The sequence below is a fragment of the Chenopodium quinoa genome, unplaced genomic scaffold (assembly GCF_001683475.1).
Source record: "Chenopodium quinoa cultivar QQ74 unplaced genomic scaffold, ASM168347v1, whole genome shotgun sequence".
Taxonomy (NCBI): domain Eukaryota; kingdom Viridiplantae; phylum Streptophyta; class Magnoliopsida; order Caryophyllales; family Amaranthaceae; genus Chenopodium; species Chenopodium quinoa.
The window spans coordinates 1,356,123-1,485,566 of NW_018742720.1; the positions used below are offsets into that span (position 1 = coordinate 1,356,123).

The window sequence follows — 129,444 nt, forward strand, 5'->3', positions numbered from 1 at the left end:
GTAATAAATAGTTAAGTGTTAATTACTAACAAATAATCATGTTTTTTAAAATTAAATTAAATCTTATTATTGACCAATCACGTGGTGACACATGTAAATTAAACCTAAAATTAGAAATTTACCTACCCAACAAGTTTTCAGTCAACTGGGACCATTAAAAGCAAATTCTTATTAAAGTTCGGACTATATATAAAAAAAATCAAAAATTGGGATTATTTTAAGCGAATCGAGCAAAGATGGGATTATTTCTGTCAATTTTTCCTATAAAATATTAGCATAGATAAGATAAGAGTATAGTGTTCCAGTTGTGTTACTACTGCAAATGCCAAAGAGTATACAGATATACACTATATGAATCTACGCTGACATAGCTGTGAGAGGCTGGTGCTAGAACCACATAAGCCTTATGAGAAAAATAATAATATGATTGGAAAAAACAATGTACATCCATTTTGATCAGAAACATATGTTTCACAGTTGTGCACTTCATTATCTTCTTTTCCCAGATTGGGAAAAAACAGTTAGGGAATTGAAAGAAACATTATGTGAAAGCACAAAGAGATAGAATACTACGTTACCAAGTTTTGAGACAGCAAACAGTAGCATAGAATTAATTCAAATTTATTTTCTACGACAATTTAAAAACCCCAATCACCTGTCCATAGCAGAATGATAAACTTTAGAGCACGGTCAGATCCTAGAATTAGACTGCGCCAATTGAGCCACACCACAAACAGCAACAGCAACAGCAGCTGCATTTATTCATAATGCAGAGACAATGAGGCAAATACCCTGAAATTACAAAAGCCAGATATACTTGAGACAGCTCCATGAGAAACAGCATACTTCAGAAAGCAATTACAGATGCATAACCTTTGAAAGCCACAAAGTATTCAAAAACAGACCTACTAAGTATTGGTTCTAAACATGAAGCAGGCTATCCTGGTAATATCAGGATCAGTACACATAGTTGGTCAAGCAACCGTTGAAGGGAATTGCATCATTACTTTCAACTGTCTCCTTCAGCTACTCAGCCTCTTTGCCATCAATGGTAAAGTTATACTCCTGATCACATCCCAAGTATGAATCACACATGTAATACAAAGTGTAAGTCTTCTTCCTGACTTCAGCAGGTGCAACGAAATTAAGCTTGACTTTTGATTTCCGTTGTAAAGCAACCCTCTTAATAGCTAGCAGCTGGTTACTCTTTGTGTCGCCCACCACCAACCACCAACCTTCTTCTTTAGCTTTGGGATATCTAAGAGCATCAACAGGTCCCACTTCTGACCTCCCTTCAAGATCTCGTTCAAGGGTAACCACCATTGTGACAGCTTCCCCAGCAATGATGCTCTCACTATCGACCACCTCATAAGTCATATCAACGTTGGGGAAACGATTACAGAAATGGGCAATATCCAGCAACTGTGATTCAGACATCTGCAGAAGCTCCCGCCTCTCATCATCCTCCATTTCCACCAGGTCAAACACAGTCTCAATAGACTTCCCTGGGTTCTCTTGACATCTCTTAGCCAAATCCTTGGTGAAATGTGGAAGCTGCAATAGCATGGAATCTCGCTCCCACATACCCTGAGTCACCATCTGGCTTACTTCCATAGCAAGAAGAGCAAGATCTAGCCAACCATTGCAGGAAATAACATCAACCATAGCCTGAAGCAATCTACTAGCTGAAAGGAGCACTTCACGCTGGTCAGCAGCCAAGTTACCGCCAACTGGATGCCTAGAAAAGTGGGCTTGCAGCAAAGCATTTGCTTTTACATGTGGATCTGTGTACTTTGGATTCTCAAAAGAGAATCTTTGGTGATGTATCATCTTGCGAGTCAAGTCATCCTCCCCCGGACGTACTGGCAGCTGCGAATACTCTGAAGCCGAAGCCAGAATCTCTAGGAGACCCTTCAGCTTTGTTTTAGATGTCAACGAAGAACTAAAACGCTCAATTGTGGTGTAGCTGATGTAGTTATATGATGCTATCATACCCAGATTCAGAGGAAAGATATCCATATCATCTTCAATAGCAACACATTTACTTGCTTCCAGATCACTCAAATTCTTCTCCACAAGTTCTGAGAGGTAATCTGATAAATGCCTATGGCTCACACCCTGAAGATTGTAGTAATTAGGATTCTGAGCAAGCCTTCTGTACATAAATGTCCAAGTGAGATAATCCACAACATCTTGCTTATTCTCAATTACTCCAACTACAATTTCTGCATTCAGATTGTCATGAAGGTAGTGGTGCAAATGACTTTCTACAGGGAATGCTTCATATAAGAACTTTTTATAATATTCCTTTCGTGGTGCATGACAGAGAATCACACACTTCCCAGACTTATCCAACAAAGGCCGACTAGCATGACCCATCATCTGCAGCAGATCAGTGACTGGATAGTCTGTATGAGCATTCTTTCTCCCATTATAGTACTGAGCTCCCATGACCACCACTAAGTGAGCCAACAAAGGCATTCCCCAGCACATTGAACTGGTCATAACACAAACTTGGATCCATCCAGCTTCAAATAACTGTGATACAATCTCCTTATCAGTGCTAACTAATCCTTCATGCAAAAAGCCCACACCATAGCCAATAGTGGTCTTCAGATTTGGATCCTTAATTTTATCAGTAAAAGGCTGCAGCTCCTCCCATGAATGCAGCAAAAATATTGGCTTCTCTCCACTGTCTGCACTAGCCTATGTTACAAGGTCAACTGCAGTGAGTGAAGCATGCTTCCGAGTTGGAACATATACAATAGCAGGTTTCCCATTCTTAGCATGGACAGATATAGCTGTGTAGGTTGGCTTGGTCATAGCTTGCATTCTTGCCTCAAAATTAGCAATATCTACTCCCTGAATGTGAATCTCAAGAGGTACAGGACGAACCCCTGGTGGAAAGTTGAAAAGACCATGTGAAGAAGCACCTATCCACTCACCAAGGTCCTTAGCATTAGCAAGAGAGGTTGATAAAGCAACAATGCGAATCTTGTTCTCCACTTGACTTGCTATGTATCTCATCCTCGAGACAATCACTTCCAACACAGGACCGCCTTGACCACCAATAAGATGGAGCTCATCAATGATGAACAGGCTGACTTGCTGAACATACTTTCTTTGTTTCCAGCGTCGAGATAAAGCATCCCATTTTTCAGGAGTACTTATAATTATCTGCCCTTTCTCAAGTAACTTCAAGTCAGTTGCTGTCTCTCCCGTGAGTTCAACGACTCGCAAACCAAGTCCTTTTCCAAATTTCCTTTCCCAATCACGGTAACGCTCCTTGGCCAGAGCTTCAATAGGTGCTATATAGACAACACGCATGGTGTTGTCAGGACCTTTTTGGTGGTTTCGCAAGATAGCAAACTCAGCACATATTGTCTTTCCACTACCAGTTGGCGCAGCAACCAAAACATTGTCATCTGCATTGTACAGAACCGTGAAAACCTGAGTCTGGACAGGGTTGAAGTGCCTAAATTCTGGATAAAGGGCTTCATATGATGGGTTTCTCAATGCAGTCACGGGCAGTGGTTGTAAGTCCAACAATTCTGTTGGGGGAGGATATTTCTCAGGCAAAATAAGATGCCTAAAAGAAACAGGCAAAACAGACTGTGATCCCAACCATCTATCAGAAACAACATGAATGAAATATTGTGGGGGCAGAGGCTCTGATATTGGCACAGTGAAATTCAGGGTATGGTCCTCATCAATATATTGCTTCTTCAGCATGAAGTATTCATGATGAAGAATGTATTCACCATCATTATCCTCCACAATAACCCAAAAAGGCTCCACATATCCATGAATCTTGTCATCCCACATGAAATCAGGTGTGATTGTCAGTTCCACTCCTAAAACAGAGCGAGTAATTGGCTGCACATGTGCAGCAAGGTTGAGCTTTGGAAACTGGTGAATGAACTTGTGAAGAGTCCTTCCCATCTTCTGTTGTCTTATGAGCTCTCCCAGTTCTTGAGAGGAAAGGTCATAGTACCTATCCCAAGCCAGTTCCTTCTTCTCCAACTTCATCAAAATTTCGCTAGGTATTCCAGTAAACTGACGGAGTGGTGTCTGGACGCTCCATGTCCTCCTCTGAACCATTTTGCACAAAATCAAAGCCTTCTCTGCCAGTTTAGCCCATCCTCTTTTCAGTACAATCTCAAAAAGTGCTCTTACAAGACGCGCTGCACTCTGTGTTATATACACCATGTCTGATGTTAGAGACGAGCCTTCGAGCTTCAGCTTAGATATATATGCTTGAAGTAAAGCATTTATCTTAGCACCGGGTTCTTCCAAGCTCTCTTTAATAGGAATTGGAACACGTTCCAAAAGCTTGGCCAATTCAACCTTCTCATCTTGCCTAACTGAGAGATACTTAAATTCTTCGCTGAGGGAGAATAACCGACAGAGCTCAATATCACCCATTGTTGGCTTTAAATTCTCATTATAAGTGGATATTGTCCCATGTGTAATGTAATGGAAACTGGCAATCTTTCCCAAGTCAGTGACCTGGAAATAACCACTCTTTCGATCATAATGTATCAAGTTATTTTTGTCCAAAATAGTTGCTGCTGAATGAATCTGAAATTAACAAAAATAAAATAGTTAAGCAGCTGAAATTAAGTAACTTCCAAAAGATATTTCAAAGAAAAAATATATATATTAAATGCAACATTTAATTAATTTTCTCACCAGTGCATACAATTTAAAACATCATCCAGTCAATGTGCAATATTATAGTTTCAAATTTTCTAGAGGAAAAGCAACAGTCTCCTTAATCAAGATAATACTAAAAAAAAAAAATACAGTATGCTCCTTTATCAACTTGTTAATGGTATTCATCAAATAATTAGACTTTGTGTTGCTGCAGCTAATTTAATATCAAATTGGACAGAATTTTTTGCGATGCTCCTTGACTTCGTAAAGGTAAATTTACAAACAGTAGCAAATGTAAAGCTAGCATGAGAAGCAATATATACCGAGGAAAGACTGGGATAATAATTTGAATAAAAATTATCAGGTAAATTTTCAGTTCCATACAGCCAAATTTTAACTCCCCCCTCCCAAGTCCCAACAGAGCACAGGGTATGGTAAAAACTAAAAAGTCAAATCACCATTTTCTAGCACTTCAAAGTCGTGGACACAAAACCTAACCTTCACAGCTTCATCTACACATTTAAGAGCATTTAACTTATATATAAATAAGTCAAATTAGCTTATGACAATGAATCGAAGCTTTATGAGTTACAGCTAATCTCTATCTCGTTCCCAATTTCCACGACAATAACATGTTAAGAAATACACAACCTGACACTCACAAACCAATTATGCACCAGTAGTCCAGTACACATCTAGATCATGTTGTTAAAATTTGTACCATCAAAGGCACATGCACAAACAAAAAAAAAAAAAAAACAATCCTCTCTTTATAGCTATTAACCATTAAGAGGACAATTAAAACAACAGAAAATCAGATTGGCATAGATGAAAATCTGCATTTGAAAGATATTAGTGCTAGAAAGAAAATTTGCTATAGGAAGAAGGAAGCAGTGATGCATTAGAATAAATGCTTACCAGGTCAGCTCTCCTCTCTTCCAGTGTACGGTCCCTGTCGAGCACATCAGGAGCTAAGCCATAAAGTGTAGGATTACGTAACATCCGAATGTACAGGTATGTGTAACCTATCCAATTGAGGGCTTCTCGAGCATTTTGTACAGTACCAAGAACAATTTCAGCATTCAACTGATCAGCCAACCTTGAGATAAACTGACTTTCAATAGGAAGCTGCTGATTCATCAAAGAAAGATAAAATTGCAACTCAGTATGGCCAGTGATGATTATTCCCTCTCCATAAGTATCATACTGGGGTCTACCTGCACGACCAAGCATCTGTATTACATCCAGAGGACTCAATTCTGTCCAAGCTCCCTTTTCAGGATTATAAATCTGGGTTCCCTTTAAAATCACTGTGTGTGCAGGCAAATTGACACCCCAAGCAAGGGTGGCTGTAGAAACTAGGACTTGCACGTGACCATGAGCAAACAAAACTTCCACAAGCTGGCGATCAGCCCTATTCATCCCAGCATTATGAATTGCAAAGCCGTAAGGTAGAAGATCCTTGAGGTCATTACTTCTAACTAAATCAGTATGTGCATGAAGAATCTCTCGACTCACACTATCCTCTTTCAAAAATTTGCCAAGGGTGTCCTTTGCCAATGCTGTATCCCTTATCGCACGGGCAGTCTTTGCCGTCTCTTTTCTTGAGTGAACAAATACAAGAACTTGGTGCTTTCCAGCCACAGCCATCACCTTATCATAGCAAATGTCATTCATCAACTGGAATCTCTGTAGTGGCTTCTTCACATTGATTCCAATATACTGTTGTGCAAGCGGGCAAGGTCTATAGCTGTTGTCAAAGTGGAATAGCCCCTTTTCTACATCAACCCTCAAGAATAATGCCACATCCTCATAGTTAGGAAGGGTGGCTGATAACCCAACTAGTCGAATATTGTCTTTTGTTGTTTCAATATGCCTAACTGTCCTGGCAACTATACTTTCCAGCACAGGGCCTCTGTTGTCATGGAGTAGATGAATCTCATCAATTATGAGAAGTTTTACAAGCTGAGTGTATGTTCGATCACCTGACTTCCTTGTTATGATATCCCATTTCTCTGGAGTTGTAACAATTATCTGAGTTTCATCTATCTGTTGCTTAGTTAATGTCTGATCTCCACTCAATTCCTTCACATTCACACCATAGTGCTTCAACCGGTTTGATAAGTTACCAACCACTTCAGCCACAAGAGCTTTCATTGGAGCCACATATACTATCTTATAACTGTTGTGGTCAAATGATCCATCTGGTGCTCTATTCAAAGCAATCTGCTGCAATATGGTGAGGACAGCAACATTAGTCTTCCCTGAACCAGTTGGAGCACAAAGAAGAATGTTTTGAGCTGAAAAAAGTGCAGTTTGATAAACTTTACTCTGCACCCTATTCAATTGTGTCATCCCTTCGAAAGCTGGTTGTGCCCAATCTGGCATTCCAGATATCTTCACAAGTTCTTCACCTTTTTCAAATGGCTTGGCTTTCAAAGCAGGAATATGAACTTCTACATATCCTTTAGCATGGTGCTTAATAAATCCATCTGGAAGTATAGTCTTCCTACAATCCATGAAATGACTACCCTGGTTAGAAGCAAGGCCATCCAGATCAAGCACTTGGCGCTGCCCCATCAACCAACCATTATCAACATCTCTGTCAGGCACTCCTCTTTGACCACGTTCCCCGTCAATAGCGTGTCTATCCTTTAAACGACAACCCTCCTCTCTTACACAATTCTCCAAATTCTTCCGCCTATCCTTAGCAGTAGCTCTGGTGGCATGCATCTGCTCCAGGATGGCAGCCAAATCTGCACCAGATTTCAACATCAATTCTTCGATATTTCTCCGCTCCTCTTGATTTTCTGCTCGTGCCAGACGAGTACACCACACAATCTTATGCCTATTTCGCACAAGGAGCCTGACAAGGTTGAATCGATTGTAGTCAAGCAGAGTCAAAAGAGTACTTTCAATCTCCCTATTTTCCCCTTCGGCAAGTACTTTCAGAGCATCTTCAGCAAGACTCTTGCACTGTTGTGGATCAATCTGCTGATCATAAGCCTGAGAAATCTTCCTCTGGAGCCAATATGCATCAATTTCCTGAACGTTCACATTCATGTTCACATTCACATCATGCATATCTTCATCAACGATCTCATCACCCATTTGCATAGCCCATGGTGACCCCAATTCGGCAATATCTTCATCCTCCTCACCATCATCCTGCACTGAACTGAAATAACTCTCATTGCAAACGTCATCATTCTCATCAAAATCCACCGCAACACCCACATCATTATCAATCCCATCTTCATTACCACCCTCATAATAGTCCGTAATCATCCTCCCAGAATCAACCAGGCTCTCAAACACAGAAGCAGGAATTAAACCTAGCGTCTTCTCAACCTCAATCTTCTTATCTAAATACTTAAGATCATCATTCTTTAAAACAGCCAAAATCTCATCAGCAGCAGCGGTGACAACACTAAGCGGCTGCCCACCAAACTGCTGCCGTATAACACTCAGCATTGCCTCATACGCAGCCTGAGTTTCTTTTGTTTTCGGCTGGTACACACCTTCTTCAATGACATCCAGAACACTCTCCCTAACAAAACACGGTTTCTTGTTCGGCCAAGTAGGCCCTAGTTCCAAATTAAATTCCCTTTTCTTCGGTTTTTCTTCTACCTTAGGAGGTTTTCCCCCGACAACCAGATCCCCAAATGATTTCGGGTTAATTCTACCATACAGAGACACCGGCTCACCAGTCGGCACGCCGGTATCCCTCGAAATCAAATCATTCATGAGCAATAAACTCGAATTCTCCTTCGACATCATTCCACAACAACAAAAATTAAATTTCTTCTTAGGGTTTATATATAAAAATAAAAATAAAAAACTAGGGTTCAAGCAAATTGATGCAATTCAGAAACAATCTAATGCACTAATTTAGGAATAATTCAGCAGACAGAATTGATAACGAAAAATTACAAACCCTAACAATGAAAAATTCAATCGAAAAGAAATTAAATCATCAATCAAAGTATTAAAAAGAAATTGAACATCGAACCTTGATTATTGCGCAGGAAAGAGAGGAATTAATCTTCGCAATGTGGTTGATGGCGAAGACGAGTAAAGTATTTAAACAATAGCTTTATTGACAATCATTTTCTTGCTAAAAGTAAACAAGCCGCCTTTTTATAACAGAAACAAATTAGCGCGCTAACTTGAGGAGCAAGGACCTGTCAAAAAAAAAAACTTGGGGAGCAAGGATATGATCACAAAAGTCGTTGGATCGGGATAAGTTTCGGGTCAGAATTTTTGTGCCCAAACCCGCCTAAAATGGTCGAGCCGTGCGGAGTGTTCGGGACAGGCTTAAGAAATCAACTGAACATGCATAAAAAACGCATTTTTAAACTCGCCCAAAAAAAAAATATTTGGGTCAGGCTAACTTTGATTTCCTCTAAAATTCTTATATCATGGATTCATGGGATTACTTCATTATTGTTATAGGGTTACTTCGTCAGTGTTAGTGGGGTTATTTGATCAGTGTTAAAGGGCTACTCGGTTAGTGTTAGTTTTACTTCGTTAGTGTTATTGGGGTTGGTGTGACCAGCTGCACACAAGACGGGTTGTTTTCCATATACTCCTTTTTTATTTTCTTTAAAATAAAACTACTATCATTTTCAAAAGAATATAACTACTTAAGGTTGTCAAAAGCTGACACGACACGATAACCCAACATAAAATAAGTGGGTTTGGGTCAAGAATTCTCGACCCGTTTACATAATTGGGTCGACACAAACACGACATGAAATTAAACAGGTTAGGTTTGGGTTGAAATTTTCAACCCAAAACCGACACGCATAACTTGATTATATAAATGGGTTGAACGACAACTCGTCAATCTAAACCCAACACGCTTAATCTATTAATTAAGTAGTATAAAAAAAAACTGAATTTTTTTTATTCAAAACTTATAATTTTGTAAATTACCCTTTACTCCATTAATACATTTTGGTAATTTTTTGGCGGTTAATTTGGCGAAAAGCTTTAAACGCTTGTGATATCTTTTTCTAAACACTAGCTTTAAACTGTTGTAGTATTATTAATGATGTTAGACTTTTTAATTTTTGAATTGAATATTAATTAGTTTATTACAATATGTGGGTAAAAGGTTACACGGGTAACCCATTTAACAAAAGGGTTAGGTTTGGGTCAAGGGTTTTTAACCCGTTTAATGAACTGTTAGGTTTGGGTCAAGGATTTTCCAACCTGTTTAACATCGACACGAACACAAACCGACACGACACGATCCATTTGACAGTCCTATAACTACTACTATTTTTTAAAAAAATAATAATTATAAACAAAACAAAAAACTACCATCCTTTTTACAAGTAATTTGTTTGTTAGGGAACTCATATCCTACTATAGCCTCTGACTTCATCAATTTATTTATTATTTTTTTTATTAGAATAATGTAGATAGTATTTCTTTTTTTTTATTTGAAAATAATGTAGATAATATTTCAATAAAAATAAAAAGAATTGAGGTGGTAGCATGTTTCATGCTTAGATATGTTGTATCAAAATAGATCAAAAAGTATTGTGTTGTGTTGGACTTGTGCTATTTTTTTAATAAGCCCATAAAAATTTTGGCCCACATGTAACACTGTTTATCTTTAATTGCAAAATTTGATTTTTGACAATTTTCTTAAACACTAATATCTGTTGTAATTTATAGTTGCAGTAAAATAAATTCATGTGAGATTTTTTAAATCGTCTCAACATTTTTTTTTGGTGTTTAGAGAGCCACAAGGGCGGGAGTGAGAATTAATCCCAAGATTTTCTTGAATCGGGAGAGAAGCTCTGACCACTTGAGTTATTCCTCACTCTCAATATAGCTATAAGAAATTTTCATACTCCGTATATGTGCGGAGTCGGTTAATACGGGTATATCCAATAGATAAAAAAAATAAAAATTAATTCTTTAATCTAATATTATATAAATAAAGTAGGCATTTTTGGAAAGCATTGGGAGCGTCATATAAAAAAAGATATATTTTCGACCAATTAAAAATTAGATTTCTATTTTATTTTAGAATTAAAAAAATCACTCGCCACCTAAACAAAAGTGACGAATGAAATTTTAAATGTTTGTCACGTAAGTAAAAACGACGAATAGTAATTTATTAGAATTTTAATTATTTAAGAACACTAAATTTTATCATTTTTATTTGTTACAAAACTATAAAATATCTTTAGATATTAGGATTTATATTATTTAAAAAACTAAAAATTGTATTTTGATATTTAAAAAATATAAATTATCATTTGATGGTAATGATTTTATGTAAATATATGATGATATGATACTTTCATACAAAATTTTAAAACTTATAATGCAAGAAAAAAATTAAGAGATCACAAAAAAAATATTTATATACAAAATGTATATAAAAATTCGTGCATCGCACGCCACATAAGCAAAAGTAATATTTCGACCAATGAAAAATTAGATTTATATATTAATTTAGAATTTTAATTTTCAGTCGCCATTTAAGAAAAAATTAACAAATGAAATTTGAGAATTGAAAACAAAAAATAGTAATTTAAGGTTTAAATTATGAAAAAAAAATTATCTTTTATATTATCTTTTACATTAGGATTTATATTATTTTAACAAATAATTAGAAATTAAAAAATATATTTTGATTTAATGATTTTATTTAACTATTCGATGAATGAGATAATATTTATTTCAATTTATAAATTTAAGTTCTATATACTTAAAACTTGAATAAGAATAATTTAAAACTTAACAAAATATTTTACCTTAAATTAATGTTAAAATAATAGAATAGAAAATAAAAACCAAAAATATTAAGAAATTACAAAAAAATATACAAAATGAAATATTTTAAAATCGTGCATCGCACGGGCTTACATCTAGTTTAAGAAAAAATAATACATAGTACAGGAAGATTAGCTATTTGGAATTTTGGATGTGTGCATGCGCAACACGTGAGAAGTAGACCGTTGAGTTTGCTTGTTATTGTCATTTTTTCCATTGAGGCATACGTTGAACTACAACCTGAAATAATATAAAATAGTACGAAACTTAGGTAAAATATGACTTAATAACAATAATGTACAAAATTTAAGTTATAAAATGCAATATGAATTTTCACCCCTTCTAAAAATTAAACAAAGTTATACTTTCTCCGATTTGGTTTTTTATGGTTGCAACAGTTTGAATTCACACTATTCATGTGTTTCACTTTGACTAACTTTGACGATTTATACATAAATAAAGATAGTCACGTGAGATCTTGTTAGATTCGTCTCGATTTGTACAATTTTAATACTACCTCCGATTTTATTTAGTTGCAATTTTGGAATATTTTATATCTCTCAAATAATACCCCAAACTTGCAACTAAAAAAAATTGAAGGTAGTATCTAAAATTTATAATTTTATATATTGGTAATCAAAGATATTTAACGATACAAAACATGCATTAACAAGCGTGAAAAGAGAAGTACATTGTAATATATATATATATATATATATATATATATATATATATATATATATATATATATATATATATATATTATTACAAAGTTTAGTGAGACAATCTCATATAAAACTAGTCCCACGTTTTAAAATTTTATGATAAATGTAATCTGTACATAAAAATATACCCATTACAGTAGGAAAAAAAAAAAGAAATGAAGAAAGAGAGCCGTACCTTTCCAGAATTCTCTTTATTTCCAACAATTGTTTGGCAAGCGAGCCTCCAAGATTCAGGTTTCTAATCCATATAGTGAGTTCAAACATTTACATTATATGCACAATCAAAATGAAAGAAATTTAAAAACGAAGGGATTATTATATACTCGGTATTATTAATAAAAACATTTAAAAACGAAGGAATTATTATATATTATTAACAAAAATATCATCAAGAACAATTGATTGTTATACTAAGTAGATATTATTCGTTGTTATTCATTATTCATGCAAATTATAAAATTGACATTTCGATAAAACAACCAAATAAAAGCGAAAAAGAGCCACAAAAATATACAATTAATTAATGAGGAAATAGCTAGTAGAAATTAGAAAAACTTGCCTTTTTCAAGTATCGGAGTTCAGCATTTGTTCTTTCATTGAGAAGATCACTTCCATCAAGTATCTACAAAATACTTCGTATATTTTTAAGATCAAGTTTATAACAAAATAATTTATTCGAGATTAAAAAATAAAACAGATCAGTAAACAATACCTACTAAATAATTCACAAAATTTGTTTTGCGGTAGGATAAGTAGAGTTGTACAACATAAGGAAACCTATTGTAGGAATAAATAGATGTTTATATATAGTATCTTTTACGTAGGTACCCCCTCTGTTCCACAAATAAAGTTTTTCCTAAATTTCGTAGAATGAAACACATATTAATAGATTTTAAGAGTGAGCAATATGTACGTACCTCAACAATGCAAGTTCCACAACTTCCACCACCTCCACAGTTCATTACTTTCCCCTGATGCATGCATAAATTAAATTTGGAAGGAATATCAATTTTAGAAAGACAACATATTCATATTCCTAAGAAAATTCCAGTAATGAGTAGAAACTCATAAATTCAGCTTTATTTGTAACATGTGTTAGTGGACCATCTCAACCCAAAGCTTAAGCTGATGGTTGAGGCCCAGGAATATGTGTTATACTCTATCACTCCCCCTCACATAAAAGGCCATTTGAGCTTGAAATGTGGATGCAGCACAAGCCCTCTCATACCCGGCGCGAATTAATTCCACTTTAAAGGAGGGGTAGATGAGATTCGAACCCGTGACCTCTATCGTTGGCTCTAATACCATGTTAGAGGACCAACTCAACCTGGTTGAGGCCCAGGAATATGTTTTATACTCTATCAGCTTTTGGTTGGGGTTGGGTTTTCATTATCTTTGGCCATTGAAAATCAAACAAGAAATAAAACTTGCTATTGACCAAAAAATCTTGCGGCTAGGAGGTCAAAGAAACAGTGATGGAGGTAATGGAATTACCACGCAGAGAGGTAGCGGAAGAGAAAGGATCTGATCTTTTTAGGAAATTAAAAAACTTGTGGAACCCTAAAAAAATCTAGGAATATGTTTTATACTCTATCACTCCCCCTCACACGAGAGCCCGTTTGGGCTAGAAGTGTGATTGCAGCATGGGCCCTCCTCATACCCAGTGCTTAATATTCCACTTGAAAGTGGGGGTGGATGAGATTCGAACCCGTGATCTTTGTGTCACGCTGGCTCCGATACCATGTTAGTGGACCAACTCAACCAAAAGCTTAAGCTGATGGTTGGCCCAGGAATATGTTTTATACTCTATGGTTTAAAATCTCCCAAGGTTAAGAGATGTATATTTCATATTTTTGTTCATCATTTTCGTGAAAATTGAGTGAGAAAGATTATTAATGGGGTAGGGACAAGGTAAATAAGTAATCCAAAGCTGAAGGCACATATTCATTGGTCATTTATTTCTTAATTTTTGTTTAGTGAAAATCATTTATTTCCTAATGATTGTCATTAGACATTTAGAATTAATGTATGCTGTTTTGTGTCAAAAAAAAAAAAAAAAAAAAACTTGGTTAGAATTGGTTTTTTTTTTGTTTTTATTTTTTTTAGGAAAACTTGTCCGGTTAAAGTATTTATTTATTTAATTATTATTATTATTATTATTATTATTATTATTATTATTATTATTATTTTGGTTTTTGGATAAACCTATGCGACAAAATTACGTTGTTTAAGGTAAGGTTGGAAAAAATAGTTATCAAAAGCTACTAAACAGTAATAAACACTATATCAACAATTAAATTACCTCAAATTGCAAATTTATTCATCACCAATTTTTTTTTTTTTGACACATTATTCATCACCAATTTAAACACAACATTGTATGTGCTAATCAACTACCGTAGACAATAATCATGCATCTATCCAAAGCTAAAATGAGTCGAGGCATACACTCCGTAATAACAAACTAGATAAATACTCCGTAATGCATACAATACGGGCCTCACATTTATTTTTTAATATTTATAAAGTTTAAAAATGTATTATATAAAGTGAGAGTATAAATAATTTTAGGTAGACATAAAACTTCAACAGAATTAATTTATGCTCGTAATCGAGCCAATTGTAACTTGACAATAACTTACATAGGTGGCATATAGCTCAATCTTGTTATCCGCCATAATGTTCCTAAGCAACTTCTCACCATTCACTTCTCTTGCTCTATCCACTGGATATGATCCATCATTTCCTGCTTTAGGCTTCACACATTTTATCAACCACCCAAAAAAATAAACAACTTAATTTAATCAATTATACTTGTAACATACACTAAGAAAATAACGTATGTACGTAACAAATGAAAATTTAAATAAGTGTATGTATGTACGTATGTACCCCGATAAATTCTAGCTCAATTTCGGGCTTCTTGAGCTCCGACGAGGAAGATGGTTCCGATGAAATCGAGGCGAAGGAGACCGGTAGAGGCTTCTTTTTGTATAGTGTTATGGTGGGTGGACCATAGCGATTACGGTGGTTATGGGTGGTTTCCGGTGGTTTGAATATAGAGGGTCGTGAAATATGCATTGGCGTAGCCATATTACTTCTATTCTTTTTTGTGGTTAGCTGAATTTTGTGTGACGTTTATGTTTTTGGTATATTTTGAGGTGGACAATAATTAATAGATTGAAGTATAACGACCAAGAAATGTCTAGACCTCACTTTAAAAAAAAAAGAAAAAGAAAAAAAGAAAAAAAAAAAAAAAGAGCGTAAGAGTGTAGGACTAGGACCCTAATGCTTATTGTCATATTTGGGCTTTTGGGCCTTATGCCCTTATCTAAGGGAATTCAAATATTCAATCATCATCAATAATAGTATAATTTTAATTTGTAAAAACAAGTTAACATACTACCTAATTTGATTCACACATATTTTAGTTTAGTAATTAACTAATTATTGTTGTGTGCACCCGAGTGCACAATGCTCATTTTGCACTTGATGATGAACGCGTAAAATCATGAAACATAAAAGCTTTAGCAAATGAGTTCAATTGAATGAATATGAACCCCAAAAGCAACAAATGAAAAAAGAATACGCATTGTAGGTGATTTAAACCCAAAACAAATATTCATTTTTTATCTAAAAATTTAAAGAACATGTTTGTCATTTTAAAAAAGAGTATGAATTAAAAGAACGTATAGATTAAAACCAAATGACTTATGTAGTTCAAAATTAAATACCAAATAATTTGTGACTTTGTTTGGGTAAAGACAACTAGTTTAGATATTGAGGTTTCGCCGTTTCAAGATATTTAAATGCTTGACTTGGTTAACATTAAAACTGGCACTTGAAGCACAAATTAACATTTTTAAAAGTTTATAGCTAATTTTATATTGGATATTGCTAACGAGCGTTCCGGTGCGTTAGATAAGGAGTAATTATATTGGTTGAAATGGTATTAAGTTAGGAATGCATGACAAAATCACGCATCGTTCGATGTAATTAATGTTAATTTTACTCTAATATTTCCACTTTAATTCTCTTATCTAACGCCCCGGGGACGCTCATTAGCTTTTGCCTTTTATATTCTAGTTAGAAAATGAGCTGAAATTTCATATGAAGGGGATATTTGATGCATGACATGGTTAATTAAAATTGGCACTTGATGCATGCATTAACTTTTTCAAAATTATTATAACTAGATTTATATTCAATACTCTACTAGTAGTATAATGCTAACTACGAATATAACTAGATTTTTTTACTACGTATAAATATTTATTATAACTAGATCTATATTCTACTAGTAAATTTAAAAAAAAAAAAAAAAAAATTACGAAAATTTTGCTATAGTGTATGACTTAATATATATAGTTCATACTAGGCAATTCCTTCACTGATCACTTACCCTACCAAACAATGCGCACAATTAATTAAGAGTTAGTTAGAATGATGTACAAGTTAACTAAGTAATTGGACATTTTTGGAAAAAACTCCACTTAATTTTCAACAATAAGATGCTCTGTAATTAGACTACCATTTTAGACGCAAATGATAATTGGTAAAATGAGATTTGGCAGGTAAATGTTAGTTGAAGAGAAGAAATTACATAAACCAATGCTTTATTTAATGTACCTTTTGTAGGTTTATACCTAGTGATATTACATATACAAATTATATGTACTTATTAATGTTGATTAAAAGAATTTGCAAGTTAAGGAGACATGTACAAATGAAATTTAAATACTATTGATGAGATACTACGAGTAGTATATATATTACCTTAATAAACGGAGTAGTATACTTCTATCGTTTCTTTAGTATTGATATATGAGAGCGAGATTAATGTTTCCTAAAAACCGCATTCAATAATAACCTACATTTATAAAACTCGAACACTTGAAATTAAAGCTAACTAATTTAGCCAATGCAACTCGGCCTAAGGGTCATAAGACTCATAACTTCATGAAAAAGACATGATTAGAAAGTTACACTATGATGATTTCAGCACTTTGAAGAAGAATAATAACATGCTTTAATTCTGTGGCATATCTTTTTTTTCCTCATGTTTGGTAAGAAATTAAAAGGAGTGTACCATAGAAGTAGTAAAATCATTCACTTTAGTTGATGAAAAACCCATAAAATCATCCCATTTATTAGCCTCTTCTTTACTTTTATTAAGTGATGTTTGAATTCTTGTTTTTGGGATGTAAAATTGACTTACGTTTCATGTTTATTATAGGTGGTCCATTGCTACTATTTTTTGTTCACTAATCGTTACAAACACATCCAAATTTGACTATGTGGGTTATTCAATGTCTATTTACATGCACAAAAAAAGAGCTTTTGCTACAAGTATAGTTAAATTAGATGTTAGATTTCAATTTTTGGGATGTTTCTTGTTGAATTGCTTGGATAGTAAGATTCTTAACCCTACTTATATATGTAGTAATGAATTTATGTATTACTCTTAAGCTGTTTAATATGAGACTTTTATTATTTGATATGCTTATGTATGAACCTCAAGCTTAATTAGTTTGTAAAGTAATCTTGTGAGTTTTTACCTAAAATTTGAGATTGAATCTCGTTTAAATAATTGTGGCTTCTTTTTATATATACACTTGAAATTTGTGTGAAGGAACATTCTTAATATACATGGTTGAAGTTCGAAGAACAATAATGACTTCGTGTCTATGGCCTCTCAACCTCATCCCACTCTATAACCACAAGTCCACTGTCCACAATTACCCACTATGTTACAAGCATGGACTTAGGTATCTATGTATGACACGGGTATGTGCGTGTCTAAGCCTCTAATTCAGCTATTTTGGAAATGTTTTCATGATTTTGAACTAAAATGAAGTGTCTATTTATCACGACATGGGTACTTGAGATGAAATGGAGATTTCATAATGTAACATTACTAACATAGAGTGCCCATCCTCATGATTCGCATCCCATAAGCTAGCTAGGGTAGATTAAATTTATATACGAGATTTAAATGAATACCATGTAAGTACTTGTGTACTAATGAGAGAGTAGAGATAATTTTTCTACCCCTGAAGGAAAATGTCTAGAAATATTGCGACGAATGCAAAAATATGTAACGATTTACAACATAAAAACACACCAATTAACATGATTTAATAACAATGAATTGCAGAAGTTCTTACAATGCAATAAAGTCCAAAAAAGAATTTTTTTTATACAAGTATTGATATAATTAGTAAAAACTAACCCAAAATATGTCATTACAACATCGAAAACATAAGTGGAATAAGTCCCAAAACAAGCCAACTAAAAAAAAACCGTGTCCAAATACCGCATAAATTCGTATGTAGCAAACTGATTCAAGACATATTCCAACATATCGGGTCCATTCTTGACTACCATGATGACTAACTGCACTTCCCGCAGGTTTGAAAGTCCCACCAAATCTTCCCACTTCTCAACGGTCTCTCCTTTTCCTCTGTTTCCAGTACCAAAGAGTACCTCAATTTTTCACATAAATGCAAGAACCTTTAATTCAATCTTCATTCTCAATGAATCAACTCTACTTTTCTTCCAACCCCATTTCTTCTTCATCTTCTTTAACCCCTTTTCCCAATAAAAATGATGCGAAATTACTTAGAATCAGAAAACCCAATTGCAGAATCAAGCTTAGAATCCCAGAATAATCATGCTCAAGAAGATGATGATTCTCACAAATGGGCTGTTTTACAGCAATCACCCACTTATAATCAAGCTAGAATTTCCCTTTTTAAGAGTGTTTCTGGGGATGTTTCTGCAGTTGATATTACTAAACTTGGAAAAGATGAGCGAAATCTTGTGTTAGATCGTCTTTTTAATGATGTTAGTCATGATCCTGAGGTGTTTTTTAACAGATTAAGACAAAGATTTATTGCGTAAGTTTTGAAATTTGTTTGTTTTGATAATGAACTCCAACTGTTTGTGTTTATTCCCCTGAGAAATATATGTTTCTTTTCTGTTTTTGTTTTGAAATTCTGTAATGCTTCATGTTTTACTGCATGGATGTTCATGGTATGTTATTACTGGTACATAAAAGTAGAAACATTGAATATTATTGTCATGAATTCTAAAATTAATACTATCTTTGAAAATTGTTTAATGTTATGCTTAGCCTTAGAGCTACAAAGTAATTCAATGCAAAAAGTTTTGGGTGATATAACATAGGATCGAGTGCCTCTACAGAATTTTCTCTGATATAGCTATAAAACAAAGGTGAAAAAAAGATTCAACTTATGTCTTTCAATAGGTTGTTAATACTAGTACATCACCCGAGACAACAAATTGTCATATAGCTCCAACCCATAATATAATATGACATGAATTTGATATTATTAAAAAGATCATATCAATAGTTGTTCCATTCCTGCTCTTGATCTCATCATGCAGTATAATTAGGGATATGTGAGAAAGTTCAATCATAATCCATTTATTGTTATTTCAGAAAAGCTAGCAAAAGTATTATGAATAACAAACATAGCATATGTGATTGTCATTTCTAGATGGAGGGAGTGTTTTGATGGGGATATTGATTCTTGTGATTCTTTAATAATATCATCATGTATTTACATCTTCTGTATTTGTGTAGCTCTCAAAGGAATTGTTGGGGGAGGGGAGGTAGTTTCCGCATTTTTCTACAATCTTTGCAGGCAACACTTTAGTTAGATCAAGTGTTGAAAAGATGTTATGTTTGTCATAGTGCATCTCTTCCTTTGGTGTTGATTTTTTATGCTAATATAACATTAATAAGGGGCGTACATCAGTAAATATGTAAGTTTTTTCTATTGTATTGAAATTTTATAGATATCGGCTTTCTTATTGTGGTTTGTAGTGTAGGTTTGGAATTTCCTAAGGTTGAGGTGCGATTTCAGAATTTGAAAGTGAATGCTTTTGTCCATGTTGGAAACCGAGCATTGCCTACAATTCCCAATGTTATCTTCAATATGAGTGAGGTAGGCCTTCTGGCTACTACCTTCTAATAGTTGATGGTTATCGTCCTAGATTTAAATGTTTCAGCCATTTGAAGATTAACTTTCATTGCAACAAACTACTTTAGGCTTTCTTGGGAAGGATAGGCATATTCCATGGAAAAAGGGTGAATTTGCCAGTCTTGAACGATGTTAGTGGCATTATAAGGCCTTCAAGGTGCAATTTTCAAACATTCAGCATTGTTATTGAGATGGCCATGTGTTATATTAGGATCCTCCTTTCACTGCTCCAATACAATTTTTTTTTTTCCCTTGCTTTTTAGGTTGACACTGCTTTTGGGACCTCCAAGCTCTGGGAAGACCACTCTTCTTTTGGCTCTTGCAGGACGTCTTGGATGTGGATTAAAGGTATTATTAGCATTGCTTTTCAGTGAGACTGGAACTCAGCATTTTCTATTTTGGAAAATCATTAAAAGGAAAATTTAAATGGAAAAACATAGACTAATCGAGCAAGGAAACGCTTGAAGTAGTTTTTGAACACCATTTTCAGAAATTCAAATCCATATCTCATCATGTATACAAAAAAATATGGAAAAAAGTTAAAAAAAATAAAAAAATCACCATGCAGGTCATAGTGATTTTTGGTCTGGAGAGATGGCTGAAAACTTAAGTTTACCATAATACTGTGGAATCTGTTGTTCTATCTTTTCTAACCAATGCAATGTCAACTTTTTTGAAGACATCGGGGAAAATAAGCTATAATGGCTATGAACTAAACGAGTTCATCCCTCAGAGGACTTCTTCTTACGTCAGTCAAAGAGATTGGCACATGGCAGAGATGACAGTTAGAGAAACTTTAGAGTTTTCTGGACGCTGCCAAGGAGTTGGATTTAACCATGGTAACCTGGATACAATCCCATATCTTAATAATATGTAATTTTAAATTGCATTTTGATTGAAGTATCTATGTTTAATTTCATAGATATGATTTTGGAACTTCTGCGGAGAGAAAAGAGATCTAGGACACAACCTGATGAAGATCTTGATATACTGATTAAGGTTTGTGGCAACAATTTGAAGCTCATGCCCCTTCTATCTTCATGCTTAAATGCTTACATTGACAACAACAATGTGATGCCATTCTGTAGGCCCTTGCTCTAGGAGAACAGAAAACAAGTCTATATGCAGAATATATAATGAAGGTATGGCATTGGTAAATTAATGGTTTCTGTATCTCAGTATGCCTTGTTTTCATAACAACATTTTTCTTTGTCATTACTGTTAAGAGTGAGCAATATAGATCCTGTTTATACAATCTAATTAGACTATAAATAATCAGTTAGTCTTAGTAAATTAGAGACAATTCGAATTGAGAAAGCATGCGTACCTACACCAGTCCACGACATTGCCATTTTATTCTGATCATCTGTCAGACTGGAGTCACTGGACTTTGAAAGTTTCTGGTCACTTTATATCTCTATGCTTTTGTAAAATCACTTTATAATTCCTTACTTGCAATGGAAATCTGCATTAAAAGAGGAAGGTGTGTATTCATATAATTGATGACTTGTGTACAAAGATTTTAGGACTTGACACATGTGCGGATACACTGGTGGGAGATGAAATGCTCAAAGGAATTTCTGGAGGGCAAAAGAAGAGACTGACTACAGGTAGCACTACTTAAAAAGTTTTATTATCTTATCAACCTCGGTATGTGGCTTCAAGTAATAATAATATTGATGCTTAGTCGCTTATGCTAAATTTTCAGGAGAATTGCTTGTGGGTACATCCAGGGTGCTTTTAATGGATGAAATTTCCACAGGCTTGGATAGTTCAACCACTCATCAAATCATTAGATATCTCAGGCATTCTACCCGTGCTCTAGAAGGGACCACTGTCATCTCTTTACTTCAGCCAGATCCTGAAACATATGCGTTATTCGATGATATTATTTTATTGTGTGAAGGCCAGATTGTTTATCAAGGACCACGTGAGGATGCTCTTGAATTTTTCACATATATGGGGTTTAGATGTCCAGAAAGAAAGAATGTTGCCGATTTTCTACAAGAAGTATGCATTATCTACATAACTCTGGAGTGATAAACCATCTTGAATATGTTATCTTCATGCATATGGATCGAAATAGCCTTTTAATACCTATTCTGATACAGGTAACATCTGTTAAAGACCAAAGACAGTACTGGTACCCTGATTGTTACTACCAATATGTGCCTGTGGCAAAGTTTGCAGAAGCTTTTAGATCATTTCGTCTTGGTTGTAGATTGTCCCGGGAGCTTGCTATCCCTTTTGATAAACGTTACAATCACCCAGCTGCTCTATCAACTTCTTCATATGGTGTTGGGAAGATTGAGCTTCTGAAGATTGGTTTTTCCTGGCAATTGTTACTCATGAAACGAAATGTGTCTCTATACATATTTAAATACACACAGGTTTAGTCTCTTCTTATGTGTCATTTCTCATGTGATCACTACATCCATCTGGCTTATCAGTTTCACGACAGTTTTAGCACATAACCTCAATGCTATAGAAGGATAATAGTATGGGTGTAGTGATATTTATATAATTGTTATTGATGTTTTCATTATTCTAATATGGGGTGTGATTTATATGTTGCAGCTTCTTTTGGTTCTTTTCATCATTGTCACTGTATTTTTCCGGAAAACTATGCATCATAACACTCTTGAGGATGGGGGTATCTATCTCGGGGCTATCTACTTTACAATATGTATGAATCTATTCAATGGTTTCATGGAGGTTCCTATGCTGATACAAAAACTTCCAGTTCTGTACAAGCATAGAGATTTGCACTTCTATCCTTCCTTGGTTTACACACTCCCATCTTGGATCTTGAGCATTCCATCCTCATTTCTTGAGAGCGCTGTTTGGGTAGGAATTACTTATTATTTGGTTGGATTTGATCCTGAAATTACAAGGTAAATTTTCCGTTTTAGTATATCTAAAAGATGGTCAAAATGACCAAACATGCTTAGTGTCAGAGCTACTTGAATATGGTTAATAGCTTGGTAAATCCTGTTTATATGACTCCAGATTAATCTCATCTTCTCTTCTTCTGAATTTATGCAGATGCCTGAAGCAGTTCCTTTTAGTTTTTCTTTTGAACCAGATGTCTATGGGCCTCTTTCGAGTAATGGCATCCTTAGGAAGAAATCTAGTAGTTGCTAATACTTTTGGGTCTTTTGCAATGCTGGTTGTTATGGCTCTCGGAGGATTTATCCTATCAAGAGGTGAGATTAGTTGTTGGTACACTACATTTTTACGTCACCTTCTGTACACTTACATTACCTAATGTGACAGACAGCATCCCTAAGTGGTGGATTTGGGGGTATTGGGTTTCACCACTGATGTATGCTCAGAATGCAGCTTCTGTCAATGAATTTCTGGGCCATTCTTGGGATAAGGTAGTTACTTTATGCCTATCTTTCCCTTATTTATTACTTATGTTTACATCACTATAGGATCTTATAATTTGGATGTTGATGAAAACAAAGGTTGGTTCACCCGAATACCAAAATAAAGTTTGTAAAAGAATTGAGTGAAGTGAAAATGAATTTTTTTTTATCAATTAGATCTCAGGCTGGTTTTTACCAGGTCAAGAGATAAATCTTATATGGTTTACTTATTTTGGTTTTGTAAAATAATTTATTTTTCTCCATTTTTGTACTTGCAACACTTTGATTTATGGACTATTCATATACTCTACTTTGACTAGCTTTGATAATTCATAATTAAAGAAAGATACAGTGTAACAGTGATGTGGGATCTTGTTAGATCCACCTCGATTTATACTTTCATATTATATATTTTTCTTAAATTATACATATTGGTAATCAATGATGATTAATGATTGGAATAATGTATTGACAACCGTGAACTGAGAAGTGTTGCAAGAAAAAAATAAAAAATAAAAAAAAGGAAGTTTTATTATAATAATTGGATAATGAAATTGAAAGTAACTGCTTGGCACATTCCTGAATATATGTTTAATAACTGCAGAAGGCTGAAAACAGCACCTTATCTTTGGGCGAGATGCTCTTGAAGGCAAGGAGCTTGTTTCCCGAGAGTTATTGGTATTGGATCGGTGCTGGTGCATTATTAGGATATATGATTCTTTTCAACATCCTGTTGACGCTTTTCTTGACATACTTGAACCGTAAGTTGAACATCTTCTAACCTTAGTGCCATTTATGATGTGTCTAGAGTGAGCTAGACAAAATTTCATCTCTAAGGCATGATTCCGTAGATGTGCTAAAATTCCAAATATGCATGTCTGTGATTTATAATACTAACTGGCAGTAAGAAATAACATTTTTGTAAAATGTTCAATGAAGCCCTTGGGATACATCAAGCTGTCATTTCAAAGGATAAGCATCAACATCAAAACCAGGAAGAGGAGCAAGAAATTTCTGCTATTGAATTAGGAGATTTTTTGCAGCAATCATTCTCATTTACTGGTCAGTCTTGCTCCGTATATATTCTCTGCTTCAATATTCTATATCTTATTCATTGCTTGCATTTTTCCTGTGTTGCAGGAAGAGATATGAAAAAGAGAGGCATGGTTCTTCCATTTCAACCTCTTTCTATGGCTTTTAGAAACATCAGTTACTATGTAGACGTCCCTGTGGTATAACCATTCTTTTCTCCGTAACTAATGATGCCCTTACATTTTCCTCTTTAGGACACAGCCTTTATTGTTTTATTTATTTATTGTTTTATTTATTCTTGCAGGAACTTAAACAGCAAGGTGTAACTAGGGACAAGCTGCAGCTGTTGGATGACATCACCGGAGCATTTAGACCAGGAATCCTCACTGCATTGGTTGGTGTAAGTGGTGCTGGGAAAACAACTCTCATGGATGTTCTATCAGGAAGAAAAACTGGTGGAACTATAAAAGGGAGTATATACATTGATGGTTACCCTAAAAAGCAAGAAACATTTGCAAGGATTTCTGGTTACTGTGAACAGTTCGACAATCATTCCCCGTGCTTAACAGTGCGTGAATCATTGCTTTTTTCTGCTTGGCTCCGGCTTCCTTTGCATGCTGACCAAATAACACAGAGGGTGAGATTCAATTCTAAGAGAATTTTCTATTAAGCATGCCAAACTGCACAAAACAACTCATTACTGTTGACAACCTTTTTGTCTAATATGGTGTTTGAATGACTTACTGGTGTGATGTGCAGAGATTTGTGGATGAAGTTATGGAACTTGTGGAGCTAACCTCATTAAGTGGAGCTTTAGTTGGGATACCTGGTGTTGATGGACTATCCACTGAGCAAAGAAAACGGTTGACAATTGCTGTTGAACTTGTAGCAAATCCTTCTATTGTATTCATGGATGAACCCACTTCAGGGCTTGATGCCAGAGCTGCTGCTATTGTCATGAGAACAGTACGAAATATTGTTGACACAGAGAGGACAATTGTTTGCACTATCCATCAACCCAGCATAGATATTTTTGAATCCTTCGATGAGGTCTCTGGTTTCTCTTCTTATGCTCACTCTTTTCTTTGTCTTCCTTGTCTACTTATGATCTTAGGTCAATTATTCCGAGTCTAATTTATGCAAATCTTAGAACATACAAGGAAAAATAAATGTTTGCTTTGATAGAAATGTTGAAACCAATAATTGATGTTGTCAACAACTGTCTATTGCTCCGATGAAGATTGTAGTTGGGGTTTCATGATATCTTAGGAAATTCTGGCTGTTTATCCACTTGAATTTTTCTTAGATAGCCTTGTTCAAAATTTAGTATAAACTCAAAAGTGTTGCTGTATTTGAATTGATTTTTTATTCTAGACTCGGCCTCACTCTTCTGGATATCTTATAGTCTCTAGATCAATATTACTAATATGTAGTCAAAATTGAAAGTGAGTAAGCTTCTTGTGGCAAGTTTTGTCACCTAATTTTTTGTAGTCACTTGCAGCTCATTTTGATGAAATATGGAGGCAAATTGATTTATGCTGGACCTCTTGGGAACAGATCTCGTGAGCTCATCAAGTATTTTGAGGTAAAGTTAACTTATTTGTCATTTAATGTACCAATTGGGTTTCAAGCATCTGTAAGTATGGCATGCTTATTTCTTGTGTTGCCTTCATTTCAATAGGCCGTTCAAGGAGTTCCCAGAATCCAACCTGGCTACAACCCTGCTGCCTGGATTCTGGATGTATCATCTCCTGCAGAAGAAAGTCGCCTAGGAATTGACTTTGCAGAAGTTTATCAATCTTCACCTCTGTTTTGGTGAGTGAAAATAATCCTGCCTGATTATTCTTAAGATGATTTTCCTCATATTTACCATTTATTATTATCATATTTGAAACATTTTTGTGTTTCAGGCGAAACAAACAAATGGTTGAACGTCTCAGCAAACCTGACTTGGATTCTCTGGAACTGTGCTTCCCTACTGAATACTCTCGGTCGTTCTTCTCTCAGTTTTTAGCTTGTCTCTGGAAACAAAATCTCTCCTACTGGAGAAACCCACAGTACACTGCTGTTCGCTTTTTCTACACCATCATCATCTCATTAATGTTTGGAACAATGTGTTGGAAGTTTGGTTCGAAAAGGTTTATTCCACTTTGATTTTAACATTGTTGTGCACGATATTCATATGTACATTTGGTAAAAATTGGATTGTTTTTTGCAGGGATACTCAACAAGATATATCAAATGCCATGGGATCAATGTATGCAGCAGTTCTTTTTATTGGAATTACAAATGCCACAGCTGTGCAACCAGTTGTCTCGGTTGAACGATTTGTTTCATACAGAGAGAGAGCAGCAAGGATGTATTCTCCTCTAGCATTTGCATTTTCCCAGGTGTGCAGTCTTCCATTATTCTACATTGTTTTGTAAATTTCTTGCATGTATTTGATCAAATAACACAATGGTATCTTTCAAATCACACACACACACACACACACACATTGGTAAAGTAAAAATCACGTTTAATTAGTAAAATTATTTCCAGTTAATACAAAAAGGATGAGGAGTGGAGAGCATAAGTTAAGGAGAAAAAGCTCATATTCATTTTGAAACAGGTAGCAATTGAGTTCCCGTATGTATTCGCACAATCAGTCATCTACAGTGGCATCTTCTACTATATGGCATCATTCGAGTGGAGTTTCATGAAGTTTTTCTGCTACTTGTACTTCATGTATTTCACATTATTGTACTTCACCTTCTTTGGGATGATGAGTATTGCAGTTACACCTAACCACAATGCTGCTGCCATCGTTTCCGCTCCATTTTACATGATGTGGAATCTCTTCAGTGGATTCATGATCCCCCAGATGGTAATACTTATTCACATATTACTGTTAAATCTTACTTTTTGTTAAAGGTGTAGAAGAACCATTTGCATCATCTCTGGTCCAGTACCTATGAATTTGAGAGCATAGCCATGTGATATTAGTTACAAAAAGATAAATAAGCCACTGAAATCCCCGGATTTCTCATATGGGGATCAAACATGAATGTTCCATGTGGCTTCACATAATATCATATGCATCAGAAAACTTTGAAATGTGCAAGTAGTGTCATGATTTAAGTGTTCTTGAGCCTTGACTTTGAACTTTCAATATGTATGCTAGCAAGTTCCTATATGCTTAATTATAGGAGCATGTGATAAAAGAAGAGAATCTATTGTCAGTTTTTGGTCCTTTTGGATGTATATGTTGGTTTCAGTGCTGCATTTCTGTAAGTTGATATGATGATGACCTTGACCTGAGTTTTGTTTTGTATATCTGCAATGTTTGGTTATGAAATCAAAACTAACACTTTCTTCTTGATCCAGAGGATCCCGGTGTGGTGGAGGTGGTATTATTGGGCAAATCCGATAGCATGGAGTTTATATGGCCTTCTAACATCTCAATACGGGACCATAGATGACCCAGTGATGCTCGCAGATGGTATTCGATCAGTGCCTGTGAGGCAGTTGCTAAAAGATCAATATGGGTACAGGCATGATTTTCTGGTTATTGCTGCAATCGTTGTACCCAGTTTCTGTGTGGTCTTTGCCATCACTTTTGGTTTCGCCATTAAATCCTTTAACTTCCAAAGGAGATGAAGGAGATTAACTTTCCCAAGAAAGATCAAGATATTATTGTTCTTGGTTGTAATTACATGTATGTGACTAACAGGTCTGACACATTAATAAACTGTACTTGTTACGACCCCTCCTTGTCAACAAGGAATGGAGGGAAGATTTATTTATAACTTTTAATTGAACCAATATTAACACTACATATAAAAAGTTTCATTCAATTTATACAATTTATATGCTAATATAAGTGGAGCTTTTCTATTTCTAGGCTTAAAGATTGACACCAAGAACATTTCCCCTGTGAGAAGATGCACAAGGTCAAATTAAATCATGTTTTAGATCATATTGAACAAAAAGAATTGTTTTCAAAATGACTCTTAAATATCTAAATACAAATAAGAATGTTGTTTTTTTAACTTGTAACCACACTCCTCCTAACATTTATATATCTCGTACATTAACACGGGTACAATCTAGGTTAAAACTCTTGAATTTTTTAATCTAGATAAAGTAATCAACCACATTTTACAATGTAGTTCTCCATAGTATAAATGTGTGAGATACGAGCAACTCGGGCAACACACCAGCTTTGGTACTTAATTTTATGAGTATAGTATAAAAAATACGTCTAACTATAAATAAGATTTCTAACGAACTTCAACGGTAATCTGGAAGCTGGCGGGAATTCATGAATACAGAATGTCTCCATTTCTCATCTTTCTCTCTCCTAAATTAATCCGTTTCATCTCAAATTCAAACCCAAAAATCCCTAATTTCACCCCTAAATTACCCTTTAATTCATCGTCATTTTGCAATCAAGCTAAATTCGTAATACCCAGGTTCCAATTTCTTCATTCTATCTCCTGTCCGATAAACCCTAACCCTAATTTTTCAGAGAGGGATTTCAATACTCTCTGCACCATCCTCAAAAATCCCGATTTTTTTACCAGTTCAGACTTTGAAAATGCTCTTCAAGAAGCTAAAGTTGAACCCTCTTCGTCTTTATTGCTGGCAATCTTCAAGAAGTTTGATTCGTCGCCGAATCGGGTTTTCTCAGTCTTCAAATGGTTAGATAATCAACCTGGGTATCATATTTCTGCTCCAATCTTTAATTCAATGGTAAATATCCTTGCAAAATTAGGTGAATTTAAGTGGGTATTGATGATTATGATGGATAAGATTAAGAGGGGTGATGGGTCTGAATTAGTTTCTGCTGAAAATTTAGGGGTTTTGATTAGACAATATGCTCGTTTAGGTAAAGTATTAAATGCTATTCATGTGTTTGATTTTGCTAATACTTTGGAAATTGATGTGTTTGAATTGTTGTTAAATGCTTTGTGTAGACATGGTCATGTTAGGGTGGCTTCTGATCTTATAGACAGGAAAATGTGTTTGGATCCCAGTTGGGTTCCGTCGATTACTGTGTATAATATGCTACTCGAAGGGTGGTTTCGAGTGCAGAACATAAAACAGGTGGAGCGGCTTTGGTTGCGAATGAGGGGAGAGGAATTGGTTCCGGAGGTTGTTACTTATGGTATAGTTGTTGATGGTTATTGTAAGATGGGTTTAGTTGATAGGGCACTAGAGCTAGTCGGTGACATGAGGAAAGATGGTGTTTCTCCTAACAAGGCGGTGTATGATCCTTTGGTGGATGCATTAGTAGAAGCAGGAAGGTTGAAGGAGGCCTTAGGGGTGTTGGAGAGGTTTCTAGTTCTAGAGGCAGGTCCAACTTTTTCGACCTATAATTCATTGATTAGAGGGTTTTGTAAGGCAGGGGATCTCATCGGGGCAGGTAAGATTCTTAGGATGATGATTAGTAGAGATGTTGTGCCCACTGCTATGACATATAACTGGTTCTTTAGGTATTTCTTAAAACATGGGAAAGTCGAAGAGGGACTGAATCTGTATAGAAAGATGATAGAGTCTGGTTATGAGCCGGATGGTCTGACATTTCACTTGTTATTTAAGATGATGTGTGAGGAAGAGAGGTTGGAATTGGCTTTGCAAATAAGGAAGGATATGAGGTCTAAGGGTTATGTTTTAGACTCGGATTTAAGCACTGTGTTGATTGACTCGCTGTGTAAAATGAATAAATTGGAGGAAGCAGTGGTGGAATTTGAGGAATTGATCCAAAGAGGCCGTGTTCCCAAGTATCTTACTTACCAGAATCTGCATTGTGAGCTCAAACAGAAGGGATTACATGACATGGCTCTGAAAATTTCGGAATTAGTGGCTACTATTCGGTCCTCAACAACTTTGCCAAATGAATTTGAAGCTGTGGACACCGTCCATGATAGGAGAAAATCCATCATCCAAAAAGCCAAGGATATGTCCAATGTACTGAAGAAATGCTCAGACCGTGGGGGATCAGCCAATCGCGGAAGGTCTTGTAAGATGTCTTCAGTCGGCAAGAGAAGAAAACTAAAGAAATGCTGAATTAAATTTTGAAATGTAAGGCTGGATTTGCTTGTTACTTGTGTGTTATATTTCGAGCATTCACTACTATCTCGTTCCCAAAGAGGCAAACCTGAACTTTGTGTGATATACAGATCTTTTCAAATCGAGCATGTCAAACAGTTCAAAAGCAGTGAATTATTACTTACATAGAACCAAAGTTCAATCCGGGAGAAATACAAAGCATCATCACATTGTTTTTCATAAGCTAAGAGTGCTAAGTCAACAAAGGTGTAGTTTTTGGGAAAGGAAATTAAGAATGTTTATAGGTATTTGTCATGCAAAGTATAAATGTACAAGAAAATATTATTCAAGGGAATAAATGAAATAAGCTAAAAGGTCTACTTTACTTAGATGGCCTAGCCGGGGTGTTTGGTTTGTGGGATAAAAAGGTGCGTGTTTTTTCCTGTTTGATATGGAGTATGAGTTGGGAATAAGATTGAGATAAATGACAAAGTTGATTAAATATCCGTGCAATATCGTGTCATTCGTGTGCATGGTCAAGCGGTTCTAGCCTGTATTTGCATATTTGCATGATACAAATGATTCCAATAATTTCATTTTTCATGGGGAAACAAAACGGTAAAAAGGCTAAAAACTTTTGGAATTTCAAAAACACCCATTCCCTATAAATTCCATTCATGGCTCAACTTCTATAAACCCAATCACTTTCTACATATCTCACCTTGACTCTTCCATATAAGAGCAAGGTTTTGCTGCACTTTACTTGGAACCACGAGTAGACGGCCTCGGTGCCGACTGGGGACGGCCTCAGCAGCACCGCCCACTGGCACTGCCTCTTAACTCTTAAGGACTAAGCTCAGTAAGTCATTTTCTTACATCACATATTCACATAGTTTGTGTTTCATTTTCATAATTAGTGTATATTATAGGTATTATTTTATTAGTAATCGAGTTATATCTCATTATGAAATTGAATTACGATTATTACTATCAGTCAGTTTGTGTAGTATGCTTAACGTGAAAAAAAAAAACAACAGAGATGATTGCTTATGGAAATAATCAGTGTCGTCTTGGACATTTTTGTGGCTCGGATAGAAAATTAAATAATGCTCCTTACAATGAAGTTGTGTTTTATAAGTAATACATCGATGAAATTCTTTAAGAATTTTATATTAAAAATAATATTATCAAAATTACGAATATATTAGTCATCAAAAGCTTAAACTAACACCTAAAAATCTAAAATAAATAATACCTCTGTTTATTTAATTTGTGACAATTTGATATAAAGTGTGAGTGAAAAATGTCTAGTAGTGCAAATAATATGAGGCAACACTACTATAATTTTCAATCTCCGCTCTGTTTACTACTCTGTATGTTTTATAAATATTTTCATTGGTCTAGTGATAACATATTTCTATGTCACTACTTTGATCCCGACTAGAGGCACTTAATAGGCGTATTACCTCCCCCCCCCCCCCCTCCCTCTCCCTCTCCCACTCTTACGGAACCTAGGATGTTTAGCTGGGTTAAGGCTGACTTGTGCGCGGTTTTGGTCTATTGGGGCACCTCTTATTTAATATTTTATGACTTAGCATGTTAAAACTATTTTAATTATGAGTAGGTGCACCCTTCCTGTTTTTAACTGTTGTTCTGTTTTCTTATTTTGTGCAGATTCTGTCTTCATCTGTGAGTATCACTCAGTATTATTACCTTTGGTTCTGGTTTGTGATAATGGCTAATACTCCTTCGGCTCCCTATTTGCCTTACCATGCTACTGATCTTGCTCCTGAGCTGCGCCGAATTTTGGAGCCTCTTCGAGTTCAGACCTTCCAGATTGATGGCTGGACTAAAGAGGAGCTGATCCAGAGCTTCCTTACTGTCAAGGGTTTCATTAAGGCCGTTGAACACTTTACTCTGATTCCTGATGAGTCTGTGCGACGTTGTGCTCACGGCTATCACCAAGAAGAATATGTTCCGGTCTGCTGACTTGTGCACCTGCAGACAGTTTTACCGGTTTTGCATTTGGTTAAAGACTTCAGAAGGTAGGGATGTTCTGAATGCTGCATGGAACACTCGCAAGCTCGAGAAGCAAGCCCGTCCTGGAAAATCTGTAGTCGATGTTGCCCAGCTTAAGCAGGCCGTCAAGGAGGCTAAGGCCAAGTGTAATGCTAAAATTCTAGAGCTTCAGAAGCTGTTCGATTCTATGGAGGATGAACTCCACAACACACCTATTTTTTAGCATCTTTCTTGCATCTATGTTTTGGTTATTACTACAAGTAGATATTTGAATGGTAGTAACGAAAAGACTCGAGAAATTGTAAATTATGTTTTGGTGTTACGACTTTTTCATTGCAATTATTCTTGTGTTTATGGTTCTTTTTTTAAAGTTAAAATTAAGTTCAATTATTGACATAAACTTGATACTGTGATTAAAAACAAACCTCATTTAACTTTTTCACTCAATTGATCAAATATTTCCTCCATTGCCTTTAGCATCATGTGTATCAAGTACCATAACCCGAGACCTATCATAGGTCCACCAAACCCGTGTTCCTAAAACACTTGTTATTGGTTGATGAGTATGATAGCTTTTCCTATTTGTATTGTTGTACTAAATTCTAATATTGTGTATAGACAATAGAGTAATTACATACTTTGTGTTTTGTCATTAATACTATAATGTCAAGTTCGTATCAATAATCAAAACCCGCTTAAAATTAAGAGCGTCGTCACGGTATTGCAACCGTAGATCACAACATAACCCCAGTGACCACAGTAGTAGACATCAAAGAACAGCAACTTTGCCTTTATAACACTTGACTACTTGGACTCATCTCTTTCTATCTCTCTACTTCGTCACTCTCTTCTGGGTTCACTCTCTTTGAGTCTTTGCCCTTTTACATCACATCAAATCAACCCCTTCTCTTTCTCTCTCTAAATTTTCTCTCTCTACAATTTCTGTATTAATTATGGGAGGATGAACATGAAATGCCAACAATGGCGATGATGGTGACAGGTGACCCCACTAAAATCACCGCTTCTGACAGCAACCCAACACCAACACAAACTCCTGCTGCTGTTTTTCATGACTTTCTTGGTGGTAAAGCTCCCACCTTTCCCGCTGTCTCTCTTCCTCTCTCTGTTATTCTTCCATCTTTTGGTTTTAATTTTTTAAATTTTGATTTATTGGCATTTTGCAGATTTTGATGTTTCTAGATTTTTTTAGCTTAATTTCTGCTTCTGTATGCTATTTGTTGAATGCATTTTGGTGGGCATTTTGCAGAATTTGTTATTTCTAGAGTTTTTTTGGCTTAATTTCTGTTTCTATCTGCTACTGTATTTATTGAATGCATTTGGTGGGCAATTTCAGATTTTGATATTTCTTGATTTTTGTAGTTTAATTTCTGTTTCTATCTGCTATTTGTTGAATGTATTCTGTTGGGTATGTTGCAGAATTTTATCTTTTATTGATTTCATCTTTAGTTAGCTTGATTTCATTTTTCCTGCTATTTGTTGAATGCATTTTTGTGGGCATTTTTTTTACATTTTGATTTCTGTTTTCAACTTGGTTTATGGGCGTTTTTCTGTATTTTTAAGAAATTTGAAGTTAATTTATGGCTCTACATTGTTTAAAATTTTGTCCCTTTTAAATTCAAGAAATTATAGTACTTGCTTGTTGTTCCTCTAAATAGTGTATTTATTATAATCCGATTTCAAGCTGAGAGACCTTGTTTTATACCAGTGTCAAGTTTTGGATCACTATGATGTATAATACTCCATTCATCTAAATTTAGTTGTCACATTACTAGTTCGAAGTTCGAATTTTCAATGTGCCTATTAGTTCCAGACAAATAGATTGAGTAATGTGGTTGGTTGTTGGTAGCTACCCCACCCTTAAAAAAGAGGTATGTGATTTGTGCACTTGGTTGATGTCGTCTCTTGGGACTGTTTTCTTTTGGTAAGCTGAGGTATATTGAATATGTGCACAAATTAAAAAGTGGGTGGCCTTTGATTTTTTTCAATAACTTGGGCACTATCATTGTTTTCTAAGATAACTGAATTAGATTCCCACTATCAATGGCAGAGAAACAGGCGGGTAGTCAGTTGGAGAGAATTTCAAGTTATGGTCCAAAAAGTGATCTATCCGTGTCTGAGGTAAGTAATAGGTTTGTGGGAAGCAAGCGGAGTCATTCGGATTCTGGTTTTACCGGATCTTCAAGAGAGGGAATTCCACAAATGATTCCTGAGAGTTCTCATGTGATGAAGGTATATGTCGTCATTTCTTTGTTCGAAATGTATACAAATACCTATCTTATTGCTCCAATTTATGTGAATATATGCCTATGTTTGAATCCAGATGCTTTGTAGTGCAAGTGGTGGGGATAGACTCAAATTTTCACCTTTTGACGGGCCTCTTCATGGTGTACCTCAAAATATTAGGCCACTATCTTCTTTTGTGTCTCAGACAACTAATGCCAATTTTGTGAACTCTGAGAGGCTGAATCCGATGAATGTTGGAGGGAGTAGCATGCAGTATAATGCTTGTGTCATGAAGTCTTCTCCTCTCATGTATCAAGCACCCTTAAGCAGATTGAGGGATATCAGCTCTGGTCCACCAGTCTTGTCTCAGCTGGCTGCGGATGAAGGGTCTAGAACTGGGAATAAAGGCTCTGGTATCTTCAATTCGATCACTGCTGGTAGCAATCCAGTTACTGAGAGAAACCCTTCCGGGTTGCTTCCAAGTGGTTGCAACATAAAGCCTGCTACTCATATTTCTGATCCAGAACCATCTAACCCTCCAATGTAAGGGGAAAAGCCTTTTTACTTTCTCATTCAATCTTTAATCGTGTTTTGTCACCTTCCACTTTTGTATCATGCATATTTATTTGATAATTGCAGTTCACGGGGACTAAGTACGTCTGGCAGCAGACAAATGACTATAATCTATGGTGGTCAAGTCCATGTATTCGATGATGTTAATCCAAACAAGGTTTGTGACCATTTCTTTGCTTAAAATGGGTTACGTTCTTCAGTAAACTATTCTGGTTATGAGAATGTATTCAGTACACTAATAACAGTAACTATCATCAATTAATAGGACATAAAATTGTTGGTGCCCTATAGCTATTTAATGAACTTGCAAAGTGATTCAATTTTTCTTAGCAGTACCTATTTAGACTTCGGAAAGTGTACAAGCTTTGAGGAAGATTAACCGTCTTTGAGGTTAGGGAAAAATGTTCTTTTTTATTCAATGAGTATTGTAAGAGTATTTGCATAGGAAAACCTTGTTGCGGAGACGTGGACTTGATGTGTGCGCTGTAGAGCTGCTGAATTTAATGTGTTTTTGCTGTTGTGATGATGTTAATGTTGACACTCATGCTGCTGCATGTATATGCAGTAAATTTTTATTAATTCTTTGATGTACAGTTGGACAAGTATTGAGTGTAAACTTTGAAATGAAAATGTATTTCTATACCGTTGAGAATCATAGATTAGCTTTTGATTTACATGTGTCAAATACTTTAAAAGAAAGACACTTTTGGGGAGTCTAATTCACCAATTATCCGCTATTCAGAGAAGGAAATCTTTTCATTTCAACCTTCTATTCCATTTATTAGGTAAAATAATCCTGCTTTTCTTCTTTGTAATTTTTATAAAGATAATTATAATTACCAGAAGATGAAATGATGGAGGTTTGGAATTAATATGCTTGCAGTTGAATGAAACGTTAAGCTTAAATCTTCACTACTTCAGGGTTCAAACATTGGGTTTCATCTATCAAAATCAATTGCCTATGCAAAAAACCAATTTGTGAATTGCCTTCTCTGTCTGACGTGGTGGATGCTTTTTCTTGTAAACAAAGTTGTTGCACATAATATTTCTCCAAATTCTTAGCTTGCAGGGTGTTGGGAATTTTGTCTATTCATACCTTATTATGCTACAATTTTTATGTCGTTGGAAGGTTCGGATTTTATACAAAGACGTTAGAAATATGGAATTCCTAGTCTTTTCTTTTTTTTTGTACTTCTGCGTCTTTATTGTTGTTTAGGTCTTATTCTTCTCACCTTGAAACTTTTTTTTTTAATTTCGCTTGCAAGATCATAATAATTCATACAAGTTCAGTTAGTTTAGTATCGGTAAGTTTTACCCAGAGTAAAGAAAACAAGCCTCCGGTGGCATAGCCGCATAGGAACAAGTGTTCTTGTTGTATCTAATATTCTAATCTACTATAGTTTTATTCTTCCTTTCTTTAAATTGGATATCACAGTTCATAAGTAGATAGCACGTGTAATGTTGTATGGATACGAGGAATTAGTAGATGAAAAAGTAATGTACTTTTCTTTGTTTGTATGCTTTCAATTGATGAAAACATTTGACTCCAGAAGATTCCAGAATCTGGGGTGAGGTGCTCTGCTATCCCTATAGAGAAGTATGACAGACGTCTTACAATCGATTCATTATTTTCTTTTTATTCTAGTGTAATGGTTTTAGAAAGTGCTGTTGTCCCTTGTAGATGTTATCGAATTTGGATATAGGAAAAGTCAATGTCATTTGTCTGCAAAAATGCGTAAAAATAGTCTGTGGATCTAATCTGAGTGAAATAAGTCCTTCGTCCCATAAGAACTATACACTGGGGAATTGCGGGGTGGTTGAGGAGAGTGAAAAAGTTGAGACAAAAAGTGGATAGGTGGGTGTGGGGCGCAACTCTAGAGAAACATTAGAGAGAAAGCGTTTAGTATATGAGAGATAATATAGATTGATATGGCCAATCCGAAGTAGTTTAATGGGGCAGAGGTGGTAGAAAGGTAGAAATGTTTCATTTCTTCCCCAGAGCTTTAAAAGTGATAAATTGAGAAATTGAGAAAGGAAAAACAATTTATATGCGAAGGACATTACCACATTGCATTCATATGATAGTATGGTTGATGGTTATGTTGTCAATTTGTGTCAGAGGCCTGTATAATTGCTTCAGCTGATGGTTTGCTTGTGATAATTTGTTACAGGCAGATGTTATCATGGCTATGGCCGGATCAAATGGAGGATCTTGGTCGACTAATTTACCGAAAGCTTCACCCAGGACAACCACAAACGAATATTATTTACCCAGCGGAGAGCATGAAACAAATCCACCTGCTGACCGTTCTTTTGTGCAGAAGTATCGCAACCTATTATCAGTCGGTGCAAATTCCATCCATGGATTGGACCCTATCAACCAAGGTAATTATGTTAAGTTTTCATTAAGCTGAAGATTGTTCAAATGTAGGTTTATTTGCTGTGTACAAGGCCTATCTTTGATGATTTGGTTTGGTATTATTGTGGCAATCGGTTCAAATTGGCTTTGCTTCAATATGTTCACCGTTTCTAATTTCTAGCAATTCTCTTTTGTACCGTCATAAAAATCCAATTTTTATCTCTTATTATTTAACTATATATTTGCCTCTTACATCGACACATCAAAATTCACTAGTGACAACGTAGCATATTGTAGGTTATATATGACTATATTGTGCTGAAATTGATGCTTTATAATGGCCCTTTAAATACTCAATCCTTGTGCCATTATCTCAGTATCTTGAATGGCTGGAGAAGATAATGGATATGAATTATTATTCATAAGAATATAATAATTCTTGAAGATGTACTCCAGATTCAAACTGTTTCCATAGATCCATAATTTTCTTTCATTTTATGGCAGGTGGGATGATTGCCAAACCTGCAGGAACTTCAGGTCAGGCAACAGAACCTAGCCTCGAAACAAAGCAGGAGATATGACGAGGATATATATGGGCGCAACAGCAACAAATCTTGCTAGTAGATGAGCAGATAGTAGGTCTAACCTTGCTAGTTTTACTAACTCTTGTTCAAGGTTTTCGCTGAGTAGATTTTAGCTGACTATAATTCTGGTATTTAGATAAGTGGATTAGTAATAGCAAACTATGTACATGATCTTATGTAATCAGATTAAGTACCTTAAATCGTCTTCTCGGGAACTCAATGCAAATCGAGCATCTGACTAATTCCATCTTGCTCATGTATTAATTTCTGTAAGCTAACTGTTACTGATTACCTCGTATCATGGTGATGAATTTCTCAGTGTAACAACTAATATTTACTCAGTACTCGGTAGTCCCCTTGTGCAGTTGTTTGTAATTAGTTGTCACATTGTGTCATTACCTAGTATCTAAGACATGCTGCCATTTCTTTCTGCAGAGTTAAGCCCAAATTGTCTTGAGGTACCATAATATATTTGATATTGGATGATGATATAAAGTGTTAGTGTTAAAACGACCTCTGTGCAATCGAGGTAATGGCTCCATACTACTAAAAATTCAAATCGATGAACACCACTGATTTACTTGGTACTTGGTATTCCTAAGTCCAAACTTTTAGATGTACTTGCTGAGGCTAGTTCTATTAAAATCTGTCATTGAACAATATGACTGATAACCTCCGTCAAGTCTGAATGTCTGATGCTGTTTATACTGTTATTATTGTGGTTGTTTGTATGTTTGGCAGGTAAGGTTGACAAGGCTATTGCTGATTTAGCAAATCTGGCTAAAATTACCGAGTGAAGAATAGCCATTGGCAAGGCCAGAGGCATCCCTGCAAATGTAAACGCCGTTGGAGCTAGTTTCAAAAAGAGCCAAAGGAACTGCAGCTTCTGCACAACTGCAGCAGCTTTGTACCTTCAGCAACAGATTTGGCACGGCTATGATTCAGGAAAGCCATTGTGCCTCTGTTAGTGTCTCCTTCACTCTCAATATAAGGCCCCCTAGAACAAAAGAGAAGTTAAGACATAGTTTATTGTCCTACATAAGAAGCTCTTAAGTAGATAAGAAGATTTCTCTTTTTCAATGCTGTACCATGTTTTACACTGATTGTTTGTGTCTTCTCAAGTGCTCAGTTAAAGCAGAAGTCAGCAATGTTTTTAGTTGCATCTGAAATCACTGATTCTTATTCATAGCATATGCCTGCTTGATTTCGCTGTGGTAGAAGATTCGAGTTTGTGAATCAAGTGCTTGAGTTGATGTATATGATCTTGATGATGGGCAGAACAATCAAAACTCGTGGTAAATTATTCACAATATGAGCAATATGGTGATAGAATGATGCAGCTGCTAAAGATTGAATTGATTCTTCTCATGAAAAAATGTGTTTATGACCTCTCAACTTATCAAGTCTCAACTAATTGATCAAATACGAGTATGTGATTGACCAAGTGATGTTTGGTTGGGTTTAAAAAATGGCGGAAGGGAAAAATCACGAGAATACAATCTTGGGTTGTTAGGTAACTTTGGTAAGTTATAAAGAGAAAATATTAGAGAAGCCTAGGAAATATGACTTCCACATAACACAAGAATCAAATTACCCAACTTCCCCTTCTCAATACTCCGCAGTTTTCATGCAAATTAAATACTCCGTTTTTATTGATCAAACATGTCATGACCATTTTTCACGAAACATTTACCCTAGGAAAATCCATTTAGCAAATCCAAGTGAAAGTCTATCAAGATTGAAACATACATATGGAGTGTGTATGACAAAATTCCATCATATAGTTCAATTATATTCCAATTTCTCTTTAAAATGTATGATTATGTTTCTAGTTCATGCAATTGATAGGCCAAATAGATATTTCATTTTATGCCAAACTTTTATTTTTTTTCATGGTTGCTAATCTTGTTATGTTGCACTTTTGTAGGCGAAGTGGACAACACAAGTTGTGCTAACATTTTATTGGTCCACCTTAGCTTCATTAATTTTGCCTTTTGTAGAATTAGCATTATCCAATAATAATCTTAGGGTCCACAAAATCATTCTATTCAACTTTATACTAAGAAAAATTCCTTAATAATATCCAAAGTATTGACTAGTCAACCTAATACTTGATGAGCAATGTGACAAAAATGAAATGATAGGCAAATGGGGATAATCCACCTTCGTTTGTATCACAATTTTTGTCATCATAGTCTCTTGCTTGTATTCACTTTCCTTAATCTTTTAACCAAATGTGGTCAATTTTGAGGTTAAATGTCACATTCATATTGTATACCAACAAACACAACACCCCCGGCCTCCCCCCCCCCCCCCCCCCCCCTTTTCAATAATATGGAGTAGAAATTAAAGTTAAAAAGGTATAATTCATTTGAAGTCGAGTTGATGATCAAAGCCGCAAAAATTCTTGCGGCAAATATATATAATATGTAGTATTTGGTGGAGAATATGTATTATTTGATAGAGGACATATGTACAACATGTTGGAGGATATGTGTTATTTGATAGAGGATACATACAGTTTGTTGCTGCACAAAATATTGGGTACCCAATGCTTTGTGTTACATACATGTTCAGACTTGATCAACACAAATTATATTTGTTGCAAAAGAAAAAAAAGGTATTATTAATTTTGCATGGAAATAATTACTTAAGAAAATAAAGAAGTAATAATAGAAATATAATTGAGGATTACATCTAAACGAGATGTTGGTTGATCAATAATGACTTTTTTTTTGTTTTTTTGACAAAGATCAATAATGACTTTAATGAGATATGCAGGGAATAAATGTGGCATTTGAAATTAATTATGTTATGACTTGATCAACATAATGAAAAGATGTTCCTACAACAATATTATTATGTGTTTTTAATATGTTTTATGATTATATGTCAATTGCAGCAAGCATTTTATTATGTGAAGTAATAATTTGAAGCCTTGTTTGGAAAAATAGAGGTAACGGGTAGCTCTAAGCAGTCATATAGTCATGGATAGCTGTAAAATTAAAGTAACAATCGATAATATGAAGGTTTGGAAAAGTAGCGGTTGAAATAATAAAATACATACTTATTGTTTAAAAAAGTAACCAAAATTTAATGCTACTCGCTACATCTTACGCTACTAAGAGCAACTCCAATGACAAGTTAACTTGAATCTTTTTAGCTACTTTTTGCTCCAATGGCTAGCTATTACCTTAGTAATAGTTAATGGATAGAAAATGCATGGAAAGAACTTAATTGGTGCAATGAGCATTTTATTTTGACAAGTTTAATTCAAGCTAATTTGCTTAGTCAAGCTAATTTGCTTAGCCAAGCTAATTGGGTTTCTAGATCCAATGGTCAAGCTAATAACTAAGGAATTATTGATTTTGCAAGCAAGTCCTTAGCTTTTACCGTTGGAGATGCTCTTATCCAAACGTTATATTAATTAACGGTCACCCTAACCATCACCTTACCCAACACTCTTATTTTTTCCAATTCAAGTATTGTTTTGACTTGGTCAAAATGCTAACCATTATGTCAAGCGCTACCACCGAACAACAACAACAACAACAAAGCCTTATCCAAAATTGATTTGGGGTCGGCTAACACGAATCGTCATAAGAAATAATCCTGACAAGAAAAAAGGACATATATAACAAGATAACTTTAAAAAAATGTGTAAAATAAATTGGGAAAAACAAAGAGCATCCAAGTAAATTTAAGAAAGCTTTAAATAGAATATCAAGAACAAAATTTATGAAAGTTTTAAAGGAGTAGTCATCGCATTTTATATACACCCAAGTGCACATTGAAATAGGTGCATCCAAGGGTATTTTTAACTCATTTAATATTTTTGAGCAGAAAATACCTCTGGGTGCACCTTGCACCCGGGTGTATATAATTATTTTTTTAAGGAGTGGTGAAAACGTGCGAGTTAAAAAAAAAACATAATGGTTTGAGAAAACTCTATAGCAAAGGAAATCAATAAACTAAACACAAATTGAGTAAATGAATAAAAGTAAATACGTAGTACTAAGATTAAATGAACAAAAGTGTAAATGAGTTTTTCCCTCCACACCGCCCTATCCAACACCATGTTTTTCTCAATCCTCAAACACTCATATCATCCTCAAGTCTTAATCACCCTCTCCCGAGTTTACTTAGGGATCCTTTGGTTCAACAAAGAAAAAAAGAATGAGCTTAAAAAAGGGTAATAAGAGAATGAAAACAAAAACCTATACATATACTAAGGTTTTTTTTTTTTTTTTTTTTTTTTTTTTTTTAAGAAAGGGAAAAATGGCCACCATACAGCCACCACACAACTACCTCTATCCTTCTCTTTCCTTCCTTTTCTAGCCACCAAGCTAAGAAGACCCCCACCACCCAGCCACCCCATCGCCCCTCCTTATAGCCCCTTCTCTAGGCCTTCCCCTTGGTCCACCGACAAAAATATCTCCCCTCCTTCAAAACCCCTCCTCTTCCCCTCTAAAAATCCTAGAAATCCCCCCTATTCGAAAAACTATTGATCACCGTACCTCTCCCCCTACCCTCGAAACCTTCAAACACTGGGGATTCAAGTATAGGGTAAGGGCGGTTGACAATTTTACGCGTAGGTGACTAGTTTGTAGGGTTTTTCGAAGGAGGGGAGGGTTTGAGGGGATGAAATTTTTTTCATTCTCAGGAGGCGTATGCACGATGCTTCGTGCATGCAAATTTTTTTTTAAAGGTGGAACGAACATATAGTTGTTTTGTAATGAACATATGGCTGTTTTGTAAAGAACATATAATTGTTATAAAGAAAATCCAGCTTTATATTCTTTTTATATATATCTAAAGAGCATCCGTAATATTAATAAAGAACATAATAATATAAGGTAATGAACATTATTTTTATTCAGCCACTGCACCATAATCTAAAGACAAAATTCAAAGAACATTTTAAAATAAACAATGAACATAATGATACTTTGGAATTTATACTTGAGGCTGCTAGTTTAAACCTTGTCTTTCAATCCGAGTTGTTGAGGGGAAGGGCTGAGGGAAGAGATGGTGGGGTGGTTGGGCTTTCTGTGAATAAAATGATTTATATCTAGTAAGAATTATTCCAGTTAAAAAGAAAAAAAAAATGGTGTAAATATGCTCAGTATAAAAAATGTTTAATCGGTAAACATCAAGGAGAAAAAAAAAAGTAAAAAAAACTAATAAGTTTTAATCACTAAAAATAATTCAAGTTTAGTAGGATAAATTAATTTCATCAGCAAATATTATATGAAGAGAACATGGCCTAAGGGCCTGTTCTCTTACGTTGAAATTCAGTTCAGTTCAGTTCAGTTTAGCTCAGCTCCTAATTTCCTTCTCTTATAAAATATTCATGTCAGTTCAGTTCAGTTCAGTTCAGCTCAGCTCAATTCAGTTCAGTTCAGCTGAGTTCAGCTGAGTTCAGTCAATGAGAACAGGCCCTAAGTGGATTCTATTCCAAGATGGCCAAGCACGTGCATAAGTTTTATTTTCAATTTTGATGGGCCAAAAAAATCATCTTGAATGCGTTATTTAATTTTACTTTGATTGGGTGAATTATATAAATTCACCATCCATTCGGTAAGACAATTGATAAGATATTTCCTTTACTACCCTTTTTTTTAACGAAATCCTTTGCTACCAATTTTATACGAAATATATGTTAATTTAAGTGTTGTACTTAAATATTGTTTATAATCCAAGTGTTATGTGGTGCTCTCATCATTCAATGAGTCCTTTTTTTTCATTTATTGAAAGACAAGGTTTGAAACCCGTGGCCTCAAGTACAAAATCCAAAGTATCTTCTTTCATAATAAAGAAGAAAATAAATTAAATAAAATTGAATTTACTCCTGCCATTTGTGCAATAACCCGAGGCATTTCTTAGCGACCAAAAAACTAATTTGCTGCAACAAATTAATTTTACTTTGCGATTTTTGCGCAAATAGATGAATCAATTATAATTTTATCATGTTGTCATGCCTTAAATCCTGTTCTTTTTCTTATTTGCTCATTTATTGTAGCAACAAATAAAAAAATAATAACATCATTGAACATATGTCCGTTTATTATTTATAATTTAATTTTTGAGTAGGAAAAAAATAAAGTTGCTTAATTAGAAATATGAGTATTGTTAAATTGTATGAATGGATTCATATGGTGTGCTATGATGAAAAGGTGTAATATGGAAGATAAAAAGCACCCCCTTGTCTTAAAATGATGTTTTTACTTTAACTTTTTATTTTAAAACTTAAAATATCAAAAAATTAAAAAAATAATAATATTATATGTCACAATGTATTGGGTGAGTCAATTTCACCATAAGTCAAATTCGAAAAAATGACTGATATGTCCAATATGCTATATGAAATTTTCGAAAGTTTAATTTATATGAAATATTTAAATTAAAGACTTTTACTTCCAAGTCGAGATTTAATTAGATTGAATTAAATTTCAAATTTTTTATAAAGTTATTTAAATGGGATGTTCAAAAAATTACGAAGTATAACTTATTATATCTGTCTTATCATGAGTTTGGACTCACATAATACGTTAGTTGTGTAATATATTGTTATATTTATCTCAATGTTAGTTTTATAATATCATATCATCAATTTTTTTTTGTTGACACATAATTAAAGATATTGATGATCAAAATTATGATTTAAAATATGGAAATTTTGACTTTTACCATCAAAAAATTTGGACAAATTGTTTTTTACCACCTACTATTTTAGAAAATTTGGACAAAGTTGTATTTTACCACCAAATAAAACTCAAAAAATTGTTTTTTACCACCTACCGTTTAGAAAACCGTTAAATCTAACGGAAATTTTTTAAATTCTTCGATTTTCGTGCCCAAAATATGTTTTTCATAGGTTTAGGGGGGCATTTTGGTTCTATGGGACCATTTTGAGGTCAAAATTGAAAAAAAATTATCGGAAATACCTCGTTTTGCGTGTTTAAAATTACATCGAATTGCGTGAACACGCAAAACGAGGTATTTCCGATCATTTTTTATCAATTTTGACCTCAAATTGGACCCTTAGGGCCAAAATGCCCCACTAAACCTATAAAAAAACATATTTCGGGCACGAAAATCGAAGAATGTTTTTTATCACCGTTAGATTTAACGGTTTTCTTAACGGTAGGTGGTGAAAAACAATTATTAGAACATTATTTGGTGGTAAAATACAACTTTTAAAATAGTAGGTGGTAAAAAATAATTTGTCCAAATTTTTTGGTGGTAAAAGTCAAAATTTCTTTAAAATATTGCAACAATACAATTAAAAGTAGAAAAATCAAAACAAGATAGGAAAAATAAGATACTTTCTCATAAGCTTTAAAGTGCTTACCTTGTCATTTGTAAGATTTTGTATACGTGGTATAGTTTTGATGGACTAGGAGCCTTAGGAAGATGACAATTATCATTGAGAATAATTTTATAAGCATTAAATGGCTACTCTATCTATCACATATAAAGATTAGGTGGATTCTTAATCCAAAAGATCATCTTGGATAGATGTAGTATTATTTAATTTACATCAAATAATTACATAATGTAATTAAGCTCCAATTCATCTATTCATTGAACAATATCAATACAGATATCTCCTATTTAATGTATACAATCAAAATTGTTGATATCTTACCTTATTTAGTTATTTACAGATTTATTGATACATTTAAAGATTATAAAATGAGATCTTTATCTATCCAGATAACAAAATCTAAATTAATCTATTACAGTTAATTATATTATTATACTTTCCTATTTTTTGCTTGACACATACAATGTTCTATCCAGTCTATTATAAGCTTCTATACGTGGCGATTTTTTTAAAAAAAAAAAAAAAAAACCAGGATGTGTATCGGTACAAATTTTTACATGATTGCCCAAATACCTATAAATACATGTTTTCAGAGATTCACTTTTGTCCAAAAATAGAGACACTATTTGTCTCTCAAAGCCTTCATTGACATTTGTCTCATGTTTTGTCAAAAATTCTCATCATCTCCACTTTCTTCCAAAGCTCACTATACGACATAGACTACCTCCTACCGCCACCCTTTCAACCCACATGTTCCTTATTAATCAACCCCTTCTTCTTTTCAAGAGATACATTTGTTAATCCAACCTTAAATTTTTCTCACAATTTTTCTTTTTTTTTTTTTTAAAAAAAAAGTACTCAAAATTTCTAGTGATCATCTAGGTGTTTTCTTTTTCTTCTTTTATAACCCAAAAAAAAAAATGGTCAAAATGTCTACCCTTTCAGAGGCTTACAAGGATCATCCTGTGAAACAAAATCTTATCGTTCCTCTTGACTTTACCTCAGTCAAAAGTGTTCCCGAATCTCATGCATGGGCACGATGTTATGATGATCCAAAAATCAACCCTAGTGACATTGACAAATCGTGGTCTTCAATCTCTGTCCCAGTGATTGATCTCGACGATCCTAATGTTGTAAACCTTATTTTTAAGGCGTGTGAGACTTGGGGTATGTTCCAAGTCACGAATCATGGGATTTCAAAACAAGTACTCGACCAAGTCGAGTCTCAAGCCAAAAATTTATTCAATCTCCCATTCGAGCAAAAGATGAAGGTTGTACGACCCCCCAACGGAGCTACCGGCTACGGATATCCTCGAATCACTCCTTTCTTTAACAAGCTAATGTGGAATGAAGGGTTCACTATCATGGGTGACTCCTTGAATAACAATGCTAAGATACTTTGGCCTAATGATTTCCAAGATTTTTGGTAAGCTTATTATTATTATTATTATTAAAATCTATTTTTATAACAATTTTAACATGCATGCACCTTTGCTAATATAAGTTACTAACTACGTTGTTAAATTTTCATGCATGCATGCACTTATTTATTATTATATTAATTATAAATTTATAATATCTATTTCTAGCCACCTGTTGCATACTTGGACAGTCCATATATGTACACTTGGAAAAGACAATATATAATTAATTTCAAGTTTCAATTTTAATGTTTTGTTGTGCATATATTATTATAGTGTAGAAATAATATGACATAGATACTTTATTTTTCAAAGTTTAGATTAATTATGTATCTTGGATATGATGTTACGTCTTACGTATACACTACAAGTTAGGCTTTCACCGATTCACAATTTTCACTACATAGGCCGGCTTAGTAATTAAGGCATGTATACTATTGAGTGTGAATTTATTTTTATATGTTTCTCATATTTTATTATTTCTCAAAATAACCTTAACAAATACGAGTATTTATTTATTTTTACTTGTGTTTACACTACTTTATTTTGTATGTTCACATTGAATTTCTCTTTCTTATTCGACCTTAATAAAATTGTTAAGTTACTCCGTAAAATTTATTGATTATCGAGAACAGAATGAGTTATGTTTTTTGTTACACTCACTTTAAATAAAAGGTAAATCGTCAGCAAAATTAGGATATTTATTAAATGTCATGCACTTAATAAGTTTTGATGATGTGAAAAGGTTGAGCGGGATAATCTTGATTATTATTTGACATTATTGTTTATTTTTTCCCCTAATGCTCATATATGGCCTATATAAATAGATACTATGACATAAAAAGTATAATAAGTTTTTTTTTTTCAACGTATCAATACTTTGGATACACTCCAATCCATTTGTCTTTAAAATATTTTTATTTGAATGATATTTATCTTTAAAAAATAAATAAATAAATTAGATACAAAATACATACAATAATTAATGACAATAATTTTGAAATAGATTAGAAACCATTTAAAGGAGTCCTTCCTAAATATTAAAATTGTCATATTATGTGATGTTATGGAGTATGGACTAGAGTGTAGAGTCTAATTAACTAGCTTAGTATTTCTACTTTGAATTAATTAGGACGCATGTTGTTAATGATACTATTTATAAATTTTTAATAACAAATTAAAACTTTATTAATGGACCTATTCTTTAAGAGAGATTGTTTTCACACTTTCAATAATTATTAATGGCATTCTCACTTATTTGGGTTTACATTTATACCTCTAGTGTGAGTACTAATAAAAGAAGTGTGAAACCAGGATATTGGATAGTCAAATGTTCTTTTGCATTACAAATTGTTTATATCATTAATTTTTGCTAACAAAACCTTAATAATTGTTTATGTTGTTTTATGTAGTGAAGTGATATCAGAGTACCAAACAAGGATGAAGGACCTCGGTAACAAACTCATGGATCTACTTCTCAAATCACTCAACATACCCGAACCCATTTTAGAAGGAAAAGATCAAGACCCTTGTACTGCATTGCAACTCAACTCATATCCGACATGCCCTGACCCGACCCAAACAATGGGTCTAGCCCAACACACCGACACCTTTCTCTTTACAATCCTCCACCAAAGTGGCAATACAAGTGGGCTCCAAGTACTAAAAGATGGGCTCGGATGGGTCTCGGTTGACCCGCATCCGGGTGCTTTAGTGGTGAATGTGGGAGATCTTTTGCACATAATTTCAAATGCAAGATTCCCAAGTGCAATTCATAGGGCAGTTGTCAACAATGAAAAACAAAGGCTATCCTTTGCATATTTCATTGGCCCTCCTTTAGACTTTGAAGTCTCTCCCTTTTTGGATTATCCAAATTGTGACGGTCCTTATTTCAGGTCTTTGAAGGTGAAGGAATATGTTAGCATTAAGTCTAAGTACCTTGATTTGGCACTCTCCATTGTTAAGAAAAGTGGCTAATTAGTATAAATTAGAGTAAAAGACATGTTTAAGTTTTCCTTCCTTGGTTTTATTTGGAATTACAATTAAAGGGTTGGAAAACCAAATTTGTACTTTGGTAAAGTAAATGAGTATGCCATTGCGTCTTGTCAAAAAAAAAAATATAAATAAATAAAAATTGAGTATGCCATTGATTATCCTTACATTACTTGTTTAATTATATTATTATATATTCTAATAATTTATGCTTATCCAATGTGTTGAAACCATGCTCAAAAAATGATTTTTGTAGTTTATCCCCCGCAATCATAAAATCTTGAATCATTTACTAATTTCTTCGTCTCTAAATATTGTTCCTAATTTGACTTATTTTTGTAAGCACTAGGAACAATATTTAGTAGGTACATGTTTTAATTACTTTGATAAAAATAAAATAAAAACGTAAAAATTAAACTAAAACAAAAGGGAAAAAAAAAATCAGAAACAACATAACAGAAACACGTCTACGGCAATAATGAAATTACCAACATAAACGTAATATTTGACACAAAATGGGACATAAGTTAGACCTATATTGGCTTGTTATTTAACTTGTGAAAATAAGTACTCAATATTTTGGAAATAAAAGAAAATTTGACTAGTAATGTAGGAATAACTTTAATTCATCAAACAACACAGTCAACATTAATCCAACTAATAAAATATCATATAAAAAAAGAAAGAAAGAAAAGAAAAAAAGGATCTGATACCAAGCAGACAATCAATTACTCCGTAATGATTTTATGGTTTTAAAGCAAACAAACAAGTTATATTAGAAACAAAAGATGAGATTATTATATACTTCGTATATAAAAAGGAGGCCTTGTACTGTACACAAACAAATCAACTAAATAAGGTTAGGTTGTAGTCTTGAAAGAAGACGGACCTAATATTTTTGTATCTCTTAAATAATCAGGCCGGCTATTCAAAAAAAAAAAGTAAAAAAAAAAAAAAAAAAAAAAAAAAAAAACAGACCAGCTAAATTGGGTTGAATATTCCAATCATTCCAAGTAAGCCAAAGATGAAGCCACTATCAAGCTTGCGTCTCATCAATGCATCTTCACCAAATGATATCCTTTCATCTCCAGTAGACTGACTCAGCGTTTCAACCTATTCAATGGCTTTCAAAATTTAAATGATGGGACAAATAACGAATCAGACTCACATAGCTCTTTGATCTTCTGTCAAACTTATTACTACAAACATATGATCTTGCAGTCGTATTTCCAACAGCCATTCATGTTCTATCGAAATCAGGCACACAAGATACTTAGCATAAGGATGTCGCTTGTCTTTTGGTCTGCCAACTACCTGAGCTGAGTACAAAAAAGAAAACATTACATAATGGATGAGCTAACAAGAAAAGATCAAAGTTTTAGTCATGAAAAACTTTCATTACGATGCTTAAATTTGTTTCCAAATGCTCAAAATAACAATGACAGTTACAACAAAGCATCAACCCGCCTTTTCAGGCTTTGGCCAGTCCATGTGCACCTTACACTCAAAGCATTTCTGGCTAATGGAGAGGTTGTTGCCAAAGAATTCACAAGAAAATATCAGATATAAGAATGAATGTTGTACACTTGACACTTCATTTTGAACCAAAAATATAAAATCTACATAACATAGCCAAATCTGAGAAATGGACTCATACTCATATTTGATACAGGTAGCCAAATTCGATTTACAAAGAAAATTCACACGGAAAGAATAATTCAACTGGATTAAAGATTTTATTTTATTTTTTTAAAGTGAAAAGCATATATGAGAATAAGTTCAACATCGATCTTCAGTAACTATAACAAACAAGGCTCTCCCAAATCCCAAGTAGGATTACCAACAGAAACTAAATTCAGAAAATGGCTTGACTATGTGTTATGTTTTAAAAATAAACATAATCAACATGGTAATTTTTTTTTTTTTTTTGAAGACAATTAATTCTAGAGGAAATAATTATAAGCTCGCATCACCCTTGCCAATGAATGGAAGCATCAAGATTCAAGAATTTATGACAATGACACAATGTGCAGGATTGTCAGTGGTGTGGTTCTGTAGTCTAGTGACAGGCAAGGGAAATGCATTTGAACTCTGAACCTTTGTGAACTATCTACAACAAGAAATACATGATCGTGGTGGCTGTACTATTTACAAATTACAACTTCTACTTTTGGAGACATGACACAAGTCCCAATCACAATGAAGCATAAATTCCAACTTTCCAGCATTATTCAAGGATGCAGTAATTTATGACAAAAGCACAATCAGCACTGTGACCCTAGAGAATTCCAACAAAAGGAGAGAATATGACCGGAGAGAATATAGTAAGAACACTGAACAGGGAACTGTTTATTGTTCTGTCTTTGTCCTCATATAAAGACAAACAAAAAATATATAGCAACAAAGTGGAATTTTCAAGGAGTAATCGTGCTTATCCAAAATTAGCTTAACTTTTTCTTCATTCATAATCCACATTACATCAAAACTAACACTAATAGATAGCAACTGCTACATGCACACACAAAATGAAACAATGTAGTAGCTCAAATCAAAGAAACAAATGTATCAAATGTGAAATGGACAATGCAAAAACTGTGGGAGAAGTTGAGAAATACAACAAATTATTGCAGATTGGAAATTTTATTTGTATACTGGCCTTGACACCAACAACAACAAAACCTCAATCCCAATATTAATTGGGGTGATGGGGTCAGCTAACATGAATCGTTATTAAAAAAAAAAAACACCCGCAAATCATAGAACAAAAGAAGGAAACTGATAAAATGAAAATAGGCAAAAGAGAATATAAAGTGAAATTGGCGAAAGTTTGTACACATGTCTTGATAAATTCAAAAATAAAAGTATAAATAAATATATAATGAGACATTTACCTTGCTTCTGGAATGCAAATTATAAAATTTCAACACGAAGAGGAAGTTTGGCCCCCTTGCTTTTCATGTAGAGCAAATTCCATCTTGAGCCTCTCATTCTTTCTACATTCTTCCTGAGGAAAAGGAAACAAATAGCCCAGAGAATTAAAAATAGCCAGACAGAGTACAAGCCTACATGTATTACAGTAACATAGTGATCACCTAGTTTCTTATTCTCTTAGCTAACAACAGCATAAGCATTCATTACAAACCGTTTGTTTTCAGTAATGTGACACAAAACTTTTGAAGCTGTAGAAGTTGTAGGATGCACTGTGTCAGGCTGGGAACATATGCTTTTTCCCCCCAACATACAAAAAGTTATCATCAAAATTATTCCCGGCAATTTTTTACTTAGAAGGTTTTTACTAAAGCTGGGAAGACCAACATGAACACGCCTGAGCGTTGAATGTTCAGTCAAATCAAGAAAAAGAATGCAAGATACTTCACAAAGATTACAATAAAAATCACAATAATAAGAAGACAGATTTCTATCCAGGGAAAAGAAGACAAACTCAGAAAGCCAACAATCTACTAAATTTCCAAATTTGTTGTCATCTCTATAATTGCATAGAAACATGACAATAAGATCACACTGATAAACAGATAGTCATCCATCTAATTATCCAGGAAATAGACAAATTATGAAGCCAACAAAAGAGAAGTCATAATTCTAATTCATTTTGTCTTTTCTTAAGAAGTAAAAGGACTGCTAAATTGGAAGTAGTGAAGAAGGCCTCTGAAGAAGATAGGAAAAAAGAGAAAAAAACAAGGCTTATCAATCTAAAATGTACCAAACTTACATGTTGGATAAGTATTAAGTAGTCCTTCCTGAATGACACCAAAGCTAAGTCTACATTCCCTCAATATATCCAATTTCCTACTTTCCTATTATTTGCAACAAAAGGTTATTATTTGTGAGATATAAAAGGCTTATCAACAAAAGGCTTATCAATCTAAAGTGTACCAAACTTACACGTCCAGCAGAGGGAAGCAATGTTTCATATTATTTGCAACAAAAGGTTATTATTTGTGAGATATAAAAAATTCCTTCATTGCAAATAATAAGAAACGGGGGTAGTAGTTAAGTTATACCAAGCGGGTGTTTATTGTACTTTTTTTATTTGTTCTTTGTTAAGTTCTACTAAATGATGTCTAGAAGGTAAATTATTCAATAAAACCAAAATAAATTAGATAAAGACATTTAAAATGATTAAGTACATAAAACGTATAAATAGAAAGTCAAATTCACCTATCAAATACCTAAAACATTATTATATAATACGGAGTGGGGGCAAACACTAGTAACCAGGTTATTTATGCTATGTCCAGTTCAACTTAATTAAGCAAATATTAATTTCAAAAATGGTAAGGTCAAATCAGACCAGATCAGAGCTAATCAGCTAATTTTTTCGTTCGCATTTACTTATCTTAAGGATCTTTAATTCTATAATCAGGGGGAAAAAAATTACATATTTGAAAAGAACATATTAATACGAAACTGATGACATCTCATTTGAAGATTTTATATCTTAAGCAATTAGGTGAATGAGTGTACAAATAAGGCTGAGCTTGGTCAACACCAAACATAGCCTTAGTTTCCATTTTCAAGATGGAGTTAGAAAAAAGAAAATTTAGGTATAAACATAGGCCTAAGGATGTGTAATGAAGGGGGAGTGTAACAAGAGATTCTTTAGTTAACTAGTATCTTAAGTTGTTTGCTTGTTGCTTAAATCTTCCTCAGCCGGCTACAGATCACCTGATTTGTATATACATTTTTTATTTTAGGCCTAGCTCTAAGTCTCTCACCTTCAATAGCCCATATGACATATGACACATTGATTACTCCAAAATACAACTATGAACTCTTCAAGCAATAGATTCCCCTGTGATTGACCCAAATGAGTAGGAAACAGACGTTCATCAATTCCCATAAACAAAATAGAAAATACACGAGAGAATAAGTATATCTTACCTGAAAATCCTTTAAGAGGACAGAACAATGGCGTTGATCCACAATGGCTGCACTGTATTGCTCCCTAAGGGTATCAAGAGTTTTTTGCTCCACTTGTAGTCCAAATTGCACCTTCTCAAGCTTCTAAAGAATGAACCAGGAAATGTGGCCATATGTCAAGAAAACAGAGTCAGCCTGTTAAGTACTGTATACTAAACTTGTGACAACCAGGAACAGATAAATTCAGTAGTTCCTGGCTAGAAATTTAGCAGTGATAACAAATATACTTAAAGTCCCATGACATCCTTGGGGAGTTATAGTCATCAGTTCCCCAATGCACATAAAGTAGGCCAAACAATTTCATGACAAGATCCAGAAGTTGATTTGTATCATCATTCATCCAAAATCATTTACTAATAAACTTGAGGTAGCATTCATGGACCCAAGTAACCCAGCACTTGATTTGGGTCAGCCACCACTACGAGTCTACGTTCGAAGGCAAAACAAGACCAAGGGGACAAGAGTATAAACAGCAGAATAGCCAAATCAGCAAAGGAACAGAACAAAGGTGATTAATGATGCACTTGTGGGAGGGGTGACTGAATCTCTGAGCATGTGATACTTTTTGTCAGCAGAAGACAAATGTAACTAAGAGTAGGTTTAAAACTTGTAATAGAGCTTGAGTATAAAAAGGCAGAAGTAGTAGAATAGCAGTTATCCAGAAATTGAGAGAAAACACTTGTTGAGAGAGTTGTAGCCTAAAGCTACTAAGTGAGAGTTGAGACTGTAAGAGTAATAGCCTAGAGCTATTTATCCTTGTAAACATTTCGCCATTATCAATCAATTAATCAAGCTTCCTACTCCAATATTAGCCTAAATTCTGTCTTATTAATACTTCCCAGAGGTACTCTATAACATATTATCTAATTAACATAGATAAGAGACCAGTGAAAGACCCAAATTACCTGCTGAATTCCCTTCATAATAGCTTCCATTGAATCAATGAGTTTTGTACGGCCAGCAGGGTCCCCTATCGCATCTGCAAACTTTGATGCAATTGTTAAAATATGCAAATATTCAGTAAATCTGCCACAACACATAATTTCTCTGTTTTCTTATTTTTCCTTGCAACAATATAACCTATGCAGTATTTACATATTCACCTCGATTTATACTTTCATGATACCAGATCCTTATAATTTTTATTTGATTAGAGGCTAGATCTATACTCTCATGATATTAAATCTTTATAGTTTCTACTTATTGATATTGAAAGACATTAGTGATTGAAATAATGCATTGGCAAGCATGAAATTAGATGTGTTGCAAGTAAAAAAACACAGAGGAAGTATCAAGGTACTCTAGAGAATATTCTTAACTTCCCAAGCAGTCAAGCATGAATGAAGACCGCCATCCAACATTTTATGATCATCAAAGTTAAACATTATGTTAGATACAGTAGTATATTAAGATTCATGACCATAGCAAGCTTGGAACAAATCAGTATACAAGAATGAAGCAACCTACAGTAACAGAGACATGAAATATTCTCAATAATCACCTCTTTTACACATTAGTCTTTCAACTTCCCCTTTATCATATGTTAATCTACCCTAAAGTCAGGATATGGAAGGAGGTTAATTCATATTTGACCCAATCCAAGGGAAAAAAAAACTATACCTAAATCCAAACCACGTAATTGACATAACTAGTCCAAATCCAAATTCGATTTAGGGACTAAAGGTTGTTCATTAAACCACCACGTGAGGTTCTGCCTTTTTTTTTTTAAGAATTCATTAAAAAAGAGAACTTTCTAGTTTCTTTACTTTCTCATCTCCCTTCTCTGTATCATAGTATGTTATAGCATCATTGCTCACCATACTGCAGCAATAAACTAGAATAACAATGCATAACTGATATTCTGTGAAGTAGCTCCCTAAATAAGGGACTGGGCATAGCAATTTAAGCAAAGTTAGAAACCCCTGCTACCTAAATATTCTTTAGCTTAAGCCAACCCCCCCCCCCCCCCAAAAAAAAAAAAAAAAAAAAAAAAAAAACAAAAATATGCATTTTAAAGGGTCAACCTCACCCCTACAAAGTCCACCCCACACATTGAGTTAAAGCCTTTGACATACACTAACGGAAGCATCATGTAGATCGCCAAGCAATCCATAACAAATGGATTCTACAGTAGCAACTGCATGATTATATGCATAATTGCATAACATCCACATTTCATACTCAGTGTAAGGATTGCTTGCTCAAAAGAAAAAGTTAAACCAAGTTAGCGTAGGGAATAAGCATTGATGGTCAATAATTAGAATATTAATCACTTTGTGAGGTCTTAACTAAAGCGAAAACATTGAAAAAACAAGTTTATTTTTCATTCCTAATAACCATCATATAAACACTTAGTAATACAAGTAGTACAAGAAGGATACTAAAGTAGGGAAAAGGCATAGTGAAATATTTGTGGAGCTTATTTAATACTTACTTGTGAATCTACTGAATTCAGTAAAGATGTCTCCTTCAGCATCAAGTCCTTTATCTCAAGAAGAGCATTATAGGTTTCATAATACTTACGAGTTTGACAAAGTCTATCCTACACTTAAAAAAATAACCAAAAAGTTATTCAAACTTTGGATTGCTAAGATAAAAAGTAAAAACAAAGAGCAACAGAAGATAAAAAAAAAAAACCTGCATGTGAACATTCAATTCTGAAAAGCGGCGTTCGTACCTGCAGTCAGTAGTATTCAGTATGTAGTCAAAAAATAGCAAAGAAAAATAGCATTTTTCAAAGCCTTTAGTGCCATGAGAAACAGAATTCAACAGTCATTTATGCATCTAGTCAGCAAGAAACTCTCTGCCCCCCTAAATGTATTAGAGCAAGCAAAGTTACCTAAATAACTACAATATATATATATATATATATATATATATATATATATATATATGACCAGGATTCATTGGGAAGACTTAAGAACTTAAAGAATGGAGACTGGAGAGCATACTGAACAAGTTCAGCTTCGATTGGAAGTTCATCAAGCTGCCTCTTCAAAGAGACCAATTCCCTCAACTTAATAGAAAGTTCCTGGCACGATATATAGATTAATACATTTTGTATACAGAATGAAAGAAATTAATACAACAGATCAAACAAATAGGAATACAAAGAAAGCTTTGCAATAAAAAGATTAATATGACACACTGGATGAAGAGTTCACTTTCAAATGCAATTCATCCCACATTATTTTGATAAGAAGAGAAATAACTTATAGAGTGCAATGGTGTCCATTTAAGCAGCATGTAACTTCTTTATTTCTAATCGTTTTTAGATTCATAATCAATATTTGAAAGCTTATTGAACAAACTTTACGTACATGAAGAGGAGATAAATCATGGAAATTATGAACACTGCAAGCTTGGAAATTGAAACTTTGCGTAAAAAGAGACCATCTAAATTTCAATTCTAAGCTTGATTTTGGACATTTGGGCTTGGTAATCAATGCCTTGTCTAACCTGATAAGCATCTATGACTTTCTACTTCAATTGTGGGCTGAATGTAACCCACTTCTAAAGATTTAAATTAAGCATTGGGCTTAGAAATCAATCTCAACCCTAAAATTTAAGGTTCATTACACACTGTAATGGGGCTACAAAAATTCTAGACATGTATCTACACCTGGCCATCTAATGCATCCTACAAAATGTTCATTGGCAAAAAAAAACCATTACCATCCACAAAAGGATATTTGCAACAGAAAATTGGTCAAAACATTAAGCAAAATCTGGTGCATAAATACAACAGAATAAAAAAGGAATACATTCATCCATTAAAATATGATTAGATTATCCAGACAAAATGCAAATCCTATTCTTTAAACAGTTTGAAGTTAAAGTCGACAACAACAACAAGTCAACAACAACAAAGACTTAGTCTCAAAATAATTTGGGTCGGCTAACATGAATTGTCATAAGGAATCGTACACCCTACACTAGCATACTGTTTTTTAAAGTTTAACTTAACTATAAACACCCTACACTACAATACTATTCTTTAAAATCTAACTCAACAGCTCAACTATAAACACTCAACACTACAATACATTTTTTAAAGTTTAACTTGACTTTAAACACTGACTATACAGTATACACTACCATCCATATCCAAGACCATCAGAATGGCTTAATCTTACCTTTTTTGCATATTCTAACTTCTTAGATAAGTCAGAAATAGAACATTCAAGAAAATCATGTGGATCATTATCACCATTGCCATTCCTCAAATCTTCCTGCAATTGAGTGATCTCAGAATTGCAGTCAGACTGAAACTCATTTTCTTGCCTCTCCCGAGCCTGATTACATAAAAGAAAACGACAATCCATTTGAAAAGTAAAAAAATAAAAAATTGCACAAAATCATTCAAAAAAAATCATAAATAAACCAAACTAGTTGCATTGAGCTAAACAACTGAGAAAATCAAAAGGCAGCCTAGATGCTGAGACATCTATGGTAGAAAAATACAAACATATAATACCTCTTTCTTTCCCTATAGGGAGGAGGGATTGAACAGCCATGGCTATATGGGATTCCCTCTTAGAGTTCTTTCTCCATAGCTTATTTTTGCTTAATTTAACTTATTTTTGTAGGACTTTTGCTTAGCATAGCTTATTTTTTTCTCCAACTTAACTTATAACATAACTTATTCTTGATAAACTTAGCTTATTATTGCTGAAATTAACCTTTTTTTATAAAGCTAATGAGAACAAAGCCTTCATAGATGAGAAATGCAGAATCAAATCCATACAACATCCTAGAATCATAGCCAATAAGTACCTTAATTACTAATTTGCCACAAGATCAAATGAACTTTAACAATGTACCTTAGATTTCATCAGCAAGGAAACCAATTTTTGCACCTTACTACCAATACCAGTCTCCTCAATTTTTTCTTTTAGAAGTTGCGACTCTGTCAAGACATAAGCCCTTCTCTCATTCTGTAAGCAGAGAACGCAAAACTTAAAGGAATACTCACTTCAACTAGGCATTAGACACAAGCCATTTATTACTTCAGAGAGTTCAGACGAAGATGTATAGCATTGAAATTTTGGAATAATTATTGTTGCTCAGCGACAAACAAAATATGCCACCTATAATCACAAAATATAAAAGTAAAAAAGCCAAATGAGGAGTTGTTAAGAGTTGGTCTCATTCCCTCAACTCAATTTGCTTTTACTATAATCCTATTCAAGATACTCAACTGTATAGAAGTTATTCTATGAATCCAAAACAATTTAAAACATTCTTAATACCAACTACGAAGAATCATAATATTCTAGAAAGAGTAAAAATTGTATGATAGGTACTTCATATAGATCCCAATCCAAATCTGAATTAAGAAATACACGTTTTGACTTTCGACACTATTTAACATTTGTGGTTTATTGATATGATATGAAAATAAATAATCATGTGGGATCATGTTGATCAGTTTCAATATGTTCTTAACCAAATTCAATTTTTAGTAATTTAAACAATAGCATAACAAAAGATGTTTTTGATTAAATTTTCGCATAAACAATCGTGATAAAAGAAACATGTCAACTAATTTGGAACGGAGGAAATCATGTTATTCAATTAGACCAACACCTCATTCCTAAGAGTCAAAGATTTCAATTTATAAGGAATTACATTTTGAAGTACATGGATACAGGCACAAAGGAATTCATACAATAAAGAGAAATAAATCTTTACATCACTGATATATACTATTGCCAAAAGCTTTCAGCCAAATGGTGGAAATTCTAAACCCTATGAGTGATAGTTGTGCCTTCAACACATCAAAAAAAGGTCAATTATGCATTAAAAGAACATTCAAAGAAAAGCAGCCAAGACTAGAGGAAACATTACAGCAACCACTACCGCCTGTTGAAAGAATTTTTCTATTTTAATTAAGGGCAGATCTATAAACAACAAGATACTTGCACCCCCTTATCCCAGGCAGAGAGGTTGACTGTTTCCAAAAGACAAGTCCAAACTAGCAGTGTCAATAAGTAGCAATAATTAGGCATGGGTACTTCCAACATTTATGAAATACTTTTAAATTTCTTGAAAATGTGGCAGATAATTCATATCTTGATTAAATTACATTTATGGAACTCCAATTGACCAACTAATTAAACAAACTCGATAGATAACAAGGAATATTGTAATTGGGAAGTGGAAGCAATAACCACACTCTAATAAGACCTCATAATTGCTACCATTGCGCAGCAGGATTGATGCCAGCATAGTCAATATCGTCAACCTGAGTAGCCTTGGGAGACCCCATCAACTTAAAAATAGAGCTACAGCAGTCAAATACATTAGCATTTATAAGAAAAGAGCATTTTTGTACCATTACAATAACTGCAAAAAAAAAGTACTTGAGAGACTTGCTCTTAGACTGCCAACATAACAAAAAGGACTGCCAATAGTTGTAAGGAACTAAGGATTATGCGAAAAATTGGGAGTGATATTTTGTATTGACCCTTTTCACGGTGATAACCTCAACTTATCGACTTATCCCTATGATTCTATAAAGCTGGAGAAGAATTGAGCGATTAGCAACACATTATCGACTTATCCCTATGATTCAATTCAACGAAATCGCTCAATATTATTATTCATAATTTCAGGAATCAAGACCAATAATTCAATATTCCACCTTAGAGGAACCCTAAATTCACTGTACTGACGAATAAATTAATGATTAACACTATATTGTCAAATTAATATTCAATCATTTAATACAAAGAAATTTTACCTCATAAGCTGCTTCAATGGAGAATTCAGAGTAGCTTCAATGGAGGAGAGAGGAAGGGAGGGTACTAGTACACTTGATATCTTAGATGTTTCATTAAGTTAATGGTATTTTCTTAAAATAATAATAATAACTTTTCGTATTATTTACAGTGATTTCCCAAAATAATGTGATAAACTAATTCTTTATATAAATTAGTTTAAAAACTATTTTTCACAAGGAAAATGTTATACATAGCCATATATAAGAATTAAAAATTTACCAATTGGTTGTTGGTGTAGTGGTGATTGGGACTACACTTGGTAGGGAGGACTCGTGTTCGATCCCCCGCAACAACAATCGGGAGGGGACTGGAACCTAACCACTCAGAAGTGATCCCCGAATCCGGATTAGCCCAAAGGTTTTTTATATTGTCATAAACCTCTAACTGTATTAGCGGTTCTTTATATGAAACCTCTAATATCATTGCCGGTTCTATATAATTTGAAGTGAAAGCTAATTTAGAACCTCTAATACCATTACTGGTTCTATATAATTTGAAGTGAAAGCTTATTTAGAACCGCTAATGGTAATTAGTAGGGCTGAGCAAAACTACCCGAAAAATCGAAAATTCAAAAACCCGTTCCGTTACCGTTCCGAAAATTAGGGTACTCGATCCGATAACCATAACAGTTCGGATACCCGTTCCGATAATTTGTTATCGGGTATGGTTTTTGGGTATCATTTTAAAATTAACGGTTTCCCGATCCGTTCCGATAAACAATTATTTTGTTTTTTTTCCTACTTAAATCTATCTTTTCAATATTTAAGCTCTTACATTACTTCATAATCACTATATAATATCAATAATTAGTAATGTTATTAATAATTTGGTCAAGATCATATGGTATTGTTGTTAATTAGTGTTAAAAAATATCATAATAATTAATTTTTTAAGTTTAATTATCACTATTGGATACTTTATTGGGTACCCGATAACCGTTCCGAAAATCCGGGTACCCGAACTTATCGGTTCGGGTTATGGATATCACTTTTAGTGAATTGGTTATCGGGTACCCGAACCGTTAGTACTAATGGTACGGGTACCCGTCCCATGCTCACCCCTAGTAATTAGAGGTTCTATGCATAGAACTTCTAATGGCATTAGAGGTTCTACGCATGGAACCTCTAATGGTATTAGCGGTTCAATATATAGAACCGCCAACATTGTTAGCGGTTTTATACTACCAAATTCCAAACCTATAAATCGATCCTATGTAGATGGTATTGTGGAAATTAGTTTTTAAACCGACTTATATAAGGATTTAATTTGTATTTTAGCATTATTTAGCAAAAATGCTAATTTAATAAAATTAGTTTCAGTAAAATTAATTTCTTAACATTTCTTAAAAATAATTTTAGCATAATAAACCATTAATATTGTGGAAGCTCAGTAATTAAAATAATTATCGTTATTAATTAAATATTGATTCTGTTCACTTTCACTTATTCCAGGTTAAATAAGCCCAATTAAGTTTATGTAGGCTCAATTAAAAAAAATATGTCTTGGTAAGGGTTACCTAAGTTCAAATTACAAATTAAAATAAGTTTTAATAAATTATATATTGAGGTAAGTTCATATAAGAATAAGATCATATAAGTAAAATGAGGTGAATTGAACACACCTTAGATTAATGGGTTCCTTTTTTTTTTTAACTTTGTACAATCATACGAACCTATGAAAGATTTTTTTTAAAAGTATTGTATAGTACAAGTTATTGACTGTATTTAAAAGTTACATGTTAAATTCCAATCAAATGGAAAATTCAATAAAATTCATATGTAAAAATTATGTTTTGGTTGTTATTTCTCTCACATGGACTTAAAGGTTGTACATGTGATTTTATTATCAATCATTCTACATAAATAATTAATTGTAAACTACGGCCCTATTCAATTCACCTTTTAAAAAAAAATTTAGTAATTTTTTTTTAATTCCGTAAATATAAGTTTATTTAATCAGTAACTTAAATATGGTGTAAGAAATATAATAAAAAAATCAATAAAAATAATTTCATTTTATTAAAAATAAGGCGGAGTGAATAGTGCCTAAGAATGCAATTGAATTTCAACCTATTTTTTTTTGGTGTTCCATCCGTTTCACCCTTTGGGCTAATCCGGATTCGGGGATCAGTTCTGGGTGGTTAGGTTCCAGTCCCCTCCCGATTGTTGTTGCGGGGGATCGAACACGGGTCCTCCCTACCAAGTGTAGTCCCAATAAAACTCCATGTTTGTTTATTGGGTTTGGGAATAAAGTTTGACTTTATTTTTAAATTTTTTTTTAGAGAGGTGAGAATTGAAGTGTGCATATAGACTTACATAACAATGTCAAGTTTGGGAATGAGTTTAAGATTATATGTCCTCTATTATCAATATCATTAAGAGCAGGTAATACTAAGAAACTAGGAATGATGGAAAAAAAGTAAAAAAAACAAAACAAAAAAAAGGACTATAGTGTCGCTTTGATTATATGTTTTTATAAAAAACGACTATACGGAGTGTCAGAGTATAATTTAATTACCCTCACGGACGTGTTATTGAAAAACACAACTTTTATGTTTTAAAGTACTTATGAAAATCTATTTAGTACTCAATACTCCATTTGTCCCTATTAGTTTTAGCTTCTTTATGCTTTTTTTTTTTTTACTATTATAAAATTTTAGAAAAAAGTATAAAAAAACAAAACCAGCCATTAGGATGGAAGAGACTAATTAAGGGTTAATTTCACTTAAGTTAAGTGCAGTTCATTTCAGCTTGAATTCAATTCATTTTCGTTACTAATTTCCTTCTCTCATAAATAATTCATTTCAGCTCAATTCAGATTCAATCAGTTTAATTTAATTCATTTCCGTTCAATTTAAAAAATAAAAAAAACGGAAATTCAATTGATTTTTCCAATAGAATTAAGAGCAGTAGTTGATGTTTATAATTTGGGGGTTTTGGTAGTTTTGGAGCCTTTTCACATGTACGCCTGCCTCGCTGCGTTCCCTCTCCTTTTCTCTCTCCTCCATTGAAGCGCGTACTCTCAATCCTCCATTGAAGCACCTACTTCTCACCTTTCTTTCCTCCATTCAATCAGCTCATTAGGTCAGATTTCTTCTTCTCATTCTTAATTATGGAATATCAATTTCACAATCTGTGTTAATCTCTAAATTAATTAATTGTCATTTTAATCAATTTAGGGTTCTTCTATGCTGAATTATTGGTTATTAATTGCTGAATGATTGATTATAACCTGCGATTTCGTTGCTGGAATTTGCAATTTTCGTATTTTCAAGCGAGAAGAATTTAATTTTATGATTTGAGTCAAATTTGGTTGCTAATGTTGTGTAGAATTTTGTTTTGTATAGTTGTTTAATGTTAGGATGGAACTATGAAAATGGAATTGTTCTCCCCGAGCCGACGGGGCGGGGATGAGGATGGGGATGGGTGTGATTGTTTGACCAATTTACCTTGTTGAAGTTTGGCTTCTTGTTTGATCGGATTGTGATGAGTATGTGTTTGGTAGGCCTAATGCTTGTTGGCAGATTCGGAGTGTACAGTTTTTCTTGACATGTTTCGAGTTTTGCCTTGCTATGCAGGTGTAATGGAGGTCTCCATTTGGAGGGCTCTTCTTCAAAATATATCATCTTTTTTAAGTTTATCATCACGTGACGGCTTTGACTCAGAACCGGTGCGAAAATGCTACCAGAAGATGGAAGAGATATTGAAGTTGTTAAAGCCGATAATTGATGCAATTGTGGATACTGAAGTAGCCTCTGATGAGGTACTTAATAAGGCACTACAAGAACTTGGATTGTCTATTGATGAGTCACAAGATCTCTTTGAGAGCTGGCATCCTTTGGCTAGCAGAGTTGATCTCGTATGTTTTTGAATTTTGTTTGATTATGTATTTTCTCCATTATTTAATACTTGTGACATGGAGGTGTGGCCTGTGGGGGTGGGGGGTGGGGACTTCGAAGGGTGGAGGCTCAAAGATTATGAAGTTCATGTGCTAAGGAGTGAGGAGATATGGAGTGATAAAAAAGAGCCCGTGTGATGAGGTGAGACATAGAGAGAACCTACTAGCAAAAAAAGGTGATGATGCATATTTTTTTAAAATTAGAAGTGTTACAATTATCAAAGAACAAAGGAACTATATCTAAGAGCTTTATGTTAAATTTCACATCTTGCCATAATACTTTGTAGTTGACCAGCTTGACCTCGTCCTACTCTTCATAAGTTTGGCTGAATTTGAAAAAAGTTCCTGAGATACTTGTAGTCTCGTACTATCTGCGGTGCTTGGAGAATAATTATCTCATCACCCTGTATACAAAGTACTTTGTTTGTGTGAATTTCTAAATCCCCCACTTAAACTACGTTTCATTTCTAAAAATATCCTAACCCACCATCTCACTCCTTTTAAAAACTGTATATACCTCATTCCTTATATGTGCCTATTTGCCAAACAAAATCATTCCTTATATGTGCCTATTTGCCAAACAAAATCAAGACCAAGAATTCTCCCTCGCTTCCCCTATGATCCTGATCCTCTTGGCACCTTTTTTATGAATTATCTTGAGGTCTAGCAGAATGGACCTTTGAAACAATGACATTAGAAATGTTGGGGACAGAGGGAGGGGGTATTCGGTTCTGTTTTGATTTTGTCAAAACAGGTTATTAATACTCCTTATATTTGTAAAGATGTCAGGAAAATGTGACTATTATCTGCAGTTTATATGATCATGAGATCTTGCTATGCCTGCTAAAAGTTTGACATTTACTATGTCTAACAAGACTGTCCATTTTGTTTGGTTGAAAATTTTATGTTATGCTTATTACCTTAAGAAGTTGACATTGAATTATGTCTAAGATGGTTATCTATATTCTCATATGATTATGTTCGCACATATCCTGTAATTACTGTTAAAAATGAAACTGATGGTTCCCATTTCACGTATGAGTTTGAAGACTTCGACATACTCCCATTATTGATATTTTAGGACAGATTGATCAGTTACATAATCCTTTTTGTCATGTGTGATTTTGTCTAATTAATTTAAATAGAAGGAAAAATACTAGATTAGAGTGAGTATATTGGCTGTCAATCTATGCTGTACATTTAAACTAGATGATTAACAAAATACACGAAAACTTATTAGACTGGTGATGAGGATCTAGGAAAAGGATTGTGACCAATGTTCAAAAAACCTAAGGTTTTGGAGTCAGGAGTCTTAGAACCTAGGGAAAAGCATGGTGTTAGTTGCAGTTAATAAGAATCTAAAACTTTTGGTGCTAAATGTTGTATTTTATAGGTGTACCTTTGCACCTCTCTATGTTCCCATTTAGCTACTCTTTGCCTAGCCTAATATAAGCGTTTAAGCCATATTGCCTTAGGCTTCAAAGCCTAGGTATGAATATTTTTTTTAATACACTGACTGTCAGTGTGGAACTGCAGATTACAGTTAGAACATCTCCTCCTTGACCTTCTATTATTTAGTTAGCATTCGGCTAACATCTGTCTCTTATTCCTGTAGGCTGTAGTCCTATTGCTATGGCGCAGAGCTTAAAAACAATCTGTTAACACTATTTCATCAGGAAAGAAAAAGAAGAATAGCTTACTAAAGAAACTCGAGCTGTCTTTTAAAATCATCCTTTCTAATTATTACAATAACTGGCACAACTCAGGGTGAAAATCATTATAACCAAGAATACCATGAAATCCTAATCCTTGTTCTGCTGGGGCACAAGGCGCACAATTCGAGGCCAACATAGGTTATAAAGTCTTACAAGGATAACCAATTTCTTGTGACTTCATTATGTCATTCTTTGTGAGAAGCATACTAAATAAGGAGGAAAGTAAATACTTTTAAGCAAGTAAAGTAGCAGTCCATAGCTTGGATACCATGATTAGTATTTAAAAAAGAAAAAAGAGAGATGGCCAAACGTTTAAAGAAAGAAAAACCAGAGCACCAATTGCTTGCAAATGAAGTACACTGATAGAACCTTGTTTGGTAGTTTTTCAAACAAAGGTGTTGTCCTTGGAATATTGATGATATTATAAGCAGTTTTAGGTGTGTTGATTCTGTTGTTTGGTTGGCTCTGCAACCTTGTTTCCTGGGTAGACATTCCAATAGAATTCTCATTTAGCTGTTGGGGAAAAAAACTGGGAAGACTCATGGCCAGTACTTTATGGATCGGCTTCAATATATTGAAGACGAGCACAAAATCAGTATCAAGCTATCAACATAGACGGTGAATTTTCAATGTAAATCACTGGCTTTGAGATTTGACAAATGCCACTAGTCGACAACAATTAGCAAGGGCCAGCAAGAACCAGAATTAGCAGCAAATATTTAGACTATTATGGCAGGACTCTGCCTTAGCAGCAAATTTGGCTAAAGATTAAGGCAAAGGTGGAATGAATCCAAACATGTTATATTCCTTCCGTTCTAAAGACTCGCAACACTTGCCTCTTTAGGCAGTTTCTTAATACGTGCAGTATGTTCTATTTTGACATATGATTGTTATTATTATATTGTTTCTTTCTCTCTTTAACCCCACTTGTACTAATCATTTATTGTTTCTCTCTTCAATAACTATTAAAATACTCCCAGTAGCCCCACTTGCATATTAAATATCACTTTTCATGTACTACCCACTTATACTCCAAAAACTTCATTCAAATACAAGTGTTGCATATATCTAACAGAGGGGGGTATCATTTTTAATCGTTATCATAAAACCCATATGTCTTAGATACAATTGTTATACATTAGAGTTCCATGCAATCTTGGAAAAAATATCCATAGCTAGGTTGGAAACTAGAAAAATTAGTTGTATCACAAAAGTACAATTTTTTTTTTTTTTAAAAAAAATAATTTTATCGATATTTCCCTGTATAGAAGTAATTAAAGATTTTAAGGGGGTGTTTGATTTGAGAAGGGGAAAGAGAAAGAGGTTAATTAAGGGAAACAAGGACAATGGAAACTGGAAAGAGAAGCCCTTAGATTTACAAGGTTGTTTGTTTAGAGACAACAAATTTAAAGCCTAACTTATAGCCACCAGTCACCACTCCTTCCCTCTCAACCACCCCTTGCCTTCACCACAGCTGCCACTCTGTTGCCCTTCTCCCCTCTTTCTCGCTCTTTCTCTCTCTCTCTCTCTCTTTTTTTTTTTTTTTGGGTGGGGTGTATTTCATGTTTTTAGAGGTGGTTAGGCGATGTTCGTGGTGGAACAAATTTTGTGGTTTTAGGGGTGGTGTGTAGATGGGTTTATGGGTGACTTTTTCGATTTCCATGTTTTTTTTGGGCTGGGTGCAGTTGTTCGGGTTTGGGGTGGCTAGTATTGGGTAAGATGGAAGATCGGTGCTGGGGTGGTTGAGTCAGTGGTGGCCATGGTGGGTGGTTGTAAATGGTTGGTGCAAGTGGTTGAAGGTAGTGGTGTTGGTTGGTAGAGTGGAGCCATTTCCTTTGATGAAACTTTTGTGGAAATGGGTAATCAATGTAGAGTAAAATGGGGTAAACTATAGGAAGGGAATGGAAAAAATGAACTAATAAACAACTAAGGGAATTACGAGAGTTCATTGACCCTTTTTTGGAATTCCTGTACCAAATGCCACCTAAGTGTTTTGAAATTGATTTTTGAATAGCTACTTTTACATTCAGACTAAAGTAACTGAATATTAAACCCATGTATACTTATACTGTGGATCATTCTCCCACTTCTAAGGCAGGTTAGATTGAAGTAATGTCATGGCATTTGACCTCTCTAAAATTTTGCCTTATGCTTTACTTTAGCTTTGCCCTGACTTGCCTTATTTATAGGTGTTCCGAGCTGAATCGTTGACAGCAAGGATCCGGGATTGTGTTTTGGAATTCTTCTGGCTGCTTAAAGATTCACATCAGTCCCTCCCTGTGGAGCTGAGCTCATCATCTCTTGAGGTACCTCTGGCTGTCTTACTGATATTTTTGTTTATTAGATATTAGAATATTTGAGATACCATTTACGAAGTAAAATCATATGGGTTATCTCATCTTTGCATCAGGGGGCGCTATATTTTTAGTACTTTTGTGATTTGTAACCTACCAATGAGTTGTGTAATGGAATCTCTAATAGTCTTCCCGGTCTCTGTTTGACAGCACTGTATACAAAAAGTTAAAAACATAGGATGTGATACTACATCTACAATCATCAGTGATGCTGTGAAGGATCAAGCAGGCGACCACGGGCCAAGTCCAGAGCGACTTGTAAAAATTGCTGATTGTCTGGGCCTAAGGTCAAATCAAGAAATCCTCATTGAGGCCGTGGCTCTTGAATCACTGAAGGAGCTTGCTGAGCAGGCTGAAAAGAATGCAGAGGTTGATGATTATGAACAGTTGATTTCTCTTGTCACACGCATGCATGAACGCCTTGTAATGTTGAAACAGTCCCAGAGCTGTACACCTGTCCCTATACCAGCTGATTTTTGTTGTCCTCTTTCCCTTGAACTTATGACAGACCCTGTCATTGTATCTTCAGGCCAAACATATGAACGTGCTTTCATTAGGAAATGGCTTGATCTTGGTCTTACTGTTTGTCCAAAGACAAGGCAGTCATTAGTTCACACCAATCTGATACCTAATTATACTGTTAAAGCACTGATTGCGAATTGGTGTGAGATAAACGATGTGAAGCTGCCTGACCCTATGAAGTCTATTGATAGAGATCAACCATTGGCCGTACTTTCTCATAACGATTCCGGTTCTGTAAAGGATACTCACATGCAGTCTCATTCTAGAGGTAACCAGCCTGCATCGCCTGAGTCAATACGGTCTGCAGTTTCCAGTCATTCAAGTGACCTTCGCCGTGAAGGGGCTTCCCCATTACATCCACGTTCTTCATCAGATAGCTCTATGTTTCGTATTGTTGATAAAGAGCATGGATTGGATGTTGGGAGGATTTCTTTAGAAGACAGGCTGAGCAATTCGGAAAGAAAAAGTGTAGATTCAAATGGTCAGTTCCCTGGGTCGCCAGCGCGTAGAGATTATGCTAATGCTATCAATACTCATGAACAGCCATCTGAAAGAAATGATGGAATGTCCTTAGGTGGAAACAGAGTATCGGACATGAATTTTGCTCGACGACTATCTGGAGATGCCAATCAGATTTCACAGAGTTCAGATGTTGATAGCCGTGATGCTTCTGGAGAACTATCAGAAGAACCACATACTGCTGTCCCTGAGAGCACTTCCCATAGGGAACATGAGTTCCCACCTAGAATAATGGATACGAGATCCCGTAGTCAAAATATTTGGCGCCGTCCATCAGATAGGCTTGTACCCCGGATGATATCTTCATCGACCACAGAAACAAGACCCGATCTCTCTGAAACTGAAGCTGTAGTTAAGAAGTTGGTTGAGGACTTACATAGTGAGTCAGTAGAAACACAAAGAGATGCAACAACACAACTGCGTCTACTTGCAAAACACAACATGGATAATCGTATTGTGATTGCCAATTGTGGGGCCATAAGATTGTTGGTTGATCTGCTTCAATCGACAGATCCAAAGACACAGGAGAGTGCCGTGACTGCTCTCTTGAATTTATCAATTAATGATAATAATAAAATTGCTATCGCAGATGCAGATGCAATAGAACCCCTGATCCATGTTCTTCGGACCGGCACTGAAGAGGCTCGGGAGAACTCAGCTGCCACACTTTTTAGCCTCTCAGTAATTGAGGAAAATAAATCTAAAATAGGCAGGTCTGGGGCTATTGGTCCTTTGGTTGAATTGTTAGGAAATGGGTCTCCTCGGGGAAAAAAAGACGCTGCCACTGCGTTGTTTAATTTATCTATATATCATGAGAACAAACTTAGAATTGTGCAGGCTGGTGCTGTAAGGCATCTAGTTGAGTTGATGGATCCAGCTGCAGGTATGGTTGATAAGGCTGTTGCTGTTTTGGCAAATCTTGCCACGATTCCTGAGGGAAGGACAGCCATTGGCCAGGCAGGAGGGATTCCTGTTCTTGTAGAGGTTGTAGAACTGGGCTCTGCGAGGGGAAAGGAGAATGCTGCTGCTGCACTTCTACAGCTTTGTACTTTCAGCTCCAGATTTTGCAATAATGTACTCCAAGAAGGAGCTGTACCACCTTTGGTTGCTTTATCACAATCCGGGACTCCCAGAGCCAGAGAGAAGGTACAATTGCTCTGCATCCAAAAATTACCATGCGTGATTACTGGAAATATACTCTTATATTTATAGGACATTTTTCTTTTTGCAGGCTCAAAGTCTTCTAAGTTACTTTAGAAGCCAACGTCATGCTAATTCCCGAGGATGAAACGGCAACCAAAACTTTTTAAGGTCTATGATTGTTTGTAAGTTCTATACGATGTAAATTTGAGATGCAAATAATGCTTATGATTTTTTTGCACGACGTATTGTTGGGCATTGTTTGTTGATTGCAAGTGTGATCATTATTTCTGTGTAAGTTTTTATTTTTTGTCTCCCACTGTACTCCAGGATTGTGCGGTATAATGACAGAGGAGTGGATAGTTTGCCTGCTTTGTCATTATAGAAGTTTAGCATCATATTGTAATGCTGTCAGCCTGGTTCTTCCTTATTCTTGTTCGAACATAAGCCCTTTCTATCATCATTCACCATTCTTTAAAGCTTCTGTCATGTCTAACTTGATTGAGGTGCTACTAGTATAATTTTTGAGCAATTGTATTGATTTAGGATTTTTAAAGTAGATTTATAATTCTTATATTACTTTATACTATGTACATCATAGTTATCGTTATGAAATTTGATGTTGATCTTGTTCAACCTTGATGTATTTTCTTAACGTATGATAAATTGATAATTAGATGTTTCAGTAATCCATCTATCTGAACCAATATGATCCGGCCTCCTATATAGTATTGAGCATATATATTTTACTGTGCAGTTTTTTTTTTCTTCATATATGTAAGTAGCATATGAAAGCATTACATATAGCAAGTAGTGCCGTATCTGAGGATGCAGGAAATTGTCAGCACTTTGGTCAAGGCTAATTGCTGCTAGGGCCTTGTTCGTGCATTGAGGACATAGAAGAGGTGATTGGTATGTGTATTGACCTTCTGATGCTGTGCATTAATGGGCTGTATCTGCGATGTTGGTGGTTATTGTCTGTTGAGTTCATACTCCTTGTTATCTGGTTCATTTTGGGGGTAAATACAAATTTTTTCAATTTGCATCAGGAATGATTTTAATCGCTTGCAGGGAATGAAGGAGCAACTAACTTTTCCTCCAAGATTGATTTTGACACTTCTTTTGTGTCTTTGTGAGAGTGCAGTTTATGTGTAGTGTGAATCACATTAAAAGGAGTGGCAAAATCAATTATAGGAGTGTGGAAATCAATTTGAGGAGGCGATTTGCTCTGCAACAATTCTGTAAGACTATTGGTGAATGTATTCTCTTATAGAGGACTAGAGGTGTATAGATTTCGGTCTTGGAAAATATCTTTTACCAAAGAGAAGGGAGAAGTGAAAGCTATGGTTCAGCTTTTCACATTTTGGCTTTCTAAATAACATATCGTTTTAGATCTGTAACAATCATCCCTTTTTAAATTTTACATGGGTAAAGCCCAATGAAAGCAATTAGCTAGGTTTGTTCTTTGTACAATAAAAAAGGTTCTTGATTCAATTTTTTTTTTTGTTTTTTTTTATTTATTTTTATTCTTTAATTTGACTTAAAATTAATAGCCTAAATAAATACACTTTTCATTGTAATAAAGAACTAAAGGTTACCTCCGTTCAAAAAAAAAAAAAAATAAAAAAGATAAAGGTTATCTGTATTTTACTGAATTGCAAAGTTTTATCAAAAATATTATGGTGCTCGACTGCCTGGTGCCAAGCATTACTCTAATAAGTGAATGTGCGCCCATCTCCCAAGATTTGAATCGGATATAATAATGTCTTACAATTTACTCTTTCGTCTCTAAAAGATTGTCCCTATGCCATATACATTGCATAATTTTTCCTTTCCTTTGAGCCTACATAAAATATGCCATATAAACGAGCTGCGTTTATAAGGTTATGCGCGTCATTTCGCCAGTTATAGTAAGGGTAAAGTCGTCAACATGGAATTGTCACCTTAACTGAAAACTAGCGGCGTTTATTCTTTGCAATCTAATGTCCGTTTAAAATTGTTTGACCCCGTTCATAAGAATATTGACCCCGTTGTTCACCCCTTTGTACTTCAGAGTAATCTCGTCTTTCCAACATCAGCTCCTGTTAATGGAGTTATGGAGGTAGCAGTAACTTGGTGAAGAATTGATGCGAAATCTCTAGGTAATTGTTGAGGCGTCAAATTGCTGTACCGATTATAAAGAGTTGAAGAGGCGGCGATTACATTACCGGTAAACCGTTTTGTTGGACCTTGGGGCCCCAATTAAGACCTTTTCATCCGGGTTTTCGATTGAGTGTGCCTTGAATTGTTCATGTGTTTGAATTGCGCAATGATTGCTAAGAATTGAATTGATATGGGCATAACTATGTTTAATTGTTGATGTATTTGTTGTGGATTAGTTTGCGCAACTGATATATTAAATTGCGCAATATGATGGTGTAAAGGGATTCCATGCATTCTTCAGTCGCAATGACTATTGTTGCAATTAAAATTGAAATAGTATGTTGATAATGTAGTAGTTTGATTGTGCCTAGTATTGTTGACAAAAACATGGTGATAATATGCCGGTAATAATATATGGAAAACCGAAGTACTAAACACTCTTCAGATCACCTACAATGAACAAAAAAAAACTGGATAAACCACAGCATCATTTTTCACAAATAGAACTTTCTGCTTCAATGGTTTCCTAGACCTTGTAGCTTGATCTACAATCTCACATTCTTCAACGACAGAATGAACATGCAAGACTGCCTTGTAGCTAGCAGTAAAAATAGCCTAAGAAGCAAAAGTAATCAAGACACCAAAAAAGCTTTATTGTTAACAATGAAACAGGCTGAGAACAACACATGCTGCCTTCTCATTCTATGATTCTCAAAAAGCCAAAGGAAGATAAAATCAGAAGAAATATTCTCACATACATTATCAAGTAATTCAAGGACCTGCAACTGAGCTATAAACTCATTAACAGCTGGAATCGGCTTGGCTGCACAAAGGAAGAATAATCATCAAAAGCCAAGTATCACCAATCAGTGCAATCACATTAGATATGAGAAAGCAGTCCTGTAGAATGCCGCATTGTTTAATTATAATTTTACAGATGACAGATGATAAGAGCATTGCCACTAATGGGCATTTTTTTGGTTGCCCAATCTCTCTCTAACCACTTTCTCACTCCTCCCCATGGGCATTTTCTTGGTCATTTTTTTTCTACACCAATGGTCAAAAATTATAATCCCCACCAATATTTATCTCTCCTACACATCATTAAATTTGTAATTTAGTATTTCTTAATTTTATTGTTAACAAAATTTTGTATTGATTAAATTATTTATGAGTACAATATTAATTATTTTTATTATTAATTTATGCGAAATGTATTTTTTAATAAAATAATAATATTTATTCTTAACTAAATTTTTTTATTGATTAAATTATTTATGAGTACAATATTAATTATTTATATAATTATTTTATGCGAAATTTCATTTTTAATTATTATTAGTACAACATTAACGATTATAAGATTGGAACATAATAATCGTACACCTATCATATATAAACCAAATAAATTAACGAATACAAAACTATTTATTCATTTGTACGACCGTATTTTTGCCAAATATGCTCAACTAAATCATCTTTCAAAGAAAAATGGGTTTGGCTATCACGCAGGGTAATTCTTCTTTGAATATACGCGTCAAAATCAACGTTTGGTGGTTGGCCAACGTCAAATTCGAAAGGCTCGTTGTTATTCACTGTGGCACTTGTACTCGGACCGGACCTTGCTCTATGAAGCTGAGGGCGATCTTCTTCATAATACCTTCTCAAAACTTCGGCACGAGTGTAATTGTGTCGTTCATCCTCGAAAATCATGTTGTGCATAATGATACAAGCTTTCATTATGTCGCTCAAAATGTCTTCGTCGAAAGCAAGTGAGGGTTGTCGTAATATGGCAAACCTAGCCTGTAGAACTCCAAACGCACGTTCAACGTCTTTCCGAGCTGCAGCTTGTTTATCTGCAAATAACTTGTCCTTCTGGAGTTGAGGATATGTGATACCTTGTATAAATGTTGCCCAGTTCGGATATATACCATCTGTTAAGTAGTATCCCATGTTGTACTCATGGCCGTTTACCATAAAACTAATTGGTGGTGCCCGACCTTTCAAAACATCGTCAAACACCGGAGAGCGGTATAGGACGTTAAGATCATTACAAGAGCCGGGTATTCCAAAAAATGCATGCCAAATCCATAAATCTTGATCCGCAACAGCTTCGAGGATAAGGGTTGCGTTCTTGCTACGACCTGCGTATTGTGCTTTCCAAGCCATAGGACAGTTCTTCCACTCCCAGTGCATGCAGTCGATGCTACCGATCATGCCCGGGAATCCACGCATTTCATTTTGGTGAAGGATTCTCCTTAAATCTTCATCTGTTGGACTTCTTAAGTACTCGGCCTCAAAATGCTTGATCACCCCTTGAGTAAAATGTTGCATTGATTTTCTAGATGTTGTTTGACCCATGCGTATGTATTCATCTACGGCATTCGGAGCAACACCGTACGCTAACATTCTTATTGCAGCGGTGCATTTCTGCAGAGGTGATAAGCCAAGCCTACCAGCTGCATTCCTACGCTGCTGGAAGAACGGATCGCCCTCAACCACTTTATTCATAATCCGACAGAATAAAGGTTTGTGCATTCGAAATCGACAACGAAACTGATTTTCGGAATACACAGAATTTATTGCGAAGTAATCATTGTACAATTGCAAATGCTCTTTCTTCCTTTCTCTATCTCCCCTACGCTGCGGGACTGTTTCATCTTCATTTACAATTTCGATCTCGGATGGAGGTGGTTGAGGAAGCGTTATGTTAGGTAAGTGATTTGTGACAAATTCGTCAACTAGATTATCAAATTCCGCATATTGATCTGAATCAGAAGAATTTGAGCTAGGTTGAGCTTATGGAAAACATTTTCTGTGTTTGGTTTTTGAATGTTTTGGTGTTGTGGATCAATTTATGGATTTCACCCTTTAAATAGGAAATGTTATCAGTGCATGTCCTTCAACTGAGTGTGAACAGACTACTCAATGTATAGTAAAAACAAAATACATGACTACTCAATTCTTAATAATCAATACCAATGCTTGTCATACGGTTCAAGTTATGTATGAAATGACTACTCAATGCTTGTATAAAACAAAAACTACAATTGGACTTGACTACTTTTTGGGATTTGACAGTTCAATGGTTGATAAAACCAACCACTTGACTCATCATTGTATAAGACAAAATCTACACACACTAGCTAGTACTTGACTCATAATTGAACAAAATATATGAAAATGTAATATAATTTGATTAATTTTTGGATACAATTAATAATAAAAATTAATTCATTGCAACATAAAATAAACAAAATACTTGAAATCATAATGCATAATAAACAACTCTACTTTCCACCATACACTTCTTGAATTAGTTCCTCCTTCCACGCTTCTTCAGCTGGTGTAAGTGGCGTCGTTTTTGACATAATGGCTTGCAACATATCAAATTTCATCTTCTTCTCTTGTAATTCGACCTGTTTGTTTTTCCTCTTTTCCTTTTCCCTTTCAAGCTCCAACCTTTGTTGCCATAAATTTGCCTCAAAGCTTCTAACTTCAGTACAAGCCTGTATCTGTTCACCAATACTTAAAATTGCACTATCATGAGCAATAGCTTTTCCCTTACGCTTAGCCTTTGCTTTTTTTACCCCGTCGGGTCTGGGTATACCTCCTGATGAAAACCCACCAACGGGAACATCTCCTTCAGCTTCACTGTCAGTTCTCGATCTCTTTCCACTTCCACTGCTATCCTCGGTGTCCCCTTCCGAACGCAGTTGACAATCCTGTCGTTCCTTTAGTGACAATGCCCATCTGAGTTTCGGCCTCCACTTTGGGTCATTCTTTATCATTTCCCAAGCGTGGGGAAAAACAAAATTGTGTGGTGGTTTGGATGATATATGGAACAACTTCGAGGCCTTTTGAATTCGATCAACTTCTTTGAATCCACTTCCAGTTAACGGACCCGCTTCATCATAACAACTTGTCCATAACAGTACATTTGCCACCATCCTTCTCCAACGGTTCTCCAAACTCTTCGCATTTCTGGGTGGTAGTATTTCTGGCTGCCTAGCTTGAACCATGTCGTACGCCACAGATATTTGTCGCCAAAGTTCAGCTGCTTTCATGCCCGTACCCACTATCGCTTTTAAGACATGGAAATTAAGGTAGGAGCTATTAACGGCGGTGGTACCTTCAAGTCAAGCATACAAGAAAATGAAGAAACAGATGGAGGACATGGTCACATGGTTTATATATTAAAGCTAAGCGGATAGAATGGGGAAGTTCATCTAAAATTTTATGGGCCAAGACAGGGGTCTTTCTTCTATGGGGTGGAACATTAGTCAATTATGCAAGGCCAAGTGAACATTTTTAGGTAAATTCTGACATAAGAAATCATATAAATAACTTCCCAAATGTTGTAAATCCGATAAAAGAACGTCAAGACATTACAGGTTAATGCACAAGAGCACGGACTAATAGAAGAAAACTATGTTATCAAATAAAAAATAAAATCATGTAATCAAGAACCAACATGGGTTTTACAGTGCTCAAGACGAACTTACAAATGCTTGACAAGACAAAGCCAGGCAATATATCTTCTTCTTCAATACCAGACAATTTAACCCGCAAATTTTCACCAGGGCACATTTAACTTTATTTTCATTAATATATATAGCAACAGCTTTCACATTTACTTGCAAACCACATTTTTAATTTATCAATAACAGTGTCAGCCAGTCAAGTACTTAATCAAATTCACTTTTCAGAACCATACCTTGTTTGGTATCAATAACGGTGTCAGCCAGATTCTACTTTCCCCATGACCACAGTTCCCAGGTCCTTGAATTTGTCTAGAATGGGCATCCTGCAGTTACAACAATTGATTAAAAGCACAGAAAAATAAACTTAAGTGGTAGATTCAGGCACCTTATCTGCTCGAAGGATCAAAGTTTTAAATATATATAAGTTACTTACATGATCTAAGAGTGGTTCAAGATAGCAACATAATTTACCTAAAGGGACCATTAGGATCTTGTGAAGGGACTTCAACGACATCTAGCACTTCGAAAAGACATGGACCATTCCACCATGGACAAATACTTTTGCCTGCTCTTTTTTTTTTTTTATGTATGATCCAACCAAACCTAATATTGGAAGAAATTGGACATCTGCAAATAATCCACAATAACAACATTGAAGAATATTAGATACAATCAACCAGCTAGATAGCCTACATTCCTCAACATGGAGCTCATAAGACATGTTCAGCACAAATTCCAACTTTACTACACAAAGACCAGTTGTAACAATTCTGAGAAAAGACAACTCTGTTGAACCGATAAATGTATTCAAGATAGAGTTAAAAATTAAGCAATTACCTTTCTCAACATTGTAGAGGTGAATAGAAAGGAATCATCTTTTGATTATAGAGGTAATTGAAGGCAGAGCTTTTCAAGAAAGGAATCATCTTTGACTCGATTTCATCATACCTGAGAACAAAAAAGGCCCTCATGAGTAAATAGAAAGAAGCTTTAATGCACATTATAGAGGTAATTGAAGGCTAATGATAGCTCATCAAGTCATCAGGTTTAGTAACAAAAAAAGCTAATGTCAAATCAAACAAAATAGGATTAGTTAAGGAGTTCACAATAGCTAAAACTCTTCACATCTTGAAATTTCTTAGTTGCTTGCCTCTGCTTTCTGCACAACCCATATTTATTTCCGAGCCTAAAAATTCTGCTAGCTTAGAGACAGTAGGTTCATCCATCTTGTTTAACCAGATTACATACCTTTCCTTTGACCAGTTGATGGTAGACTCATCCATCTTGTTTACCACGACTATAAGTTAGAAACACTCAAGGTCTTTGCAAGCAGATCATGCTCTCGAGTCTGTCCTCCTTTCTCATATCCAGTTTCAAACTCCCCTTTCCGAGCAGACATCACCTATATAGATGGTATCCCCATTGTAAAAAAATATTAAGGGACAATCAGAAATTCAAAGTCAATGTACCTAATGTAAACGACATAACCCCTTAAGGCTTACCAATATGTCAGCTTGTGATGCTCCACCTATCATATTTGGCACATAGCTTTTATGACCCTGCAAAACGAAAAGGTACTGTGCTAGCAACTAGAAAAACAATAAAGCACACACACAAGATGCAAGATTTCAACTTTCAAAGGTCTTTATAAGAATATATTGTCATCCAATGTCCACAAAAAACTCCTACATCAATACTAAGCCTTCTCTTGCATACAAGCAACAGTCTAAACAACTTATATAGGCTCACTTTTGATATTTCAGCACTTTAACAGTTAATGATCTAGGATCCAGAAACAGTGCTTGGGTTCCATTTGCTTATTGTCAGGCTGAGATCATAAATTAAAGTGAATAAAACGTAGATTTTAACTCTAGATGCAATGGACTAGAACCATTGACTGCTGGTTGGGATCACATTAGAATAACCCATCAATGTTGATCCTTTTTTCTCCTCTTTCCTCCAATTTTGCTACAATAAATCAGGGCTACAAAGTGAGCCAAACCAACAAGGTTCTAGTAGCGCAAATATAAGAAATGTTTTAGTCAAAGAACATACAATTGTAAACAGGATGAGATAGCAAATTAAACCGATCAAACAAAAATCTAAGCTCATCTATTGTCACATCACAAGGTCATTAGATGCTAAATGACAAAAAGAACATGATAATCATCATCACAGATTCATATTTACAATAAACCTCTAACTCCAAGAACAATTGAACAAAGATTAATATTTATTTATAGAAAAGTTATTAGCTACAAATAATCCACTAACAATAGTGCACAAACAATCTACTTACAAAGAATCTTCAAAAAAATGTCTTTAATATCTCCTACACACACTTCTTGCCACTACACTAGTCTTTAATTCTTTACTTTCTCCTACTCATCACACCATCAATCTTCAATCTGTTTCTCTTGACTTCTGATCCATCTTGACTTCCGATCTTGAAACAATGATTAATCACCTCATAACCAGCAACATTAATTTCTCTCCATAAACAATACTCAGACAGCAGTAATTCCCAATGCTTTGTTTCAAGTTCCTCCCTGAACTTTGCAATAACAGATTCATTAATATTATTATATTACACATATAATTCATTCAAATAATTATTTATACATTAACAAATTACGTAAAAAAATTTATAAAATAACAAATTACATGTAACTACATAATTATTATATTGCACATACAGTTCATTCATAAAATTATGTGTATTGATAAATTACTTTAAATTTGCATATTATTTTTCTCAAAAGAAAGTAAATACAGCCTTGGGAATTATCTTGGTGGAAGTATCTTGATCCATGGTAAAACACGCATGGGGAACGAAAAACCATCCCGGATTGGATTCCAAAATTCTAAATCGTCTAACAAGGTTGGGAAAACAAGCATATTAATGACTGAATCAATGACCCAAGATTGAAAATTATACCTTGTCTTTGCCTTTCTGATGAATTCAAGGTTTGATTCTAAAACGGCATATTCAAATATTTTCTCCATCAGAGTAGTAAAAGCTTCACTTGTCAGTTCTTCCTTCCATTTCTCTATCAATGCTTTCCCCAAATTAGGTTGCAAAACCAAATTCACACTGATAAAAATATTTGCTTTCTTGTCAAGATCCAAATTACTCCCAATAGCAAGAACGAATTGTATGTCTTCTCCCTCATTTCTTATCTTCAACGTTTTCTCAGCCCCTATACCCATTCTTCCTTCCTTTACCACCACCTCTATAGGTTCTAAAATACCATCTTCATTTTTACCCAAACCAGCTCCATCCCTGTAACCCATCCTCTGCATCAATTGAAGAATCTTGGGTTCAGGAAATACAACAATTCCAATGGGATTAGGGTTTAGATTTTCAGCAATTGTAATGGGATTAGGGTTTAAATTTGGAGCAATTCCAATGGGATTAGGGTTTAGATTTGGAGCAATTCAAATGGGATTATGGTTTAGATTTGGAGCAATTCCAATGGGATTAGGGTTTAGATTTGGAGCAATTCTAATGGGATTGAACTCAATTCCAGTGGGATTTGGATTTGGATTTTCGGTTATTTCAATGGGATTGAGAGCAATTCCCAATTCATCTTCCAAATATCGAATCTTTTTTGTGGATTTCTGACCTCCTTTTTCCGCCATTTTTTATTGTAAAGCTTCAGAGAGAGAAAGTTTATGTGAGAAATTTTAGAGAGAGTTTTTTGAACTGTTTGAGAGAGAGAGAGTTTTCTAATTTCAAAAAATAAGACGGCTAGTCGCTAATAAGTCCTATAAATAGGGTATCCTTTTTTTTTTAATGAAGGTTAATAGACACATATTAGTATATTACTCTTAATGAAATCATAAAAGGGCAAAATTCAATATAAATGAAGGTTAATAGGAAAAAAAAAATTACTCCCTTTTTCTTATATTGATTTTCTCACTTTGACCAATTTTGTCCACAAAAAGATTTTAAGTAAGGGTCTGTTCTCATACGTTGAAATTCAGTCAATTTAGTTAAGTTCAGTTGAGCTCCTAATTTCCTTCTCTTATAAAATATTCAGTTCAGCTGAGTTCAGTCAATGAGAACACGCCCTAAGAAGACCAATTATATATTATATACAAAGTAGCTTAGTAGGGAGAATTTGGTGAGAGGCATTCTAAAGAAGCATTTTATATTTATAAGGAGCCCCAATATGCCAAAGTTTATTCCAATTTAGGGGAGGGAAAGAAGGGTGAGAGCTAAACTGGGAGCAAAGCGTATAGGTGCTTTTTATCGTGAATTGACCATTAGTTTCAGGAGCCCAACAAATTGAGTCCTCGATAGTGGCTATAGTAGGCAAAGGAACTGACTCGATAAGCTTGCAAATGTGAACAGGGATTATGTGTTTAACTCTTCCTAAGTCCCCACTCCCATTTCTAATGATATCACTTACCCTCCAATGAGCCAATCTATCCGGAATAGGAGTATCGATGACCTTGTAGTAGATGGGCTCCTCACCCACCCAATGATGGTACCAAATGCATATGTCCTCCCCATTGCCCACCCTATAAGCAATTCCCTTCAAGAGAAGGTCCTTACCCTTAAGAATATCTTTTCAAAGAGAAGACTCGGAAGGATTAGGGAAAAAATTATGAAAAGTGGAATTTTTAAAATAACGAGCTTTAAGAATTTTGACCCAAAGTTTATTAGGATCATTAATAATCCTCCAACCCAATTTAGCCATGAAAGCAAGATTCAATTTCTCAACTTACGAATGCCCAATCCCCCCAAACTAATAGGAAGGCAAATCTTCTCCCAACTAGTTCTAGCTAGATAATGAGACCTATCCACCTTATTTCAAAGAAAGCGCCTACAACTCTTTTCAAAATCATCAAGAATAGCATAAGGAATTAAAGTGGTTTGCATGACATAAAATGGATAAGAATTGAGAACCGATTTGATTAACATAGTCCTACTCACCATATTTAGAAGTTTTGCATGCCAACCCTTAATTCTATCTTTCGTTTTAACTTAGTCCGCCTTTTTTTTTAACTTATTAGGGCTAATATTAATCCCTAAATATTTACCAAAGGAAGGAGCTCCTTTGATATTAGAAGCCTCAAGAATAGCTATTTTAAGAGTAAGGCACATTTTAGGAGGGAAAATAACCTTGGACTTAGTCGGACTAATGAAGAGACCCGATTTGTTACCAAAATCCAAAAGGGTATTATTAATGACATTAACATTATCGACCGAGGCTCTACCAAAAAGAAAGACATCATCCGCATAAAATAGGTGAGAAATATTCACTTCATCCTCTTTTTTTATCGGTTTCCAAATTCCTTGCCCTACATTTTGTTCGATCATAAGGGAAAGTCTTTCAAGACAAAGAACAAAAATGTAAGAAGAAAGCGGATCACCTTGTCTAATTCCCCTAGACGAAGTAAAACTCTTCGTGATTTCCCCATTCCAAAGAATAGGGATAGACGGAGTAGTAATGCAACTCAAAATAAGCTTTACAAGCTTATTCGGGAAATTAAGACCCAAAAGAGTTTCTCTAATAAAACCCCACTCCAAACCATCGTAGGCCTTAGAAATGTCAATTTTAAAAGCCATTTATTTCTTTTTACTGGATTTTTTTTAAAAGATGAGCTACCTCTTTTATGACCAAGATATTTTTATCAATAGTTCTCCCTTATATGAAACTAGATTGGACAGTATTAACAAGATCCCCCATCAAGGGCTTAATTTGATTAGAAATGGTTTTAGTAATTAGTTTATAAATTGAATTACATAAATCAATTGGTCTAAAATCACTCATAGAGGAAGGGCAAGGGACTTTAGGAATCAAGGCAATGTAGGACCCATTAACCTCAGGAGGGATACTACCCGACTCAAAGCAAGCAGTAATAAGATTGATAATTGAAGCACCTACGGTATCCCAGTATTTTTTAAAGAACACAGGTTGTATACTGTCAGGTCCCGGAATTTTCATCGATGCCATCAGGGGCGGATCTAGGGGGGTTCATTGAACCCACAGATTTTTTGGAAAAAAATTATAAGTTTTAATTTTTTTTTCTTAAAAAAAAAAGAAAAAGGTTTAAAAGAAATTTTGTGAGAATAATTATCACACGGGTAAGTTTGGTGCATTGGTAATTCTCTGAATAATAGAGCAGCGCGCCCCTTTAATACCTTAGGTCTTAGGTTCGATTCCTACTGCCCTCTTTTTTGTACTTTTTTTTTTTGTTTTGTTTTTTTACTCCTTTCATTCAGATTTCAATATTTCATATTTCAGAAATCAAACATCAGACATTTTTCCCCAAATTCCCAAACACCAAAACCCTAACCTTGACGGCTTGACACGACCCTAGCCAGTAGCCACTAGCCGCCGCGACACCGCACAGCGAGACACCGACCGACGACCACCTCACGTCCACACGGAGTGACGGAGACACGGACGAGTGGACGAGGGACGACTCAGTGACTCACGAGTCACGACTGTTCTAGTGTTCTGTCAGATTTCGAGTTCTTCTAGCTCTACAATTGTGACTTGTGAGTCCTCTTAATCTCTTATTCCTCTACTAGTCTACTCCTATTAATTCTTAATCTTGGTTTGCTTGTTTTATTTTTTAAATTGGTTTATGGTTTTGATATATTGTTGAATTCTTGAATTGTTGAGAAATTGAATTGTAGAAAGTTAGAAGTTAGAAACTTAAAATTATAAATTTTTACTTGTTCTGTTAATTGAAATTTGATAATTAGAAGAAGTTTATATTGTCAAATTTGTGTTTATTGGGGACTTGTGATTTTAATTGATAATTAATTGTGTATTTTGTGTATTATTGTAGATTGTAGAGCTTTTGTTACCATGAGTTTAGAGTCTTTTTGGAAACGTGCCGGGAAGTCACAAAAGTCCTCTACTTGTTCTTCACCTAGTTCAAGGAATCCTCCAATAGAAGAAGATGTTGTAACTCCTATTGATGATGCGGATATTGAGTCTCCTAATGATGATGCGGATGTCGTGTCTCCTAATAATGATGCGGTTCCAATGGCTGCTTCAATTCCAATCCCTGAAAACACAACTCAAATTAATCCAAATGCTAGTGTTGAGTATGATGATACTCGCATTTATGATGTTCATCTTCTTCCACATGATCCTGGAAAAAGAATTCCAATTTTGGAATATCCTGCTACTGACAGAGATGCTGTGAGAAGAGGTTATATTACAATGAAACGTTGTGATCCACGCACTCATAATTTCCCTCGAAGACAAATAGGAGGTATGCGTCGATTTAATGTTGCTTGGTTTGATAAATATGATTGGCTTGAATATAGTGTGGAGAAAGATGCGGCTTTTTGTTTTGCTTTAATCAATATATGATCATCGTTTTTTTTAAGATTTCGAACCCACAGTTCGGAATTCCTAGATACGCCACTAGATGCCACAGCGCCGAGAGCAGTCCTAATTTCCAAATTAAGCATAGCATAATCATCCTCACTCACAGTGGCATTAGAGATAAAATTAACCAGTCTCGCCTGCGCAGATTGTTTAGAAGCAAAAATGTTTCTAAAATAATTTACACACATATTTTTAAGAACCGAATTATCATTCACCCATTCACCATTATCGTCTTTTAAGGTCATAATTTTACCCCTAGAATTTTTAACTTTGGCTAAAATGTGGAAATATTTAGTATTCCAATCTCCATACTAGTGGAAAAAAGGCCATTCGTAACGGGCAAAAAGGGCCCATCGTAACGGGCAGCCTCCGTTATGTATGCGGCCGTTACGGATGGCCATTGTTATTCGTAACGGGCACTGTCCGTTACGAATAACCCATTATTCGTAACGGACATTTGGACATTTGAAATGGCCGTTACGGATAGCCATTTGAAAAGTCCGTTACGAATAAGGCCTTTTTTGTACTAAAATAAGTCCTTATTCGTAATGGGCACCTAAAACGCCCGTTACGAATAACCCATTATTCGTAACGGACACTTCAAATGCCTGTTACGAATAAGGTTTTATAGTATATAATTAAATACTTATTTGTAACAGGCAACCAAAATGCCCGTTACGATTAAGTGCTTATTTGTAACTGACAACTCTCCTACCCGTTACAAATAGTCATTAAATTAAAAAAATTTCTATTAAATTTCGAGAGCATGTATTTATATATAATTAATATATATTAATTAAAACCTATTCCTGTAAATAAACAATTATACCGAACAAACTTTCATAAAAATTAATACGATATAATATAAAAATTTAAGTAGTAAAACACTACAAATAAAAACTTGTATAAATTTATCCAACACATACAACAACACTAATAATATTACTTTGTTTTACCAAAGCTAATAGTTATGCATTCAATAAATATTTAGTTCTAAAGTATTGCACCCACTGTTCTCGAATCACATTCAACTCGTCAACATCATACGAGGCTTTCCTTGGACAAAAATCCTATAGAAAAAAATTTAAAAATGAAAAATAAAAAAGAATGAGGTTACAAAATAAAAACAATCTCTAATAAAAACAATCATTAGAATAAATGTGATGGTCCAAATTATAGAAATAAAAACTCAAAATATAGAAATAAAACACATAAAATCCATAATTAACTTATACTACCTCCGTTACATATTATTTGCAACGATTTGACATAAAGTAGAGAGGAAAAATGACACATAATATGTAACGGATGTAGTATTTTGGTTTCTGTGAATTGAAATCAATGAAATAAGACCATTTACTCACTTGTAAGAGCATATAGAGCCAAAAAGGCTTCAAAATTGCCTAAAAGACTTCTATCTTTCCCATCTCTCATGTAATAGTCCACTTTTACAATAAAACACATAACATCCATAATTAACTTATATTTTGGTTTCTATGAATTGAAATCAATGAAATAGGACCATTTACTCACTTTTGGGAGCATATAGAGCCAAAAAGGCTTCAAAATTGCCTAAAAGACTTCTATCTTTCCCATCTCTCATGTATTAGTCCAATTTATAGCAATAAAACACATAACATCTATAATTAACTTATATCTTGGTTTCAATGAATTGAAATCAATGAAAAGTGACCATTTACTCACTTTTGGGAGCATATAGAGCCAAAAAGGCTTTAAAATTGCCTAAGGGACTTCTATCTTTCCCATCTTTTATGTATTAGTCCAAATTATAGAAATAAAACACATAACATTAATAATTAACTTATATTTTGGTTTGTATAAATTAAAATCAATGAAAAGTGACCATTTACTCACTTTTGGGAGCGTATAGTGCCAAAAAGGCTTCAAAATTGCCTAAGGGACTTCTATTTTTCCCATCTTTCATGTATTAGTCCAAATTATAGAAATAACACATAACATTAATAATTAACTTATATTTTGGTTTCTATGAATTGAAATCAATGAAAAGTGACCATTTACTACTTTTCGGGAGCGTATAGAGCCAAAAAGGCTTCAAAATTGCCTAACGGACTTCTATTTTTCCCATATTTCATGTATTATTCCAAATTATAGAAATAAAACACATAACATTAATAATTAACTTATATTTTGGTTTCTATGAATTGAAATTAATGAAAAGTGACCATTTACTCACTTTTGGGAGCGTATAGAGCCAAAAAGGCTTCAAAATTGCCTAAGGGACTTCTATCTTTCCCATCTTTCATGTATTGGTCCAAATTAACACAATAAAACACATAACATCCTTAATTAACTTATATTATGGTTTCTATGAATTGAAATCAATGAAATATGACCATTTACTCACTTTTGGGAGCATTTAGAGCCAACAATGCTTTAAAATTTGCAAAAAAAGCTACTAACCTCCTCTATGACACCTTTGCACTCCAAGTGAGAAATAACAATCTCATACATGTATCTCATAATGTAGTAGCCACATTCAACGCCTCCTTGTTGTTGAGCACACTAGCATATATAACAAATAGTTAAAAATTTTGTTTTCAAAGTGAACAACGTATAACAATATGGGGTGAGTAGTGTATTTACCTCCATTTGTATGAATTTTAATTCACTCCCTGTGAGATTCGCCGATATACTTTATAAGCCCTACAAAAATTATATATATTCTAAGACTTAGAACAAACTAATCTACAACACCACATACAAAAATGATATAGAACTAGGGCATAAATTCAAGGTTGTGGCTCGTCATCATGATATATAAAGCATAGAACTGATCAACATATAAAGCAATTTGCATAGAACTGATCAGCATATAAAGCATAGAACTGATCAGAACTTCTAATCTGTCCATCCCTATATGAACCACACACAGTGATACCAATGTCACCATAAAGCCATAAACTGCACTATTATAAGAGCTTGTAGTAGCCTTGTACACATACTCCCTCCGTTTTTAAATACTTGCTCCATTTCTCCATGCGCAGAGTTTTAGGAGAAATTGGAGAAAGTAATAAAATATGGAGGTAGTAGGGTAGTTTGAGAAAAAAAAAATTGTAAAAAGCAAAAGTAGTGGAAGAATTGGAGGAGATAGAGTATTATGTTGGGTCCACTAAGTGTGAGAAATGAATTAAAAATTGTAAAAGCTTTCCAAAAAATGAAATAGTGCAAGTATTTAAAAACGGCCGGAAAAGGAAAGTGGAGCAAGTATTTAAAAACGGAGGGATTATCTATTAAGAGTTGTGGGCCTTTAAATACAATTTAAGGGTAGATGCAAAGGTAATTTCAGAAGCAATGAAAAAACTAGGGTTAAGTTTTAAGGAGAAAAAGAGGTGAGACAGAAGATAGATGATAACCTAACAGAATTGCCAAGATTTGGATGCCTTGAACTAACTGACACTTGAAATGCGTTGAGTAATCTTTTGATTGGTCATAACCATAACTTGCCCAATCAACATAACTTCACAAAAGCAAGACTAAATTATAACTAACTTCAATCTCATATTAACATTGATGAGTCTGTCAATCTTTGACAATTTGTAAATTATAACTAACGTAATCTAATTGCTTAAATATAAATACCATGTGTCCAAATACCACTTTCAAAGATGAATAACATGACTATATGTAACTGTACAGTTTATACCAACATAGTGTTCAAATGATCAAGCATTAATTCATTTTACCCACTCGATACATATCAAATCAGCAGTGGGAAAATTAAATATAAAGGGGAAAAAAAAGGTGATTCTAAAACTCCTAAATACAACCTTAATTAACATATATTTCTGAACAAGAAATTGAACCATTCAGTCCACCAAAAATCCTCTTCATCAAGAAAAAGGGTAACACGCATGCAAGGCATCAAGGGAATTGACTTTGGTAACACTTTCCCTATCTTAAGCTTTCTACTGATGTGATAAGCAGAAGCAAGAGGTAGATGGTGCATATAAACCATTATGTAGGTCAAATTCAGCCAAGCCCATTAAACAACTTAGGAAATGAGCAATAAACAGAAAAGGCCTGAAGTGAACTGATCAGAACTGATGTTATTCCATATTCATAAATGGCTTAAAGAAGCAATAAGCTAAGCATGTCATCTTTAATGTGCTGGAAATATTTATTTTTGCAAGATCTAAAATTGCAGGGCAAAAAAGGATGCTACCTGACCAGGTTCCCAAGTCAGATAAAAGTTACCACGGCTCGAAACAGCAACATATCAACCATCTGGGGAGCGATTCACAGTATTGAAGGTACCTGTGTAGTAACTTGCACCACTGATACCACTAGAGATTGTTCTGCAAAAGCAACAAAGCTCTATAAGTGGAATGAAAATTGTATTCTTTTTTGTGCAACAAGCATCTTTCAAGTAAAATCATTTGTTAGTTACTATAATGAGAATGTCCACAGTTTATATACTTTTGACTTAATTACCCATATGTTTTCTCCCTAGTCTTTCCCACTTTATTGTCTCATGGCTACCCAGGTTTTCAATGTAACCAAAGTTAGACAATGGGTCGATTTAAAAAAAAAAATAAGGCATTCATATAAGAGAACAAGGATGCACTTAAAAAGGAAAGCCATACTGCAACACTTTCTATCGCATAACAGGAATAATTGTATATTTTGTATAACAGCAAGCTAAAAGCATGAAATGCACATCATTGCAAGTCAAGCTGCCAGTGAAAGAAGTGACATCAAAAGCTGGCTAACGTCCTAAATCAACTTCTAAATTTCTTCTTAATTTAAAGACTACATATAATCATATGTTCTGTCACAAAGGCCTAAATATAAAGGAACTATAAGTGACAAGGTTTCAGAATAATATACCTGTTAAGAGTAGCTGAAACAGTCTCCTGCACAGCAGCTTTCCAGTTGTAACCCCCATTTGAAGTATTGTAAATTGCTCCCTCGTCAGTTACCATCTCAGCACTGTTTTCTCCTGTGGCCTTTATATAAACCTGAAGAGACAAACTGCACTTTAGTAGCTACACAACTGCAAATTAGAAGAAAATTAAATTGATTAAAACAAAACAATAATCTGTAAGTGGTTATTGAACAAGACAGAATATCTGTCTCAATTTTGTGAACCTAATCATTAAGTAGTCCTCATAAAGCTTTCCTTCAAAATGATAGTCAATAATAACTTCCAAGCAAACAGCCACTGCCCAACTGCTGAGAAGTGAGAATGGCAAATTTGATGTAGGACGATAAAGACATCTGATTCTTGTTTATGACCATAGTTCTAATCATTCAGGAATCAACAACTACAGTTCAAGTGAAATTGTCAACTTGGACCAAAAGAAAGTCTCTCAATAATCACTAGCAACGTATTATTGGCAAGAAGTATTCTGCTGCTGCGACGGGTATAAGAATGCTCAGAATACTGGCTTTTTTCCTTTCTGTTTCAGATTTTTTTCTACTCGGAGTATACACCTTTTCATATAAATCTTATGTTATTTGGTTGCCCATCGTCTCTGAAGTACTACAGAAGTATTATCACCAAATCAATATACAGAGTATAATCAAGAATGGTTACATGTTCATCCACCCAAATAACATGTTAACTACTGCTGTAACCCAAGTGCGGCACATAATATATCCTAGATCTGTATATTACACTGTTAAAATGTCTAAATCTTAAGGAGCATTAAACTTGAAAAAAACAGAGCTGATGTCACTGTATGACGCTCCACTATAAAGACAATAATATGGAGAAAAGTATGCACAACTCGGCATTCTGAATGCTAATGTACAAGAAGTAAAAGAAAAGAGTTTTGTGTTCATGCCAACATATAATCTCATCTGCAGAAAAAATCACATACTGGTCTTGAAAGAATTACAAGCAATCTAAAATAGAGTTATCACTAAGTCATAATCAACAGGGTATTCTGTCAGAAAAATAAACAAATAAACTACAGTTTATTTTGCCAATCAGAAAACAGGAAGTTAAAATAATCTTATCACAGGGATAGAGCTGCCCCTAAAACACAAAAACAATGGCAACTACGGTCACAATGACAAGTAAATCTAACAGATTCATAACAGTAAAATATCAGTGAAAAAAAAGCAAACACCTTTCAAAATGAGAAAACTCTTTAGTTCAGTAAATTCACTGCCCAACTGCTGAGAAGTGAGAATGGCAAATTTGATGCAGGACAATAATCATAGTTTGAGTTTTGTTGGATCTTGTTTATGAACATCTGATTCTCATACAAAATTCATTTTTTCATGCTTGTAAATTTTCTATTTTGTGTAAAGATTATCGATTCAACAATTGAAATTCTTAATTTTTCCCAAACAAATGACTTGGATTTGAATTCCAGCAATTGAAATTAAATATTTGAAATGAAATAAGGGTATCCAAACACAACCTAAATGGAAATGCAAACTACAACAAATTTCCATAAAATAAAAAAACAACAAAAAAAATTGGCAGAAAATTAAACAAAAAAAAAATACATATTTGAATTGGCAGAAAATTAAAAAAAAAAATCAATAGAAAGAACCTCTCAATGCAATGTACTAATTAAACAAAAAAAAAAAAAAAAAAAAAAAAGCTACAAAAAAAATAATCATACCAAATTTGAAACCCTAAATTAACTAAAAATCGAAATGGCAAAATTGGTGAAATGTATGGATTTGCATACCTGAGCACCGCTGGATTTACGAACCCTAGCAATAATCGGATTGCCCTTGATTTTTGAACCCTAGCAACCGACTTTGCTTCAACGGATCTTCGCTTCAATGGAGAGAGAAGGGAGTTGCGCTTCAAGTGAGAACGGAGCTGCGCTTCAATGGAGAATTTGCGAGGGAGAAGGGAATTGCGAGGGTTAAGGGAATTTGCGAGGACCACTGGAGTTTGGTAGTGAAAGAGGGAGTCGCGACGGAGCTGAGCTTCAATATTGGAGAGAGAAAGGGGAAATATTTAGACAGAGAGAGTGAGAAAGGGGAATTTAAAAATTATGGCTTACTTTTGAAACTTATTCGTAACAGACACTCTTTGTTAGTTACAAATAATTGGGTCAAAAATCAGTTGACTTTTCTATTTGTAACGGGCAAAAATTGTTGGTTACGATTAGTTGGTTATTCGTAACGGGCAGTATAATGCCCGTTACAAATAACAACTTATACGTAACGGGCACTAATCCACTCGTTACAAATATGTCTTTTTTGTAACGGACATTGATTTTGCCCGTTACAAATGATGTAATTGTAACAGGAAATCATTTGCCAGTTACAAATAGCATGTTACAAATAAGATTTTTTTTCCACTAGTGAATATTTACGTCAATCGACCCCCGTTTTTTGAGCCCAATTGATTCTTTCAATCTTGAGAAGGTGATTAGGTTGAGTTAATAATTCCTTTTCAAGATTGATGAGGAATCAGGAATACCTAAGACAAAGGGATTTTTGGATTCCCTCAATCCTAGCAATTAACCTTTTTTTATTGTTTAGACTTTCATTAAAAACCCTAGTATTCCAGATTTTAACATCTCTAATGAAATAATCTTTAGCCCTAATAAAATCATTGTTACCTTTGTTCCAAGATTGATTAAATTTTTTTTTAAAATCATTATTATGAGTCCATGCTTCTTTACACCGAAAAAGAAAATTACTATGCTCAACTGCCACATTTGAATCAACCAAAATTGGACAATGATCGGAGTAGGTATGAGGAAGATGGAATAATACCTGAGTGTTAGGAAAATCCTCCAACCATTTCGCATTAGCCAACGCTCTATCAAGTCGTTCTCTAATTAAATCCAGACCATCTAAACCATTGTTCCAAGTAAAATTAGGGCCATTGAAATTAAGGTCAATAAGCCCTGCTGCATCCATGTATTGAGAAAAGTCCTGCCCTTGATTATTGGCAAAAGGTGACCACCGACTTTCTTGACTGATCAACTATTTCGTTTATGTCACCTATGTACCATCAACCAAGGAATATTTTGAGGGGGAATATCCCCTCTGAGACTCTCCCAAAGATTCGATTTGTCTCTAGCTGCAGAAGGGGCGTGCACACCAGTTAAGAGCACTTCATTCTCAGCGGGAGAGAATTTGACAAGGGCATGGAAAACGTGGGGAGGTTCAGTAACAAACCCAACCATACAAGCAGGCTTCTTCCACATAATCCAAATACCTCCCTTTAACCCATCAACCGGAATTGCTTTGAAGTCCTCATAGCCCAATCTTTTATAAACTCCATTAGCACACTCATTAGTCGCCTTTGTTTCGAGTAGAATTAAAACTTGCGGCTTATGCGAATTCACCACCTCACGAGCGTGAGGAATGAAATCCCTACAAAAATAAAATTGCTTACATCTGATGCTTTGAGGGATGATTAGGCTAATTTGGGATGGTTTTGGAGTGCCTCGAGGTGGTTTGGACACCACCTTCTCAACGTCGTCACCGCCGCCGCATCAAACCACCACCATCAAAGTCGTCGTTGCAAGATCTGATTTCGGTGCATGGGTGGTTTGGGCTTCAGGGGTGGTTTTATAGTTGTTCGGGGGTGCTTGTGGGTGGTTCTTGGGTGGTCGACCTGAGAAGGGGGTGGTTTTGGGCTGAGAGGTGGTGGTTTTAGGGTTGTTCCGGTGCGTGTGGGTGGTTGCCGGGTAGTTCAGGCTGTGAGGTGGGTGGTTGGTGTTGGGCAATGGTTGTTGTGTGGCTGTTGTTGGTGGTGTTGATCAATTTATTAGTTACCTTCACTTTCACTCTCCTGCCATTAATTTAGGCTGCTTCAAGGGCATGTTCTCATAAGATGAAATTCAATTCAGTTCAGTTCAGCTCAACTCCTAATTTCCTTGTCTTATAAAATATGTTCAGCTCAGTTCAGTTTAGTTCAATTGAGTTCAGTCAATGAAAACATGCTCTAATTCACTTTTCTACCATTATGAAATTTTGTCTTAAATTCCATGTCAAGCCCAAAGATGCAACTAACCTGAAACGGATATGAGCTCGGTATTTAAGCATCGTTTCTTTATAAAAATTTAATGATAATAATTAAATACAATGAATGCTTATTTTTTATATAAAATAAAATACAAGTTTTTCCCAATTACATTATTATTGATATGATATTAACCCCGACCCTAATTTCTCTGCCTTCCAGCACTGTGCTCGGAGCCTCAGATATCATATCACATTTACAGCTCATATACCTTCACAACAACGTACCGAAGATGAGATGAACAATTGAACACTTGAATTTAAGAGAAACTCATAAGCTACTGAAATCTCTCATTTGATGCTAGCTCAAAACCAACAATATATAACCAGCCAAATACGAACTTATTTATAAGGTTAATTTTTAAATTACCACCCAAAAATGTAACAATTTTCGAACTAACCACCTGTTTAATTTTTTTTATTTTAAATTACCGTCCCTTAAATTAAATAAATGCTCAGATTACCACCCAATTCAAAAATTCTGTGGATTTTCCGTCTATAGGCCCCACCTAACACTTATTTTGTCCCATTTGACTGATTTTTTCCCCGAATTTTTTCTTTAAAAACACTCTCTAAACTTTAATTCACATTTCCTTCACCAAATTCTACCAAATTTCAAAGAGAAAAATATGAATTGAAGTTAGGAGAGCGTTTTTAAAGAGAAAAACCGAGGGAAAAAAACAGTCAAAAGGGTCAAAATAAGCGTTAGGTCGGGCCCACAGACGGAAAATCTATCAAATTTTTAAAATTGTGGTAATCTGGGCATTTATTTAATTTAAGAAGTGGTAATTTAAAATAAAAAATTAAACGGGTGGTTAGTTTGAAAAGTTACATTATTGGGTAGTAATTTAAAAAATTTCATATTCATAAAAATGAAAACAATTATTATAAAATAATCAAAATGAATAATCTCTAAACCTTAATGTCTTATTAAAGGAGAATATTTGAAATCACGACAAAATCATATGCAGTACTACATACTATAATATTCAACTTATTGTTGTCAAACTAATAAATGTTATCTAAAGGATACTATACATAATCTTAACTGGGGATTGCTTTGTAGCAGCAACAATGTAAACATTGAAAACCCCTATGCCCTATCATGAAAAAAACTAATACTATTTGACAAAATTGCCGTTAATTTCCCACAAACAAAGCAGAATGATGGTACAGCGAACATTCTCACTTCAATCTTGAACACAGTTTCGCAATGGAGAGTCGAAGAGTTTATCTCAGTTGAAAAATGGAAATAAAATAGGATGAAATAGCTACTAAAGACTGAAATCAAAGATTGAGTTGGGGAGAGTGTGTTCAGAGTAAATGAAAGAGTCAAAAAGCTGACCAATATTATATCCAGGGCAAAAACGGATCTACACTGTAGATTACAAAAACTAACATTACTTGTGGGTTTTGAACATCTATCAAAAAATCACATGAGGCCATTTCTCAAAGACTTATGTTGAGGTCGTAATCATTTTCTATTAACTTTATATACGAGCAGATACATTATTAGCTAATTTAGGGGTCAGCAAAATGAATTGCATTTTAAACCTCTTAAGTCTTAAATCATAATCACATATGAGATGAAAATAAATTAAGGTTTGTGTTTAACTGAGTTCAATCAATCAGAACAGGCCCTACATATACGTAAGGTATTTATCAAATTATCATATTTCAAACACTTTCAAAATATTTTTACAAGATCTATAAAAACTCGTATATTTTATCTATCCTCCAATAAACGGGTTTGGGGATGGTTTTTGGCACAAAGCCTTGGCCTGAAATGGGTCACTTTTTTTTGCCAAACCCGACCCATCCCGTGATAAACTCTACTTACCCATGGATGTACTCATGTACCCAAGTTTCCATACCACCTACTTTCCTTGCCATCACCATCCTTAGCCATTCCCACCCTACAAGTCTACAACCAACGAATCAAGCCCCTGAAGCCAACCCAAAGCAATCAAGAGTTTTTCTTTTTTTTTAGAGCAACTACAATGGTTGGCTAATTCATATAATAGCTTGTTATGTCAAATCATCTTTGTAAGCTACAACAATTCTAGCTATTTGTTGCTCCAATGGTTAAGCTAGTTATAAATTAATTTATTTTTAAATTTAAAATATTTTTTATCTAATAAATATCTACCAAGCTAATTAGCTCTACAAAGCTAATTTGCTTGCCAAAGCTAATCAGCAAGATGTGCAACAATGGTATAGCTATTAGTTTAAGAGTTTTAATATTTGCAAGCTAGTCCCTTTTTTCAACCATTGGAGTTGCTCTTAGCACCTATCAAAAACAAAACACGTGGCTCTATTAACTAGTATATTAAAAACAATTAAAACAAGTTATGGGTCATTTTGAAAGGGTCTCCCCTAAAATTAAAACCGCCTTGAGTTAATTGGTAGTTAAAACCTTTTAAAGAGGAGAAGTCATAATTATAACAAATGACATCAATTTTCCAATGAAATTTGGTGGCTCAAATAATGTGGTAGCCTTGGTGTTTTCAGGTGTGGGCAGTTGTAGACATGGTGGTGTTGGGGTAGGAAATGTACAATGCTTCGATATTTTTGGCAGAGATACGTCGTATTCACTATTCACTGGCTAAAACTCTAAAAAGGTTTGGATCAGTAGTGGTCACGAATCTCACGATCCCTTTTCTTTGAAATATTACTCTTGCACTCCATGTACATACCAAGTTAAGCACAACTTGTTCCTGTGATGAGCGTGAGCAACCAAGCAAAAAGAAATACAAAACAGCTACTGCAGGAAGTTCAGTTAAATTTCCAGTGATTTTCACTATGAGATGATACATGTTAGCTCTCAACATACCTAGTAGTTTTACAAAGCATCCAATGAAAAGTGCCAATCAACAAGTTCAGTTCAAAGTTGTTCCTAAAACTTACATCGGAGGGGTAAAGCCTAACTACGTCACAAAATTACCAGAGAACAGCCCGGAGCTTCATGGAGCTGTAATGGGTCAAAAACTCAAAATATTAATCTTTTACTAATTTTGGGAGAATAATTAGTCATTTGACTCACTTCCAGAGCTTCACATACTTGTCATGACTAGCAGAAGCCACCAAACCTGTTACGCTAGATACAGCTAGCGCAGCAATGAGCCCTTCATGTGCTGATAGGGTCATCGTCTTGTTTTCTGACATGTTCCAAAGCTCCATAGACTACAAAAACACACACAGGATAATAATTATGTTAGATTCAAAACCATTAGGAGGATACAAGGAAAATTCCACTTCTCATAAAATGCTGTTTCTGGATAATAATTAGCAGAGCTAGGGGGTGCGGTATTCCCACAAATATTATTGATTAACAATCTATTTTGTTGACTAGCTTTAAAATTCATATATACTCTTTGGTTCAGTGATTATTGCCAAGAAATATAATTTATGCTAATGGGGAGCACTAAACCTGGGTTCAATCCATTATGATTTCCAACTGATGAAATTCGTATATACATTTCCCCCCCCCCCCCTCCTCAATTCTTTATTTATTATTTCCCATTCATCAGAGAATGATATTAGAGTTTAGACACTTGCCTGATAACATCCAATCACCAGCAAAGAAGAGTATGTAGGATGGAAAGCACACGAGTAAAACTTGTTTCCATTGCAGCTCAGCTCGTGCACACAATCACCTTCATTTCCTAAGCCAAGACTCCAGACTCTAACAGAGTCCTCACTGACAGAAGCCAAGAATTCACCAGAGGGATCCCAGCATACAGAATGAATCTGTTTTGTGTGTCCCTACAACGAAAATCATGCAGTTTAAGCTTCACATGCCAAGATATGCAAAGAAAAACAGCGCAAACATTTGATGTCAGCAAGCATATTATATAATACACATCAAACCATGCATAAACACACAAGCTATACCTTTTCTAACTCTAACCAAGAAATGAAAATGTAATAATTGGGACCAAGGAATAACTTTCATTAAAAATTATGCAGTTCATCTTATTGCACAAAATCAGGAAATAGCAACCACCATTGAAGTCTTGATGTTCAATTAAACATAAAGGCCAACCTGTAATCTGTGCAGACAAGCTTGCGTCTCCACATCAAGTATAGATATAATATTATCTGCAGCAGCAGCAAGGTATCTTCCATGACAGGGCTGGAATCTTATCTGGGTGCTGCCACCCTGCATAAAATATAATGTGAAAGAAATGTCATTCTTATAATCTTAATCATATCCTACTCATGTTCGCTACTTTGCTTTCCTTCTGTTTCTGTTTCTTTGAAAGGGTGTACAGCAAATTAGCAATGTCCTCCATAGCAACAATTATAAGAGAGGGGCAAAAGACTGATAACCCTCAATCCTATAATAATTGTTAACTTTACCCTTTTTGAATGCTCAAAAGTTGTCAAGTTTCCAATAATAATAATAATTATAATACAGAAATAAAAAAGCAAAAGCTTTCATTATACCACAAATTTGAATGATTAATAGTCAAAACTTGCATGTAAATGACACTGAGGGTCAAATCACAAATGCTTGATGTTCCCTTAAATTTTTTTGCATTTCTTATAGAGGACAACTACAAACTACAATAAGATTTAAGGCAGAAGGGGTATCAAAGTTGAGGGGTTCAACAGAATTTCACCTTAAAGACCCTGGCACAGCTTCCGTTGTTTACACTCCAATAGCGGATTTCACCATCCCCATCGCATGAACCGATGAGATCATCTTTATTAGGGTGGAAGTCTAGAGACATGACAGTGGCAGAATGTCCCATAAAATTACGAAGCGAATAGCCAGGCTGAAAATACAATATTTACCCATCAGTGTAATTTCTATAAGACAAATGTCAGTTCTGCAAACAAAACACAAACCTAGGACAAGGAAAGGGAAAAACATAATACAGAGAAAAACTAAGCATGCAACAATCAATCATAGACTATGTAAGCATCGCAGACAATGATAAAAACAAATCTATTATTGTCATTTCCATTAACAAGCCAACGGGTCCATCTATGTTTCCTTGGATCTTTCATAGTATTGCCAGTGAAAACTGAAATAAATGATAAGTTAGCATTTTTCAAAGAGAAGGCATCTATGTTACAAAGAATTTTGACCTGCAGAACAACTGCTTCAGCCAGATGACATGATTTAGTATCCCAATATGCATTCTGAGACAAAATGTGGGTTTTAAGTAACCTGCAAATTGTCGGGGCCTTAACATGAACTACTTATGTTGAGGAAGCATTGAGTTCTAGTCAACAGCATAGATCACCGGATAATTAATTCTTAGAATCTTGGATACTTAGATAACAAACAGCATGAAAAATCAATTGATGTTTAAAATAAAGGATACTTGTTCGATCAAGCAGAGAAAAACACAGACATATTTAACGATGGGACAAAACAATAATATAGCAATTTGCAGTGAGGAGACAACAAGATGAAAATGTGCACTAACATTTTCCACATCCCAAACTCTAACAGATTTATCGAAAGATGAAGTCGCCAGGCGTGACATGGAAGGACTGAAGCGGACATCAGTTATCAATTTTGTATGCTCCTCAAGTGTAGTTTTGGGCTTCAATGAATCAGCATGCCACAGCACAGCCTACATGAAAATTTCAACATATTTCTGTAAAGTCATATTCATTTAGTAAATAAGCAACTTTTAACTCATAAAATATTTGGCCCACTTTTATTTAAATAGTCACCTTCATATCATGGCCACCTGTGGCAAGGAGTTTTCCATCTGACGAAAAGTGACAACAGACTACTTTGCCTGTACTCCCTCGAACAGAGTTTACTTCTGTGAACATAAATCCTAAAGCAATGACAGATTAGCAGAATTAAATTAACTTCTGACTAAGCACCAAACGAACTTATATGTAGACATTTAATCTTGCCACTTGATTTGTACAATTCAAGTGGATACTACTTCAAAGTTCAAACTATGCCGGCTGATAAAATTTGTGCACCTACGTTAGCTTGATCCCTAGATTTTAAAAAGGGTGACTACACTCTTATGAATAGTGGAGACGATTATGCCCCTAAAAATTTATATACATACTTGCACTTTGTAAAAATATGACTAAACTTTTATAAATAGTGTTTGAGATCATTATGCCCTTAAAATGTTTATTTACACATTTATCTACAATTATAGTGTTTGAACAATTATACTTTTAAAATATTTATTTATTTATTCGCCCTTAATAAAATTAATTGCCTTTTTCTAGTTCTGAAAAATAGTGTACGGTCATTTATACCCTAAAGATATTTGTTTCCAAATTTTTACTCATTAATGCTACCAACAACTAAAGTGTGATATAGGGTCAAACCAAAAAGCTCCTTAATAATGTCTAGCAAAGTGGCGCGCATCGTGCACGTTAGGTTGTTAGCCGCCCTAGTTAAAGGAACTAGAACTTTACATGATACTACATAGTTGGCTAGTTGCTATACTTGCTAAGTCGGTAGGACTTATATTAAACAAAAAAAAAATAAAAAAAAAATTATAAATTTAATTTCCTAATTTGGATGTACATCAATTTTGAAAGGAAATGAAGTGCAAGTGATACTTCAAAGGATAGGACGATTACTTTTTGTAAATATAAAGTTAGTGTTATTACTTGTGTTTAGATCATAGGGAGGTCATTTGTTAGGGTTTTGGTGTGGAGATATTTAATACGTAGTAAGAATCTATGATGGAAGAAAAAGGATTTTGGGAGACGTGGAAGAAGAACTGCAATATGATGATAGAGGCGTATGTACAACTTGAACATCATACCCAAAACCAAATGACATACTTCGTAATAAATAGCTCCAATAAACATAAGAGCTATAACTATGATGATGTTATGTTAATTGGAGCTTATGTTATTTGGTTTTAGTTTTCTTGTACTTTGGTTGTATGCTTGATGTTCATCGAATGTAGAGTGTGCATTGTGCATACGTCTTCGCCATCCAATTATTGGTTGGCCACAACCTTCACATGGTGACAAAAACAAGCCACAACCAAGCTATGGTCATAGCGAGAGAAAGGCAGCAATAGCATGTTGCGCACAACGTGGCCCCTATTGGGGTAGGCAATTTAAATCCCACATGGAGAGAATAAGGAAGAGACGACCTCCATATAAGTTCTTGTGTAAGTTATCATATAATGCAATCAATGTATAAAAAAGCTCAAGGCACGCTGAGGCGATAAGGGATATGCAGCGCCTTGGTGCGCCTAAGGCGCACTATATAAATACTTGAAAAAAATTAGGAGAATTTTGCTTCATGTGCGCCTCGGGTGCACCTAATCAAAATTGCCTTGCCAGGCCAAAAAAAGCGCTTACCCCCTATCGCCTTGCGCCTCAGCGCCTAGAAGCGCCTTAGGCGCGCTTTTTCAAACACTGAATGCAATCCCAAGAGGGTGGCAAGTGAGAGAAATGTAGTTGTAAGGTTAGTGTCTATAGAAAACGTCAATTAAAAATCAACATGATGAATACGGCACACGAGTGTGGTAAGTCCAAGTAATGAAGAGAGTGTTTTATCCATGTGAGAGCAACATGAGATTTTTTGTATTGAGAACATTAAGAGAACCATCCCAAAATATCAAATGAAGGAGAACCCATTGTCTTATATAAACCTTGCATTAACCCCCAACCAATGTGAGTCCAATCCCATACCTTTAAATTAGCCCCAAGTGGGAGATTGTTGTGTTCTAAGTGTTAGCTAACTAAGTATCTAATATAGTGGTGGAAGAGACAGCTTATATGAAATCATACATATCTATATGAGTTTCAAAAGATACAAAGGTAGGCCACAACCTACCTAAGTCCGTGAAGACTAGCCACTGTCAAGCTATAGCGTGAGAAAAAGGCAGAGGCCATAGACAACCCAAAACTTCAAGTGCCATGGTCAACTACTAGCTTCTATGTGCTTGAATGTATTCAACCTAAACATTATATTTGTGCCCTAATATAAACAACGGGGTTAGTTGTCATATTACGCAACCCAAAAAGAAGAGGGGTGAGAAACCCTTGGGGAAGATACTTTATGCGCTTATAGGAGTTAAAGTCATTGTGTACTCGTTATTAAACTTGGATCCTAATTTTAGTGAGATTGAGGAAATTGAGAAAGATATTGAGTATCTTGTATTCACCACGTACACATTGAGTAAAGCCTAGTACAAATTTTTTAGTTGGTATGGTGTGTGATAGCGGGAATCCACCTTTTATCACTTTTGTATTTCCTTTGAAGTATAACCTGATCCCATCAGTAAGTCAACACTCTCTCCCCCTCTTTTATTTTAATTTTTTTACCACGTGACCCCTACCCCGTTTTTCCCTTCTTAAAAGTTAATGTTAAAATTAATAGAGTTACCGTAGTAAAATATCATTATGATTTTCCTTTGAAGTATATCGTCTCTTTTACTATTTGTCTTGCCTTTTATTTCACCTTAATTACACTTCTCATCCTCAACCTCTTTAATTTGCTTCCACTACGCACTTACAACTCTAAAACAACAACAACAACAAAGCCTTAGTCCCAAAATAATTTGGGGTTGGCTAACATGAATCGTCATAAGGAGAATTGTACAATATACAAAATCTTACAACATGTATTCATCTTTTAACGAATAAGTTACTCTGCAGTCAGACAGTTTGCGCGTACACACTTCCCTGGATGCTCATAGGTGCTCTAGATAATCAACCCACTACTCTCATAGGAAGCGGCCAACTTCTACACCCAAATAGGTGAATCCATCAAGTGTGTACTACCACATACCACCACTCATATGGATATGGATCCATTAAGAACCATACTGCTCATCCTCAAACCAAAGTGGTATATCATCACAATATTCGCAGATATAAGAGGGTGGAAAACAAACAATGCTTTACTATTCATAACGTCGCCCTTTGAACTCCAAGCATAAGAGGTTTTCTGCATAAAATACATCTCAAGTTCTTTTATGTTCTTTATTATTTTCTGTCTAGCATTACTATACTGTTTAATAGCAGAGTTTGTGGGCCCCTGATCCTATCAGTTACAATGATAATACAAGTACTTCAAGTCATGTACTCAGTCACGTAAATATGGATAGCAAGAAATCAAGACCATGTACAGATTTTAATTTGTTCCCGAGTGACATAAAATCAGAGTCGTGAAGACTTGTTTAAATCTATTTAAAAACTCAGCAATAAATATTTCCCAAGTGGCTAAATTTCGAGGTAGACATATTGAGATGAATAATTTGCATAGGCTGACACTCTCATCAGATATGGGCTAGTAAGATATCAATGACCAGAATGAAGAAGCCATATTGTTACAATAGAATTCAACATTATATAAGATTTCACAATTAAACGTACGGGCATCAAGGAGTTGGAAAGCCATCAGGAAATGCATGTCATTTGTTGTCTATCACTTGTTATATTTTTAGCAACTATATCTAATTCCAGAGCTCATATCAGCTGTTAACTCAAGCATTCAAATGCCTCTTTCATATTCTGAAACAGTGGGATGTGAAGTATGCAAATCAATGATTCCAACGTACCTTTGGTTATGTCCGCGCCACGGCCAACTGAATCTCTGTGGTCTGCATCATCAGGCGATAAGAATGACTCTACATTGTCATCTAGAGTCCCATCCTCCACAAAACGCTCCATATCAACCTGAAACTCCAGATGTTTGCCATCTTAGAGCTCGCGTGAAATGCCGATGAGAGGTTGTGCAATGCTTAAAATATTGCCTATCAGCAAAACATAATTAAAATTTGCTCACCAGCTGGTTTGATGGTGATGTAAGGTTTCCAGTTGCTTCAGTACCAAACATTAGTGCTGGCTTTGAAGTGCTGCCGCCATGAGAGAAGGATGGCATTGACATCACATCTCCAGCTGTATGAGTTGAGGGGGTTGAAGGAGCAGAACTTGGGGAAGGTCCAGCAGTATTTGCAGTTCCAGAGCTATTTGCAGGTCCTGAAGATGATAGAGGCTGCTTTCTCTTTCTCCCATTCTGATTTTTTGAAGCCTTAATAAATTAAAATCATGTTAGGAACCCATACAATTACAAAGGTGTTACTTGACCATGCCACCATCATAATTTAGGAAATGTCATCATTGTCTTTCACATTATAGACTGTAATAATTATCATTGTTTACATCTGTTAGATCAAAAGATGAACTCTCTCCAAGTATCTGAAAGAAAATACTCGTAAGTAGTTTGAGAATCAAAGGTATTATATTCCTTCAAAACTAAAAGACAGTACTACTGCACCAACAAGATGATAAAATTAAATATTGCATATAATATAATAGAAATTTCCAATTATTACTGACTTGTACTTAAACGAACAGCTCTGAGGAAGCATGTAGAGTTAAATTAACAATGGATTAGGAAAAATATTAGACCTGATCATTCCCTCGGAACGAGTTGGATAAGCTACCATCCATGGTAATACTACTAGCTCCACCAATCTTGTCAGGCTGATGAAGAGCATGATTTGAAATTTGAGAAGGTTGACCAGAAAGTCCATTCTGCTGAAGTTGATGAAACTGATGCTGGTGGAGACTGATTTGTTGTTGCTGCTGTTGTTGCTGCTGATGATGATGTTGCAACTGAGCCATTTTCATCTAGAAAATAGTACAAGCGCAAAGAGTTAGTTTCGCAGAGCACTGGTTACACAACAACCTTAACTAAGACTTAAGGCATCCATTCCATCATAAGATGTTACATACTCCCTCCGTCCCTTATAATTGCACCATTGTATGTTTTGGGGTCAAACTTCAAAACTATGATCACAAATTCTCACTAATGTATGCTTCGTAAAAAATAATTTGGTCATGTAGTATCGTGTTCTCTCACCGTCTACTTTAAGAGTATCAATTTTTAATAATTTGTTTGCGTACATAATTGGAGATATTAATGTTTGAAGATGTTTCTTGAAGACCATGAAATCCATATGGGGCAAACAAATAAGGACGGAGGGAGTACTAAATTACAGGCAACTGGGTACATTATAAGGCTCAAATGTCCGACATTAAACATGCTTCACCAACAAACACTACTAGGCTTTGACAATTATTCAGCATGTCTTGTCTTGTGCGCCCTTGAAAAACAAGGCTCTTCATGAAACAAGGCCTTGAAAAACAAGGTCTTGAAAAACAAGGCTCTTCATGAAACAGCCTTAATAACATTCATAATGGTTAGGCTACAAAAAATTGGTCACCAACTCACCCTGTTCTAAGATGGAGCCTCAATAAGGGCGATATGGTTAATATCATCTGAGCTGACATTTAAGAATTGAAATGATTAAGTAATATACTACCTCCGATTGTTTTTTAGTTGACGAGTATACCTTTTTGAGAATAATTTTTAGTTGACACGGATTCCTTTTTGGGAAGTTTATTTTTAGTTGACTCCACTACACACTTGATTAAATGAGCTAGGCACATGGTCTACCCACTAGCTTTAACATTCTCTCTCCTATCCTTAAAGTGTGCCTAAATTAAATGTATCATCAAAAAAGAAACGGAAGAAGTGTTAAATGTTGTTACAAAAAAGTAATATATTTAATATTTGAATAGCAGTTCTAGTAAGTTTAATGTTGATTTAGTTGAGTACTACACATTTTCAAAATCAATACTTGGGAGAAAATCATTAGCTAGAACAGCTTGCTTGGCACGAATCCTACTGATCAACAAAAATCCAAGCAGAAGATGATTACCTTTAATAATGCATCAGCGTCTCCACGGGGTACAACAGGACAACCAGCTTGCAAGGGTGATCCGAGGTTTGGGACCATGTCTGCAGAGAGAAATCCCTCCTTCCCAAAACTCATACTTCTGTTATTCAACAACATTCTGAGTCTTCTGCTTTCCATATCATTTGCTGAAGCTGATGTCAAATTCTGTTGGGCAAGCAAAAGTTGTTGCTGATGCTGTGGTGACAACATCTGAAGTTGGTGAAAGGGTTGAGAAGTTGGCATATACGATTTCTGCTGCTGGAGAAGCCCAGGTCGAAGATTATCCAATCCCTAACAAGGGGACAATATGGTCAGGAATCAATTATGGGCTCTTTCACAAATCCCAAATTAGAATGATAACTGTGTACAACTGTACAGACTCTAACAATATACAACTACATACTGCAATAACTACAAGTATAATTACAAGGCTGGAGCAAATGTACCAATAATGGACGACTCAAATTAATTTGATCTTAAAAAGACTTACTGTGAGTGGCCATCCCTTCAATGTTAAATTATTACCACTTTGGTTTGAACCTGATTCAAGAGGTTAATGTAATACATGAGCCAAATAAACATGGAAAAGGCCACCAGACCACAGCTACACGATCAAAGTAGAATACTGTTGGAAACTGCCACCTTAAAGTAGGAGCAGTATCCAAGTGAAATATATCATTTCAAGTATTATTAGAGCCAGTAATACATTAGTTAGATTCAAGGGTATCACAGACAATACCAGGAATACCTAGCAATGATGCTTCAGGTCCAGCAGCTCGAGGAGTCAAGCATGAATTCATTTCTGTCTTTATGTCCTGCTCAAAATCAGGAAATTACTGGACCATGTCAACTGCAGAGCGCTGCATAAGGCAGTATAGGAAGGAAACCGAGCAAGAAGACTTACTGCTACAGACCCCGGCTGCTGCTGATTCCGAGATGCCATCTGCTGAGACATACCACCAGATGAACCATGCAAAACTTGCCTGCAAATAGCAAATTAACAGAATCATATAATTGTTCAAAATACATTGAAGAATGGCCAAGTAAACAGCTTTATAATTCAATTTTAAAGAGTGGAAAAATGAAAGGTCTTTCACCTGACAAAGAACCAAGAACAAAGGTTAAAATCAGAGCAGCAAAATCCAGAATATAGCTAACAAAGAGCTACAACACTACTTAAAATAACAAAATTGCAATGCTACCAAGTCAAACATCAAGAAAATATATTCAAACCAATTCACTAGATGGAAAATGATGTTCGGATGCTAATCTACATAAATAGCACTCCATTAAAACAAGATCATTACAATGTAAAGCTGGAATATTTAACCAATCATCAAAAAGGAGAGGGAAAGAGAAGAAGACAGACCCTGAATGCTGGCCAGCAACAGCTGATTTCAGTATAGTGGCATGATTCTGATCCATGAGTTGGCTAACATTATCAGCAAATCGCTGCTGCAAGAAGTGCATTTGTAGTTAGACTATCACAAAGAATCCACAACACTAAACATGATGATATAAAGGAGCAACTTACTTTCAATGATGTGTCATCCAATGAGTCCCTTTGTTGGGGCAATTTTAATCGTTCCTCGTACATTTTGGTCGCCATGGCATTTGCAGTGCCAGAATTTTGTCGAGTAGGAGGATCATTTCCTGCATGCTCATTAGCATTGCCATTAAGATGAGCACCATCTCTTCTTTGGGATTGTTGTTGATGTTGTTGCTGTTGTTGTTGTTGTTGTTGTTGTTGTTGTTGTTGCTGCTGTTGTTGTTGCTGCTGCTGCTGCTGTTGCTGTTGTTGTTGCTGCTGCTGTTGTTGTTGCTGTTGCTGCTGCTGCTGTTGTTGTTGTTGTTGTTGTTGCTGCTGATGTTGTTGCGGCTGTTGTTGCTGTTGTTGTTGTTGTTGTTGTGCATGCCTCTGCATCAGTATCTGTTGCATATGCAAATGCTGTTGTTGCTGTATATTAGGCGGTTGCTGACTCTGAGGATGTTGCTGCTGCTCCCTTGCTCTTAACAATTGAGTCTGCAATTTCAGGGACACATCAGAAGCTCCAAAGTCCAGATTAAGATTTAATTTCTAGTTGCACAATACAATGCAGTTAGCATTACTCAAGAGGACAGCAGTAATACATTATAGAAAGGCGACATAAAAGTTTCCGGTGAAGTGAAGATTCAACAAAATTCTTAATGACATCAACATTTGAAATTCGACAGGCAAACATTAGTTTTTAAAGAGTAAAGCATTGTAATTTGTAAGTAGTAAAATGCACTTCTGGTCTTGCTTTGATATCAAACATTGCACCACAGGCTCATACCAAAAAATAAAGATTTACTGAAGTTAATAGTATTGACCCTTTGCAATATGTGAGAGTTACAGGAAGCTCAAACCAGATTTCTACTATAGTTTCCTAAATACAATTGTAGGTTCATTTCCAGATTGGCTGTCTGCCCATGCGGCCCATGCCAATCAAGCATATTAAGATATAACACGAAATGGGATACACACATAATACAAGAAGCAATCACACCACATACTACTTCTCAGACCAACCTCAATATATGAAGCAGCTACCTCGGAGTGTTTTTCATTTGTTCTGGCAATAAATATATCCCAGAAGACAGACCACCACTCGAACAAAAATCCACCAGGTGCATCAATAGCTGCAAATACCATGTCTCAATTTTCAAAAAATAAAGTGTTGAAAGCTAAAATAAAAACTAGAAACAATAGCAGTAAATTTGCAAGAAATCATACCAACAGGATCAGATGAGACCTTTCCCTCAGTTTGAAAGGCTTGTGCAGTAGCCTTTAGATCCCTTTTAACTAAATAATCATGAATATACACATCTAACCTGATAATTACAAAAATAAACATACATTATTTCTGTGATTTTCCAAAAATTCACTCTTTAACAACACAAATAATGCAATAATTCAACACTAAAAACAAGCAAAAAAAAAATTACATTCACCCAACTAGACAAGAAATTAACAAACATCAATTCTGTGATTTTCCAAGAATCCCACATTATATTTTGTTTTGAACCAAAATAACTACAGAAATTATGCAATTCATCAGCCCAAAAACCTTAAAACCAAATAGAAAATTGCACAAAATCACAGAAATGGAGGCATGCACACTAAAGAGGCACCATTTTATACAGCTCCCAAGACTTTAAAACCATAAGTAGACATTAAGGAGTGAATTTTGTGGGTTTACGACTGTTAATTAGCAAAAAATTAAACCCTAACTTTAAACCTAAACTGAAACAGCAGCAAAAAAAAAAATGGTCAGAAACAATGTGATGCAGAAACTGAACAAACCCAGAAAGCTTAAAATAATCCAGAAGCTAAATCAAGAAGAGAAAGTAAATTTGTTTCTCAATTCTCATAAATTAATAATCAAAAAGATGAGATTTTTGGTGAAAAAAACTAAAACCCAGAAAAATTAGAAGTGCCCAGATAATAAATCCAGAAGAAAATGCAGAAAAAACAAAAGAAAAATTAAAACTACAAAAGTACCGCATGCTAGTTAGATAGTGAAAAACAAGAGAAAAAAGAAGAAATTTGTTGAAAGAAAGATGAGATTTTTGGTATGAAAGCTTACATTTTATCAGCTTCCCAATTAGTCTGAGACATTTTTGTTGAGAAATTACAAATTCAGTTGACAATGTCAGTTCTTCATTAAATAGTTAAACTCAAAGAAAGAACAACAACAATAAAGGGCAAAGCTTTTTCTATTGTCAGAAAAAAAATTGAAGTTTAGAGAGAGAAAGAAGAGAGAGAATGAAGAGAAATCTATCTCAACTGAACAGAGAGAACAGAAGCAGAGGGCCTCTAATTTGGACAAATGAAGAATTTAGGAAAATTAAAAAAAAAATACAGTAAAGAAAAAAAAGTACAGGATGTTAATAATTAATGATATATTTTATAGATTCTCATTGTTTCAGGAAAAAAACATTGGCCCAAATGAGTAATTTCACATCTTTTATTTGTTAGGGGCTTCTGCTCTATTCTATTCCAATTTTTTGTCTTCACTCATTTTGATTTTTGTTTGACTGTTCAAAAAAAAAAAAAGAAGTGAACATTGATGTACTCAGTACTTGTACAAGTTTTGCCCCTATGCCTATGCACTTTGAACTTCTTGGTTTTTTTTTTTTTTTTTTTAATATGAGATAAAAGATCATTTTAAACCAAGAACATCTACTATAGGACTATAGGTTAAGTTGGTCCAACTACGTAAATTAATGTTTAAAGATAGAGGGATAGATAAAGAATCCCTTTACTTATAGATGATGGAAACTCATCTTATGTTCTCGTGACTTACTTTATATTCCTTTAATGATTTAAGATATGCGCTCTTTAGCTTAATTCATTTCATTTCTTAATTTCCTTCTCTCATAAATATTCAGTTTAGTTCAATAAATCAGAACCGGCCCTAAAATGTTACTCAGTTCAGCTTAATTCAGTTCAATAAATTAGAACATACCCTAAAATGTTACTCCGTGTTTCTACTTTCAATTTTAATACTCATGTGAGACGATTACTATTAAAAACAAGACTAAAACTTATAAATAAAGGAAGTACAACATGTGTGTGTTTAGTCTCTAATTTATATACAAGTATAACTAATTGTGATTTTGAAATCATTATTAGAATCAAAGTTCAATAAGTTTAGAGTTTCACACCGAATTGTCTTATTATTTTAGGTGGAATGGATTTTTTTTTTCTTTTAAATAAGTGAAAAACAGTTGGACACAATCAATCATAAGCGATGCAAGTGTTCATAATTTTTTCACTCCATATAACCCAGCTGGTTATTAAGATCACATGACATCATTTTTTTTTTTTTACAACTATGTGAAATCAATTGTTACTTATGTAGTATGGAGTATACATTTATAAAAAGATTAATTTATTGCCTTATATTATTTCATAAATTATGATTTTACATATATATACTAAGATGCATTACAACTTTCTAAGTAAAAGACTGTGAATATCCATGGTCCTTTTAAGAGTGTGTTTTCCTTTCCTACATTTGAAGTGTATTAATTTCTTAAAATAAAAAGCACGACCGTTAACTTATTTAAACTAGCCTTTTGGCCCGTTCAATGTACAAGTTATTTTTTGGGTTAATTATTTTCACATAGAGGTATTTTTTCAAAATTTGAAACTTTTGATATAATATACAAAGTAATTGTTTCATTGCTAAAACTTAAAAGAAATAAAGAGTCAGAGTAGAACTGTAAAAGAAGTCGAAGGATTTTGGTTAGGTATACCATAGATACATGAAGATTGTGGAATATGAAACGATAGATTAGTTTAAGTTGTATTTTAAATCTAGGAGATGAAAAGACATTTTTATTATTATTCATATGTTTATATAATGTGTACTAATTGCGGTGGAAATGAAACACTTCATTTTCTTACTTGAATTTGCAAGTTATGTAATGTATAAAGAGTTAAAACACAAATATTAAGGAATGTGACATGTGGCATAGGGTAAAGAGCGACTTGTGATGATATGGGTCATGTGAAAAATTTGTGATTTGTGTTTTTAAATAATAAGTATAGATTTATTACAATTGTGATAAATATCAATAGTACTTTGATTTCCCAACTTACCTTGATAGCTCTTGTTGGCTAAACTTACTACCCCAAATGGAAATTTATCTTACTTTAATAGCGCTCTTGTTGGCTAAACTCATAAGCCCAAGTGGAAACTTATCTTACAGGATCAAAATTTAACGTGATTTGAGAAAGTTATCTATAGTAAATGGGCAAGAACATAACTTAATTGTTTTGCTTAATATTAAATTTATTGGTTTTTAAACTTTTATTTTGTACAATATCACAACAATACAGCATATATAAAGTATTAAAGTGATTTTTTTTTTTCATTTTATTCAAATCTCATAACTAATCTGATCTAATCTAATACAATAGATATCAAAAAAAGAGGCAAATCATTTGAAAACCCCAATGAAGTTTGCATCTCTCCAAAATTTGTTATCCTATAAATAAATTTAAATAATCTACCATGCCAAAAAACTACAAATTTTACGTAAAAGGCACTATGTTTTGGAAAAACTGGCTAAAGTAGCACCAAATTGTTTGTGCAAGCCCAAGAGCACAACATTAGAATGGAGCAACTCACACCACCACGGGGGTTGGTGCAAATTTTAGCATAAAAAATATGTAGTGAAAAAATTCTACCAAAGTTTTAAAATTGTCAATTTGTTTAAAAAATGTTAACTTACATTTTAAGGGCAATTATACATGTGTCCCCTTAGGAACAAATACATCTAGGTGTTTAATATATTCTCAAGTTATTAATTTTAAAACATGTGACAAATTCACACATTGGCAATTGTAACTAATGTAGATTTTCACTTATTATTTCAAATCTGTCTACAAGAATGCAAATCTAAGAGATTATAACAGAGATACAAAATTTAAAGATATAACATATACTTATATAAAATGACTTGTAATTCTTGTAGAATTTTTTACCATCAGATTTTATTATATGCCAAAATGTGCACCCAGCCGCACAAGCCAGTGAGCCACCACCTGTAAGGGGTGTTGTGCATTTCTCCGCTTAAAGTCTTAAAGGTTGTGCTACTGGCCTCACCTAACATGAAGTTTGTGTTGTTTAAGGCAATTTTCACTGTTTTTTTTTTCTTGTGATATTCTACTATTCTCAATTACCATTGTCTTTTACATAATTACATAGAGTGCAACAAAAATAAATACCTTCATGTAAACTAACATCCACTAATCTTATTTTTTTTAAAACTTATGTAGTACAAAATAGCCAATGTCTAGATGCACAACTATATTCAGTTACAAATGGAGTCATCACATACTCATATTCTATAAAATATCACTTTAAAAGCACAACAAAACATTTGTATTATGTATGCATTTATTCCTTTTTTTCAAAATATAAAAACCGGATAAATAATTATTTAAAAAAAAAAAGCAAATTTAAAATAAGTATAACGGAATAAAGTTCACCGCTCTTCATATCCACACGATCTTATTTTCTTATGATTAATATGACTTGCGGGGATCCTATTATCAAAGCCACATTTAACCCGATATATATTCAAAGTTGTTGTAATTGTATTGTCACACTTAACCTCTACTTTACAATATGTGCATTAATTGTTTTACTTTCTAAAACATCACTTTGAAATTAATTCAACAATAATTTACAAATAAATATTAGTAACTTTTACATATATGTAAAACCTGTAGTTACAGTTAATACGAACTAAATAAATAATGCAAAATGTCAAAAGTGTATAGGAGTGTATTTTGGAAATAAATGTAGCATCTGAAGACAAAATGGCTAGTAGTTAACACATCATGAAATTGTTCTAACGTGGACCTATATAGTAGTCTATAGTAATATTTGGCCCACTTTGTAATAGGATTGAAAAAAGTGTATTAAGGTCCATTTCCAATCAAATGTTCAACATGTTCAACATAGCATAATGGTACAATTTTTTATTTTTTTTCAAAGGATCAATTATTTTGATAGGGATGCTCGTACGAATTAAACTATTTAAGTTGTTTTATTTCAAAAAAAAAAAAAAAACTATTTAAGTTGTTACCTTTTTTTTTTTAGTTTCATAATTAAAATTTAAGCCTTAATTAATCAACGTAGAATGAATTTTAAGTTGCATGTTAATAATCAAAGAGGAACTTTTTCTATCAATCTAAAAACTACCCAATATTTCCTTCACTTTTTTTTTTTTTTCACTAAGATCATTTTGAGTTTGATGTTTACCAGTATATATCATTTAATGTGAGTTTATTTAACTATCTTCTTATAAAAGTTAAAAATAAGACGAATTCTAAAAGGTCTCATATCGTTATATATTTCTTTATGTATAATTCAGAATACAATATCAGCACGAAACATGTAGTCAAAGACTCAAAGAAGAATGGTGTCAATACTCAATAGTCAATAGAGTAAATACCTAGAGAGGATGAAGTGTACATCAATACTAAAAATTGTAATCTGGCCCAAAAATATAAACCAACTGAAGCAGTAATAGGCCCAAAAGAATTACTGATGATAAGTGGGCCCGTTACGACCCTCAACTATTTTTTGGCCCAAAAATATAAACCAACTGAAGCAGTAATAGGCCCAAAATAAATACTGATAATAAGTGGGCCCGTTACGGCCCTTAACTATTTTTGCTGGTGCACTTGTGTAAAATCATGCATCGGATTATTGACGTTGTTGCCTGCTACACTTTTAGTCATTTACTAGAATAATGCCCGTGCGATGCACGATTTATAAATCAAATTCTTAAACCCGTACGAAAAATAAAAATAAAAACAAAGGTAATTCATTTACTATTAAAGAACTTGGTTACTAATGGTCAATAAAAAAAAAATTAAAGGAACGTTATTTGAATAGTATTTTATGTTATTTGAATTTCTTTTAATTTTTTATAATGTTATTTTATTAATTGAAAAATAATTGAATAATACTCCACATAGCTATATAAGAAGTGGACTAATTTATATATATCTCCCGTTGAAAAAAAACTGAAATTTTCTTATCATACCATCCGCATCAGTAACTACAATCAATCTAATATATACATGTTTTATTTACCCGTCGCACTCATTAAATCTATAGACACAATAATAACTTTATATTTGACCTATCAGAACATATATTTTCCTAAGTTAACCATTGTGCCAAAAACTATATATTATATAATAGACACATATATAACCAACAGCTGATCTGAGGATTGGATAAGTTTTAGGTTATTAGGTTTCATTCCCCTTCCGATTGTTGTTGCAGGGGAGCGAACACATGTACTCCCTACCTAGTGTACGTAGTCTCAATCACCACTACACCAACAACCAATTGGTGTAGGTGTAGTGGTGATTGGGACTGCACTTGGTATAGAGGACACGTGTTATAAAATATTATATTATATAAATATGCTTTTTTATATTATAAAAAATATTATATTATATACACATACTATTATAGTTAAAAGTATTATTATGTATAAAACAACATAAATTATTGCACATGATTGTTGTATATCTAGTAATCTAGTATAGTACATGAGCAATGCAGGATTTTTAAATCAAAATGTTAGTTTTTCTAAAAAAAAATCATAAGTAATAGCATTGTTAATACGAATATTACAATTTAAAACACGAGTAATAGTTATAATACATTTTATATCTATCCCTTTTCCGTCAAATGTCTAATTCAATTTAACTTTTATTCTTCTTGTGTTAGATTGGTTATTGGTTCAGTTTTTTTTTTTTAATGCAAGAAAAACAAAAGGTCATTGTATAGAAAATGAAAGGCCGATTAAAATTAAATTTATGTTCAAGATTATGTTTTTTTTTTCCAAGACAACATTTTGGCTCAGCATTCAGTATTTGTCAAGGAGTACAACAAACGATAAAAGTAATTTTTACACTATTTTGTATCTTTATCAAAAACTTTTGTATTCATCCAATTACTTGAATTGAATTTAGGATAACTTGTAGACTATTTTGGGTAACTTTTATCAATAAAGCATAAATAACTTTCATTCATTACAGGGTAGCTTTTATAATAAGTGCACAATATTTTATTGTACATTTGATTTTTTTTAAAATGTTTGTATTGATTTTATAATTGACGTCAAACTAAATTCTATCGATTTTATTTAATTTTCATAAAAAAAACAATATTAGCCTTTCAAAATACGAAATATTTGTTTCCTTAATTATGCCACTTTAATCATATTGCTTCACATTAGTTATTATTCTTTAACTTGACTATAAACAAAGATTGGAAAGACTTTATGGATTATTTGTAGTATTGGAAAGTATATATTTATTATAAAAAAATTAAATCAATATTTATGTTAGGAAATCATGAAAATCTTATGCATGTATAGAAACTTGCTTTTATTGTTTGAAGTTTAACAAAAATAACTATGCTTGAATATGTAAACAATAATTATATAGATATATTTTATACATAAGATAAGCCAATGAGAGAGTGACATTTGTCATCCTCACATTGAGGCGCTTGTCTTTTAGTATAATATATAGATAGATAGATAGATAGATTACTACACATGAATTACTTAATTAGGCTATCTTAGGTTTGCCTCAACGTGTATTTTATTTACATATTAATTTATTTTTAAGACGAGTTTTTCTCATTGAAAATCAATTAATCAAATGCAGAATGTATTAATAGTTGAATTTAGGCTTGATTATTGCAAGAATCGAGATCGAGCACCCTTAGGCTCGGCTCGACTCGTGAGCTCGACGAGCCTGGAGATTTTGGCCTTGGCTCGAGTTTGTTAAGAAATAGTAGACTTGAGCTCGGCTCAATTTTTGGCTTGAGTTCGGCTAGATTTTCGACTCGAGTTTAGATCGAGTTGATACAACAATAAAGTTGAATTTTTTTAATGACATGAACACATCACTAGGTGAAAAAACGAAATTGGCACCGCCCTAAGGCCACCGGTTCTTAAGAACCAGTGGGGAAAAAAAGTGGGAAAAAACGAGGGAAGGGAATTGCCACCCTTCAAAGAGAACCGGTGGGTAAAATACTAAACCCACCAGTTCAAACCGGTGGCTTTATTTTTATTTTTTTAAAACCACCCCATGAATACCCAAATAAACCCTACTCTCCTCAGCCGCTCTACTTCTCCTTCTCTCTCCTCCTTCTCTTTCTCTCTCCTTCTCTCTCTTCTCTGTTCGTCTCCTTCTTTCTCTTTCGATCTCATCTCCTTCTTTCTCTTGTTCTTCTCCTTCGTTCTCATCTCCTTCTCTCTCTTTTTCTCTTTCGTTCTTCCCCAATTCTCGTCCAATTAATTGAATACCACCTTCGATCTCATCCCCTTCTTGTTCGATCTACATCAACATCAACAACAATTTCTGGGTATTTTTCGAGGTTAGGGTTTAATTTTTGGGTTTAATTCGATTCTGTACTTTTTAGGGTTTAATATAATTGATTTTCGAAATTGCTTTGAGCAATTGATTATTCTGGGTTAGATAGGTTTTAATCGATTTTCTTGGATTTTAGGTGATTTCTGGGTTGTTTTATTTTTAAATTGCTTTCGATCTCATCTCCTATTGAAGATGATGAAGATTTTGAAGGTATATTTATTAACTTTGCCTTTTTTGAATTTTATTTGAAATGTTCTGAATAATATTCTGAATTAAGCTGTTGTTTCTGTACATTTGTTTGTATGAAATTTGGTTAGTATGTCTATGTAAAGATATAATCTTTATGCTGCTTACATTTATTTGAAGGTGGAAATCTTATATTGTTTGATTTATTGTGAATAATATTCTGAATTAAGCTTGTTTTTGGTCTTATGTTGTTTGATTTATTGTGAAATTGGCTTCATTGTCATTGGATTGAGCATGCATATCGAAGTGGAGTATTGGCATAAACTATCTTAGATCATTAATTTGATAGAGTGAACAATTGAAGCTTTAATGATTAATTGAATAGTTTCAGTTTCTGTCATATCTGATTTGGATATTGAAATTTGATTGTGGTGGATATTGGAGCCAATTCTCTACCGAAGCTGTAGGAAGTTGAAGTAATATTAGAATATTGGCAGATTGAGAATGTAATTGGCAGATTGAGGTTGAGCATGTCAGTAGAATGCTATATTAATTCTTTTTAGTTTCATGCATCCATATGCTTCTTGACTCAAATTATTGCTTGCTTGGATGTGTTGCAATTATCTCCTTGTGTATTTTGGAGACTACTTTGAGAAATGGATTGGGCTAGCATAGTTAGATTGAAATTAAGTTTTGGGCTTTTGACATGGGCTCTTATTTAGAGATGAGATCTATAAATAAAATCCATGCCTAGGGTTGCATGTAAGGAGTCATAATTCACACACAGTGTATTTTGACATCAAGGCAACTAATCCCAAAGACCCTAATTCCTCTCTCTAACTCACGGCTTTCTCTCTCCTCCCCTCGTCCGTACGGCCGGCCACCTTGGTGGCACGTGTGGTGGTTCGTGGTGGTTCATGGTGGTTCGTTGCTCGCACTTCTCCATAGAAGGTCAATTGATGGGTTCAATTGCAACTAACTAGCATTAGTGGAGGTCTTAATCTGTGCCCGTGGACCAAGTAGAGGAATCACACTTGAGGTTCTTTATCTCCTATTGTTCTTGCTCGATCGCACGTGGAATCACGCTTCAAAGGTACGATTATATGTTCTTTATGTGTTATGCATTAGATCTTGGGATTAGGTACTGTATGAATGTGGTTCATGTTTATTTCCGCTGCGTAGTACCTATACTTCCCTACAGTGGTATCAGTTAGCCTATTGCATTTACGCATATTGACTATAATTCTTTGATAGTCCACAATTTTAATTCAATTAGGAGGGAGAATAATTTAATTATGGGTCAATTATTATATTAAATGTGATTTAACTCTTGGAATTGATTAAATGTGATTTAATAATGCTCAAAATAGCCATGAAGAGATCCGAATTTTGCCCCTAATCACTCGAAAATTTCGAACCCCCACCCTATTTTTTCCGAAAATTTCGAAACCCTAACCCTAAATTATGAATTTTGTGTTTTGGTTTTGATTTAATTCGTTTACTATGTAATTAATGATTTTAATCTATTTGATTTCATGATAAATTATGAATTTTTCATGATCAAATTATTTAATTTAAATGTTAAATTAAATTGGGGATTAATTTCATGAAGAACCCTAATTTCAAGATTGAATGTGATTTAATTTTGAAATTAATTGGACCACATTAACATTAATTTAATTTTTACAAAATATGTTTTGTTTTATTTAAATTAAAAATCAAAAAAAAAAAAAAGGTTTTTAGTAGCGGCAACCGCGGCTGGGTGGCGCAGCCACGGCGGCTGCTGCTGCAGGTGGTCCGGAGGGAGGGGCGAGGTGGGGCAAAAGGACGGGTCAGCAAAGGCAGCAACAACAACACCGTGCAAGGGTTGCGCGACACTGCTGCTGCTATGCACCGCTGACACCTCACGGTGTACGACCACCGTGGCCGGCTTTGGCTGGCCACACCACAGAGGTTGGTGCACGGTTTTCACAAAAAAAAAATATTTTATTTTAAAAATATTTCCAGATAAATATGATTTATTTTGGATAAGATAAAATATTTTGAAAATATGATCTTTTATTTTGAAAGATAAATTCGGTTTTATTTGGATAAAATCTTTTATTTTAGGATAAAGTCAAATCTTTCAAAAGTTGTTATATTTGATATTATCCATATTTAAAGTTGTTAAATTGATAATTATCCATAATTAAAGTGGTTAATTTTGGATAAGATTTGTTAGGATATTCTGAGCATATTCCAAAAGGATAATAATTGATTTAAATAATGTGATTATCCCATAATTAATTTTGGATATAATTGATTTAAAATTTTGTGATTGACTAGTAATTAGGATAGAATTTCCTAACTTTGTTAGGATAATCTTTGAGGATAAATATGATTTATCTTTTAAGATTAAAATAAGATTTGATTCTATCTCGTGACTAATTTAGAATATATGATATTTTATTTATGGTCATGAATAATATATGATATTATCTAATTGCATTAATTAAAATATGAGATATTTTGGTGCCATGTTTCCTTAATTGTGAACATTCGATGTTGTAGTTTAGGAAAGCATGATGAGTGATTTATTATGTGGCAATTTTATAATATATGATGTTATTTATTGCTATATAATGACTAGTATGGCCCAGTAGATTGCTAAATACGATCTGCGCATCGTGATGTATTTTTGTAATCTTAGTACGGTCTACATACCGATAAAGTATTTTTGTAATTTTATTTCATTTTATTTAAGTAGTAGACAGAATAGAGTAAAATTATAGGTTGCAGTTAATCCAAGAAGCCCATGAAGTGAAGGCCCAAAGGAGCAAGGTGGATGAGATCCATGAAGGTTCAAGTGGGAGCTTTTTGCTTTATTAGTTTCTTAGGATTAGGGGTCATGCTATGTCTTGTTTATGCATTCAGTTTATTATGCATGTTAGATTTTATTGATGTTTTGTGATGATGCGCTAGAGTTCACTATTTAATCACAACATAATAAATATAGGTCCCGGTAATATTGAGGTTGCTTTTCCAATCAAAAACCCGATGAAACCTTCGATATTTATGATGGGTCATGCCAAAGCAGGGTGTCATATTATATCTTAGGGGAGTGGGGGTAAAACAAATTTTACACTTTTGATTGGTTATACTCAACAAGGTTACCTAAAGAGTTTAGAACCTTGAAGATAAGGGTAATAATTAAACATGTGATGGTTAATTATTCAACCAAGAATTACAAAGAGTTGTAATCAGTAAAGAGTTTACTCACCTTGAAAATGTAATAGTTGATGGTAGGGCCAAAGTCCGGTCAATCATTGCACAAATAAAGGATCTTGGAATCATTATATTCAATAGGGATCAATTAAATTGAATGAATGTTTTAAAGTTACCAGTTTTATAATCGCTTATGGCACTTTAAATTTTTATTAAACATAATTGAATTTTGCGTTTACTTACAAGTAACATGTCGTTCTAATTTTATTATTAAATATAATCTCCACGATTGAAAAAAAAATTGAGAAACGTTCTCAAAAGGTTAAAAGATAATCCATAAACCTATATTCCAACTTTGCTAAGATGGTTCTAAAAGGCAAGTTTTAGAAATCCATGTCACATGTCTAAGGTTGGTTTTATTCAAAATGTTTGAGTAAAATGCCAACACATCTTCATTTTGAAAAATGTTTCAAGGGATATAATGAGATGGGAGGTACAAACCCTCTAAAAGATAAGTATAAAAGTCCAATAACATCTCTCATCTTCAATATGATTGAATATAAGAAAGTGATTGGAAATTTCTATGATCAAAAGTTGATCAAATGACATTATTCTTCATCCATTTCATATAGAGTTAAATGGTTGATTAAACTCTAATATGAATAATGATTGAATAGAATTAGCAAAATCATGAAAAGTGCTTAAAGAAGTTAAGCAAAGCATCATTTTGAACCTAAGAGAAGTGTTCTAAGTGGCTCAAATGGGAAAGGTTTAGGAATATATGAGGATTGCATTAAGAAGTTATAGGCCAAGAAATGCAAACAAGTTGCTACTTCTCAAACCTAGAACTACTTACATGCTAAAAGTTGTTATGAACAACAAATGTTTCAAATTAAATGGACCAATTCCAATTGATTAGAAACTACCTCATATAGTTGGAAGGTAAAAGAACGGAAATGTTTCAATTTAAGAAGTATATTATAGAAATTGATTTAGCACATTGCTACTTCTTGGACATATGATGTCTTGTTTGATTCTCTCTCATTGAGAATGAGGTTGAACTAAATGAAGAAGTATGGCTAAGGGAGAAATAAATCTACAAGTTTAGAAGCAAATGTTGCTACTTCACAAGTAGAATCTACGAGTCTGGAAGCAAAAGTTGCAACTTTATAAGTAGAACCTATATTTCACCTTACCTTGTTATTGGCTAGAATTAAATAAATGTTATTCATTCTTGCCATTATCAAAACACCATTCAATGTTAGTAATGACTACGCATAGAAGATTCAAAAACGTGGAATAAATGTTATTCTATGCTTCATTGAGTCATAATGTGTTTTGAGTTGCTAAATAGGTTTAAAGTTCTATATGATAGAAAAATTAAACCATTTCTATAAATGAATTGTCTCTAAAATGTCAAATAATTCGAACAAAAATAAACATTGCATGCGAAAGATCCAAAGGGATGGACTTTCAATATCATTAGATTATGAATCCATTGATATATGTAATTATCATTCTAATTCGAAATTTTGACAAAAATCACCATTTAGAGAAATGATGATGTGAACTCAAGGTCGAATACATATTGATGTAAGAAAACCAAAGGTTCAAAGACTAGAGACGTACAATAAAACTTCATTTGTGATATGATCACTATTTATGCCTAGTTGAAGCATGGAAGTGAAAAATTTGAAAAGTTCAAAATGTTCAGTATGAAGTTCAGTATCAACTTGACAAGATAATGATTACATTACAATATGATTGTAATTGTGAAAATTTGAGTCAAGACATTTACTTGGCAACACATTCAAAATATTGCGATATGATCGTAATAATGAAAATTTAAGCCAAGACCTTGATGAACATCCAAGAGTTGTGAAATTGTTTCACGACAAACTCCAAAAGAAAAACTTGTGAAGTGTTTATGAAGGAAGCTATCAATTTATATAAGATATATTTTGATAATGGATGAAAATTACCTATCTTCCAACCATTGTTCAAGGGATATACTTTTAAGATAAGCTACAAAACTAAACAAAGCTACATAGGTCAAATCAAAATGTAGCAAAGGCTTCATATGTGATATGGATAAGAAAAGTACTTATTAAGTCTTTCTACAAAGCAAGGAATAAAAGTTGTATTAAATCGTTTAATGCACGATCAATTCCTATACAGAGCACAGGGTATCACTACACAAATCATACTTAGCACAAAATGTTTGTTGCTCAAGTAGGTGCCCTTATGAAAATTGTTCCAAAAGGTCAAGTGGGAGTAGTATAAATCTCGAAAGAGTTCGAGAAAAGCAACAAACAAACATGGTTCAAACCATGGTTGGATCACCCTATGCTAAAAATGCCTCCTCAAAAGGCAAGTGGGAGTATAAGAATCTCGAAAAGTTCGAGAGCCTTGAAAGAGTTCAAGAAAAGTGATTACGAAAATCTTGAAGAAATTTGAGAAATAATCGAATCAAAGCAACAATATGAGCATGATTCACCTCATGTTACAAATGACAACTCGTGGTCTCATTAAGTGTAATGGGAATAATAACCATGTGTAGAAGGTAGTACATTCCAAGTGCAAATCCTCTATTGTCGTTTCTGATTGAAAACTAAACAAAGTTGTTGTATGAGTTTCAATTGTTGCATAAAAACCCACAATGATGACTAGCATATGTAAAACTTAGCCAAAGAAATATGATTTCATATTGACTAAGAGTTCTAAAACATTCGTTTTGGAACATGATGATTATGCAAGTAACAAAGATGATTTGACAAGTTATAAGTCCAAGTGGTTTAAAAACCAGGAAATCTGAAATAGATTCTAAGTCTGTAAGCAAGTGTATGACACTTGAATAATTTGCCTAATTGGGTGAGACCCATTATAAGCAAAGCAGACAAGAAAGAAAAATATTTTCTAACTAAAGCAAAGACTTATTAAAGGATTCAACTAATTCATAGTATGACTATGATTACGATGAAACCTTTACATTAGTCACGTTGCAAAGATCTATTAAAGATGTTTCAATTCAGTGATTTCTACCTTATAAGATTTGGTAGATGGATTTCAAAACGCCTTCTTGAAATTGTTCATGAAAGAAGATTTGTATATGATACAATCAGAATGATTTTGAAAATCCAATAATCCTAAAGATGCATAAAAGATCTTTTAATGGATTGAAGTTAGCATCATGGAGTTGATTAATGTTCTTAATTTTGTGAGTAAATCAAATCGTTTGATGTTCTCGTAAAATGAAGAAAATGTCTTGTGTGTACAAGATGTTTAGTGGGAGCTATGAAGTCTTCTTGGTCTAGTATAAAGAGAAAATTATTCATTGCTTGAAGAGTCAAGTCGTGGGTAGTGCATTTTGTATGAAAAACCTTGAAGAGAATGATGAGTAAATTTGGGATTCAAAATCTATAGAAATAGGTTTTGATTGATGTTTGAGTTTGGTTAAGAAATTTATATTGATAAGATTCTTATAAGGTTCAACATTATATTGAAAGGAGTTTCAATCCCATGTAACATGGCACATTGCTAAATGATTCAATACTTTGAGAAAGGTTGATGAAACTAAGGTTTTGAGTGATGATCCTTATGCAATTCGCAAAGGATGCATCATGCATGCCATGGACTATACTCGTCTATTTGATTCACATGTTTTTAAGAACAAGTGATGATAGATTTCAATTGAAATCCAATGTTACGTTGGAATACAAATTAGAAATTTCTAAGTTCCTTGTGAAAGGACGAAGGAAAATTCTTAGTGTATGGAGATGAAAATGATTATAAAATTTAGAAATTGCAAAATTCATGTTTATGAGAATGTGTCATGAACTCTATTTACTAAACCCCCTCCATTTCCAAAGCATGAGAAACATGCTAATGAAACTGGATTGAGGCAAATAATGTAATTAGAAGTTATATTTGTTTTTGGAGAAAAACAAGTTACATATGTAATACATTCATTTGCAGAATTATGTTTATCAATTGAAACAAAGTTTCAATCTTATTTAATCGTGGTTTCAAGATTAAATAAAATGTCCAAAATAATTATGAATTGATGGGCTTATCAGGTTGATGACCTGGTGAATGAAACCCCACAGGTGAACTAAATTCATATATTATTTAAGTTCCTAGTTCAGAATCATTAAACTGGACATAAATGATTTCAATTCGTGGACTAGCATGTAAGATTGATTGGATAGAGCAGTTTCATGGGCTATATGAGCGTAGTGAAGCTCGGTCAATCACATAGATATGCATGAATGATGCATGATCGAACTATAGACCTACTTTGAAGTTCAAGTATAGAGCTTCCGGATATATTAGTGGATTCCTTTGACATGAGTGGAACATTGATTTCATTCAATGGATGTTATGGCTGTGGTACACTCAAACGTCTGCCCGTAACTTGAGATTATAAAGGGTGTTTCCCGGTTATTTCAGAAGTTGAGTGGGAGCTTTGGTTTCCACAAGATTGGATAGAGTCTACATATTTAATTAGGAATGTGTCTTGGCCCCTTGAAGAGGGAGAATTCAGAAAATGCATGGCCGTGCTCAAATGCATTACATAGTAATCATTTGTTATGTGAATCTCACTAAGTTTTCAAGAAAAGATATGTAGACTAATATGATCACGACATGAGATGCAATCATATTATCAAATCGACACACATTGACTTAAGGAATTTGAATATTGCGCACTTGTCTCAGACAAGTGGGAGATTGAAGGAATTGTGTCTTCGATAAGTGCAATTACTAGATATATCAAGGATCACTATTATGGAGATAATAAGTTCGATCTCTTGGGGCGTCATCATCTGTTGCTAGACTATGAGAGATGACCTTTGGACTAGTCAAATAGTCCAAAGCCCGCTAGAATGGATCCGATGAGGTCACACACAAGAGTATTGGGTTAAGCAAGTTAGAGGCCCATTAATGGGCCTCATGAGCAATTAACTAATCATGAAATGGATTGGGCTAGCATAGTTAGATTGGAATTAAGTTTTGGGCTTTTGACATGGGCTCTTATTTAGAGATGAGATCTATAAATAAAATCCATGCCTAGGGTTGCATGTAAGGAGTCATAATTCACACACATTGTATTTTGACATCAAGGAAACTAATCCCAAAGACCCTAATTCCTCTCTCTAACTCACGGCTTTCTCTCTCCTCCCCTCGTCCGTACGGCCGGCCACCTTGGTGACGCGTGTGGTGGTTCTTGGTGGTTCATGGTGGTTCGTTGCTCGCACTTCTCCATAGAAGGTCAATTGAAGGGTTCAATTGCAACTAACTAGCATTAGTGGAGGTCTTAATCTGTGCCCGTGGACCAAGTAGAGGAATCACGCTTGAGGTTCTTTATCTCCCATTGTTCTTGCTCGATCGCACGTGGAATCACGCTTCAAAGGTACGATTATATGTTCTTTATGTGTTATGCATTAGATCTTGGGATTAGGTACTGTATGAATATGATTCATGTTTATTTCCGCTGCGTAGTACCTATAATTCCCTACAACAGCATCATGGTGGCATATAACAACAAGAAGTATTACATTGACATTATTAAAACAAAGCCCTCTCATGCAATCAGTATAATCGAGACAGACTGTGAGGTGGACTTTGCCCCTCCTCTTGATTATAAAGAGCCTAAAAGACCTGCAATATCTGCTCTTGGCAAGGCACAGCTCAAGTTTTGCACAATAACTTTACTCTCTTTTCCTTAGTTAGGTATCAAATAGTTCTTCATGTTTTGTCCACTAATTAGAAATGCATAAATAAATTGAACTATTAGCCAATGGTAGGAGCTACTTGATGAGAATCATGAAACAGCAGTAATGCCATTGAAGCAATTATTTTGTATTATTTGGTTAACATATTGTGAATGAGCTTGGTCCCTTTAAAATTTTCCTAATAACAATGATTTTGTTGTTCATCTATACAAGTAGCTTAAAACAATATCAAATCTCTTTGTTGTTGTCTTCTTGATTTTCTTTGAGACACTTATAGCTTAAGCGAATTTGGTTAACATATGGTGAATATTGGTTTGTTTCTTTTCTTTATGTTAGGATTATTAATTCTATTTTTAAAGAAAGAGGAATTAAGGTTACAAATACCCCTGTTGTTTTGATTGATGAAGTTGCAGATTTGTCGATTGGGCTTAGCTTGCTGTATTGCTTTGCTTTGGTGTTAATTCTATGATTGTTGGGTTATTAATTCTATGATTGTGTTGAAGTGGGATTGATTTGCTTTGGTGTAATTTGAGTAGAAAGGAACTAATTTCAAAGTGGATTTTAAAATAGGTTTTGATTATATTGTTTGGGGGTGGTAATTTGAGTAGAAAGGGAGCCAGTATCACATTGAATTGTTATGCTTGGTGTAATTTGGCTCTCTTGAAATTGAATTGGTTATGCTTTGGTATAATTTGAGTTGATTAAATGCCAATATCACATTCAATTTGGGCTATCATCTTATTGTTATTTACACGTGTTAATGACGCATTTTGAAATTTTGTTAGCTCTGTTGATTTTTCTATTGAGTTTTGTAGAAATTACAGTAATTTGAGATAAGATACTAATTCTTGCTACTTCAGTTTTTGGTAAAAAAAAAATAAATAAAAATTATTTTGCTGAATTCGCTATACGTAAATCATTGGGTGAATTTGCTGACTTAGCTAGTGTCGCCCTGCCGAGGCTACCGTTGCAGCTACTGCTGCCCTGCCGAGCCTGCTGCTGCAGCTAGCCTGGCAAGGTTGCAGCTACTGTTGCCCTGCCAAGGCTGCTGTTGCAGCATCCCTAGCAAGGCTGCAACTGCTACTACTTTGCCAAGGCTACTTGTTATGCTTGATTATTAATCTATAACCTTTGAGGAAAGCAAAGTAATGGATGGAGGAGGGGGAGGTGGGTTATAGGAAAGGCTGAATAAAAAATTAGGTTGGTCCTTTCTCCATGTTAAGAATCTTTTAGAATATGAAAATGTATTTTGCCAAGGCTTTTCTTCTCGGTCTTCCTCACTGCATGTATATATGGTTGAATTTAAGGTAGTATTGCTCTGCTTGTTGTCTTTGATTAATACACACTTAGAGATCTCTTATCTTTGTTTGTTGATGCAGGTGGCTGTGGGAAGATGTTATCTATACGCAAGGCTGCTGCTGCCTCGCCAAGGCTCGCTGCTGCAGTTGCTGCCTCGCCAAGGCTCGCTGCTGCAGTTGCTGCCTCGCCAGGTGTTACATTGGTGATTTGGTGTGACTTGTATTTAACAGACTTGTATTTTTTTTTTTTGGACCAAAATTGTAATATTACAACTTTTTTTAATGAAAATATGTAAGTTTATATATATGTTAGTGTTTATATATTAATTTAATTGAAAAAAATGCAAATTTTTTTTTATTTTTTTTGGCCATTATTGGCACCGGTTTTGAACAGGAACCGGTGCCAAAAACCCCTTTAAAAAAAGCGGGAATAGGTTTTTGCCACCGGTTAACCGGTGGCTTTGTATCTGACTATTGCCACCCCCCAAATGCCCACCGGTTCAAAACCGGTGGCATAGGGGGTTTTGAACCGGTGGCCAAATGCTATTTTCGCCTAGTGCATTCTCCATCAAATATACGATTTCATAGCAAACTCATCAACAAAAAGTTGGCCAAATTACAAATCATACAATAATGACTATTAGTGTTTGAGTTAGGGATAGTTTAGTTCAACTCCAATCAGTTGAGTGCAGTTCAGTTCCCATCACTTTAGTTCAGTTTATTTCAGCTTAGCTAAGATATGTTGGCAGATAATTAAGAAACATAAAGAAAAAAAATAAATGGTTATTAAATAACCATGCATTACCATTGAAAATTAAAGGTGTTTCCAAATATAGGGAAAAATAACTAATGGTAATAAATATTGCAGGCTAAATTTTAAATGGCTTAGGTTGTTTTAGGAAAACTATAAATTGAGCATTTCCTTCATTTGTATGTAATATTTTCAAGAGAAAATCTGAGAGAAGAAAAATAACTCAGAGAAAAGAGGGGTTGTGTTTTTTGCACTTTGGTATAAATAGACATTTTGTTTATGTAATTTATTTCTCCCTCAAATTTGATTAAATAGAAAATTTGCATTATTTTCTTAACAATTGGTATCAAGAGCTTGGTTGACAATTAGTCTACATTACGATAAAAATAAAAACGATCCTAAAAGAAAAAGTCAAATTTGAGTGGGAGAAATGGTTGCAGACAAAGGAGAAGTTAAACTTGAAAAATTCGATGGTAAAGATTTCGGATTTTGGAAAATGCAGATTGAAGATTATTTATACCAGAAAAAACTCTATCAACCTCTGGAAGAGAAAAAGCCAGATGGCATACAAGAAGCAGAATGGAAGCTTTTAGATAGACAAGCACTCGGAGTTATTCGATTGACGTTATCACGCAATGTGGCGTTTAACATTGCAAAGGAAACCACAACGGCAGGTCACATGAAAGCTCTCTCTAATATGTATGAGAAGCCATCAGCCTCCAATAAAGTTCATTTGATGAGGCGGTTGTTTAGTTTGAGGATGTCGGAAGGTGGATCGGTAGCTCAACACCTTAATGAACTCAATTCTGTCACAACCCAATTGAGTTCTGTTGAAATCAAATTTGATGATGAAGTATTAGCGTTAATACTTTTATCTTCCCTGCCAGATAGTCGGAATGCTACAGTCACAGCTGTGAGTAGCTCATCGGGAAATAACAAGTTGAAGTTTGATGACGTTCGTGATCTGGTTCTTAGTGAGGAGATTCGACGAAGAGAATCAGGTGAATCTTCATCCTCTTCAGTATTGCATACAGAGTCAAGAGGAAGAAATTTAATCAGAAGGAATGAACGCGGAAGATCAAACTATCGAGGACAATCCAGAGATAGGAGGTCAAAATCCAGGAATCCAAATAATTTCCAAAACTCAAAGACTGTGGAGTGTTGGAATTGTGGAAAGATTGGGCACTATAAAAATCAGTGCAAGGGAACACCAAAAGGCAAAGAAGTGAAGGCAGAGGCAAATGTCACTTCTACCGGAGAAGGTGATGATGCGTTGATATGCTCATTGGAGAGCAAAGAAGAGTCTTGGGTATTAGACTCTAGAGCATCGTTCCATGCTACTTCTAATAAAAACTTTTTTGAGAAGTATGTCCATAGAAACCTTGGACAGGTATACCTTGGTGATGACCAACCTTGTGATATTGTTGGTCAAGGTAATGCCAAAATTAAGTTAAATGGGTCAGCTTGGGAGCTGAAGGATGTCAAACATGTTCCCGACCTAAGAAAGAACTTGATCTCAGTTGGGCAGTTGGCTCGTGAAGGTTACACTATAATCTTTCAAGGTGATAATTGGAAGAATTCAAAGGGAGCAATGATAGTTGCTCATGGTAAAAAGAA

The 129,444-nt window shown here is 34.4% G+C and overlaps 8 protein-coding genes, 1 long non-coding RNA gene and 2 pseudogenes across 18 annotated transcripts; 5 read left to right on the plus strand and 6 right to left on the minus strand.

Annotated features, from left to right (window-relative positions):
• LOC110723113 overlaps window positions 1-8,734 on the minus strand; it is an 11,630-nt pseudogene extending 2,896 nt beyond the window's left edge.
• Window positions 8,735-11,501: 2,767 nt separating this feature from the next.
• Window positions 11,502-15,373, minus strand: LOC110722932 (photosynthetic NDH subunit of subcomplex B 3, chloroplastic-like). The gene is made up of 6 exons (XM_021902209.1): window positions 15,072-15,373; window positions 14,822-14,935; window positions 13,097-13,150; window positions 12,739-12,801; window positions 12,355-12,417; window positions 11,502-11,694 (listed from the first exon to the last, which is right to left on the minus strand). Exons 1-6 carry the CDS (start codon window positions 15,270-15,272, stop codon window positions 11,659-11,661), a joined length of 531 nt encoding a protein of 176 aa, XP_021757901.1. The 5' UTR covers window positions 15,273-15,373; the 3' UTR covers window positions 11,502-11,658.
• Window positions 15,374-18,300: 2,927 nt separating this feature from the next.
• On the plus strand, window positions 18,301-28,406 carry LOC110723114 (ABC transporter G family member 32-like). Of its 3 annotated transcripts, none has more exons than XM_021902413.1 (24): window positions 18,301-19,078; window positions 20,032-20,152; window positions 20,257-20,345; window positions 20,452-20,536; window positions 20,868-21,027; window positions 21,111-21,187; window positions 21,277-21,330; window positions 21,708-21,798; window positions 21,897-22,198; window positions 22,300-22,578; window positions 22,766-23,082; window positions 23,234-23,394; window positions 23,465-23,568; window positions 24,167-24,320; window positions 24,499-24,621; window positions 24,700-24,791; window positions 24,896-25,228; window positions 25,351-25,641; window positions 26,093-26,176; window positions 26,273-26,406; window positions 26,502-26,729; window positions 26,810-26,981; window positions 27,203-27,457; window positions 27,958-28,230. In XM_021902413.1, exons 1-24 carry the CDS (start codon window positions 18,786-18,788, stop codon window positions 28,228-28,230), a joined length of 4,272 nt encoding a protein of 1,423 aa, XP_021758105.1. In that variant the 5' UTR covers window positions 18,301-18,785. The 3 variants fall into 3 exon arrangements, with proteins under 3 accessions (XP_021758105.1, XP_021758104.1, XP_021758106.1); XM_021902412.1 differs by having other exon boundaries at window positions 18,305-19,078; window positions 24,164-24,320; window positions 27,958-28,406; XM_021902414.1 differs by having other exon boundaries at window positions 18,991-19,078; window positions 20,037-20,152; window positions 24,164-24,320.
• Window positions 28,407-28,775: 369 nt separating this feature from the next.
• On the plus strand, window positions 28,776-33,045 carry LOC110723115 (pentatricopeptide repeat-containing protein At5g11310, mitochondrial-like). Its single transcript, XM_021902415.1, has 2 exons — window positions 28,776-31,483; window positions 32,299-33,045. The coding sequence occupies exon 1, from the start codon at window positions 28,906-28,908 to the stop codon at window positions 30,640-30,642; it is 1,737 nt and encodes a 578-aa protein (XP_021758107.1). The 5' UTR covers window positions 28,776-28,905; the 3' UTR covers window positions 30,643-31,483; window positions 32,299-33,045.
• Window positions 33,046-33,411: 366 nt separating this feature from the next.
• On the plus strand, window positions 33,412-38,727 carry LOC110723116 (protein TIFY 8-like). Its single transcript, XM_021902416.1, has 6 exons — window positions 33,412-33,727; window positions 34,712-34,893; window positions 34,985-35,430; window positions 35,527-35,617; window positions 37,632-37,845; window positions 38,324-38,727. Exons 1-6 carry the CDS (start codon window positions 33,616-33,618, stop codon window positions 38,398-38,400), a joined length of 1,122 nt encoding a protein of 373 aa, XP_021758108.1. The 5' UTR covers window positions 33,412-33,615; the 3' UTR covers window positions 38,401-38,727.
• A 7,303-nt stretch (window positions 38,728-46,030) lies between these two features.
• Window positions 46,031-50,126, plus strand: LOC110723117 (gibberellin 3-beta-dioxygenase 1-like). Its single transcript, XM_021902417.1, has 2 exons — window positions 46,031-47,159; window positions 48,567-50,126. Exons 1-2 carry the CDS (start codon window positions 46,654-46,656, stop codon window positions 49,129-49,131), a joined length of 1,071 nt encoding a protein of 356 aa, XP_021758109.1. The 5' UTR covers window positions 46,031-46,653; the 3' UTR covers window positions 49,132-50,126.
• LOC110723119 (coiled-coil domain-containing protein 93 homolog) lies at window positions 49,920-60,945 on the minus strand. Of its 5 annotated transcripts, XM_021902419.1 has the most exons (11): window positions 60,833-60,944; window positions 60,277-60,374; window positions 58,911-59,024; window positions 58,224-58,382; window positions 57,039-57,118; window positions 56,725-56,764; window positions 56,522-56,629; window positions 54,993-55,073; window positions 54,049-54,171; window positions 52,038-52,150; window positions 49,920-50,465 (listed from the first exon to the last, which is right to left on the minus strand). In XM_021902419.1, exons 2-10 carry the CDS (start codon window positions 60,316-60,318, stop codon window positions 52,067-52,069), a joined length of 831 nt encoding a protein of 276 aa, XP_021758111.1. In that variant the 5' UTR covers window positions 60,319-60,374; window positions 60,833-60,944; the 3' UTR covers window positions 49,920-50,465; window positions 52,038-52,066. The 5 variants fall into 5 exon arrangements, with proteins under 5 accessions (XP_021758111.1, XP_021758112.1, XP_021758113.1 ...); XM_021902420.1 differs by having other exon boundaries at window positions 49,920-50,460; window positions 60,277-60,945; XM_021902421.1 differs by having other exon boundaries at window positions 60,291-60,944.
• A 2,780-nt stretch (window positions 60,946-63,725) lies between these two features.
• LOC110723120 (U-box domain-containing protein 4-like) lies at window positions 63,726-71,655 on the plus strand. 2 transcript variants are annotated; one of them, XM_021902424.1, is made up of 5 exons: window positions 63,726-63,955; window positions 64,450-64,730; window positions 68,674-68,790; window positions 68,989-71,025; window positions 71,111-71,655. In XM_021902424.1, the coding sequence occupies exons 2-5, from the start codon at window positions 64,455-64,457 to the stop codon at window positions 71,165-71,167; spliced, it is 2,487 nt and encodes an 828-aa protein (XP_021758116.1). In that variant the 5' UTR covers window positions 63,726-63,955; window positions 64,450-64,454; the 3' UTR covers window positions 71,168-71,655. The 2 variants fall into 2 exon arrangements, with proteins under 2 accessions (XP_021758116.1, XP_021758117.1); XM_021902425.1 differs by having other exon boundaries at window positions 64,450-64,634.
• Window positions 71,656-73,560: 1,905 nt separating this feature from the next.
• LOC110722965 lies at window positions 73,561-80,939 on the minus strand (annotated as a pseudogene).
• A 4,883-nt stretch (window positions 80,940-85,822) lies between these two features.
• On the minus strand, window positions 85,823-92,026 carry LOC110723121. Its single transcript, XR_002511670.1, has 6 exons — window positions 91,696-92,026; window positions 89,876-90,006; window positions 89,211-89,343; window positions 87,632-87,691; window positions 87,449-87,550; window positions 85,823-86,076 (listed from the first exon to the last, which is right to left on the minus strand). It is a non-coding gene; the product is annotated as an uncharacterized LOC110723121 (long non-coding RNA).
• A 4,720-nt stretch (window positions 92,027-96,746) lies between these two features.
• Window positions 96,747-109,669, minus strand: LOC110723122 (transcriptional corepressor LEUNIG-like). 3 transcript variants are annotated; one of them, XM_021902426.1, is made up of 18 exons: window positions 109,317-109,348; window positions 108,464-108,561; window positions 108,260-108,369; window positions 107,243-107,731; window positions 107,078-107,163; window positions 106,613-106,691; window positions 106,448-106,523; window positions 106,199-106,248; window positions 105,691-105,999; window positions 104,375-104,596; window positions 103,749-103,994; window positions 103,522-103,639; window positions 99,692-99,801; window positions 99,439-99,588; window positions 98,623-98,778; window positions 98,043-98,159; window positions 97,556-97,762; window positions 96,747-97,180 (listed from the first exon to the last, which is right to left on the minus strand). In XM_021902426.1, the coding sequence occupies exons 1-18, from the start codon at window positions 109,346-109,348 to the stop codon at window positions 97,037-97,039; spliced, it is 2,799 nt and encodes a 932-aa protein (XP_021758118.1). In that variant the 3' UTR covers window positions 96,747-97,036. The 3 variants fall into 3 exon arrangements, with proteins under 3 accessions (XP_021758118.1, XP_021758119.1, XP_021758120.1); XM_021902427.1 differs by having other exon boundaries at window positions 97,037-97,180; window positions 107,078-107,160; window positions 109,317-109,669; XM_021902428.1 differs by having other exon boundaries at window positions 97,037-97,180; window positions 106,457-106,523; window positions 109,317-109,669.
• Between the last annotated feature and the right edge of the window lie 19,775 nt (window positions 109,670-129,444).

Excerpts from the sequence above, each read along its gene's own strand:
- LOC110722932 (XM_021902209.1), bottom strand. The coding sequence starts at position 15,272 with ATGGCTACGCCAATGCATATTTCACGACCCTCTATATTCAAACCACCG. Across the intron at positions 12,802-13,096 it reads GTGGAACTTGCATTGTTGAG|ATACTTGATGGAAGTGATCT; the intron begins GTACGTACATAT and ends AGTATTTTGTAG. Across the intron at positions 12,418-12,738 it reads AACTCCGATACTTGAAAAAG|AAACCTGAATCTTGGAGGCT; the intron begins GCAAGTTTTTCT and ends TATATGGATTAG.
- LOC110723114 (XM_021902412.1), top strand. The coding sequence starts at position 18,786 with ATGATGCGAAATTACTTAGAATCAGAAAACCCAATTGCAGAATCAAGC. Across the intron at positions 23,395-23,464 it reads AGGATTTATCCTATCAAGAG|ACAGCATCCCTAAGTGGTGG; the intron begins GTGAGATTAGTT and ends CTAATGTGACAG. Across the intron at positions 26,730-26,809 it reads TGGAAGTTTGGTTCGAAAAG|GGATACTCAACAAGATATAT; the intron begins GTTTATTCCACT and ends TGTTTTTTGCAG.
- LOC110723115 (XM_021902415.1), top strand. The coding sequence starts at position 28,906 with ATGTCTCCATTTCTCATCTTTCTCTCTCCTAAATTAATCCGTTTCATC.
- LOC110723116 (XM_021902416.1), top strand. The coding sequence starts at position 33,616 with ATGCCAACAATGGCGATGATGGTGACAGGTGACCCCACTAAAATCACC. Across the intron at positions 34,894-34,984 it reads AGAGTTCTCATGTGATGAAG|ATGCTTTGTAGTGCAAGTGG; the intron begins GTATATGTCGTC and ends GTTTGAATCCAG. Across the intron at positions 35,618-37,631 it reads ATGATGTTAATCCAAACAAG|GCAGATGTTATCATGGCTAT; the intron begins GTTTGTGACCAT and ends AATTTGTTACAG.
- LOC110723117 (XM_021902417.1), top strand. The coding sequence starts at position 46,654 with ATGGTCAAAATGTCTACCCTTTCAGAGGCTTACAAGGATCATCCTGTG. Across the intron at positions 47,160-48,566 it reads AATGATTTCCAAGATTTTTG|TGAAGTGATATCAGAGTACC; the intron begins GTAAGCTTATTA and ends TGTTTTATGTAG.
- LOC110723119 (XM_021902420.1), bottom strand. The coding sequence starts at position 60,318 with ATGCTGGCATCAATCCTGCTGCGCAATGGTAGCAATTATGAG. Across the intron at positions 59,025-60,276 it reads GCAATGGTAGCAATTATGAG|AATGAGAGAAGGGCTTATGT; the intron begins GTCTTATTAGAG and ends CTCTGCTTACAG. Across the intron at positions 52,151-54,048 it reads TCCTCTTAAAGGATTTTCAG|GAAGAATGTAGAAAGAATGA; the intron begins GTAAGATATACT and ends CCTTTTCCTCAG.
- LOC110723120 (XM_021902424.1), top strand. The coding sequence starts at position 64,455 with ATGGAGGTCTCCATTTGGAGGGCTCTTCTTCAAAATATATCATCTTTT. Across the intron at positions 68,791-68,988 it reads TGAGCTCATCATCTCTTGAG|CACTGTATACAAAAAGTTAA; the intron begins GTACCTCTGGCT and ends TCTGTTTGACAG. Across the intron at positions 71,026-71,110 it reads CTCCCAGAGCCAGAGAGAAG|GCTCAAAGTCTTCTAAGTTA; the intron begins GTACAATTGCTC and ends TTCTTTTTGCAG.
- LOC110723122 (XM_021902426.1), bottom strand. The coding sequence starts at position 109,348 with ATGTCTCAGACTAATTGGGAAGCTGATAAAAT. Across the intron at positions 98,779-99,438 it reads GAGTTTGGGATGTGGAAAAT|CCTGGCTATTCGCTTCGTAA; the intron begins GTTAGTGCACAT and ends TTGTATTTTCAG. Across the intron at positions 98,160-98,622 it reads GCTGTGCCAGGGTCTTTAAG|GGTGGCAGCACCCAGATAAG; the intron begins GTGAAATTCTGT and ends TATTTTATGCAG.